The following is a 144179-nucleotide window of genomic DNA, read 5'->3' on the forward strand; positions in this document are numbered from 1 at the left end:
TCAATGATCCTTCTCAGAGTAACAGCAAAGCACTCCTGCCTTTCCCTAATGCTGATGTGACTAGCAGTTGCAGTGTAACGCTGTGGTATGAGCTATTCACACACACGCAGTCCCGTCCTCTCCATTTGAGTGCATAGATGAAATGAAGAGAGGCAAGATGGCCGCCGATTATATAGGGGCTGTGACATCACAGGGGTCACTGAACACTAATAGGCTGCATCTCACATGTGGTTCAGGGTCAGCCCGCCTACCTTAATTCCCGCCGCTGTTTCCCGCCCTCCCATAATCCCCTGCCCCATGTACTCACATGTGGATCCGCCATCTTAGGTCTCCATTAGCCTGGAACGCTGTAAAATGGAGTTTAAGGAAGTGATTTGCGCGATCGAACTCGATATTCGCATTCGTTGCGAATCAAATTTTTCATGAAATTCGTAATGAATTCAGGTTCGTCAACTTCGATTCGCTCATCTCTAGAAAAAACTAAAGTTGGATTCAAAATGGCCGACTTCAAAATAGCCGCCATGGTCACCACCCATCTTGAAAAGTTTCCCCCCTCACATATACTAATGTGCCACAAACATGAAGTTAATTTCACCAACCATTCACATTTTATTAAGGTGTATCCATATAAATGGCCCACCCTGTATTATTCCAGTCAGATGAGGGTTAATATGTATTGATCGATCAGGATTATTAGAGGATGCTGTTTCTTGGTATACAGTGTTTTCCAATAGCCAGATAAAGAAAATTCTTACTTACCTTCTGTACCATTTACCTGTAAAGATAAACAAACTAACTAGTGTGCAGTAAAAAGATGAGCATCAGAATATCTATGTAGCCATTCAATGCAACAGTAGTGTTTCCTACGGGGTTAGGACAGACCATCGAAGTGACATGCTGACTCTGGCAACTAAAGAAATACAAACCTGACAGTTTACAGTAACAGTAACTCTATAACTCAGTTCACACTAGCATCATGCTTACTGTTTATAATGGAATGATAATACAGAGGAATAAACTGAATGGTGACTGATAGATTCTATTGATTTATATTGGAGTCTACTGGGGTTCTCGGTCAATTTGACAGAAAGAATAGTGCTGCATTATTCCAGCTAGAGATGAGCGAACTTACAGTAAATTCGATTTGTCACGAACTTCTCGGCTTGGCAGTTGATGACTTATCCTGCATAAATTAGTTCAGCTTTCAGGTGCTCCGGTGGGCTGGAAAAGGTGGATACAGTCCTAGGAAATAGTCTCCTAAGACTGTTTCCACCTTTTCCAGCCCACCGGAGCACCTGAAAGCTGAACTAATTTATGCAGAATAAGTAATCAACTGCCGAGCCGAGAAGTTCGTGGCGAATCGAATTTACTGTAAGTTCGCTCATCTCTAATTCCAGCCATTAAAAGTAATGGAACTCTCAAGAGAACCCAGGATGGAGACATGTAGCGCAAGTGTGAACACAGCCTCAAAACTAAAAAAAAGAATTATTTTAGTTTACTGTTACAGTGCAAGCTGAGCACTTTATATACTGGCATATTGTAATACTGCTAAAAAGTGCTGAATATACATATGCAGTGAAAAAAGTGATGAAGAAGTTTGTGCCAATACAATGACATCACAATACATTAATACAATCATATGTTTGTATATAAATAAATGATCACATGCATGTGTTATCTGTGCATCTAACCAGAGTTAATAATACTGATAATGAAGATAGTGCTGCTCTATGTTTTTGATGATATATTATTGAGGTGCAATACTAGACATATTTGTGGAAACCTTTTCTAAAGAAATTATTAAGCATTTTTCTAGTTTTGGACAACATTAATCCCTTAAATGGTTACTGTCAAAGTCAAAAAATGTTTTATATGACTATGTACATCATGGTAAAACATTAATCTTCCCAATGGGCTTCATTAAAAAATGTTATCATCTTTTTATAATAATCAGGGCTTATAAAAAAAAGACCACTAGGGTCCCCATAGCACCCAGGACTTAATCTTGTCAGACTGCAGCATCTTATTCCAGTAAGCGATGGTGGGACTAGCACTCCTCTGTTCTCATGTCTGTCTTATCAGACTGCAGCATGAAAACAGAGGGGGTTTCAGAGCAGCCTGCAGTGATTGGATGAAGAGACCAAGCACAGCAGACTCAGGGAGGAAGTGAATGCGTGGTGAGGGTCGGGATCAGTGCTTGCCAGGGACATACCCCTTCTTGAGCAATGGATGTCAGAATATGTGAGCAGCAGGACAGGGGGATTTGTGAGCCAAACTTTTAAGTTTCCTTTTATGGAGAGCAGGAAGGTAGGCCGCAACCAGACAACTCTAACACCAGCTTATCCCTTTCAAGAACAAATGGTTGGGCCTAAAATATCCTACATACCTGATCATTCTCTCTACTGACATCCTCTGACATTCATACACTTTGCAAACCTGCCAGTAACAGCGGATTCGGCCAACTTTAATATAAGGTGGGCACCTTAAAGGGGTACTCCGGTGGAATACAAATGATTTCAAATCAACTGGGGCCAGAAAGTTATACAGATTTGTAAATTACTTCTATTTAAAAAAATATGAATCCTTCCAGTACTTGCTATATATGACAGAGAAAGTTGTGTAGTTCTTTCCAGTCTGACCACAGTGCTCTTTCCTGCCACCTCTTTCTGTGTCAGGAACTGTCCAGAGTAGAAGTAAATCCCCACAACAAACCTCTCCTGCTCTGCTCTGGACAGTTACTGACAAAGACAAAGGTGGCAGCAGAGAGCACTGTGGGCAAACTGAAAAGAACTACACATATTTCTTTGTAGAATACAGCAGCTGATAAGTAGTGATGAGCGGCATTGCATATTCGAATTTGCGATATTTCGTGAATATATAGACGAATATTCATCCTATATTCGTGAATATATGTTGTATGTGAATATATTCGCATGTGAATATTGGCATATTTGCGTATTCGAGGAAGAAAACAGTTAGGGGGTGGGCAAATTTACTATTGGTTGCTAGGGATGTTGTTGATAACCTCTGACAAGTGTATTTGCATGATTTTAGTTGGCCCACAAGTGAAAAGAAGGAATATGGAAATATTCACATATGCGAATATGTGAAAACGTGCATATGCGGAAAAAAAGTGAATATTCGTAATTTCTAATATATAGCGAATATATTCGTAATATTTGCGAATTCGCAAATTTGCAATATTCGCGATAAAAATTTGAAATGCGAATATTCGCGCTCAACATTACTGATAAGTACTGGGACGGTTAAAGGGGTACTCCACCCCTAGACATCTTATCCCCTATCCAAAGGATAGGGGATAAGATGTCAGATCGCCGCGGTCCCGCTGCTGGGGAGCCCCGGGATCCCCGCTGCGGCACCCCGCTATCATTACTGCACAGAGTGAGTTCGCTCTGCACGTAATGACGGGCGATACAGGGGACGGAGCAGCGTGATGTCATGGCTCCGCCCCTCGTGACATCACGGCCCGTACCCTTAATGCAAGTCTATGGCAGGGGGCGTGATGACCGCCACGCCCCCTCCCATAGACTTGTTTTGAAAGGGGCGGCCGTGACATCACGAGGGGCGGAGCCATGACGTCACGCTGCTCCGTCCCCTGTATCGCCCGTCATTACGTGCAGAGCGAACTCACTCTGTGCTGTAATGATAGCGGGGTGCCGCAGCGGGGATCCCGGGGCTCCCCAGCAGCGGGACTGCGGCGATCTGACATCTTATCCCCTATCCTTTGGATAGGGGATAAGATGTCTAGGGGCGGAGTACCCCTTTAAGATTATTAAGAGTACTCCGCTTCTAGTCTTACCCATCATCCAAAGGATAGGTGCTTGGTAGAATAAGACAGCTGCTTGAAAGGAAACAGTAGTTGTGTTATTGTGCCCTCTATTGCCCTTGTACATCTATGATTCATCTCATGTACAGCATTATATTATGCATACTAGATGGCTGTGTTACTTGGACTAATTTTAGTTATTGACAGGCCCCTGACAATCTTTATTTGCAAATCAGTACGATCCTCCTGTATAGCTGTCAGTCTCTATTGACTAAAATACTTATACATTTAATATTTCATTTCTACCTTGTCACTCACATATTCAAAAAGTTATTATTTCTAAAGACACAGCCAGCTACAAAGTAGCCATTGCATCTCCCATGCTTTTATAGTAATGCTGTGAAGTATAATGCTATTTGCTGCGAGTCAGGGTGATAGATCGGAGACATCTAAACCAGTTAAACTTGGCTTTATCATTTCTGTTTGACATATCTTTGAACCTCCGCTTGCTCACAGACACACAATGTACTTACACAGTATTTCTCTAACAAATGTACATCTAGAAAAAAACAGATATTAAGGAAAATAAAAAGGGAAAAAAGGAAGTTTTAAGGGGAATCTATCACCAGTGTTGACACCTCCAAACCACTAATATCGCTAGACATTTTTGTGTTTTAAAGAGGTATTCCAGGAAAAAAAAATGTATATATCAACTGGCTCCAGAAAGTTAAACAGATTTGTAAATTACCTCTATTAACCTCTTCAGGATGTGGGGCATATGCATACGCCCTGCATCCCGAGTCCTTAAGGACGTAGGGCGTATGCATACGCCCGTGGAAATTCCGGTCCCTGCCGCTAGCCGGGTGGGGACCGGACCAGGATGCCTGTTGGAATCATTCAGCAGGCATCCCAGCACATCGGCGAGGGGGTCCTGAGACGCCCCCATTTGGGCAATCACAGAAAATCACATGTCAATTCAGACATGCGATTTTCTGCTATTCCGGGCTGATCGGGTCTCTGGTGACCCGATCCCCCGGAAAATAGGGATGATTGGAGCTGTCAGTGACAGCCCCGATCATCCTAAGGAATAGGAGCGAGGTCGCAGTGCTGCGATCTCCTACTATCCCCTGCCATTAGTCAGAACTGAATTCTGACCAATGGCAGCGCAGGACAGTGGGTTGCCATGGCAACCCCCCATTCTGCCCACCCCTGGATGTTGGGCAGAACAGGGGGAGAAGATGGAGGCCGGTACCTGGAGGAGAAGATGCGTGGGGACCTCCAATTGTCACTGGAGACTGTGGAGATCTTGGCGCAAGTAGGGAAACAACGGTGGGGGGGGGGGAGGAAGGGGGCAGTAAAGTGATCTTTACTGCTGCCCTTCTAGTGGGTGCAAAACTACAACTCCCAGCATGCCCAGTCAGCCAAAAGCTGTCTGGGCATGCTGGGAGTTGTAGTTTTGCAACATCTGGAGGGTCACAGTTTGGAGACCACTGTTACAGTGGTGCCCAAACGGTAGCCCTCCAGATGTTGCCGAACTACAACTCTCAGCATGCCTAGACTGCCCAGGCATGCTGGGAGTTGTAGTTCTGTAACATCTGTCCCTTCAGATTTTGCAATTTTCATGAACATTTTTAAAATTGCTGCTCTACTTTGAAGCCCTCTAATTTTTCAAATAGTACAAATATGTCCATTTTATGATGCCAACATAAAGTGGACATATTGTATTTGTGAATAAAAATACAATTTATTTGGAATATCCATTTTCCTTACAAGCAGAGAGCTTCAAAATTAGAAAAATGAAAATTTTTTAAATTTTCATGACATTTTGGGATTTTTTTCCCCAAAAAAAGATGCAGGTAAAAACGAAAATTTACCAACAAAATAAAGTAGAATATGTCACGAAAAAACTATCTCAGAATCATAATATTCAGTAAAAGCGTTTTAGAGTTATTAATGCGTAAAGTGACGGTGGTCAGAATTGCGAAAAAGGGCTCAGTCCTTAAGGTGAAAAAGTGCTGCGTCCTTAAGGGGGTTAAAAAAATCTTAATCCTTACAGCAGTTATCAGCTGCTGAAGTTGAGTTGTTCTTTTCTGTCAGACAACAGTGCTCTCTGCTGACAACTCTGCTTGTCTCGGGAACTGTCCAAAGTAGGAGCAAATAACCATAACAAACCTCTAGTTCCTGAAACAAGTATAGGTGTCAGCAGAGAGCACTGTTGTCAGAAAGAAAAAGAACAACTTAAATTCAGCAGCTGATAACTACTGGAAGGATTAAGCTTTTTTAAATAGAAGTGATTTACAAATTTGTTTAACTTTCTGGAGCCAGTTGATATAAAAAAAATAAATTTTTTTCCTGGAATACCCCTTTAACCCATTAACGACCACGGACGTAAATGTACCAAGAGGTGCATTCACGTCCTGTACATGACTGCGAGCATCGGAGCGATGATCGGGTTATGTGTGGCAGGTCCCGGCTGCTGATAGCAGCCAGGGACCCACCAAAAATGGCCGACATCCGCGATCGCACGGATGTCTGCCATTAACCCCTCAGATGCCGTGATCAATAAAGATGATGGCATCTGTGGCGGTGCGGCTACATTTTATGCTGATCTGATTTACGCAGGGATTAGATCAGCTAACATGATGGATGGAGGTCCCCTCACCTACCTCTACTGCCTTCAAGGCTTCTTCTGCTCTGGTCTGAGACCGAGCAGACCAGAGCAAAAGATTCCCAATAACACTGATCAGTGCCATGCCCTATGCATAGCACTGAACAGTATTAGCAATCAAGTCATTACTATAAATAGTTCCCTATGGGGACTATTAAAGTGTAAAAATAAGTGAAAAGAAGGGGGAAAAAAACAGAGAAAAATAATTGAAAAATCCCCTCCCCTAATAAAAATGTAAATTGTCCCTTTTTCCCATTTTACCCCCAAAAAGTATAAAAAATTGGTATCACCACTTGCATCAATGTCCGAACTATTAAAATATAATGTTAATGATCCTGTACGGTTTCCAAAATGGAGCCTCCAGCTGTTGCAAAACAACTCCCAGCATTTCTGGACAGCCACTGACTGTCTAGGCATGCTGGGAGTTTAGCAACAGCTGGAGGCACCCTGTTTTTGAATCACTGACGTAGAATACCCCTATGTCCACCCCTATGCAATCCCTAATTTAGTCCTCAAATGCTCATGGCGCTCTCTCACTTCGGAGCCCTGTCGTATTCAAAGGAAACAGTTTAGAGCCACATATGTGGTATTTCCGTACTCACGAGAAATTGCAATACAAATTTTGGGGGGCTTTTTCTCCTTTTACCCCTTATGAAAAGGAAAAGTTGGGGGCTACACCAGTCTGCTAGTGTAAAAAAATTAAAACATTTTACACTAACATGCTGGTGTTGCCCCATACTTTTTATTTTCACAAGCGGTAAAAGGAAAAAAAGACCCCAAAATTTGTAATGCAATCTCTCCTGAGTGCGGAAATACCCCATATATGGGCGTAAAATGCTGTGCGGATGCACAACAAGGCTCCGGAGTGAGAGCGCACTATGTACTTTTGAGGCCTAAATTGGTGATTTGCACAGGGGTGGCTGATTTTACAGCGGTTCTGACATAAATACAAAAAAATAAATACCCACATGTGACCCCATTTTGGAAACTACACCCCTCACGGAACCTGACAAGGGGTATAGTGAGCCTTAACACCCCACAGGTGTTTGACGAATTTTCATTTAATTTGGATGGGAAAATGAAAAAAAATATAATAATTTCACTAAAATGCTGGTGTTACCCTAAATTTTGCATTTTCACAAGGGAAAATACGAAAAAAGCCCCCCAAAATTTGTAACCCCATTTCTTCTGAGTAAGAAAATACCACATATGTGGATGTAAAGTGGTCTGTGGGCGAACTACATTGCTCAGAAGAGAAGGAGCGCCATTGGGATTTTGAAGAGAAAATTTGTCCGGAATTGAAGGCCGTGTGTGTTTACAAAGCCCCCATAGTGCCAGAACAATGACCCCATTTTGGAAACTACACCCCTCATGTAATGTAATAAGGGGTACAGTGAGCATTTACGCCCCACAGCTGTATGACAGATTTTTGGAACAGTGGTCCGTGAAAATGCCCACAAAGATCTGTCAAACGCCAGTGTAAATACTCACTGCACCCCTTATTAAATTCTGTGAGGGGTGTAGTTTCAAAAATGGGGTCACATGTGGGGGGGGGGTCAACTTTTCTAGCACCACGGGGGGCTTTGTAAATGCACATGGCCCCTGACTACCATTCCAAACAAATTCTCTTTCCAAAAGCTCAATGGCGCTCCTCCTCTTCTGAGCATTGTAGTTCGCCAGCAGAGCACTTGATATCCACATATGGGGTATTTGCATACTCAGAAGAAATGGGGTTACAAATTTTGGGGGTCCTTTTCTCCTATTACCCCTTGTAAAAATGTAAATTTAGGGGAAAACTGCATTTTTTTTTCATTTACACAACCAACTTTAACAAAAAGTCGTCAAACACCTGTGGGTAGTTAAGGCTCAATGTACCCCTTGTTACATTCCTTAAGGGGTGTAGTTTCCAAAATAGTATGACATGTGAGTTTTGCTGTTCTGGCACCACAGGGGCTTCCTAAATGCGACATACCCCCCAAAAACAATTTCATCAAAATGTGCTTTCAAAAAGCCAAATGTGACTCCTTCTCTTCTGAGCATTATAGTTCGCCCGCAGTGCATTTTACGGCCTAACATGGGGTATTTCCATACTCAGAAGAGATGGGGTTACAAATTTTGGGGAGCATTTTCTCCCATTACCCTTTGTAAAAATTGTAAATTTGGGGAAAAAACTGCACTCAAGTGACATTTTTTTTTTCATTTACACATTCAATTTCAATGAAAAGTCGTCAAACACCTGTGGGGTGTTAAGGCTAACTGGAACCCTTTTTACATGCCTTGAGGGATGTAGTTTCCAAAATTGTATGCCATGTGGGGGGGTCTTCTGCTGTTCTGGCACCATAGGGGCTTCCTAAATGTGACATGCCCCCCAAAAACCATTTCAGCAAAATTCACTCTCCAAAATCCCATTATCGCTCCTCCTCTTCTTAGCCCTCTGCTGCACCTGCTGGACACTTGATATACACATATGAGGTATTTCCTTACTCGAGAGAAATTGGGTTACAAATTTTGGGGGGCTTTTTCTCCTATTACCACTTGTAAAAATTCAAAAACTGGGTCTACAAGAACATACGAATGTAAAAAATGAAGATTTTGAATTTTCTCCTTCACTTTGCTGCTATTCCTGTGAAACACCTAAAGGGTTAACACACTTACTGAATGTCATTTTGGATATTTGAGGGGTGCAGTTTTTATAAATTGGGTAATTTGTGGGGTATTTCTAATATGATGGCCCTTCTGAACTTTGAAGCCCTCTGATGTCTTCCAGAAGTAAAAACATGTCAACTTTATGATGCAAACATAAAGTAGACATATTGTATATGTGAATCAATATATAATTTATTTGGAATATCCATTTTCCTTATAAGCAGAGAGCTTCAAAGTAAAAAAAAATGCAAAATTTTCTATTTTTTCATGAAATTTTGGTAGTTTTCACGAAGAAATGATGCAAGTATCGACAAAATTTTACCACTCACATAAAGTAGAATATGTCACTAGAAAACAATCTCGGAATCAGAATGAAAAGTAAAAGCATCCCAGAGTTATTAATGCTTAAAGTGACAGTCGTCAGATGTTCAAAAAATGGCTGGGTCCTTAAGGTATAAATGGGCTGGGTCCTTAAGGGTTTAAGGGGTTAATGTTTTTCTCCTTATATAACACTGGTAATTTGTATCTGCTAGCATGTGGCTTGTCCTAGCAGTTACCACCACCAGACTGTGATCGCTACTCCATACCAGCTTGCTTCCTGGTTTCCTGTTCTGACCTATCTCCTGCTTCCTTCTCCATGACTGTAATTCCTGGTCTGCCACACAGGGGCCACACCCATGCATTGGCTATAACTTAAAGGACCAGTGTGTGCATCTCTAATGTGCCTCTGTCTATCTATTGAAGGTTGCTTTAATTAAAGGGTTAATAAGGGCATCAAACGGGGGTGTTTGTTTTGTTTTTATCCTGGTGTGTGTGTGTGTCTTTTTATAGAAATTTTTGGCTTAGTAGAGGAAGCCTTTCATAGATGATGTCCATCCCTAAGCTGATGCTAACTCTAACCCCCCATTATTATTTCCCAGGGGTATCAACAAGAGCTGAATACCACCAGGCCCAGAGCATTCCAAAATAAATGGCCCTTGCTACCTTGATAATGTCAGGCAGCTACTGCTTGGTTTTGTACCTGGATAGTTTTGCAAATTAGGGAGCACCCCATGATTTATTTATCTATCAAACCAAGCAGTAGTAGCTTGGTGACATAAAAATGGCCAGGGTCTTTTAATTTGTCCTTATCTAGCCTAATACTACCAGCCTGCTACCACACCAGTCTCAGATTCCCTCTTCCCTGGTCAGTATGGTTACCAGGGGAGTTTGCGTTAGCCATTTTACGGGCTAATGCTAAGCCTGGCTTAGTAAGGCTTCTTTCACACTACCGTCATGTTCCTGCATTTTGACAGCCATTTTTCTGCTGAAAGAAGTCATGAAAAAATATACAAAAACTGAACATAACAGATACTAACGGGTGACCAATGTCGGTTATTTTAACGGGCATTCTGTCAAAATACCGGACATGTTCCATCCGTTATCACCCATTATTTCATCTGTCATACACCGTTATAACCTTTTTTTTATGTCCGATATTTTATTTCCTGGATGTAATGCTGTTCTGAGTATGCCCAGTACAAATAACGTCTCGTAACGGATGTTATAATAACGGGCACTAACGGATGTCAATTGTGAACATCCGTCATCCATAGACTTCAATGTAAAAATTTTATCGTCCGTTATTCCATTGTTATTTTTGGCAGGATAAACATGAGTGCATGCACCATCTTATGTGTAAAAAATAACGGCCATTAGTCATAACGGGACATAACTGGTGCTGAAGGATGGTCAAAACATTCCAATGACATGAATGGGATATTTACACGGGCGTTTAATGGACTTTCTGATGAGAGTACATGACAGGAGTTTTGGCAGGAACATAACGGTAGTGTAAAAGGGGCCGTACAAACGTTGTGCCATCATGTGACTTCTGCTACTAAGCCAAAAAAAAAAAAACACACATGCTTAAAAAAAAACCTGTCTGATTGTGTGGGTTTAACCTCTGCGATCCCCTGCAATCTTCTTACCTGAGCCCCGTCTCTCATCTATGGAAGCTGCTTCTCCCTGCTAAGCACTCCACAACACCGGCACCAACTTCTGACAAAGCTTCCTTGCACTGAACAGTAACAGCCTGCTCAGCTAATCACTAGCTGAGAAGGGAACCCATCTGGGTTATACAAAATGCAGGAGGGGATGTGAAAATGAACATGCCTAGTATGTTCACATCCAAGACCTGGAGGTCTCTGTTAATCCCTTTTTTCCATTGTAACCCATCAGCACTCTTCCTCTGTAAAATATTTTAGGCCCATCAACTATGGTGTCTAAGGGGCTCAATTGTTGAGATCAAGCTAGCTCTTATCTTGACCATTGTAGCAGGGTAAAAGCCTTATCTCCTCACCATCCCCATGGCATACATTTACAGAAGAGGAAAGCATTAATATTTTAACTCAGGCTATAAAGCTATCATAACTTATTCCATATTACTATAACATTACTACTACTGAAACAGTTTTCAATAAAATATGATATTGATTTCAATGAAAACATCATAAAACAGAATTATAAACAATGTCAGTCATCCATTGGGTTCAGTAAAATATTGTTTATAGAGACGCGTCTGTATCCAGTCCCTAGATATCATTTAGGTAACTGATGGGAAGCATTTTTACTGATTTGACAGCACATGTCAGCCCTCCAAATAACAATGGGAATAACAGCTTTGTATATTTGTGTATTTCAGCTATTCCAGAAGGACATTTCTCATGGGCTGTGAAACTGTAAAGAACATGAAGTCCCTTGATTCATTCCCTTGTCATTAATTTAACAAATCTGATTATTTTATGACACACGGTTATGAAAGACAATTATCCGACTTGGAGAAGAGACAGTGCAAATTGACTGACAAATCCTCTTTTATAGTCCCAACACTTTTTCTCCTCCACTAGTCTTCTAATGGACTGATAACTGTTAATCACAAGATGTATAATAGTGGGGGAATAAACCTAGAGAATAAAAGGGATAGACAATATGGGTGATTATTATTCCTGTTGCATTCATGTATGAAGGTATCAATAACGTAATCTTCCTGACTTTAAAGTAATAGTCTCATGTGGACTTTAAAGGAATAGTCTTATTGTGCAGGGTCTAACTGCAATCTCCTGTAATACACTTCGGCTCTCCTTGCGCATGGAGCGAAGGTAAACATGCTCCTTCCATGCATCTCTGTGGGAGAGCCAGAGATACATGAGCGTTGTTCTCGTGTAACTCCAGCTTTCCCATAGAGATGCATTAAGGAAGCATGTCGACCCCTGCTTTGTGCGTGATGAGAACTGAAGTGTTGTACAGGAGATCACTGGGGGTCTCAAGAGTCAAACCTCCATCAATCAGACATTTATCCCCTTTCCTTTTTCTGTCTATTTTGGGTTGACATCTCAGAGGCTTCAGAACCAATTACTAAATTCCAATAAAGTTATGTACTAAACATACAATGGTTTCAACATACCATGATCCTACCAGAACCAATTAATTTCATATGTTGAAGGAGCAATGTATGTTGTTCTCCATGTAAGCTGTTCGTGTTTGGCTAATTTTGCCCCTTCTTCAGCCGCAGAATTTAAAAAAAAATGGTGCAAACAAGACCATGTAATGTGCATGCTATAAACATTTCTGAATAACCTTTATGTACAGCTTTGCATGTAATGTGGGTAGCATATCCACATCTAATGTGTCATTAAAGAGTCTGAGAGTTCACTGATGAATGATGATAATGCAAAATTGCACCAATTGCTTTTCCCTCATCTGCTGAAATCTATTTACAATTGCACTCAGAGTTTCCATCTGGGTTTCAATTGGCCTGGTATTTTTACTTTAAGAACAGTGCAGTCTGCACAGCTGTCATTATATTATAAGAAGCCATTACAGAAATTCTCTATTCTTTTTATTAAATGTAAACAAATACTTATTCAAAGTTTATGCTTAACTTTAAATTAAAGGAAATGAAAGGGGATATCTTGGCTAAATGTATCTATTTATATTTATTCATCCTCAGGACGGGTCATCATTATCAGATCTGTGGGATGCAAAAACACGGCATCCTACCGAATAGCTGCTTGCAGCTACAGATAACAGCCAGAAGCTGACACCTATGTACATTGGGGAGTATAAATGAAAAAGTGTGTGATTCGTAGCTTAGACTAATCAAGTGGCGGAGGCTGTTTAACCCCTTAAGGACACCAATTTTTATTTTTGCGTTTTCATTTTTTCCTTGCCTTTTAAGAGATATAACTGTTTTATTTTTCTATCTACAAAGCCATATGAGGGTTTATTTTTTGTGTGATCAATGATACGTTGTAATGATACCTTTTATTTCACCCTTTATTGAATGGAGAAATAAAAAAAAAATGTTTGTAAAAGGATATAAGGAATACCCAAATTATAATTTAGTTTTACTATTAAATATAGTTACTACAGTACTAATAAATAGTTTTACTATTTATGTACTGCCTTGAAAAAAAGTCAAACCTTATTTTAACAGATAAGTATGCTTATTTTTTTACGTTTATGGGGCAGTAGTTTTTATCAGTACCACTTTTTTATATAAATTACTTTTTGACCACTTTTTTCATTTCTCTGGGATGTGATATAACCTAACATCAAATTCAGACTTTGATATTGTTTTGCATTTACACTGTTTATCATGGGATTTGTAATATCATATTTAAATAGTTTGGACAATTTTGCACTCAGCAATACCAAACATGTTTTTCATATTTTTATTGAAAAATGGGAAAGAGAAAAGTAATTTAGATTTTTATTAGGAAAATGTAATATTATCTCCTTATATTAAAGATTGCCCCAGGATCCACACGGCTTTGTTAAGGAGTCCTCGGGCTGCCAGAGAATCTGATCAGGTTAAGGGGTTACTTGCAGATATCAGTCTTTTTGGCCCAATTATGCAGTCACACTGCCTTTTATCTAAGCTCTACCCATTTGTCGTACATATTAGAACCCTTTTTTCTGATTTGTTTTAAAAAGTCTTAGAAGCAATATATTTTGCTCCAAAATTCTTGGGCAAAAAGCAGATAGCTCCTTACATTATGTAGTGGCCATGCTTGGTTACTCCAGTATGGCTCCCATTCACTTCCATGCCACTGTACAATGTTGAGAGCTATTTCCTTTTGGCTCTTAATTTAGATTTTAATTAGGAGATAAAACATTATCTCCTAATATTATAGATTGCCCCATGACCAACTTGGCCTTGTTAAGGAGTCCTCAGGCTGCCAGAGAATCTGATCAGATTAAGGTTAGTGGCCATGCCGTGTTACTCCAGTATAGCTCCCATTCACTTCCGTGGTCACTGCACAACGTTGAGAGCTATTTCCTTTTGGCTCTTTTTCCTTTACATGTGAATGCCATGGTAAACAGCGTATCTGTAAGGTGTTAGATGTCAGAACCCCAGCTGTCTGATATTTATGACCTAAACTGAGGATAGCTTTGTGTGATCTCCGTTTAGCTTGCATCTCCATTTATGATGCAAAACCCACTTTGATTTAAAGAGATTTCATGATACCCACTACAATAAACTGCGATTTGACACCTGTCATATGAATAAGCTCTATTAGTAACCATTGCAATGGTCAAGTCCAAGGTTAATCAAGAAAGTTTATATGGGAGCTTTATCTTGATCTATTATTTCAGATAGGTCATCATTTAGTGAATCAAAGCTTCATATTTAATCTCCCTTTGACTGCACATTACAAATGAAAAGTTGAAGCATTGGACTATGTGCTATCAATCACCATTCATAATGAATTGTTGGCAGATTAACAGAAAACCACACATTTTATGAAAAAAGGATCCCGAATATCTTCTGAAAGTTTGATGAATATAGTCACAATGATAATGAGATGCACTTTATACTACCTAACCCTGCCAAGGCCTCTCAAATAATAATTTCTGACAAATGTTTTTTCTTCCTCAGCCTCAAAGACCCGCAACTTTATTTTTCCACTGACAACAAGCTGTATTAGGGCCAAGTTTTACTTATTTTGTGGGCCAAGTTTTACTTTTTTATTGGTGCACTATATTTGAGCATATAATGTATTACGGAACCAGAACAAAAAAAATGATATGCAGTGCAAAATAAAAAAAATGGAATTGTGCAATTTTTCGGAGTTCACAATATGGTAATACTGACACACTATCTTTATCCGACTCATTTCTCCCCCAAATCATGGTGGGTTAAACAGGGATGGGAGTGACAGATGAGGTATGCCATACATATAACTGTAAATCACAGAACATAATAGATATTTGGAATATAACTAATAGAGAATAATAATACTATAGGTTAATATCACAGTTCCTATGAAGGAGACCAGGACCACAGAATGTTCCTAACACAGTAAGGGTACAGGAGATGTGACCCAAATTATGCCCTCACTTATTATTAAATAAAAACATATTATTGATATACGCTGTACCCAATCAAATACAATGTACAAATGAAAACATAGGGACCACATTGGTGTTCTCAGTACACAATACATTAAGATGCACATATGTCTTTAGATCTATTAACCCCTTAAGGACTTAGCACTTTTTCACTTTAAGGACTCGGCCGTTTTTTGCAATTTTGACCACTTTCACTTTAAACATTAATAACTCTGGAATTCTTTTACTTATCATTCTGATTCCGAGATAGTTTTTTCGTGACATATTCTACTTTAACATAGTTGTAAATTTTTGTGGGAAATTGCATCCTTTCTTGGTGAAAAATCCCCAAATTTGATGAAAAAAATAAACATTTTGCATTTTTCTAACTTTTCTAACTCTCTGCTTGTAAGGAAAATGGATATTGAAAATAAAAAAAATTTGGGTTCACATATACAATATGTCTACTTTATGATTGCATCATAAAATTTATGAGTTTTTACTTTTGGAAGACATCAGAGGGCTTCAAAGTTCAGCAGCAATTTTCAATTTTTTCACAAAATTTTCAAACTCCCTATTTTTCAGGGACCAGTTCAGTTTTGAAGGGGATTTGAAGGGTCTCCATATTAGAAATGCCCCACAAATGACCCCATTATAAAAACTGCACCCCCCAAAGTATTTAAAATGACATTCAGTAAGTGTTTTAACTCTTTAGGTGTTTCACAGGAAAAGCAGCAAAGTGAAGGAGAAAATAAAAAATCCTCATTTTTTACACTTGCATGTTCTTGTAGACCCAATTTTTTAATTTTTGCAAGGGGTAAAAAGGAGAACATTTTTACTTGTATTTGTAGCAAAATTTCTCTCGAGTAAGGACATACCTCATATGTCTATGTTAATTGTTCGGCGGGCGCAGTAGAGGGCTCAGAAGGGAAAGAGCGACAAATGGTTTTTGGGAGGCATTTCACCTTTAGGAAGCCCCTATGGTGCCAGAACAGCAAAAAAAACAACACACGGCATACCATTTTGGAAACTAGACCCCTCTGGGAACATAACAAGGGGTAACGTGAACCTTAATACCCCACAGGTTATTCACGACTTTTGCATATGTAAAAAAAAATTTTTTTTACATAAAATGCTTGGTTTCCCAAAAATTTAACATTTTTAAAAAGGTTAATAGCAGAAAATAACTCTCAAAATTTGAAGCCCAATTTCTCCCGATTCAGAAAACACCACATATTGGGGTGAAAAGTGCTCCGCTGGCGCACTACAGGTCTCAAAAGAGAAGGAGTCCCATTTGGCTTTTTGGGAGCAAATTTTGCTCTGGGGGCACATTTAGGAAGTCGCTCTGGTGCCAGAACAGCAAAAAAAAAAAAAAAAAAAAAAAAACACATGGCATACCATTTTGGAAACTAGACCCCTCCGGGGAACGTAATAACGGGTAATGTGAACCTTAATACCCCACAGGTGTTTCACGACTTTTGCATATGTAAAAAAATTTATTTTTTTTTACCTAAAATGCTTGGTTTCCCAAAAAATTTCACATTTTTAAAAAGGGTAATAGCAGAAAATACCCCCCAAAATTTGTAACACAATTTCTCCCGAATACGGGAATACCCCATATGTGACCCTAAACTGTTGCCTTGAAACACGACAGGGCTCCAAAGCGAAAGAGCGCCATGCGTCTTTGAGGCCTAAATTAGGGACTTGCATAGGGGTGGACATAGGGGTATTCTACGCCAGTGATTCCCAAACAGGGTGCCTCCAGCTGTTGTAAAACTCCCAGCATGCTTGGACAGTCAGTGGCTGTCTGGCAATACTGGGAGTAGTTGTTTTTTTCAACAGCTGGAGGCTCCGTTTTGGAAACAGTGGCGTACCAGACGTTTTTCATTTTTATTGGGGAGGGGGGCTGTGTAGGGGTATGTGTATATGTAGTGTTTTTTACTTTTTATTTTATTTTGTGTTAGTGTAGTGTAGTGTTTTTAGGGTACAGTCACACGGGCGGGGATTCACAGTAGTTTCTCGCTGGCAGTTTGAGCTGCGGCTCAAACTTTCAGTCGGATACTTACTGTAAACCTCCACCCATGTGAGTGTACCCTGTACATTCACATTGGGGGGGGGAGAAACATCCAGCGGTTGTAAAACTACAACTCCCAGCATGTACGGTCTATCAGTGCATGCTGGAAGTTGTAGTTTTGCAACAGCCGGAGGCACACTGGTTGTGAAACACCGAGTTTGGTAACAAACTCAGTGTTTTGCAACCAGTGTGCCTTCAGCTGTTGCAAAACTACAATTCCCAGCATGCACCGATAGACCGTACACGCTGGGAGTTGTAGTTATGCAACAGCTGGAGGCATACTACTTTGGCAGGGGAGAACCCCTTTAATACCTGTTGTTTACCTATTTTCTTTTTGGTGGATAAATGTGTTTCTGTAATGTAAGAAAGAACACATAGATATTTCAGATATCTCTACTGTTAGCCATGATATTCAGAATCACCTTATTTTATATTTTACTTGGTTGTAACAGGGTATGTACACGTTATGGAAATTCTGGGCAAATTCCGCACATACATTAAATGCCATTTTATTCACTACAAAGCGGTCCAGAATCAATTTCCTTGTTGGAAGTTCTGCGATTAAACTTCTGACGTATGAACAGAGCAGCAGAATTCTGGGTGGAATATCTTTAATGTGAATAGAACCTTAGAGTAAAGTTGGTGCCCTCCAGATCAAAGCAAATTCAGAAAGTTGAAGTGCTATATATCTCCAAGTCCACCATTGTAAGGCACACTTAAAGGGATATTCCAGTCTTAGACATGAATGGAGGGGGCGTGGCTTGACGTCACGTCTCCAGTCCCTGAAACACAGAGGTTTTCGAGACTGGAGCAGCAGTCCAGCATAGAATGCGGGGCCTAGAATGCAGGGCCCCCGGCGATCAGACATCTTATCCTCTATCCTTTGGATAGGGGATAAGATGTCTTTGGCCAGAATACCCCTTTAACTGATATAACAAGTAGTGCACTAGCTTTACCCTACAGGAACTCTAAAGTTACTAGCACAGAGAAGTGAAGGCTCTCTATGTGAAAGGCGCTCACTTTAAGTTTGATTTCCTCCTAATATGCCAGATTTCAGTACAAGAATAATTAAAAAAACTAATGGTGCAGAGAAGGTACGATGTACACAGTGCTAAATGTAGGAGTCAGCTGTAACGCCTAGGATAGGACTGCATTCAGTTTTTAAAACCCTTTTCTATCTTATGTCTGTGTGGAAAATGTTGAGACGTATAGCAGTTGCAGTGCGTGTTACCCAGGTAGTTACTCCCATTATTTCAATGAGGCATTTCAGAACCTGTTTAATGAAATGTGATGTCAAATACTGCTCAGTAGAAATCAAACATCTGCTGTTTTGTAGACTCAAATTTAAGTGTCCCCTATCCTGATGCTAGAAACTAAATCACCAGTAAATATCTACCTGATAGCTTGTCTGCACTAAACATCTCCTTTAAGCACTTTTCATTTTGGCTGGTTCCCAGCAAGTTGTTTTCAGCCACAGAGACTGGCTTGTAACCTGCCTGCTGGATGATGACTGCATTCTGTGATGTGACAGATGACACTTATTGGGATAACATCCTTATGCTGTCACTTGGATTGCTTTTGCATTTACCTTTTAATAGTTACAGTGTTTGCATATTCCCTGCCAGCAAGTACATTTCTGATGGATTTGGATTTATATACAGAAGAATTTCCCCACACTTTTAATAAACTGTGAGAGTATAGCACTATGAAAAGAAAACCTGTCTGTGTGGATATCAGCAGTTTTATGTAAGATGTTTAGAATCCATAACTGGAAAAATATTCTATCAAAGAATAAAAATTCCAAAAATGTCATGAAAGCAATGGATAAGGAAAGGAGATGGAACACTCACCGGATTTTTATATCCAAAATTCCTTTATTTCATAGCAGGGTGACAGAACAACAGAGTGGGGAGCATGGACAGGCAACAGCCGTTTTGCACCAATCAGGTACTTCTGGAAAAAGTACAAAACAGTTGTCACCTGTCCACACTCCCCACTCTGTTGTTTTGTCTCCCTGCTATGCTGTTATGCCTAACTGAAGTTTTCTGAAAATTTTGTGAGTGCTCGATCTACTTTCCTTATTATGCTGTTACTTTGATACACCTTATTATGAACTGAAGAGCGCCCCGAGAAAAATTAATTGTAACCAACTATGATTCAGTACATGAAGCTGCACAGTGCCTGGTGATTTTCTATGTCTTTACTTTATATTTCAAAAATTACATGTAGAATGAATATCAGATACTACAGAGGAACAAAGCTTATAGTCTATGAAAAATACGGTTGGTTGTCTAGTGTACTGCATACCAAGCAAAATCTTGGAGAAGGGGTGACAGGTTTGCATTGTGGAGGAGGTTAGAGTGGGTGGTAGACTGAGAAGCAGAAACAATGAAGGTGATATGGGAAGATAGGCAGCATTAGTGGAGAGCTTTAAGCTTCAGTTTTACAAAGCAAGAATTAAAATGTCAATTAGATTTTTGACTGTGTACATAGGTAGAAAACAGTGGTGTTTTTTGTTTTTTTTTTAAGATATTTTTCAGTTATAGAGGATATGACTGATTAAATATAAGGTATATAAGGAAAGATCTCAGTCCAACACAACTCCATGGCAGTGGGTATGTTAACTTCCGACGTAAGAAAATTCACACCAGGCCAGGTTGGTATGGGTTCTCTCCTCGGTACCCGAGGGAGTTCTGTTTATTACAGGAAGTAAATTTGGTTTTTACAAACTGAGAAAAAGGGGAGGGTGAAAGGTAAAATTATGCATCGTTCTATATGCTGATTGGTCATTTGAGCGTGGCGTAGCATAAGTCTTTATCCTGCAAGTCCTCTTAGCTTAAGATTTCAGCAAGGAATGGTAAACATTTAGCTGTCATGGGGATAACATGAAACTTTGCTAAGGGCTGTTTTTGTAGACTGTAGGGTTTGAGGAAAAAATATTTGAAATATCACAGCAGGAAGTGAGCCCATGATGAACATTACATATTTGTAGTGCCACCAATTTGTTTTTTAAGTTGATGTTCAGGATGGAATCAATAAATATCTGGACTACATAATTCAGTGTGGTTTATATTTTCCGTCTATCTATGTGTCTCATACTTCATATTTACCTTTCTGTCCTTTCTGTCTCTTTATCCTTCCTTCCTTCCTTCTTAACAACTGACAAAGTCATCGTATAAATTTACTGTAAATTACCTAGATTGACATGCACTTTAAAAGACAGAATTAGGCTAATTTAAAAGCTAAAGCAACCTTTTTTGGGTCTATATTATAGCTGCAAAATTTAGCCTACCAAACTGCACTTAGATCACTGTAGGGTTCTATGGTGGTGATCTAAGTTTAGTTCAGTAAACAGCAGGAGGTTCAGTAGCTGCGTCCATAACACAGAAACTAAAATTGCTTGTGAAAATAGCCTTGAAGATGTCTTTTTAGTAAAATAAATAAATACATGCATGTTTATGGCCCAATATTCATATTATTTTTCATTTCAGTGGAATATAAAAAGTTAATATTTTATAACAAATTCAATGGTACTCAATTATTTACTTTGGGAGGCCTCATACTCATAATTCTTTATTCTTATTTCAGAAGTGAAGGCATAAAGGGTTTTGTGATTCCCCCAGTAGAAGGTTTAAAGGGGTACTCCGCACACCTAGACATCTTATCCCCTATACAAAGGATAGGGGATAAGATATCAGATCGCCGGAATCAGCACCCACCTGTACGGCTTCCACCTGACACCGGCAACGCTGGAGGCTTCGGATCCCGACCACAATGGCGGACGAGCATGACGTCACGACTCCGCCCCGTGTGACATCATGCCCCCTCAATGCAAGTCTATGGGAGGTCCGTCAGGCTCATCCGAAATTGTGGTCGGGATCCGAAGCCTCCAGCGTTGCCGGTGTCAGGTGGAAGCCGTACAGGTGGGTGCTGCTGCCGAGATCTCGGGGGTCCCCAGCAGTGGGACCCGGGCGACCTGACATCTTATCCCCTATCCTTTGGATGGGGGATAAGATGTCTAGGGGTGCGGATTACCCCTTTAAATGGTTCTTTGTGCAAGGAATTAAAGGGGTACTCCGGTGTAAAACATTTTTAATCAACTGGTGCCAGAAAGTTGAACAGATTTGTAAATTACTTTAACCGTACATACTTGAGTATAAGCCAACCCGAATATAAGCCCCTAATATAGGCCCCTAATTTCACTCTAAAAACCTGGGAAAAATGTATTGACTCGAATATAAGCCTAGGGTGGGAAATACACCTGATCCTGTGGCTTCGGAGCAGTATGTAAGTTAATTTACTCATTAAGCTTGTTATCTTTTTCCTTATATATATGCACTTTGGTCATTCTATTGTTATGAACCTGAGGAAGACGCCAGTTCTGGCATTGAAACGCGTTGTTCTATAATACATTTTAATATCTATCATCCGCAATTGCCTGAGTTCCCTTGCGGCTAGTGCTGCTATTCACCTATTGCGCCTGTTGGAATCCCTGTTGTGGTTGGAGGTTGAAGTATTACTCTCCTGTATTGTAAATGGAAAGACATCTTGCCATTGGTGGACAGTCTACTGTGGACATAAATAAAAAGGGCTGGCTGGTGGGGTGCTGGGCCAACCTGCCACCATGGTAGAATGAGCTGTGAGTTGAATGTCTTTCCTTTGTATGAATATGAAGCTCACAGATGGACGAAGGGCCTGATGGGGTACACGGGGAAGTACCACGAGATATACAGCAGCTGATAAGTACTGGAATGATTTAAATAGAAGTAATTTACAAATCTGTTTAACTTGTGTTGGCTGCCTTGGAAGCTATGAGCAGGAAAGGGTACTGTCCAGACCTGCCCGGCCTTTTAGCTATTGATGCGGAAAAGGCATTTGATCATGTCAGCTGGGCGTGACTGGACAGTGTCCTGGATATATATGAAGTGAGGGGTGTCTTTCGAACATTTCTTGGGGCCCTGTACTCGGACCCTAGAGCTAAAATTTATACAACAGGTTATTTGGAAGAGCGCATCTTCTCAAGATGATAAATTTTGGTAGATTGTTATACCCCTTACAAATGATACCATTGCTGATCTGTCATTCGGATGTTGCCAGATTGCAGTCGGCATTCACTGTCTTCTTATGGAATGGCAAGAGACCACGGATTGCCTTCAGAAAGCTGTGTCTGCCTCTGCATGACGGAGGCATTCAAATGCCGGATTTGCTTCTGTATAATCTTGCAGCCTTACTGTGCCATGCTAGGGATTGGATATTGGATGGCAACTGGTTCTCTAATACGATACTAGAAACCGCACTTGCGGAGCCTTGGGATTTAAAAGCCCTGCTGCATGTCCCCTATGCGTCACTCCCATCCCATATCAAATGTAATTTGTTGCTAAAAGATACAATAGCAGCTTGGAAGGCGACAAGGAAACTTTATGGTTTACCTTATATTTTGTCAACTTTCTTACCTCTCTGGAACTCCTTGTTGTTCCCGTAGGGAACTAATGATCATTTTTTTTAGATTATGGAAATCTAAGGGTGCATTATGTGCATCAGCTGTTTTCTGGGGAGGATGGGGCCATATGGGAATGGGATGAATTGCGTCGCACATTCAGTCTGCCACCGGGACATTTCCTACAATATATGCAAGCTCGCTCATATGTTACAGGCCTACCTAGGAGTGGGGAGTACCTTTCAAGGGAGGTGGTTTTCAACACTCAATTGAGACAAGCTAGGGGAGGTAGACTGTCCTTATTTGACCTGTATCGTACCCTTAAGCAGACCTCGCTGCATGTATTGGGGTAGTCTCTCTTCAGCGCATGGGGGGAGAAACTGGGCATCAGGGATGCGAGGACCAAACTATTAGTGGGATTACAGCATGTAAGAAAATCTATAGTAAGCAAAAGCTGGAGGGAAATGCATTTTCACCTTTTACACAAAGCAATTTAGGCGTTTAATTTTTCGTACAAAGATGCTCCGGTACATTACCTTAGAAATTGCCCTAAATGCGATCTCCCTAAGGCAGATTTACTGCATGCGCTGTGGGAATGCCCGAAATTGGAAACATTATGGGGTGAAGTGCAAGCACTCATCAAAGAGATTTGGGGTGTGGAGGTTCCTTTGTCCCCGCTGGCAATGATATTTCACTACATTCCCCTTTCCTTATCGGAGGGTGTAGAAGGACCAGTGGTGGCATCTAGGGGCGTACATCTCATGTTGTTGGCCACGACTAAAAGTTTATTATGGCAGTGGTTGTAAAGGAAACCTCCCACGAGTATGCAGGTGGTTGAGATCATGAAAGACCTATTGTTCCTAAAAAGGTTGGATACAATATGAAATACTGAGAAGAAAGCTACCAGATTTTTCAAAACTTGGAGGAGGTTCATGGAGTATGCATATACACCCAGTGAGCTACCTAAATTGATGAAGGAGTTTGTAGACTCTTCGTGGTATTGTACGGCCAGCCTCAGTGGCTCACTGGGTGGTTTGAGAGTTACTTAGTAGTGGGCGGGGGGGGGGGGGGGCGGGGGAGGTATCCTTTATCCTTAATCTTTTATCTTTTTTCTTTGTCTTTCTCTTTATCTTTCTGTGTGTTTCTTTTCTTGTTTCTCTGTCTTCTTTCTTCCTCTCTTCTTGTTGTCTACTGCTTCCTTTCATTTATGTATCCTAAGATTTAGGCAGCTAATACTCGAGCTTTCAGACTACTGATACGAATTGCACTTGAAATCTCTGAGTTGGGGGTCCTCCTTTGGGAGGTTGAGTATACCTTTGGGGCATTCCTGATCCTGGCTAAGTGCTTCTTGGGGGCCATTGAAAGTGATATCTGTACTAGCAAAGTTACATAGTTTATGGGCCTCTGGCGCATTAACACATGAGTATGCATTTGGGTGTGGACATGCCGGCCACGATAGAGCTCATGGGGAAACTGTTATAGGCTGTGTACTATGACTGTTTATGGATATCGTTGGGGCCGCGAGAGTATAATGGGGTGGATTTGGTACTCAGAGGACCAGGAAGATTTTGAGTGAAATGCTGCCAGTGTGAAATTGCTGTATACATTTTTGATATTTTTTCCTGTTATCAAACTTCATGCCTTGTGCAGTCATATTTTCGATTCTGTTGTTTCTTTTACATTGAATCAATAAAATATTGTTGGAAAAAAATAATCTGTTTAACTTTCTGGCACCAGTTGATTTGAAGAAAAAAAAAATTCCACCGGAGCACCCCTTTAACTGCTCTGTGGCCTAAAACTTCTCCCCTTCTTTGAGCTGGAACTTGCTGGAACTATACCACATATGGGAAGCAGGTGGATGTGGCACCATTGTATGCTTACTGAGCATGTCAGGAAGTAAGTGTGTGAGAAGCCCATGAGGAAGAAAAAGGACAAAAATAGGATAACTGAGCAACAAAGAGGCCAGGCTGCTGCCCGTTTCTGTCAGGCCACAACCATGATCCACAATGCAGGTAAGCCTCTATGGGAGCTACTGAAAATACCTGAGTACAGTGTTCAGCTGTCTCCCTGGCTCCAATAGAGGATGAATGGATGCATACACAATCTACTACTTCATTCTAATGGGAGACTTGGGTTTCCATTTTTTAGATCATGGGGGGCCTGTGGGTAGAAGTTAGCTTTTCCAGATTAGAAAACCCCTTTAAGTTGCCCATACACCTTCAATAGCTGTTAGCCTATAGCTATCTCACCTGATCCCCCATACACAAAAGGGTAAAGCATTTTTTGACTAAAGTGTATGAGGAAGTTTATCTTTCTTAAATTTCAATTAAGTCTTAAAGAAGGTGAGAAACATAACATAAAAAGCTCATTAGCCTGAAGACACTGGACGCCAATTCCCAGTGTTTTTAGATATTCCTCTCTACACCATTTCCCTAATACAGTTGGAGAATAAAATATAAATGTGGCAGCAAAATATTTCATTCATGCAGTAATGTCTTTTATGCTAAGTCAGTTTAATTCTAAAAAATGTCCCTCATAATGTCAAGTGTTGCTGCTAATTGTGCTCTTTCCATCTTATCTGGCTTTAATTTATACCAGTAATTGTTACCCCTTAAGTGCTTTCATTAGACAAATGTAATGGAATTCTACTGATATCATGTGGTCCACAGCAAATAACATGCTGAGAGGATAATGAAAATCCTTTGACACAGCACTTCTGTAATGAAAGAATAATGGCTCAAATTGCTGCTTGTGTCATTAAATACCCATGATCCCATTATGCAATACTTGCCTCTTGAAGCCACAACTGAATATGAGCAATACTTGTCCATTTGTTTAGTATTTATACTAAATATCAGAAGCAAAAGCAATTGTTTCCATAATAAATTGAATGCATTACCTGTGCTGGATAATGTTTTGGCAAGATGTGTGAAGAATGTCATCTGTCTTCCATAAAAGTCCTACTTTCTCTAGACCTTAAGCAAGTGAGCATGTCATGTACTCTATTTTTCATTTGAATGTGACATCTAACATCTAGAAATTTGAGAACCTACCAACAGCTGACTGTGAGGTGCTAAACTGAAAGACTCTAGCAATTTGTACCTCTAAAATAATGGAGTAGTTGATGCAGTCCTTGCTTGAGGATCCGAAGAGGTAGAGAAAAAAGGACCTCTCTACCTCTTCGCATGCTTCAACAGGACAGGTTCACCTGCCTCCTGCGGACCCTCCGGCTGAGCAGCCTGCTCCACCTTTATACCCCTGTTTGAGGTCATATGCACTATTTCTCCTTCTCCAAGGTGAGCAGCCACTTTTAAGGGGCTTTACTTCTCCATACCTACTCTAAAGGGTAATACACGAGGCGCCGTTTGCGGTCTTTTTCTTTTTTCTATATTACCACTTGCTTGAGGATCGGGAGAATAACTTACATGGTTGTACAGGATGTGACTGTAACTGGGCCCACAAGGGAATGGGGCAAATCTAGCTATCTAAGCGCATACCCCAGATCCCCAGGGGATCTTAACTTTCAATTGTGTGTCTATCCTTAGGATGCACACACAGATGATTAGTATAACTGAACAGAGAGCCATCTAGTCGCTGTTACATCACTTCCACTTGTAAGCCACAGACTGCTGTAGGCCTACAAGAGATTGGTAAAGCCAAAGTCAGCATACTTACACAGAAAGCATGATATCACTGTATCAAACTGCCTGCATTAGTAGCGTTACAGCAGAGGTAAAACCTGCAGCTCAGAGGAGAGAGAGGTTAGATTTTGAATTACAGTGTGGGAGAACAAGGGGAGTTACAACAGCAGATAGAGAATAAAATAAGAGCTAAGCCTCCCCTCTCCTTTAGAATGACCTCTGCATAGGTCACATAGGTCAAATAGCATGCTTAGCAACCTCTTGCATGCAAGGAATAGGGTCTGGAAATGTTCATTGTGTCTATATCTATGGGGTTTACTACAAAGCATAAACCCTTTCTTTCTTTTATTTGTTTTCTATAACCTTTTTGCCTCAATGCCCCTGGGCATCCACCGTTGCTGCTTTTCTGATGTGTGCTTGTTTACAAACATAAAGAACTTTCTGTTGTCACTCTATCCAGGTGGAGCCTTCTGCTTCAAACCTTCCTTTTTTGAATGTTCTCTGTCCACTGTACTGTAGGCAAAAAATACCGGACTCTGTGTTAATACAAGCGTATGCCTGTAGGATAGTATGGTGGCTCAGTGTTCCCTTGCAGTCAGGGCAAGATTAAGAGCATTATAGACCTGGTGAGAGGATTTTAATGAGCCTACAAGTGGCCGCGACCCATTTACTTACATAATGTGCGACACGTACGACACACTGTATGACATAGGTAGGTAGCCAGTTAAGTAGCTTGCTAGGTAGGTTGTTAGCTAACTAGGTAGACAGCTAGGTAGATAGCCTGGTAGCTAATTAGATATGTAGGTAGGTACCACTCACATCCCCTTCCCACAAAGCCGAGGCCCGGCTGTCCCATGTGCTTTGCCTCAGCACGGACCTCTCCAGTTCCTGCAGATGATTGCTGCCACCTAATTCCATCCTGCCCACTAAAGATGTGGCTGGCCACTTCTCCACTGTGCTGCCAGTGTTATGCATGCGCCGACAAAGCTAGAGGTGTTCCCTCTATTACTATGTCTGCCGAGGCTTCCAACAGCACAGTGAGTGTGCGCAGGACCTCGTTTTGGCTGCCGCTACTTGGCAATCATTATGCTCAACTACTATTGGCCGCAACACACTTCCTGACATACACGGGGGAGAAAGCATCCTACGGAGACGCGCCGCCATGAATCTCAATGCACGTGGTCTTGATCCAACTCCTCCTCCAATTAGGTATTTTAATTTGTATGTATACAATTTTTGTTTATCAAATATGGTCTGCACAAGATCGCTTATTTGCATTATATGTGTTTTGATATAGAACACTCTGTATATTTATACACGCATTCATTTATATGTATACTTGTCACTGCTTATACTTTGATCACTTTTATTCTTATGTTTTCAAGTTAATGAGATGTAATCATGTTGTAATTGATTTTGTGTGTGCTACCACATAAAAACCAGTACTCTGGTCAGTCTTGTATGCTTGAAAAAGACTGTATTGACAGTTGAAATGTTGCTGCCACATGTGAGGAATAACCACCTTTGCTTTTCACCTTAACTGGAGTGCTGTGGGACATTTGTCTTTTTGGTAACTAGGTAGACAGCTAGGTAGATAGCCTGGCAGCTAATTAGATATGTAGGTAGGTACCACTCACATCCCCTTCCCACAAAGCCGAGGCCCGGCTGTCCCATGCGCTTGGCCTCAGCACGGACCTCTCCAGTTCTTGCAGATGATTGCTGCCACCTAGTGCCATCCTGCCCACTAAGGATGTGGCTGGCCACTTCTCCACTGTGCTGCCTGTGTTCAAGAATAAAAACCTGCCCCTGCTATAAAATTACACCAACCAAAATGCCCCAACATCCATAATTTTTATGATTAAAGGGGTACTCTGCCCCTAAACATCTTATCCTCTGTCCAAAGGAAAGGGGTTACGATGTCTGATCACTGGGGTTTAGCCACTGGGACCCCCTTGATCTCCAGCGTGTCACCCCAGTCATCGAACTTTGCTCCGTGCCGGATGATGGGCATCCACAATCATCACAAGCCCCATTGAGACTCCACCCCTGGTCCACTTCTTTACTCTGCCCCTATTCCACCCTAACACAACTAAAAATAAATAAAAATAAATAAATACATATATGTGTGTTTTATTCTCACTTGGCACACAGCAAACAGTCTTTAAATGTAGAACAAAGGAAAACGTAACAAAAGTCCACCTGTATTCCTTAGGTGTTTGTTCACACCTGATTCAATGCCATGCGGCATCAAGCAAGTCTTTTCCAGGCCTCCAGGCAGGCTGTTCACCAGCTTCCAAACTTGGATCAAACTTAGGAAAGAACTCCACATTCAGCTTTCTCTGGCAGTGTGAGCTGCAACTAGCAAAAATCCCCCTCAGCTGGTGAAGCAGGCTGCCTTTAAGGCCAACAAAAAGCGGCCTGGATTGTGGGGAATGATCCCCACCCTACACTTGATCATTCCCAGTAAGAACCATCCCCGATTGGCCTTCCAGCCATACTACGGCCATAGTGTCAGTCTGCATCGCAGCACAGACTCTGAATAATACTGGCTCTTACTTCACCAAAGCCAGGAGCCTTGGTGACACATGTCACACATCCACCACAATGCTTCGCACATACCCCTCCCTTTGTTCAAGCCTTATTGGGCATCGGCATTGCCTAGCAAATGACCCATTCTGAGTTCAACCTTGAACTTGAAATTCTGTAATGATAGAAACCACCTGGTGACCCTGGCATTTTTGTCCTTGGCCTGGCACATCCATTTAAAGGAGAAATAATCTGTCACAAGACGAAGCTTCCTGTCCAACAGATAATAGCAGAGAGACTCGAGTGCCCACTTAATGGCCAGGCACTCTCTTTCCACTATACTATACCTGGTCTCTGCCGGGGTCAGTTTACAGCTAAGAAAGACAACAGGGTACTCTTCACCGTTGACTTCCTGGGAGAGTACAGCTCTGAGACCTACCTCAGAGGCCTCGGTCTGTACTGCAAATTCCCTTTTGAAGTCGGGCGGAAAACGCCTGCTCTGCCTGCTCGTTCCAGCGCACCATGACGGACTTGCGTCCCTTCAGGAGGTCACTTAAGGGCGCAGCCACAATAACAAAATGGGGGATGAATCCCATATAGCAACCCACCATTCCTAGGAACGACGTCACCTGTCGGGTAGTGACAGGTTGCGGCCAATTTTGGATGGCCTCTATTTTGTTTACCTGGGGTTTGATAACTCCACGGCCAATGACATACCCTAGGTATTTGGTCTCTTCCAACCCTATAGCACATTTTTGGGGTTAGCAGTTAACCCGGCTTTCCTAAGGGAGTCTACCACTACCTGTACTTTAGGAAGGTGACTTTCCCAGTCTGTACTGTGGATGATGATATTGTCCAGATAAGCTGAGGCATACCATCGATGTGGCCGAAGTACAATATTCATTAGCCTTTGAAATTTAGCAGGAGCACCATGTAAACCAAAGGGTAACACCTTGTACTGAAACAAAGCTTCTGGTGTGACACAGGCTGTTTTCTCTTTGGCAACCTCCGTCAAGGGCACCTGCCAGTACCCTTTTTGGTGAGGTCCAAAACAGAAAAATACAGAGTGTCACGATTCGGCTAGCTGGATGTGGATCCTCTGTGTCAGCGAGGGATTGGCGTGGACCGTGTCGGTGGACCGGTTCTAAGATGCTACTGGTATTCACCAGAGCCCGCCGCAAAGCGGGATGGTCTTGCTGAGGCAGTAGCAACCAGGTCATATCCACCGGCAACGGCTCAACCTCGCTGACTGCTGAGAAGGCGTGGGACAGAAGGACTAGGCAGAGGCAAGGTCAGACGTAGCAGAAGGTCGGAGCAGGCGGCAAGGTTCGTAGTCAAATGGAATAGCAGAAGGTCTGGAACACAGGCTTAGGACAACACTAAACGCTTTCACTGGCACAAGGCAACAAGATCCGGCAGGGAAGTGCAGGGGAAGTGAGGTAATATAGCCAGGGAGCAGGTGGAAGCTAATTAAGCTGATTGGGCCAGGCACCAATCATTGGTGCACTGGCCCTTTAAATCTTAGAGAGCTGGCGTGCGCGCGCCCTAAGGAGCAGTGCCGCGCGCGCCAGGACATGACAGCCGGGGGCCGGGACAGGTGAGTGACTTGGGATGCGATTCGCGAGCAGGCGCGTCCCGCTATGCGAATCGCATCCCCGCCGGCAGTGTCAGTGCAGCGCTCCCGGTCAGCGGGTCTGACCGGGGCGCTGCAGAGAGAGAAACGCCGTGAGCGCTCCGGGGAGGAGCAGGGACCCGGAGCGCTCAGCGTAACACAGAGCTTGTCCTAGCCTTTTAATAAGCTCATCAACTCGGGGCATGGGATATGCATCAAACTTGGACACCTCATTAAGTTTGCGGAAATTGTTACAGAACCGCAACGTAACATCTGGCTTGTGTATTAAGACTATAGGACTGGCCCACTCACTCTATGATTCCTTGATGACATCCAGTTTTAACATCTGCTGTACTTCTTCCGAGATGGCTTGTCGGCGCGAACCTCGGGTTCATTGACAATATCATGGCGGATGACAGAAGTACGTCCAGGAAGGTCTGAGAACACATCGGTGTTCCTACTGACAAACTCCCTGGCCTCCTGAGTCTGTGCAGAGGAAAGGCTGTCAGCAATTTTCACTGTGGAAACTGCTTCCCTCGCACCAGACTGAGGGACGGGAAACTCCCCCCGTAAAAAAAACCTGGTCGGGGGCTATCATCCACACTAGTCTCCCTATCTTTCCAAGGTTTACATGGTACACTTGCTCTGGTTTCCTTTTCCCAGGCTGGTGTACCCTGCATGTCACCTCCCCTACCTTTTCGATCACTTCGTAGGGACCCTGCCACCTATCCAGAAATTTACTGTCGATGGTTGGTACCAGAACAAGAACCCAATCTCACGGGTTAAAATTCAGTACCCGAGCCTGGCGATTATAAACTCTGCTCTGAGCTCGCTGGGCTGCCTCCATATGTTCCCTAACTAAAGGCAGGTGTTGTAGACAAATACTATTTTAAGCATACTGAAGCGCATTGTCCTTCCCTCATAAGTGCATACCACATACGTACATCTAAGTGGTGTACCATTTTGTTCTTGTTAAGTCTTAAGGGGCTAGATATTGTGAAAGACCAGCCAAAAGTACACACCTGCTGTTGTTGTAGACAAATTCTGTTTTAAGCATACTGGAGCGCATTGTCCTCCCCTCATGAATGCATACCACATACGTACATCTAAGTGGTGTACCATTTTGTTCCTCTTAACCCATACAGGACCTAGGGTGTATGCATACGCCTTCTGTACCTGGGTCTTAAGGACCCAGGGCGTACAGGTACGCCCGTGGGAATTCCGGTCCCTGCCGCGCGCCGGGCAGGGATCGGACTGGGGTGACTGCTGATATCAATCAGCAGGCACCCCGCGCAAATGCCAAGGGGGGTCATCAGACCACCCCATGTCGGCGATCGGCGCAACTTGCGATTTGCGCAATTCCGGGTCTTACGGGTCACGTGTGACCCGATGACCCGGAGATACAAGGTGATCGGGGGTGTAGAATACACCCCCTATCACCTAATGTATCTATGGGGAGGTCGCAATTTCGCCACCCCCTCAAGAGAGCTGCTATTGGCTGGATCGTCCAACCAATAGCAGCCGGCAGGGGAGGGGTTAAACGGCATCCTCTGCAGCTCTGACCGTTAGCTGGGTTCAGTCAGCGGTCAGAGCTGCAAGAGGAGCCAGGGACCCCCCCTCTGCCCCATCGGATCGCCTCAGGAGACCCGAAGATTCCCTAGATCAGGGACAGAATCAACAGAGGGAAAGGTAGGGAAATACATGTAAATAAAGTTAAAAAAAAAAAGTTAAAAAAAAGTTAAAAAAATAAACCCTCCCCCCTGACCCCCTAATAGGGCTCAAGAGTACGCCTCATCTTTTTTTAGCATGACCCGGGCCCTATTAGGGGTTCAGGGCGCTGCGATTTGCCCCCCCTTTTTTGGGGGGCCGCAGCGTTTGTTTTTTTTTTGCTCACATAATGGTGTGTGATTACTAATCACACACCGTTATACATAGTTACACCAAGCACTCACTACACACTCCCCCGCCCCCGCCCCCCCCCCTCCACACCCAAACCCCCCACCACCACCCCCCCCCCCTCCACTGTAGATAAATGGCGATGGCTCGCCGGGCATTTTCGGTAGCGGAGGCATACGCTTTTCTTGCCTCCGAATCCGAATATGCCAGTGAGGACGAGGAAGATCCAACATTCCTGTGTTCTTCCTTGCCCTCCTCATCATCTAGTAGTGATGATAAGCCCCCTGCACGGCGGCGGAGACGCCGCCAGGCGAGGCCACGCACCCCCCATGAAAGTGCCCCAGCTGCTGGCACTAGTGCGAGTGGTGATGCTGCTCGTTCTAGGAGTCCGACTCCCCAGGTGAATATACCGGAGCTCCCTTCCGGTGAACCTGTCTGGAGACCCCCAGAGGGTTATCAGCCACGGGTTCCGGAGTTTGTTGGCGACTCCGGAATCCGGATTGACACGGCTGGGTTCACTGAATTTGACTATTTCAGTTATTTTTTCAGTGACAGCCTGGTCAATCTAATGGTGGAGCAGACAAATCTGTACGCCAGGCAGTTCATCGCCCACCACCCAGATTCTTTTTTGGACAGGTCCGATGAATGGTACGCCGTCAGTTCAGCAGAAATGAGGACATTTTGGGGCCTCTTGCTGCATATGGGCCTGGTCAAAAAGCCTAGTGTCAGGCAGTACTGGAGCGGGGACATCCTATACCAGACCCCGCTGTACAGTATGGCCATGACACGTAAGCGGTTCGAGGCTATTTGGAAATGCCTTCATTATGCAGATAATGAGGCATGTCCACCCCGAGGTGATCCCGCCCATGACCGGCTTTACAAAGTGAGGCCGGTCATCGATCACTTTGGGACCAAATTTTTAGAGGCCTACGTACCGCTTAGGGAGCTCTCGGTTGATGAGTCTTTTATCAGTTTTAAGGGGAGACTCATCTTCTGCCAGTATATTCCCTCAAAGCGGGCGCGGTATGACGTGAAGCTATATAAACTTTGTGAGAGTACCTCCGGGTACACTCTCAAGTTTAGGGTGTATGAGGGACGAGATTCCCGTATTGAACCCCCAGATTGTTCCCCCACTCTGGGTGTTAGCGGGAAAATCGTTTGGGACCTTATGTACCCATTGCTGGATAAGGGTTACCACGTGTACGTGGACAACTTTTATACCAGCATCCCTCTCATCACATAGTTACATAGTTACATAGTTACATAGTTAGTATGGTTGAAAAAAGACATACGTCCATCAAGTCCAACCAGGGGATTGAAGGGAAGGATGTAAGGGGATAAGGGAAAGGGATGTAGTTTTATAATTCTGCATAAGCTTTAATGTTATTTTGTTCCAGGAATGTATCTAACCCTGTTTTAAAGCTGTTAATTGTTCCTGCTGTGACCAGTTCCTGAGGTAGACCGTTCCATAAATTCACAGTCCTCACGGTAAAGAAGGCGTGCCGCCCCTTTAGACTAAACCTTTTCTTCTCCAGACGGAGGGAGTGCCCCCTCGTCCTTTGGGGGGGTTTAACCTGGAACAGTTTTTCTCCATATTTTTTGTATGGGCCATTAATATACTTATATACGTTTATCATATCCCCCCTTAAACGTCTCTTCTCAAGACTAAACAATTGTAACTCCTTTAATCGCTCCTCATAGCTAAGATGTTCCATGCCCCATATTAGTTTAGTCGCGCGTCTCTGCACCCTTTCCAACTCTGCAGTGTCCCTTTTATGAACAGGCGACCAAAACTGAACAGCATATTCCAGGTGAGGCCGTACCAATGCTTTATAAAGGGGGAGTATTATGTCCCTGTCCCTTGAGTCCATGCCTCTTTTGATACATGACAATATCCTGCTGGCTTTGGAAGCAGCAGCCTGACATTGCATGCTATTTTGTAGTCTGTGATCTACAAGTACACCCAGATCCTTCTCTACCAGTGACTCTGCCAGTTTAATCCCCCCTAAGACATACGACGCATGCAGGTTATTAGTACCCAGATGCATAACTTTACATTTATCCACATTGAACCTCATTTGCCAAGTGGATGCCCAGACGCTTAGTCTATCCAAGTCATCCTGTAACTTATGCACATCCTCTATAGACTGTACCGTGCTACAAAGCTTGGTGTCATCTGCAAAGATAGAAACAGAGCTGTTAATACCATCCTCTATATCATTGATAAATAAATTAAACAGCAGCGGGCCCAGTACTGAACCTTGGGGTACACCACTAATAACCGGGGACCAATCAGAGTACGAATCATTTACCACCACTCTCTGGGTACGATCCATGAGCCAGTGTTCAATCCAGTTACAAACTAAAGTTTCCAAGCCCAAGGACCTTAACTTACCTGTCAGATGTCTGTGAGGGACAGTATCAAACACTTTGGCAAAATCCAGAAACACTATATCCACAGCCATTCCTCTGTCAAGGCTTCTACTCACCTCTTCATAAAAGCAAATTAGATTGGTTTGACAACTTCTATCCTTAGTAAACCCATGCTGGCTATCACTTATAATACTATTATCCCCTATGTATTCCTGTATGTAATCCCTTATAAGTCCTTCAAACAATTTACCCACAATGCACGTTAGACTTACCGGTCTATAATTGCCTGGCGAAGACCTAGAGCCCTTCTTGAAGATTGGTACCACATTAGCCTTGCGCCAGTCCCTTGGCACAATACCAGACACCAGAGAATCTCTAAATATCATGAACAAGGGTACAGATATTACTGAACTTACCTCTCTAAGAACTCTTGGGTGTAGTCCATCCGGCCCTGGAGATTTGCTTACATTTACTTTACTTAACTTACCTTGTACCATCTCTACATTAAGCCAGTTCGATACATTATATGATGTGTTACCAGCACTGACCTGGCCAATGTCAGCTCCTTCTTCCATAGTATATACAGAACTAAAGAACCCATTCAGTAGCTCCACCTTCTCTTGATCGCCCGTGACAACCTCCCCATTATCATTATTAAGGGGTCCTACATGCTCTGTCCTTGGTTTTTTTGTATTTATATATCTAAAAAAATATTTAGGATTAATTTTGCTTTCTTCGGCCACCTGTCTCTCATTTTGAATTTTTGCTGTTTTTATTACATTTTTACAGATTTTATTAAGCTCCTTGTACTGTTTAAATGTTATAGCTGACCCATCAGATTTGTATTTTTTGAAGGCAATTTTTTTGTTGTTTATTGCTCTTTTAACCTCATTTGTCAGCCGTGTAGGATTTAGTTTTAATCGTTTATATTTGTTCCCCTTTGGTATATATTTAGCTGTATAGTTATTTAGAGTTGATTTAAAGATGTCCCATTTACCTTCTGTATCAGTATTTGAGAACACCTCCCCCAGTCTATGTCCTGTAGTGCAGCCCTCAACCCAGGGAAGTTTGCCTTTTTAAAGTTATATGTTTTTGCTTTCCCCGTCTGTCTTTGTTTTCTACATTTTAAGTCAAAAGTAACTATATTGTGGTCGCTATTACCAAGGTTTTCCTGCACAGTTACATTACCAACCAGCTCTGCGTTGTTGGAAATGATCAGATCCAACAAGGCATCACTTCTTGTTGGGTCCTCCACAAACTGGCCCATAAAATTATCCTGCAATAAATTTAGGAATTTTCTCCCCTTTGTAGTTTTAGCCAACCCCCGGCCCCAATCTATATCTGGATAGTTAAAATCTCCCATTATTACCACTGTACCTGCCCGGGCGGCCCTCTCTATTTGTTTATACAGCCGACCTTCTGCCATCCCTTGCTGCCAGATCGACGCCCGCTTGTGGGACCGTGCGGAGAAACCAGAGAGGCCTCCCTCTAAATTGGATCCAGACACCTATTTCCAAGGGTGAGTCCCGTGCCCTTACCTATGAAAACCTGTTGCTGGTCAAGTATAAGGATAAGAGGGATGTCCTTATGCTGACCACTATTCATGGTAACGGCAGCTCACCTGTCAATGTGCGAGTTACCACAACAACGGTCCTCAAGCTTGATTGTATTCTGGACTACAATCAGTATATGGGGGGAGTTGATCTCTCAGATGAAGTCCTCAAGCCATACATGGCCATGCGGAAAACACGTGTATGGTACAAAAAAGTTGCGGTCTACTTGGTGCAGGTTGCCATGTACAACTCTTTTGTACTGTACCGGAACGCTGGCAACACAGGGACATACCTCCAGTTCCAAGAAAAAGTCCGAAAGGTCCTGATCTTTGCTGACCGGGAAAGAGCAGGCCGGACTTCCCAAGGAATTGGAGTAATAGGTGCCAGGATCGTCCCAGGCCACCACTTTCCAGGTGAGGTCCCCCACACTGGAAAGAAGGGACGATCCCAGAAAAAATGCAGAGTGTGTAACAGGAGAAGGACACCACCACTCAGTGTGACACTTGCCCCGATCATCCAGGCCTCTGCATTAAGGACTGCTTCAGGGAGTATCACACTTCCATGGAGTACTAAATTTTCCCTCTTCATTAAAATTTTACATAATTTGACCCCAATGTACCAAGTCCAGAGTACATTCCAAATTTTAACCCCATAAAACCACTAAATTGGCCAAAAAAACTATTTCATAAAAAAAACAAAAAAAAAACTGATAAGACCTCAGGGGGTATTTTTTTCCAAAAATGGGTCATGGGTCACTGAGTCACTATCATCGGGGTCTTTTTATTTTGCCTCAAATGCACAGCGCTCTCTCTCTCTCCACCTGAGCGGGGTGGCCATTTGAGGCAACAGGTTAGGGACGGCCACACACGTCACAATCCCAGAATGATGATTCATAGCATAGGGTTTGGCGTGGGCATATTTTTTTTAGTTTTGGCTATGCTCTGGGTCATCATTCTGGGAACATATCCTGTTTTATAATTTTATGTCCCACTGTACCCCTTGTTAGTTATTAGTGTACCCCATATAATGCCCCTTGAGGGGGGGTCCCACTGTTCTGGCTCCATAGGCAGCTGTCTAGAAGTTCCAGGCCCCTGACTGCCCTCCTGTTCCTCCGTGACCAGTGAGCAGAACTGATCTATGCCCAGATATGAGGTATGTCCTTACTCCAAAGAAATGTATTTACAATTTTTTTTTTACTGTTCTGGCACTAAATGTGACATGCCCCCCCATTTCAGCAAAATGTGATTCCTCTTCTGAGCATTGTAGTGCGCCAGCAGAGCCCTTGACATCCTTACATGGGGAACTTCCATACTCAGAAGAGATGGGGTTACACATTTTGGGGGACATTTTCTTCTATTACACCTTGTAAAAATGTAAAATTTTGAGAAAAACAGCATTTTAGTAAAAAAAAAAAAAATCATTTACACATCCAAAGTCGTCAAACACCTGTGGGGTGTTAAGGCTCACTGTACCCCTTGTTACGTTCCTTGAGGGGTGTAGTTTCCAAAATAGTATGCAATGTGTTTTTTTTTTTTTTTGCTGTCCTGGCACCATAGGGGCTTCCTAAATGGGACATGCACCCCCAAAACCATTTCAGCAAAATTAGATTTGCAAAAGCCAAATAGGACTCCTTTTCTTCTGAGCATTGTAGTGTGCCAACAGAGTGCTTGACATCCACATTTGTGGTGTTTCCATACTCAGAAGAGATGGGGTTACAAATTTTGGTGGGCATTTTCTCCTATTACCCCTTTTAGAAATGTAAAATTTGGGGGGAAACTAGCATTTTAGTGAAAAAAAAATAAAAATAATTTACACATCCAAATTTAACGAAAAGTCGTGAAACACCTGTGGGGTGTTAAGGCTCACTGTACCCCTTGTTACGTTCCTTGAGGGGTGTAGTTTTCAAAATAGTATGCCATGTTGTTTTTTTTTTTGCTGTCCTGGCACCATAGGGGCTTCCTAAATGGGACATGCCCCCCCAAAACCATTTCAGCAAAATTAGATTTGCAAAAGCCAAATAGGACTCCTTCTCTTCTCAGCATTGTAGTGCGCCAACAGAGTGCTTGACATCCACATATGTGGTGTTTCCATACTCAGAAGAGATGGGGTTACAAATTTTGGTGGTCATTTTCTCCTATTACTCCTTTTAGAAATGTAAAATTTGGGGGGAAACTAGCATTTTAGTGAAAAAAAAAATCATTTACACATCCAACTTTAACGAAAAGTCGTGAAACACCTATGGGGTGTTAAGGCTCACTGTACCCCTTGTTACGTTCCTTGAGGGGTGTAGTTTTCAAAATAGTATGCCATGTTGTTTTTTTTTTTGCTTTCCTGGCACCATAGGGGCTTCCTAAATGGGACATGCCCCCCAAAACCATTTCAGCAAAATTTGATTTGCAAAAGCCAAATATGACTCCTTCTCTTCTGAGCATTGTAGTGCGCCCGCAGTGCACTTGACCTCCACATATGTGGTGTTTCCATACTCAGAAGAGGTGGGGTTACACATTTTGGGGGGCATTTTCTCCTATTAACCCTTTTAAAATTTAAAAATTTGGGGGAAAACTAGAATTTTTGTGGAAAAAAAATAAAATCATTTACACATCCAACTTTAACGAAAAGTCGTGAAACCCCTGTGGGGTGTTAAGGCTCACTGGACCCCTTGTTACGTTCCTTGAGGGGTGTAGTTTCCAAAATAGTATGCCATGTGGGTTTTCTTTTGCTGTCCTGACACCATAGGGGCTTCCTAAATGCAACATGCCCCCAAAAACCATTTCAGAAAAACTCACTCTCCAAAATCCCTGTGTCGCTCCTTCCCTTCTGAGCCCTCTAGTGCACCCGCCGAACACTTGACATACACATATGAGGTATTTCCTTACTCGAGAGAAATTGGGTTACACATTTTAGGAATATTTCTCTCCTTTTACCCCTTGTAAACATTCAAAAAATGAGTCTACAAGAACATGCAAGTGTAAAAAATGAAGATTTTGAATTTTCTCCTTCAATTTGCTGCTATTCCTGTGAAACACCTAAAGGGTTAACAAACCTTTTGAATGTCATTTTCAATACTTTGAGGGGTGCAGTTTTTATAATGGGGTCATTTGTGGGCCATTTCGAATATAAAAGCCCTTCAAATCCACTTCAAAACAGAACTGGTCCCTGAAAAATTTCGATTTTGAAAATTTTGTGAAAAATTGGAAAATTGCTGCTATACTTTGAAGCCCTCTGGTGTCTTCCAAAAGTAAAAACATGTCAACTTTATGATGCAATCATAAAGTAGACATGTTGTATATGTGAATCAATATATAATTTATTTTGAATATTCATTTTTCTTATAAGCAGAGAGCTTCAAAGTTAAAAAAAAATGCAAAATTTTCAATTTTTTCATAAAATTTTAGCATTTTTCACCAAGAAACAATGCAAGTATCAACAAAATTTTACCACTAACATAGAGTAGAATATGTCACGAAAAAACTTTCTCGGAATCAGAATGAAAGGTAAAAGCATCCCAGAGTTATTAATGCTTAAAGTGAAAGTGGTCAGATGTTCAAAAAATGGCCGGGTCCTACAGTGAAAATTGGCTGGGTCCTTAAGGGGTTAAAGTCTTAAATGGGCACTGTCATGAAAACAAAAAATTGATATGTTGTAGTACTTAAGTACTACAACATATCTCTAATATAGTTTAATTTAAAAAAGTGATTTTAAAACAGTTTAAAATCACTTTTAAATTTGGCCACTAGGGGTCGCCCTCCTAGTGGCCGAATGCATTCAGCAGTGACGTCACCACTGAATTTCGACTCGTTGAAGACTGGCAACGAGTCGAAATTCAATCACTGCTGTGCTTACTCCCGCGCGCAGGCTCGGGGACAAGGTAATGTATTATATTCACTGTATTATGTATACATGTATACATGTATTATGTATACTGTTCACCTATACAGTATGCCTCCAGTTTCCCCACTACAACTCCCAGCATGCCCTGGGAGTTGTAGTGGGGAAGCCTGGAGGGACACTGAATAGGTGAACTGAGGGGGAGTGGGTTGAGCGGAGCGGCGGGGCCGGGGGGGGGGGGGGGGGTTGAGGACTGCGCGGTGGGGAGGGGGTACTCTGGGTGAACAAAGGAGGAGGGGGAGTGAGTTGAGTGGCGCGACAGGGCCGGGGGCGGGGGTTGCGGGCTGCGCGGCGGGCTGCGCGGCGGGGAGCGGTATGTGCTCCGGTGTTCACCTATACAGGGTGCCTCCAGTTGTTTCCCCACCACAACTCCCAGCATGCCCTGACAGCCAATAGATGTCAGGGCAAGCTGCGAGTTGCAGTGGGGAAACAGCTGGAGGCACCCTGTATATGTGAACTACGGGCGGAAGTGCCGGCCCCAGAAGGCATCAGTGACGTGGTGCCTGCTGGGGAAGTCTGCCTGGTAGTGAGCACTCTACCAGGCAGACAAAAAAGCATTTTTAATATGTAAAAAAAAAAATTGGTTAGGGATAGATGGGCAATAGGCAGGGACAGAAATAAAAGTAATGGTGGGAGCTACCCTTTAAGGTCCTAGATACTGTGAAAGGCCAACCAAAAGTACACATCTGCTGGTGTTGTAGACAAATACTGTTTTAAGCATACTGGAGCGCATTCTCCTCCCCTCATAAGTGCATTCCACATACGTACATCTAAGTGATGTACCATATTGTGCCTGTTAAAGTCTTAAGGGTCTAAATACTGTGAAAGGCTAGCCAAAAGTACACACCTGCTGGTGGTGTAGACAAATACTGTTTTTAGCATAGTGGAGCATATTGTACTCCCCTTATATACGCATTAAGTATGTCAGGCAGAGAAGTGCCAGGATGTGCACAGAGGAGTGTCAGAGGCAAAAATTCATCAGGCAGAGGTCGCAGCAGACTAGGGGCGAGTGGCAGCAGGAGTCATAGCAAGAGGCCTGAGCTCCCGGTGTAAGCTAGCGGTCGTGTCTCGACCAGCCGTCATCGATTGGTTAACACGGTCGTCCACTTCGTCACAAGTGACATCTGACACAGCCAGTCAACAGTCGGTAACACAACCTTCAGTTGGAATGGCCTGGAAGCAGTCCCTCTCCTCCCATTGCCTCTGTCCAATGCTGTTCCCTCCCTCACAGAAGTACCTTATGCTGCGGGTTCAGCTCCACTATTTAGTGAGGACAATCTAGAGCACAGTCAGCAGCTACTGCCTAGCCAGCAAGTGGAGGAGACATCCACTGATTCCTCGGCTAGGGGGGTAAGTAGTGATGAGGAGAGTGGCGTGGGAGGTGGTGCTGCAAGCTTTCAGGCTCCTGAAGCAGACACTGTTGAGGAACCTGAGGAGCAAATCAGTGACGTGCAGACACAACTTGATGATGAGGAAGCCGATCGCACTTGGGAGCCCAGCTGCAGAAGGGACTTCCTCATCATCAGGAGAAGAGGGTTGCAGGTTGCCCGTGAGGCGGCAGCTGAGCCAGCAAGGTGGTAACATGGTTGGCAGTCAGCATGGTGGCAGAGGTGGAAAGTCTAGAGCCAAACATGCCCAGAGTAGACCACCTGCTTCGCGGTAGCCTACCTTCCCGGGAGGTAGTGGAATAGGGGTACCTGGGGTCGGCGGCAGTAGCAGTCAATCAGTTCAGACTGTTGGTGGGAAAATCAGCTACTCGGCGGTGTGGCAGTTTTTCATCAAGCACCTGGAGGATGTTAACCTGCATATCGGCAGTAGATGAAGAGTGGCCAGGGTCATAACGTTGGCACCACGACCCTGCGTCAACATATGAATCACCCAGTGGAACTCCGCTCCCTGTTTCAGCCAGCCAAGGCTCCACCACCTTAGCCGAAGGGAGCTGAGTGTCATACCCACATTCTGTCTCTCCAGATGCTTCTGCTCCTCCTACTTTGAGTCAGTCATTCCGCCAGCAATCCATCTGTGAAGCCATGTACAAGAGACAACAGTATGAACCCACTGATTCAATGGCGCAGAAGCTGAATGTGCTCCTGTCCAAGTTGCTGGTGTTGCAGTCCCTCCCTTTTCAATTGGTGGACTCTGCACCTTTCAGAGAACTGATGTCTTGTGCCGAGCCGAGGTGGAGATTCCTAAGCCGTCATTTCTTTGCGAAGAAGGCAGTACCAGCACTGTACAGTTTTGTGGAACAGAAGGTGGGCCAGTCTTTGAGTCTGTAGGTTTGTACCAAAGTGCACAGCAGCACCGACATGTGGAACTGTAACTACGGTCAGGGACAATACATGTCCTTTACGGCCCACTGGGTGAATGTAGTTACTGCATAGCCACAACAGCAACTTGGACAGGTCATGCCTCTTCCACCTCCATGCTCTCAGGCCGTTGGTCCTGTGACAGTGTGCAACTCTGCCTCCTTATCCTACACCGTGTCATCAGCCTCCACAGCACAGACAAGTCTCAGTGCCCCTCCAGCATACCATTTGTGCAGGGCATGGCAGTGTCATGCTGTTCTTCACATGGTTTGCCTTGGCGAACGGAGTCACACAAGGGAGGAACTGCTAAAAGTGATTCATCAAGAAATTGAATCATTGCTTTCTCCACAACAACTGGAAATGGTAACCATGGTGACCGACAGCGGGAAGAACATCTTGTTTGCGCTGCGACAAGGAAGCCTGAGACATGCGCCCTGCATGGCACATGTTTTCAATCTCATTGTCAAGCGGTTCCTGAAGTGTTCCCCCCATCTGCAAAACATCCTGACAATGGGAAGGAAACTTTGCGTGCTCTTTAGCCACTTGTACACGGCAAAGCACACACTCCTTGAGCTGCAACGTCAGAACGGTATCCCACAACATAGTCTGATTTGCAATGTTTCCACATGTTGGAATTCCACCCTCCATATGTTGGACCGACAATATGAACAGAGAAAAGCCATCACAAATTTCTTGATGATCCAAGTGGATAGGGGGACTCCCCTGTGTAACTTCAATGTCAACCAGTGACAGCTCATACGTCACAACTGCCATTTGCTCAGGCCCTTTGAGGAAGCCACCTTATTAGTCAGTCACCAGGATTATGGGATGAATGACATCATTCCACTGCTTCATTTACTACAACACGTGTTGTAAACGATGGCTGGTCAGGGCACTGGAGACGTGGTGCCTACATCTCACAGCCATATGAGCCCTGTGGGGGCTGAACTGGAGGAGGAGGGGGAGGAGCACAGTGGAGCACAGTTTAGGTTTCTCGAGATGGGCGTTTTTTCTAGTCATCTGACAGGCGAGGAGGAGCAGGAGCATCTAGAGGAGCAAGTAGGTTATGAGGAAGGCGAGACAGGGGACCCAGACACATTGTGGCAGTATACGGTCCCTTGCACAAATGGCATGATGCATGCTCACTTGCGTAGTGACCATTGAATTGTCACCATTCGGTGGCGGGATGACTTCTGGCTCTCCACCTTATTGGACCCCTGCTACTGGCACAAAATAGGGGCCTTTTTTACACCGACATAGAGGGAAGACCTACTACAGAGACATCCTACGTAGTTAGTTGGCCGATGCCTATCCGCCCCATCGTCCATCCTCTCGCAGGTCTAACTCAGGGGGTCCTCTGCGCTCAGCTTCCACTGCCATGGCTGCTGGGGAGGGTTGGGGTGGCAGGAGCAGTAGCAGCTCCATCAGCAGCAGCCTCAGTCTACAGTCACTGATGAGTAGCTTTCTTCACCCGCATAGTGAAGCAACTAATCATCAGCAGGTAGACATGGAGCAGGACCTGAACCAGCAGGTGGTGGCATACCTTTACATGACCATGCCAACACACCTTGAAGATCCGCTGGACTTCAGGGAAACCAAAGTTGATTTGTGGCCGACTAGCAGAGTTTGCCGCGGAAAAGCTGTCCTGCCCGGCCAGTATTGTGCCATCAGAGCGGGTGTTTAGTGCGGCGGGGGCCATAGTAACTTCCCCCTAAAAAGGGCGGCCCCACACAGGAACCTCTCCCTATTTCCACCTACAAACACTGCCATTTACCAGGGTTTTTAGGTGGAAATAGGGAGAGTTTTCTGTGTGGGGCTGCTCTTTTTAGGGTGAGTAACATTTGCCAATAAGGGAATTAAGAGGGCAAGAGTAGGGCCTTATAGGGGAATTTTTTACCCCCACCTGCTACAATGGACAATACGTTGTTCCTTTCCAACTTTTCGAGAAAAATTGTTACTCGTCTTTAAAAGGGCAGCCCCACACAGGAACTGCTCCCTATTTCCACCTAAGAGCCCTGGGAAATGACAGTGTTTGCAGGTGGAAGCAGGGAGAGGTTCCTGTGAGGTGCTGCCCTTTTTAGGGCGAGTAACACTTGCCAAGAAGGGAATTAATAATGCGAGAGTAAGGCCTTACAGGGGAAGATTTTACCCCCACCGGTTACAATGAACCACACGTTGTTCCCTTCCACCTTTTAGAGGTCTTTGTATCACATCAATACTTGGTGGTGTAGGTGGCACATAGTGTTTATTGCACACCTTTCCTTTTGCTTGATTTAAAAAAAATATTTGAATACATATATTTAATCCTAAGAATATTTTTAAGTTAAGTTTTACTTAATGCATATCCTCAATACTTACTTGCTTACACTACACAAAAGAGACCATTTTCTTCTGTCTAACTGCCTCAGTTGCTATTCTGATCCTGCCACCCGCCTGATGCCACACATCTGATGCCAAGTACTCCTTTTTTCACCCACCGTCGTCACTGGGTACTGGTATTAACACCCACCGCTCCCCTATGTCACCGGGTCACTTTCAGGACTCCTGATTCTGCTGATGCCACCTCCAGGCTGTCTCATACTGCCACCATATGTTCTCCTCATACTGATGCCAGCTCCAGACTGTCTCATTCTGCCACCATATGTTCTCCTCATGCTGCTGCCAACCCCAGGCTGTCATTCAGCCGCTATATGGTCTCCTCATACTGCTGCCAACTCCAGGCTGTGTCATTCAGCCACTATATGGTCTCCTCATGCTTCTGCCACCTGCACATTGTGTCACTGTACCGCCATGTGGTCACCTCATGCTGCTGGCACAATAAATAAAACTTTTTCGGTTCATTTATTTGAAATCTTCATTTTAAATGTATGTTAAAAAATATCTTTAATCTTTTCAATTGTGAGGCCCTATGGTCTCGTCAGTCTGTTGCCACCTCCAGGCTGGGTCATTCAGCCACTATATGGTCTCCTCATGCTGCTGCCACCTTCACGCTGTGCCATTCAGCCACTATATGGTCTCCTCATACTAAAGCCACCTCCAGGCTCTGTCATTGTGCCGCTCTGACAGTGATTCTTATAATGACGCCTCTAATCTGCATGTCATACTGAATAACAGTATTATTTCACTAATCCAGTGCACACACCCTATGCGTATTACAGCTAAGTGTTCTACACCCCTGTTGAGGCTCTCCGTAGGTCAGAAATAGCCATTTTTAATGCAGATTTGCCGCAAATAAATTTGTACCAAACCAAATATCTATCAATATGGAAGACAAGAGAAGTATATCCCAGAGTAAAGTGAGTCCCATACCATGAAATGATATACTGCTCATATACTGCACAAAATAGCGTGGACACTGGGATGGTGGCCTATATGTATCTTTGAATTTGCACCCCATTTTCCTTTTTTTTTTGCTTAGCATTTCGAGCATTAAAAGCTAAGTTTCCCTCTATAACCTAAAGGATGATCTTAAAACGTATCAACCTAGTCCAAATGAAATCACGTCGTTTTTTAGAAAGATTGCATTTGCCTAAAGTTTCTCCTACTCAGTTGGGCAACCTATCCGAACCAATTTCTGAAGCTGAGATTTATCAAGTAATTAAGAAATTAAAAAGGAATAAATCACCGGGTCCGGATGGCTTGTCCAATGAATACTATAAATGTTGTGGATCTATTGTGATCCCTTACATGAAAAGAACCTTTAATAAAGCCATGCAACAAGGATATTTCCCCGCAGAAATGTTAAAATCCTTGATTGTCGCAATTCCAAAACCTGGAAAACCTTCAGATATTCCGGGCAACTTCAGACCAATAGCCCTGTTAAAATCAGATTTAAAAATATATTCATCTATTTTGGCCAAAAGAATAAACCAATTATTGCCCTCACTAATTAAAAACGACCAAGTTGGTTTTGTTAAAGGGCGTCAAGCTAGTGATGGCACGCGACGAATAATAAATATCTTATCAGTAATGGAAAAAAAAGGAACGCCTTCTCTGCTTCTCACGTTGGACGCAGAGAAAGCGTTTGATAGAGTTCACTGGGAATATATAGCGCAAGTATTGGAAAAGGTTGTGATTGAGGGACCTATTGGAGCAGCGGTGATGGCATTATATAAGGGACCAACAGCATCAGTAAACATTTCCGGGACTAGATCGACTGACTTTCAAATGACAAATGGCACAAGACAAGGGTGTCCGCTATCCCCAATAATTTTTGCCCTAGTAATGGAGCCATTGGCACAAACTATTCGGGACTGTCCAGATATAAAGGGGATAGAGATAGGAAAAAGAGAGTATAAATTAGGATTGTTTGCGGATGACATTATCTTAAGTTTAGCTGATCCGATGAAATCTCTATCTAGAGTAACGGAAATGTTGGGAAATTTTGGGAAGATCAGCTATTATAAAATTAATCCAGATAAATCAAACATAATGGACATCTCAATACCGTAACAAAGCAGTGGGTGGAAATCGAGACAGAGCTAGTCGGAGATACATCTTTAAAAGAAACATTATGGATTAACAGGATTCATAGGAAACCAATAGACCAAACTTTCCCCACAGTTGCAGCTACATTACATACCTGGAACCTCAGAGAAACAAGATTACACATACCATTATCTAAGGATAAATTCCCGATAACAGTAATACAAACTCTTATACCAGATTTGAATTTCTCTAATTGGGTAAAGAATGGAATAAGAACATATGGGGATATCAAGGGGAGGAATGGTCTTCTCTCCTTTGATGAACTTAGGAAGAGGTATGATATTCCCAAATGGGATTTCTATAAGTATCTGCAACTTCGCTCCTTTACAACATCTATAGACTTATCCTCAGTGACGGTTATTCCCCACATGAGTCATCTCTTTTTTAATAACTCCCATTTATAGAAAGGTTTATCTTTATTCTATTTGGAGTTAACACCACAACTGGGAAAACTTCCACAATGTGCGAGATGGGAAGCAGACTTGTCTAATACATTCTCAAAACAACAGTGGGATTATACTTACACATTAACTAGACGGACTTCTAAGTGTAACTCCTTTATACAAGTCACCAGGAAGATACTTTATAGATGGTACCTCACCCCAGAAAAACTATCTAAAATTTTTCCAGAGCCGTCCAATCTATGTTGGAGATGCGGCAATAAAGAGGGCACCCTTTTCCATGTGTGGTGGGATTGTAAAAAACTAAACAGATTATGGCAACAGATTTAGCTGTTTTAAATAAAACATATTAGGAGTAACAATCCCATGGGGACCAGAAGTGGCACTCTTACTGTTACGGTTGGAAGACTTGCCAGTTCCTGACTTGGTAGTAATTGTAAACTTTGTAACAATTGCAAAAAATAAAATAGCAACTAAATGGAGACAATCAGAACTCCCAAGTCTTTGTAACTTAATTAACTTAATGCACCAAACCTGTAGGATGGAGTATAATATATTTAAATTCTCAAACAGTACTTTAAGTTTTGCCTACTTGTGGTCAAAATGGTTGGCATATAAGCCCCTGGCAGATGAGCAATTAACTGTTTGAGGGATGGATTCTTGGTGGTCTGCAAGGGCCTGCAAGGGTCTAGAAAACGGTCTTAAGAAATGAAGAAGCGGTAATATAAATAATATAAATATATATAAACAATAAAGTATTATAATTAATATAATCAATTGAGAAAAATACCTACCGTATGGGTGGTAAGAAGTACTCTATACATTTAAGCTAACCTGGTATGAGTATTCGCTTTTTATTTTGGTAACAGCTAGTTTTGTTCTCGATTTTTGTCCTTCTTTATTTTTAATTTCTTTTTTCTTCTCCGATTGTGTTTACATTATAACGATGATAGTATGTATGTAATTTTGAAAAACAATTAAAAAAATAAATTAAAAAAAGCTAAGTTTTAAATCTCATTACCTATCAGTGCTACATATCTATCTGGGTAGACAGCCAGGTAGAAAAATGGGTGGTTGGGTTTGCAGGTATAAAGCCAGTTAGATAGGTACACAGCCAGATGGGTAAGTAGGTAGACAGCCAATTTGGTAGGTAGGGAGCTAGGTGAATAGGTAGGCAGCCAGGTGGGCAGGTGAGTAGGTAGGTAGGCAGCCAGGTTGGTAAGTAAATAGACAGTCAGTTAGTTAGGTAGGGAGGGAGGGAGCCAGGTCAGTAGGCATGTAGGAAGCAATCCCTCTTCATTAGGTATATAGACAGAAAGTTAGTTAGGTAGATAGGTAGGGAGGGAGCCAGGTGAGTAGGCAGGTAGGTTTCCATCTACAAGCCCATATGAGAGCTTATTTTTGGTGCAACCAAATGTACTTTGTAATAACACCTTTCATTTTACGCTAAAATGTACAGCACAACCCAAAAAAAGATTATTTGTGGCAGGAAAAAAAAACAGCAAATTTGCAACTTTTGGGGGATTTCTACACAGTGTACTTTATGGTAAAACTAGCATGTTCTCTTTATTCTGTGGGTCAATATGGTAAAGACCATACCCACGGTTACATGCTTTTCTATTATTGTATTGCTTTGAACCTCTTAAAGACCAAGGGCGGACCTGTATGCCTTGACCCGCTCCCCTTCTATGACGCACGCTTAGTAGCTAAGTGTGGGTCATAGCAGGGTGGTCCCAACCACCAGTATTAACCCCTTAAATGCCATGATCAAAGTTGATCACAGGGTCTAAAATGTAAAAAAAAAAAAAAAAACACTTTGCTGAGAGGATGCAGGAGGGCCCTTACCTGCCTCCTCATCGTCCGATCAGTGCTCTAATGCTCCAGCAGCCTCAGAAGCCTGGAGCAATCGTGCACCAATAACACTGATCAATGCTATGCTATGGCATAGCATTGAATAGTGTATGCAATTTGAAGATTGCATGCTATAGTCCCCTATGGGAACTATAAAATAGTGTAAAAAAAACTAATTGTTAATAAATGTGATTTAACCCCTTCCTTAATAAAAGTTTGAATCACCCCCTTGCCAAAGGACCATGCCAAATTTCATTTTTGCGCTTTAGTTTTTTTCCTCCTCCCCTTCTAAAAATCATAATGCTTTCAATTCTGCACCTACAGACCCATATAAGGGCTTGTCTTTTGAGTCACCAATTGTACTTTGTAACGACATCAATCATTTAATTACAAAATCTACCGCAAAACCAAAAAATATATATTTGGGGGTTGAAATTCGTAGACTTCCATTACTACGCAGTGCCCTTTTCAGTAAAAATAACACCTTATCTTTATTCTGTAGGTTCATACAGTCACAAGAATACCCAATTTATGTAGGTTTTATTTTATTTTACTACTTTAAAAAAATTATAACTACTTGCACCTTAAAGGGGTATTCCAGGAATTTTTTTTTTATTTGACTATGCTACAGGGGCTGTAAAGTTAGTGTAATTCATAATATATTGTCTGTACCTGTGTGTGACGGTTTTCTCACAATTCTTCTGTGATTTTCACCCCAATATTTATTTTTGACAGCATACAAAATTACTGTTTTCTCTGATTTTTCCCAGGTTGCAATGCGGCCGAGACCTGACTCACTAGTCAGCTGATGACAGGGAGCCTGTCTGCTTCGATGGGTGGAGCGATCACTTGGTAGGAAAGAGATCAATCTGCAAATAATGCAACAGCTGTAGGCACCCTGATTGAAAACCACAGGTCTATTGAATGGAAGCAGCTCATTTATGTTTCAATGGGTGGGGTGGCTGATGTGTGGGAGGGAGGAAAATGGAATTATGGGATTTGTAGATGTGTTTGTCTTCCAGGTACGTACTAAAATCAACTTATGGTGGATAACTACTATAAGGTCTTTAGGTTTGGAAATGTTGGTTTGTAATTGGATTGAAAACTTGCTTTAACCCCTTAAGGACTCAGCCCATTTTGGCCTTAAGGACTCAGACAATTTAATTTTTACGTTTTAATTTTTTCTTCCTCGCCTTCTAAAAATCATAACTCTTTTATATTTTCAGTTGTCCTTTGTAAAGACATAACTCATTATATCATGAAATGTATGGTGCAACCAAAAAACACTATTTTTGTGGGGAAATTAAAAAGAAAAACGCAATTTTGCTAATTTTGGAAGGTTTTGTTTTCACGTCGTACAATTTACGGTAAAAATGACGTGTGTTCTTTATTCTGAGGGTCAATACGATTAAAATAATACCCATTTTTACATACTTTTATATTATAGTTGTGCTTAAAAAAAATCACAAACTTTTTAACCAAATTAGTACGTTTATAATCCCTTTATTTTGATGACCACTAACTTTTTTATTTTTCCGTATAAGTGGCGGTATGAGGGCTCATCTTTTGCGCCATGATCTGTACTTTTTTTTGATACCACATTTGCATATAAAAAACTTTTAATACATTTTTTATAATTATTTTTTTATAAAATGTATAAAAAAAGTAGCAATTTTGGACTTTTTTTTTTTACGTTCACGCTGTTCACCGTACGGGATCATTAACATTTTATTTTAATAGTTCGGACATTTACGCACGCGGCGATACCAAATATGCCTATAAAATTTATTTTTTACGCTTTTTGGGGGTAAAATAGGAAAAAACGGATGTTTTACTTTTTTATTGGGGGAGGGGATTTTTCACTTTTTTTTACTTTTACTTTTACATTTTTTTAAATTTTTTTTTACACTTGAATAGTCCCCATAGGGGACTATTGATAGCAATACCATGATTGCTAATACTGATCTGTTCTATGTATAGGACATAGAACAGATCAGTGTTATCGGCTATCTTCTGTTCTGGTCTGCTCAATCTCAGACCAGAGCAGAAGACGCTGGGACCTCCGTGCAGCGTTCTGAATGATCGGATCCCCGCAGCAGCGCTGCGGGCGATCCGATCGTTCATTTAAATCGCGCACTGCCGCAGATGCCGGGATCTGTATTGATCCCGGCACCTGAGGGGTTAATGGCGGACGCCCGCGAGATCGCGGGCGTCGGCCATTGCCGGCGGGTCCCTGGCTGCGATCAGCAGCCGGGATCAGCCGCGCATGACACGGGCATCGCTTCGATGCCCGCAGTTATGCACAGGACGTAAATGTACGTCCTGGTGCGTTAAGTACCACCGCACCTGCGTCCTGCGTCCTTAAGGAGTTAAGGATCGTACTCAGAGAGTGGTGGTCAATGATTTGTACTCTGATTGGTCCCCGGTTATTATTGGTATACCCCAGGGTTTAGTTATGGGCCTACTCTTGTTTAATTTATTTATTGATAATAATAGAGGATGGGATTAACAGCTCTGTTTCTATCTTTGCAGATGACATCAAGCTTTGAAGCATGGCACAGTCTATACAGAATGTGCATAAGTTACAAGATGACTTGCATAGATTAAGTGTCTGGGCATCCACTTGGCATAAAGTGTGTAAAATTATGCATCTGGATACTAAAAAATTGCATGCATCGTATGTCTTAGGGGAGGGTTAAACTGGGAGAGTCACTGGTAAAGAAGGATCTGGGTGTACTTGTAGATCATAGAGTGCAGAATAGCACAATGTCAGACAGCTGCTTCTAAGGCCAGAAGGATATTGTCCTGTATCAGAAGAGACATGGACTCATGGGACAGGGACATAATACTACCCCTTTACAAAGCATTGGAACGGCTTACCTGAAATAAGCTGTTCAGTTTTGGGCACCAGTTCATAAAAGGGATGTTGTGGAGCTGGAAAGGGTGCAGAGAAAGCTATGAGGAAAGATTAAAAGAATTACTTTTGTTTAGTCTTGAAAAGAGATGTTTAAAGGAAAACTGTCAACCTGTTCACCCCCACTTACCCAAAACACTGGGTTATAGTGCGGGTGAACAGGAGTCCAATGAGGGGTCACTTACTTAAATATGTCCAGTAGGTCCTGATATATGTCCTTGATGGCTGAAATTACATACTCATTGTCTGTGACTCCCCCTCCTAGTAAAGCTTCTATGGAGAAACCCCCCAAAAATTTGTAGGGCAAAATTGAAAAAAATACAAAAACAAAACCACCATTTTGTAATTTTGGGGGGCTTCCGATTCTACACGGTGAACTTTTCTGTAAGAATGAAAACTAATCTTTATTCTGTAGGTTCATACAATTGAAATGATACCCAACTTATGTAGGTTTTATTTTGTTTTACTGCTTTTAAAAAATTATAACTTTTTGTGTAAAAATTAGCATTTTTAAAAATGTCTTCTTCTGACCCCTATAACTTTTTTTTTATTTTTCAGTATGCAGGCATGTGTAGGGATCATTTTTTGCACCATGATCTGTAGTTTCTGACACTACCATTTTTGTTTTGATGGGGCTTTTTGATCACTTTTAATACATATTTTTATGGGATACAAAGTGACAAAAAAATGTGTTTACATATATATATATATATATATATATTTAACCCTCCAAGGACGAAGGGCGTACAGGTACGCCCTTGCGTCCTGGTACTTAAGGACCGAGGGCATATCTGTACGCCCTGGTCCCATTAACAGGGTTTAAACATTTCTTGCAAGCCAGTACCCGCCGATCGGGCAAATGCCCGGCATTAACCCTTTAGATGCCGCAGTCAACTTTGAAATGTGGGTCTAAAATGCAGGTAAACAGTGTCGGTTAGCTCAGTGGAGCTGATTGGGATATCTGCGGCGACAACACAGGTCCCGATCAGCTGAATGGATGGCGGATTGAATCAACCCCTTTTCCCCTTATTTTAAATAAACTAATGCTTTAAAAAATAAACAAACATGTGTGGTGCCGCCACGTGCGTAAATATACGAATTATTAAAATATAAGGTTAGTTAAACCGTACTGTTGATGGCATTGACGTAAAAAATACCAAAGTCCAGAATTGTGCATTTTTTGATCACTTACCATAAAAAAACTAATAAAAAATTATCAAAAAGTTCCATCAAAATAAAAATGGTACCGATAAAAACTGAAGATCACGGTGCAAAAAATGAGCCTTCATATAGACCCGTATGCATAAAAATAAAAAAGTTATAGGGGTCAGAAGATGACAATTTTAGAGATACTAATTAAAGGGGTACTCCGGTGGTTAAGATTTTTGGCTATATTGCATCTTCTTTTAATGGTCATGTTTTTTGCAATTGACATGTATTAAATGTTTGTGTAGCATGTGTCTCTTTTTCTTACCTGTTTGTGGGCCAGGAAGTTCTGTAGTTCTGTGTTGGATCTCTGACTGTTGTCCAGAGGTTAGGATTAGGCTGTGGACAAGATGTCAGAGCTTTTTTTTTTCTCTGTTCTTTGAGAACTGCATGACAGAGATAGGCCACGCCCCCTCATCTTCCCCTCCAGGTGGTCACGGGTGTGCATGAGAGCAAGAAACTCCAACACAGCTCCTCATCTCCCCTCCCCCCTGCTTTGTCTTCTGAGGACGCAGGTCTGACTCCTGAATGACACATGCTGGGAGTTGTAGTCCCTGTTATATGTGTATATGCTAGTGTTTACAAACCAGTCTGCCTCCAGCTGTTGCAAAACTACAACTCCCAGCATGCCTGGACAGACTTTGGGCATGCTGGGAGTTGTAGTTTTGCAACAGCTGGAGGCACACTGGTTGGGAAACACTGTCCTAGCCTATTCAGCATACACATCATGTTACACCAGTGTTTCCAAACCAGTGTGCCTCCAGTTGTTGTAAAACTACAACTCCCAGCATTACCTGACAGTCTTTGGGCATGCTGGGAGTTGTAGTCTTGCAACAGCTGGAGCCACACTGATTGGGAAACACTGGCCTAGCCTATTCAGTATATTACAAACAAAGTGCATTGTTTTCCAACCAGGGTGTCTTCAGCTGTATCAAAACTACAACTCCCAGCTTCTGGCTGTCCAGGCATGCTGGTAGTATTAGTTTTGCAACACCTGGAGGCACCCTGGTTGGGAAACACTGCTGTAACCCCCAGGAGACTACAGAGGCAGCATGCTGGTGTTATACCACAGACTGAAGATTCCTGAATGACACATGCTGGGAGTTGTAGTCCCTTTTGTGTGTGTATGCCAGTGTATCCCAACCAGGGCTGATATATATTAGTTTATATCAGTGTATTATTAGTATTAGTGTATGTATACTGTAAGGGGGCCAATCTAGGAAAATAGTAGGGTGGGTAAAGGGCGGAACAAACAAAATAAAAAAAAAGGAGCCGCCCCAAACCAGCAAGGCATGTGGCATGCTGGGATTTGTAGTTTTCAGCACAGCAAGAAACAGGAAATAGAAACAAAGATAGGAAAACAAAGTGGGGGATAAAAAGACAACAGAGAACAGAAATAGAGTAGGCTAAACAACAAGAATAGAAATGAAACAAAACAAATAGGGTAAGTCAAAAACAGAAAAACACATTGACCACCGGAGTACCCCTTTAACTTCCTGTTTGTGGCACATTAGTATATGTGAGGGGGGAAACTTTTTAAGATGGGTATTGACCATGGCTGCCATTTTGAAGTCGGCCATTTTGAATCCAACTTTAGTTTTTTCAATAGGAAGAGGGTCATGTGACACATCAAACTTATTGGGAATTTCACAAGACATACAATCATGTGTTTGGTTTTAATGTATCTTTATTCTTTCATGAGTTATTTACAAGTTTCTGACCACTTATAAAATGTGTTCAATGTGCTGCCCATTGTGTTGGATTGTCAATGCAACCCTCTTCTCCCACTCTTCACACACTGATAGCAACAGTGCAGCAGAAATGCTAGCACAGGCTTCCAGTATCTATAGTTTCAGGTGCTGCACATCTCGTATCTTCACAGCATAAACAATTGCCTTCAGATTACCCCAAAGATAAAAGTCTAAGGGGGTCAGATCGGGAGACCTTGGGGGCCATTCAACTTGCCCATGATGACCAATCCACTTTCTAGGAAACTGTTCATGTAGGAATGCTCGGACCTGACACCCATAATGTGGTGGTGCACCATCTTGCTGGAAAAACTCAGGGAACGTGCCAGCTTCAGTGCATAAAGAGGGAAACACATCATCATGTAGTAATTCCGCATATCCAGTGGCCTTGAGGTTTCCATTGATGAAGAATAGCCCCACTATCTTTGTACCCCATATACCACACCATACCATGAATTTTTGTGTTCCAACAGTCTTGGGGGGATCTATCCAATGTGGGTTAGTGTCAGACCAATATCGGTGGTTTTGTTTGTTAACTTCACCATTCACACAAAAGTTTGCCTCATCACTGAACAAAATCTTCTGCGTAAACTGAGGGTCATGTTCCAATTTTTGTCTGAAACCACGGATACTGGAAGCCTGTGCTAGCATTTCTCCTGCGGTGTTGCTATCAGTGTGTGAAGAGTGGGAGAAGAGGGTTGCATTGACAATCCAACACAATGGGCAGCACATTGAACACATTTTATAAGTGGTCAGAAACTTGTAAATAACTCATGAAAGAATAAAGTTACGTTAAAACCAAGCACATCATTGTTTTTCTTGTGAAATTCCCAATAAGTTTGATGTGTCACATGACCCCCATGAAAAAACAAAAGTTGGATTCAAAATGTCCGACTTCAAAATGGCCGCCATGGTAACCATCCATATTGAAAAGATTCCCCCCTCACATATACTAATGTGCCACAAACAGGAAGTTAATATCACCAACCATTCCCATTTTATTAAGGTGTATCCATATAAATGGCCCACCCTGTAGACATAATCCATTACCAAGCCAGGGCTTAGCTTTAGCACCAAAAACAGCTAGTGCAGGGATGTGGAAATCCTATCGCCTGACGCCCGGGACAAGTAGTTTTGGGCGCCAAGCAGGTGAATTGTTTATAGATTTAGCCCTGTATCGGGCAAGCAGGGACAGACCGACTTCTCCCTTATTTTTCTTTAATGTCGGTGTGAGGCGCAGGAGCCGATGGAAGTCTCCACCTCACACCGGCACTCAGGGTGTATGGAGGGGGCGGCGGCCTCCAGCTGACCACAGAGCCCCCTTATCTCCCCTCCCGGAGGATGGAGGACGGAGCTCAGAAGACACAGCAGGGTGAGAGAAAGGACGTAGACAGCTCCGTGCACAGCTCCATCCCCCGCACACAGCTCTATCCCTCCCCCTCCCCCTGCTCTGTCTCCACATGACCTAATCCACCATGGGGAGGTTGCTAGTTTGCACGGGGACAACACAGAGCAGGGGGGGACAACACAGAGCAGGGGGGGGGGGAGGGGGAGGACGGAAATCTCACCTCACACCGGCGGTGACTACAGCTCTGATGTCCACTCATGGCGGCTCAGGTGAGGAGGCAGAGAATGCAGACGGCGGCAGGAAGGGTGGTTGTATATGTATGGTGTGAGTGTATGTGTGATGTGTGTATGTAATGTATGATGGGGGGCAGCTGCAGGTGTATGTATGATGTGTACATATGTATGGTGTATATCAGTGTTTCCCAACCAGGGTGCCTCCAGCTGTTGCAAAACTACAACTCCCAGCATGCCCTGGGCATGCTGGGAATTGTAGTTTTGCAACAGCTGGAGGCACCCTGGTTGGGAAACACTGGTGTATATGTATGGTGTGAGTGTATATGTGATGTGTGTATGATGTCTGTCTATGTGGGATGTGTATGTAATGTATGATGTCTCTGTGTGGGATGTGTATGTAATGGATAATGTGTGTATGATGTCTATGTGTGATGTGTATGTAATGTATGATGTGTGTGTGATGTCTGTCTATGTGTGATGTGTATGTAATGTGTGATGTGTGTATGATGTCTGTGTGTGTGATGTGTATGTAATGGATAATGTGTGTATGATGTCTGTCTGTGTGATGTGTATGTAATGTGTGATGTGTGTATGATGTCTCTGTGTGGGATGTGTATGTAATGTATGATGTGTGTATGATGTCTGTCTATGTGGGATGTGTATGTAATGTATGATGTGTGTATGATGTCTGTGTGCGCGATGTGTATGTAATGGATAATGTGTGTATGATATCTGTCTGTGTGATGTGTATGTAATGGATAATGTGTGTATGATGTCTGTCTGTGTGATGTGTATGTAATGTGTGTATGATCTCTGTCTGTGTGATGTGTATGTAATGTATGATGTGTGTATGATGTCTGTCTATGTGGGATGTGTATGTAATGTATAATGTGTGTATGATGTCTGTCTGTGTGATGTGTATGTAATGTGTGATGTGTGCATGATGTCTCTGTGTGGGATGTGTATGTAATGTATGATGTGTGTATGATGTCTGTCTATGTGAAATGTGTATGTAATGTATGATGTGTGTATGATGTCTGTGTGTGCGATTTGTATGTAATGGATAATGTGTGTATGATATCTGTCTGTGTGATGTGTATGTAATGTGTGTATGATGTCTGTCTGTGTGATGTGTATGTAATGTGTGATGTGTGTATGATGTCTGTCTATGTGGGATGTGTATGTAATGTATAATGTGTGTATGATGTCTGTCTGTGTGATGTGTATATAATGTGTGATGTGTGTATGATGTCTCTGTGTGGGATGTGTGTGAAATGTATGATGTGTGTATGATGTCTGTCTGTGTGAGATGTGTATGTAATGTGTGATGTGTGTATGATGTCTCTGTGTGGGATGTGTATGTAATGTATGATGTGTGTATGATGTCTGTCCTTGTGAGATGTGTATGTAATGTATGATGTGTGTATGATGTCTGTGTAATGTGTATGTAATGGATAATGTGTGTATGATATCTGTCTGTGTAATGTGTATGTAATGTGTGTATGATGTCTGTCTGTGTGATGTGTATGTAATGTGTGTATGATGTCTGTCTATGTGGGATGTGTATGTAATGTATGATGTGTGTATGATGTCTGTGTGTGTGATGTGTATGTAATGGATAATGTGTGTATGATGTCTGTCTGTGTGATGTGTATGTAATGTGTGATGTGTGTATGATGCCTCTGTGTGTGATGTGTATGTAATGGATAATATGTGTATGATGTCTGTCTGTGTGATGTGTATGTAATGTATGATTTGTGTATGATGTCTAAGTGTGATGTGTGTGTGTGATGTGTGTATGTAATGTATGATGGGGGGGGGGCAGCGGCAGGTGTATGTATGATGTGTGCATATGTATGGTGTATATCAGTGTTTCCCAACCAGGGTGCCTCCAGCTGTTGCAAAACTTGCAAAAAAGTTTTGCAACAGCTGGAGGCACCCTGGATGGGAAACACTGGTGGATATGTATGGTGTGAGTGTATGTGTGATGTGTGTATGATGTCTGTCTATGTGTGATGTGTATGTAATGTATGATGTGTGTATGATGTCTAAGTGTGATGTGTGTGTATGTGATGTATGATATGGGGTGGGCAGCGGCGGATGTATGTGGGATGTGCATATGTATGGTGTATATGTATGGTGTGAGTGTATGTGTGTATGTAATGTATGATGTGGGGGGGGGGCAGTGGCGGGGGTGTGTGTGTATGTATGATATGGGGGCAGTGGCTGGTGCATGTATGATATGTGTATGCATGAATGTTTTGTATAGGAGCAGACTGTCACGTCGGGCATTAGGGCAGTTGTGCCATCTAATTTTATTTATTTTTAGTGGTTTCTGGTCACCCGCACTAAATTGCACCCCCAGAATCCCACCCCCTTCATACTCGTCCGCCAACCAAGAGTCCCACGGATGCACGCAAACATGCCCGAACCAAAACTACAACTCCCAGCATCTTGCGCCATATCCTAAACTGTAGAACTATAAAGTGTAACATGCTGGGAGTTGTAGTTTTGGTTCGGGTCAGCTGCATAGCTATAGGCTGCATCAGGGCATGCTGGGTGTTTTAGTTACTAACTGCAATTCCCAGTATTCCTTGACACATCCTATGGCTCTGCAGCTGACACAAACCAAAACTACAACTCCCAGCATGTTACACAATAACCTTAACTGTAATACTATACAGTGCAACATGCTGCAACACCCACACAACCATAGGCTGTATCAGGGCATGCTGGGAGTTGTAGTTATCTAGTAACTAAATGCAACTTCCAGCATTTTCTGACACAAAATGCAGCACATAAACTGGAGCACATAAACTGTGAATAAGCCCCTTTCCTAATAAAAGTTTCCAATTTTCTTTAAATAAAAATAATGTACAAAAATAAACATAAGTGGTATCGCTGCATGTGGAAATGTCCAGACTATTAAAATATGATGTTAATTAAATCGTACGGTGAACGGTGTAAATGTAAAGAATAGTCTAGAATTGTTCATTTTTGGTCACTTCATATGAGAATTTTTTATAATGTGATCAAAAAGTTACATCTAGACTTTTCTGGGCTTGCCTGGGGTGTAAGAGGATCTACAGCTCTCCCGCCGCTAATAGCCTGGCATGCTGCGATAGCCTATTAAACCATTAGATCACCGCTGTCAGCAGTGTCTAAAGGAATCTTATATCCATCCCTGGTGGTCTAGTGGGGGGGGGGGGGGGATCAGACTATTTTGGTTGAAATTATTTCATCTACCAGGACAAGTGGATTTTCTTGAGGGACAAGTAGATTGTGTTCTGCTTTAGTCCCTTGGACAAGTATTTTTATTTTTTTTATTTCCACACCCCTGTAGTCCTGACCCCCGATTATTACCCCAGTACCCACCACCACAGGGGTGCCGGGAGGTGCCGCTACCAACAGGTTGAAGTTTCAAATATGGCACTCCTGGGCTTAGGTGGTAACAGGCTGGCGTTATTTAGGCTGGGGAGGGCCAGTAACAATGGTCCTCGCCCACTCTGTTAACGTCAGGCTGTTGCTGCTTGGTTGGTATTGGTTGGTAGCGGCTCTTCCTGACACCCCTGTGGTGGGGGATACCGGGGTAATAATCGGAGGTTAGTGCTAGCTGTTTTTGGGGCTGATGCTAAGCCCCTGCTTAGCAATAAACTCCATCTATAAGATGGCTTCCACTACTAAGCCTGTAAAGTAAATTAAAAAAATAAACACATTTAAAAAACTTGAATTCCAAAAAACACTCCCCCACAAGCCCTCATTACAAAATGTTGTTAATATTAAGCAAAAAAAATGATGGTCATCATAGTCCACCAAATTTGAACTAGCCCACGGGATAGACGGATCTGAAATGAGAAGAAAAAAAATGGGTTAGTACATTAAGGGGGAAAGAAGTGGTAAATTATTTTTTTTTATAAACACACATATTTTTTTTTTTTGCTTATGTGTGCTAAGAAAATGGTATTCCAAAGTAATTTTATTGGTTTTTGCTTATGTGAGCCAAATGTATCAACCCCCTGTGATAGTATGATACATATGTCACACATAAGCAGAACCAAAGCAAAAACACAGAACTACAGAACTAGCTTACCAAAGCAAACAATGATAAATGCCTCCCTATATCCATAGCATAGAAAGGGAGAAACAGAGATCGGCACTGACATTCGCTGCAGCTGTGTTTTAGTGTAGCAGAATGTGGTAGGTATGGAAGCAACGGACACCTGCGAGTTTAGACGGGGGTGCTCATTCAGCAAACTACAGGTAACAGTTCATAACAAGAAAAAGAAAAAGGCGAAAAGTGCATGAGAACGAACATCAGCGGGACGCCAGACCAGGATTAGAAAGGAGCCGTGGTAATAGCCAATGGGCGCCTCCACCGGTGCTTCAGCAGACCACCCATACCTTGAAGCGGATGGTCAGGTATGTACTCTTTGACCTATGATGCTACTAAGTATGGGCGTTAATATCTTTGATTAATTAAAAAACACAATTAAAAACAAAAGAATGTTAATGGAACCTATGCATTTTAACAAAGTAGTGACTCTCAGGACCACAGATATTGTCATTAATAACACTGTTCCCAATAAAACCCATACAAACACAAGGAGAACAAACTCAAAACTCCATACATTCTCCTTGCAGATGTTTGATCCCAGAAATAAGAAATTGAATTATGTATAGAACATAAAACACCCACAAATGTCAATGCAATGCTAGTCTATTAAAGGGTCCCAGAAAACCCCTTAAAGCCATGCATTTATGCTATCATATGGTATTCCTTTTTGTACAGTTAAGTATTTTATTTCTGTTGTCTTGTGGAAGGTAAAGTATTCTCTGTTGTAGAAGTAAATATCCACTTCTCGCAGGAAATGTTATGATTTAATTTATTTACTTCCATTTTACAACAATATTTTTTGTTTTCGTAAGAAATAAAAACTTAAAATGCATTTAAATATATTGTGCTGGATCATTGAGATCTAATTTAAAGGTTATTTAATATCTGTGTTCTTTTCTGAAGTGTTTCGCCATCTGTATTTCCTGACCTTTTAAAATAAAATAATATCTTAATGGCAATAGCTAAATGTAAGAGTTATTTTATTTGTAAACATTATACAGTAAAAGCTCTCAAAAATATTTTTTTTGTTTAGACCAGATTTTTAAGGACCAATTTCAGTTTTACCATATCATATGTATCCATTCCTGACCATAATCTTCAAAGGACCACTCTTGTAGAAGACCTATTTTCAATGTTTTTGTAGGAGGTTATTACAAAGACATTTCACTTATTTTTACTGTCTATAAGCATGGTAAAACTATGCTTATGTACAGCAAGCATAAATGAAATAAAATTAGAAAATAAGAATATCAATACATTGTCAGTAATACAATGTTAAAGGGGTTGTGCGCTGCCCTGACTTTCGGAGTTCCGCTCACAGCGTCTGGAAGTTCATTACTCCGAACGCTGTGTGCGGGCTTCCGTGTTCGCAGCCGCCGGGCGTGACGTCATGCCCGGCCCCTCGCAACGTCTCGCCCGCCCCCTCGTGACGTCTCGCCCGCCCCCTCAACGAAAGTCTATGGGAAGGGGGCGAGACCGCTGTCACGCCCCCTTCCCATAGACTTTGGTAGAGGGGGCGGGCGAGACATCACGGAAGCCCACACACAGCGTTCGGAGTAATGAACTTCCGGATGCTGTTGGTGGAGCTCCGAAAATTAGGGCAGCGCACAACCCCTTTAAGGGTTAAATGGGTTGTCATAGATTAGAGGAAAATATACGGCTTACATTAAGAAAAACTGCATGTCTTGTCAATGAATTGTGTCTGTTATTGCAACTTAGTCCCATTGCCTAGAATTCATGTCTTATTTTTAGGCATATTACTAGTAACAGTTGTAGAAGAATTTGTAGTAGCCTATATTTTTAGAATGTTTTAGCTTAGTCCTTTATATAAAACTGTGTGGAGAAGGAATTTTCATGTAAAACAATCACGTAGGGATCATTCTGTTCATCTCCTTGATCCTTTACAGATGATAAAACACTACCAAGCTTTCAAGAACAACACATAGCTCTAGATAAATCTGTAACAGTGAAACAAAGAGAAAATGGAAGCCAGAACAATAGATATTTTGAAAAATAAAAAGTAAACCAGAGATTGACCTCTCTTCTCTGCATGATAAAATAAACAATAATATAGCTAAGTAGGGATGAGTGAATCGAATTTGCTGAATTCGAATTCCTTACGAATTTCAGGAAAAATTGAATTCGCAATGAATGCGAATATTGCCACAATACGATTGAGCAAATCCCTTCATTAAACTCCATATAGTGCGGTCCAGGCTCCAGGGCATCTAAAATGGCAGATCCACATGTGAGGACATGGGGCAAGGAATCCTGGGAAGGCGGGAACAAGGGTAGGCGGGATGACCCTGAATCACATGCAGCATGCAGCCTATCAGCAGCCAGTCACCCCTGTGATGTGACAGCCCGATATAATCGTCAGCCATATTTCGGCCAGTCACATCAGCCTTTCATTGCATAGTGATAGATAGGGAAAGGCAGTGGTGTGTGTTGGCCAGAAAATCATTTTTCCAGTAGCACTTCCCTTCCTTGTCACATCAGTGTTCTGTTGCACAGAGGGACAGCAAGCAGTGTGTGTTGCACAGAAAAGCATTCTTATAGCAGCAATTCATCTTCCTGTCACTACAGCGTTCTATTACAGATAGGGACAGAGAGCAGTCTGTTGCACAGAACAGCAGAGATTCAGCTCAAGCACAAATCCTGCCTAGAAGCACTGATAGAGAAGGGAGTGAGATTGAGAGAGAGAGTGCAATTTTGGGTGTAGTACACAGCGACTGTGTGCTGCAGCACTGGTGTGTACTGCTGATGTTGTACATAAATAATTTTTTAAGCGTACTGGAGCGCATTTTTCTGTCCTCATAAGTGCATACCACATCCGTACATCTAAGTGGTGTACTATTGTGTTCCTGTTAAAGTCTCAAGGGCCAAGATACTGTGAAAGGCCAGGCAAAAGTACACACCAGCTGGTGTTGTAGAAAAGTACTGTGTTAAGCATACTGGAGCGCATTGTCCTCCCCTCATGAGTGCATATCACATACGTACATCTAAGCGGTGTACTATTTTGTTCCTGTTAAAGTCTCAAGGGCCTAGATACTGTAAAAGGCCAGGCAAAAGTACACCGGCTGGTGTTGTACACAAATACTGTTTTAAGTGTACTGAAGCGCATTGTCCTCCCCTCTTAAGTGCATACCACATATGTACATCTAAGCGGTGTACTATTTTGTTCCTTTTAAAGTCTCAGGGGCCTAGATACTGTGAAAGGCCAGGCAAAAGTACACACCTGCTGGAGTTGTAGACAAATACTATTTTAAGCGTAGTGGAGCATATTGAACTCCCCTCATATATGCACTAATTAGGTAAGGCAGAGAAGTGCCAGAACATGCACAGAGGAGTGGCAGAGGCCTAAATTCATCAGGTAGAGTTCGCAGCAGACTAGGGGCGAGTAGCAGCAGGAGTTGCAGCGAGAGGCCTGAGCTCCTGGTATCAGCTAGCGGTCGTGTCACGACCAGCAACCCATCTGCCGTCATTCATTGGTTAACTCGGTCATCCACTTCATCCCAGGTGACATCTGACACCCCCAGTCAACATTCAGTGGGTTGTATAGCAATTATTTGTTTAAATTATATTAAATATTATTTAAATATGTACAAGTCACATGCAAATTACAGGCGTCGCTATTAGAATCACTGCAGCAGAGCATCTAGATGTGGCAGCAGGGTCGGGAGACCATATGGTGTAACAATTGAAGAGATTAAAAAGATTTCTTTATTTAATTTTTATTTAATTAATTTTTATTTATTTTTTAATCCTTTTTTCAGGACCCATTGGAGGGAAAGTCTGGTGCCAGCAGCCACAGTTATTCCAGCAAGTATTCAAGTAGTGGAAGTGTTAAGATTTTTAAGTAGAAGAAAATTACAAATCTGGATAAAATAGTTTTGAAACTAACTGGTGGCAAAACATTAATTTCAGAGTTCCGGACTGTTGCCGAAATTTCGACAACTTAAACTGCCCCCTTTTAAATCCACCCTTAATGACCTTGTCACATATGATACTACCTCTTTTTTTACAGCACTTTTATCACAGATTTTAGTGTTTTTTGAAGTTTGTATTTTTTGTACTTGCATGTTCTGTAATCAGGGCTGTAGCTTCGATGAGGTGAGTGAGGCGATCGCCTCAGGTGCGCTGTTGTAAGGGGGCGCAAGGGGGGTCCAGCACACATTACACTGAGGCATTGATTCCAAGCTAGGGTGCCAGGACACTGTGGTGGGAAATATGGAGCTAACATTTTTTGATTTTTCTGCCCAGGCCTGCGCACCTGTAAGTCACAGGCATGCAGGCAAGGCGGGAGGGAAGTCTGTGTGCAGCTCTGGACTCTCCCTGTTCCCTCAGCAGAATGATGTGGATGGAGGGAAGGAGCAGGGGCAGCGCTCACAGAGGCCTACTCAGCTTCAGGTAGTGCACCCTCACCCTTCGTTCATTTCTATACACCTCTCTGTCACCCCTCGTAGCCTCTCTGTGACCCCTGAACACCCCTCTGTTATCCCATACACCCCTCTGTCACCCCTCTACACCCTTCTGTTACCACTCTAAACCCCTCTGTCACTCCTGTACATCCCACGGTTACCCCGTACACCCCTTTGTCACCCCTCTACACCCCTCTGTCATCCCTGTATGCCCCTCTGTCACCCATGTACACCCCTCTACACCCCTGTTTACCATGTACACCCCTCTGTCACTGTGTGGGGTAAGGCTGGTTATAAGAGCCTTTTAGTTTGCAGACTTTGTTTGAAGATGTTTCACAATTTATCAAAAGTGACATGTAAATTTAATCAATGATCATCATTTATTTTGCGTTGTAGGAAGGCTGGTGGCATTGTGTTTTGAGGAGGCTGGAGTCATTTGTAGGAAAAAGGGGAGGATAATGCTGGAAAAGTGCAGAGCCTAATACTTATATGTTTGTGTTGCAAGTTGTGCCATAGAGTTTTGGCTGGAACTAATTATTTGTTACGTTATGCGCTCCGGCCGCACACGCTGGCCATGAGCGCATGGTCCCCTTACCTGCTGTAGCCCCAGTCCTTCACTCTCCGGGTGTTTCTCCTGCCTCCACCTCTGCTTCTCCACTCCGGTGCGCGTGTCCCCGTCCCCTAGGGCGCGCGTGCAGGAGCTTTAAGATTTAAAGGGCCAGTACGCTCATTAGTGTAATCCACCTGTGGCTCATTTATAAATTCCTCCACCCTCCTCAGTTTCCTGCCGGATCTTTGTTGCCTTGAGCCTGATAGAAAGCATTCCTGTTAGTGCCTTGCCGTGTATCTGATCTCTTGCTTTGTGACTCGACCTTGCTCCTCTGCCACCTGCCTTCTGACCTCCTGCTACGTCTAGACTACGCTACTGTGCCACCTGCCCTGACCTTCTGCTATCCAGACTATGAGCTGCCTTATCCCTCCTGTGCCTCGCATCTCCTCAGCCGCCTGTGTGGTAGAGCCGTGCCAGGAGTAGTGACCTGGGTGTTGCCTGCAGCAGCAAGTCAATCCCGCTTTGCGGCGGGCTCTGGTGAAAACCAGCACCACCTCAGACTCCACTCCCTGGTACGGTCCGAGTCATCTGCCACACATGGATCCACCGGGGTTCCTGTCTTCAAAATGTGAGTGTTACATTATTATGATGTCCTGTGCCAGATGGGGAAGAAAAAAAAAGTAGAGAATGACTCCTGATCAGTGAATATGTCATTTGTAAGTCACATCATAAAACCCTACTGTAATATACATAAGAAACATGTTTAATAAATTATTCGGTAAGGGCATCCAACTATTTTTTTCCCCAAGCGGTTCCCCAAGCCAAAATGGGGGGCGGGGGTGCACAATTTTTGGTTCTCGTCTCAGGAGCAAAAAGAACTAGCTACATCTCTGTCTGTAATGTACATCATGTAACCATGTTTAGCACTTATCTGATCGCCTTGTAGTTTGCAGACTTTGTTTAAAGACTTTTTATAATTTATGAAAAGTGACTTCTAAATTTTGAAATAAAATGTAATAGAATTTAATTAAATAATTTTGATCCATAAAAGCCAGGTAAGAAGTCCAGAATGGAAGGTAACACTTGTCACTACATTCTAATGGCATGAAGGACATTTCCAAAATAATCTGCATGTCATACTGAATAACAGTATTATTTCACTAACCCAGCACACACCATATGCGTGTTACAGCAAGGCAAAGTGTTCTACACCCCTACTGAGGCTCTCTGTAGCCCAGAAATTGCTGTTTTTAATAGCAATTTGCCCCAAATAAATTCGTACCCAACCAATTTTTTTCAGAAAATTTGGTGAATCAGCCAAATCAAATTTTTCAAAAAATTTGCTCATCTATAGCTAAGTACAAATATTGTACAGATTGTGCCTACAGGTGAAGACATATTGTGAAGAGAGGAACGTATTGACCTCTTAAATTTGGCATGAGGAATTGGTGCAGTTACTATTCACAGCTACATACTGGAAGTGTTTCCTATTACCCTGGTATCTAACAGCATATTGCCCAAAGCAACTTTTGGTATATCTAGCAATCTGACCTGAAATCATTCAAGGACTAAAGTTGATATAAATGGGCAATTTAACCCATAATAAATGTTCCAAATAGAAAAGAATATTTGGAGTGCCTTAAAACATAACTTTTATTGGTCACTAAAATCCACCAACAAAAATGACCACCACCTAACCCAATAAAATCTAGTAGACACCATTAGGCCTATAATTGTTGAGAATGTATACTAATCTATATAGTGTCAATGCTGTTTCAGACAAATAATCATGCTTGTGTAGAAGCAGTTTTGGAGCTTTTGTGTTACCTTCATTGGTATGGCTAAATTCCTTCTTGTGTGTTCATAAATAAAAAAAAATAAAAAAAATAAAACAATGGTAGTATTACAAAAGTGTATAACCGAATAAAGACAGTAGTTCCACAGTATGAATGTTCATCAGGTAAAATTTTGCAATGGATGACTGATTGTATTTATCTGGAAAAGATAGTCGTCTGATTGTCGAACAAAAAGTCTTTAATGCATTAAAGATTTTCTTGTCTCAGAGAATACGGAGGAGGAAGTGACGGCGACATGAGCTAGGGCCGCGCGCTTCGGGGCATCGGCCCCGCCCCCTGACCCCTCGGTACGGATGTGGAATGGATGCCGACCTCACGATGCCGGGATTCTCATGGACTTACGCTGACAGTGGGGCTCTCCTACCCGGACGTCTTGTGAAAAGTGGGGGCGCTGGATTTTGCCGTGGGAGGAGTGAGACGGTGGTGGCACGACCCGTCGTCGGACGGGATGGGAGGCGCTGTGGAAAGAGATGCCGGAGAGGAGGTGAGAGAGGGGGAGGTGTGGTCTTTGCGGCCAGCTACTGAAAGGAAGCCCATATATGGTGGCACCTGCCTCACAGCAGGTCACAGCGTCGTGGAGGTGTTGAGGGGCATGTGTGGAGTTCCGCTACTCCTTGCTGGGATCTGTTTAGGCCGGACCAGACCCCTTCTGGTGGCTGGAGAGTGGAACTGAGAAAAACGATCAGATGCTACATGTGATAAATATCTAACAGTGTAGAAGCCGGTGAGTTATCGCTTCCTTTTGGGGGGCAGGTTTTTTATTAAGCAGTCTCCCTGCATGGATGTGTCTTACATGAGGATAAGCTGCCATGAAACCTACTCACGGATTGCCTCCAATTAGGTGAAACCAGTAATTAATACCTCGGCAATATTTTGAACAGCAGCAGCCCCCTGCACTGGTCCCATGTGGAATGGACAATAGTGGACGCCTAACTCCCTGCCTGGTCACTCCTCCTAGCGATTTGGTGAGTGACAGTCGTGGAATGCATATGTCCGGGTCTCCCCTCTCTTCCCCCTGTGATGGTTGGTAACTGTGGAGCGCCCATTGAGGCAGACATGTATATTATTAGATGATCCCCCTGGGGGGGGGTTACTTGGTTGCTACATATGAGAAGCGAGTCATAACACACCTCACTACAGTGGTAGTGATACTCCTGTCCTGCCTGCCTAGGCCGAGCCCTAATGGACAACTGAGGTCTCGGGGAACTGAATTTACTGAGCATTGTGGGACTGGCGCCCCCCCTCCCTCCTCCCTTTAGGCACCCTTTACTTTTAGTCATGGAGACTCTCTGCCCATAATGAAAGCTGTATGGAGGAGTATGGATGGTATAATTATGGCCACGTAGATGTATCTATGGCCTGCCATGCTGTAAAAACCAATGTTTCTAGAGGATTTACTCCCCCCTCTCTGCACCCCAGAGTCATATGGGACTGCGAATTTCACTTTTGTATGTTGTAAATAACGGGATGTAAATTTCTTAGTGGGAGGGGCTTATGGTGCATAAAGTTGCTAACTTAATTTGTGACATCTTCGCAGTGATACATATACCCCACAAATATAAAGTGAAGAGAAATAGCGAGAGAAATGGCCCCTAAGGTGAACCCCAGAAGATCAGGGGGCTATGGGTAAACTGGATAAAATATGGAAGTCTCCAGCTGTGAGTATTAAAACTAGAACCCAGAAGGATCTCTCCCCTAGTAAAACAGGCTCTAGGTACTCGGTTTTGGAAGTGGAAGAAACTGAGGATGGGCAGTCTGTGCCCCCTATGGGAACTCAGATGTTGGAGGAGATCTTGGGAGGGGTGAAAAAATCTAATTGTGCAATTGAGGAGATAAATAAACAATTGGGTGTGGTATCTACCGAGGTATCTCTGATAAGACATGATATGACTAAAATGAGAGATAGAATTTCCAGACTGGAGGAAGAAGCCCCAAAAACAGAAAATAGGATTAAGGTTTTGGAGGAGGAGGTTAATGAATTGAAAAAGGAGAGGACTTCTGTTAAAGATAAGCTCACTGACCTTGAGGATAGATCTAGACATTGTAATATAAGGATGGAGGGGTTTCCTGAGGGGGCTGAGGGGGGGGACTCTGCCATACAGTTTCTCAGTAGGTGGTTGAAGGAGGGGATAGGGGAAGGGCATCTTACCCCAATGTTTGGGATTGAACGAGCTCATCGGGTACCAAGGCGGATTCCCCCTCCGGGGGGTCCCCCTAGGACAATCCTAATTAAGTTATATACCTCCCAGGACAGGGACACTATCCTTAGGAGGGCAAGAGAGGTGAGGGACCTACAGTATAATGGACAGAATATTTTTTTATATCCGGATTTCTCTTGGGAGACCCAGAGGAAAAGGGCATCCTTTCGGGAGATAAAAAGGCGGCTAAAGAACGCGGGGGTGCCCTTCTCTCTGTTGTTCCCAACAAGACTCCGGGTTGAGCATAAGGGAAAGGTAACAATATTTGGAACCCCACAAGAAGTCTCAGATTGGATGGATAAAGAAAGCATGTAATATAAGGCGCTATTGTGGCATTAGTGGTTGGAAGTACTAGTCGAGTAATAAATCTACGTCTCGGGGGGGAGGGGTTGGGGGGTTATCTGGGGTGTCACTAGGATAGGAATGCATAGTAGAAGTACGGTGCATTATGGGGAGGGGGGGTGTGGGGGGAAGGGTAGGGGGAGGGAGGGGGGGGGGTGCGGGGGGGAAGGGCAGGGGGAAGGGGGGAGTGGAATGGCACCGGAAGATCGAATGAGGGGATCTCTTTTTCTCTTATTTTTTTTATTTATTTTTTATTAATTTTTTTGTTTCTTAGGTAAATATGTCGATGCTCAAATTGTTAGCCTGGAACGTACGAGGCATGTCGGATAGAATTAAGAAGTGTGCAATCTTCGATTATATTCGGAGGTGCCTTCCTGCGATCATATGTTTAGTCGAGACCCATAGGTCAAGAGATGAGCAGATACTTCCAAAGGAAGTGGGCCAAAGAAGAATACCACTCCAGACTTTCTTCCTACTCCGTGGGAGTGTCAGTATATGTCCACAGGAAGGTACCATTCGAAACAAAAAATGCAAAGGTAGACATGTATGGTCGATACGTATTTCTTTATGGAATATGGGAAAATAGGGCCGTCATCTTGGCTTTTGTTTATATTCCTCCACCTTTTAGAGTGGATGTTCTGAGGGACCTCGTGAGTTATAGCGAAAGTAAGATACATTCGGCATTATGGATAGTTGGAGACTTGAATAATGTAATGGACCCTAGTATGGACAGATATAAATTAGGTAGGAATGTAGGGGGGAATGAAACAGCATTGGCGAGATACTGTGGATAGATGAATTGGGTTGATGGGTGGCGGAAATTAAACCCAGGAGTAAGACAGTACTCATGCTTTAGTACCTCATATAACACCGCTTCCCGAATTGACTTATGCCTGTGTGATAAGAATGCGATGACCTGGACCAGCAGGGTGCAGTATAAAGCTAAAACCCTATCGGACCATTGCCCAGTGGTGGTGGAGGTTGGAGGTAAGGCAATGGGTGGGAAAAGGTTGGGCTTTCGGCTCAACCCCCACTGGATAGAATTAGTGGGAGACCAGGACTGGTTTAGACAGGAAATAGAGGCATTCTGGGAGATTAATCATAAGTCCGCAAACCCTCTGGTGGTATGGGATACCATGAAGGCATATTTGAGGGGCCTATATATAGGGCAAATCAATAAAAAGAAAAAGGAATTCTCACAGGAAGAATCAGTACTGAATAGTAAAGTGGCAATGTTAGAAGCAGGGATAGACGAGGATAGTGGGGGTGAACAGCTGTTAGAATTGAAGGCAACTCAAGAGGAATATAAAGAATATCTACTTAAAAAGGCACAAAATAAACTATTCTTTAGTGGGCAATTTAATTTCTTTGAGAAAGGGAAACCAAACAAGACATTGTCAAGATTACTTAAAAATCAAAGCGAGGAATGTGGTATTATGGCTCTGAGGCGGGAGGATGGCAGCATAACCACAGAAAGAGAAGAAATAGCCCAAATGGTTAGCTCTTATTTCTCCAATCTCTATATAGGCAGTAATATTAATAGGGCGGATGTAGTGGAATTCTTGAGGGGAATTAATATTCCAAGTCTGACAGAGGATGTCATGGACTCCCTGGATGACCCAATCTCCCTCCAGGAACTGGAGGAAGCATTGGCATCAATCCAAGGGAATACATCCCCCGGGTCCGACGGCATTCCATTCCAGATATATAGGATATACTCAACCCTGCTACTTCCAAAACTGCTGGGTATCATTAATGAATCCTGGAGGGGGGGGGGGGTTCTCCCTAAATCTATGTGTGAGGCTAATATTAGACTCATTAGGAAAAAAGATAAAGACCCCTTGGAATTGGGCTCATATCGTCCCATCTCCTTGCTTAATACAGATATAAAGATAATAGCGAAAGTATTGGCAAGGAGATTGGATAAAGTGGTGGATGTAGTGGTGGGCAATGACCAGGGAGGGTTTAGGTCAGGAAGAACGGGTCATGACAATATTCACCAGGTGTACGAGGCAATCCAGAGTGGATCCCGGGGCCCCCGCTCCATTCTGTCATTGGACGCTACTAAAGCTTTTGACAGGGTGGAGTGGGGATACCTCTGGGAAGTTTTGAAGAGGTTTGGGGTGGGCCTGAGGTTTTTGAGTTATATTCAGTTATTATACACCAACCCCAAGGCGAGTGTAGTGGTGGATGGAATTCCCTCCTACCCATTCAAACTAAGTAGAGGAACAAGGCAGGGCTGCCCCTCTCACCCTCTTTATTTTTTAATTTATATTGAACCCCTAGCGGCTTGGATAAGAGATAATGACGTTTATGAGGGATTTGGAGTAAATGGAGAGAAGAGTAAGATCTTGTTATTTGCAGATGATATTCTTCTTTTTGTAACTAACCCACAAGAAAAAATTCATCGTATTATTAAGATGTTCGAGGCATTTGCCCCTCTATCTGGCTTGGAGATAAATTGGAGTAAATCTACTATGCTCCCCCTGGATGAAGATATGGGGGAGACGGTGGGAAGACTATCCGTGCTAAAAAAACTGAATGTTTCCCCTATCTGGGAGTAAAAATAGCAGCCACGAATGATAGGTTTGTGATTAACAATATAAAGCCCCTATTAAATAGTCTAGCGAAGAGAGTAGAAGTATGGATTAAAATGCCCTTCTCTATGGCGATAGTAAAAATGGTGGTCCTCCCACAGATCCTTTTCTTTCTTAGTGCCTCGCCAATGTGGATCGGCAAAGGCTGGTTCCGGAAGATAGAAGTAATACTGGGTAGATTGTTATGGCTAAGAAAAAGGGTTCGTTTGAAGTACAGATATTTTATGGCCCCTGGAGATGGGGGAGGATTGGACATGCCCAACTTTTTTGTTTATCTTGGCCGCGCAGTTGGTACGAGTCGTGAATTGGAGGGATTCTAGATATCTGGAGAGGATTGTAGTAGATAAGGAGAAAGAGAACATATATGAGGTGTTGGAATTAGATGATTATGAGGAGAGTGGTTCATATAACACGATGTTATTGTATAAATATAGAAAAGTATGGGAAGGATTAAAGGGAGAATTACATATAGGAAATAGTTTTGGGTTCACACCCCTATGGGGTAACAATAAATTTAAAGAATTGGTGAATTGTGAGTCAACTTTTTGGGATAGTAAGGGTATAAAACGACTGGAACAAATATTTGATAGAGGACAACTTTTTTCATTTGAGCACATAAAAAGGGGGTATGACATTAGTGATAATGATTGGCTGTACTATTGGCAAGTTAGTCATGCAGCCCATAACACGATAGATAAGGAGATATATGTAGCACAGAAACACAATTTGATAGAAGCACTAATTCAAATAGAGCACTTTAAAAAAAAGGAATATCAATTTTGTATAAGAAATTAAATAAGATTATTGGAGTAAGGGGGACCGATAGAATCAAAGAAAAATGGTCCGGGATAGTGGGTACTGTGTCTGAGGATGACTGGGACATTATGGCCCAAAATATAAGCAAGGTTTCTCGTAATATGGAACATAAAATTACACAATTTAAGATATTACACAGGACCCACTATTCCGCGCTTCATTTACATAGGATAGGGGTGAAAATCACGTCACAGTGTGTTAAATGTGGCTTGGAAGAAGCCGATTATTTACATAGCTTCTGGTCGTGTGAGAAGATATCTGTTTTTTGGGAATCTGTAATAAAAGAGGTAGAAAGTAAAATCCCTGTGAAGGTACCTCGTACGATAGAGTTTATACTGCTGGGAGCCATTGGTAAGATGGGCAAATTTGAGTGCCTACTACATCGGATTTTGTTCTTCGCCAGACTGACCATATTAAGGAATTGGATATCCCCTAAAGAATGGCAAATAGAGGAATGGAAGGAAGGTTTAAAAACCATGAAAAATAAGGAGTTTAGATGGATGAGGAGTAAGGGGGGTCAAAGAGAATGTAGAAAAATTTGGAATCTATGGTAGATTTAAACTTTTTTTTTCCCCCTCTTCTCTCTTATCGGTGCCAGTAGGCGGGGGGGGGGGGGGGTGGGATGGGGGGGGGGGTTGATTAGGTATACTTTCAGATGTAAACAAGCATGGCTATATGTCCTTATGTCTTTTGTTTTCTTTTGATTGGTGATGTGGTTTTATCTGAATTGTACAATGTATTTTTGTAACTGTTTAATATTAAAATAAAAAAAAAATAAAAAAATATAAAATAAGATTTTCTTGTCTAGAAATGATCTTTCATTGAAGGAATACACAGAACATTCACAAATTATTTATTGGTCCTTCATCCAGTGTCACTGTCATTGTATGACCAGTCTAAATTACTGGAACATTCAATGTGGACTAAAAAGTACATTGCAGAAAATCTTTCTTTAACAGTTTTCAGCCATCAAAGGTCTTCTATTTTATGTAAAGTAATGTAAAGTATGGTATGCAATTAATGGCCAAAGGAATATAAGACAGTAAAGATACCTTTGGGCTACATGCCACTGGTTGCAAGGGCTCAGTCCATCAGCACCAGGCAGACATAGGCAGATACCAGGGCAAACCAAGCAAGGGGTACTCTGCCCCTATACATCGTATCCAATGGATAGGAGATAAGATGTCTGATTATGGGGGGGTCCAGTTGCTGGGACCCCTTGCGATTTCCAGCACGGCACCCCAGTAATCCACATGCATTTGGCAAATTCCGCTCCGTGCCGGATTATGAGCAACCACAGGCATCATGCCCCCTCCATATATCTCCCACAAACATGAATGGAGGGGAGTGAAGACTAGCACAGCAAGCGTACTTAACATAAATGTTCTGAAGCCGGGGTACCAGCCCGGAGATCGGACATCTTATCCTCTATCCTTTGAATGGGGATAAGATGTCTAGGGGCGGAGTAGCCCTTTAACAGCCCATGGAAATGTGGTTAAACAATGCTCTATCCACAAAGAGAAAGAAACTGAAGGGGCACTCACGCGTCTTCTTTCAAATCGACTTTGTTTCGGAGGGCGTTATAGGAGCGGGACCGCCGGGCAGATCTTTAAGCCACGCAGGAGGAGGTAAGGAGCATGTTGGTAATAGTTATTTCGCGCTGCTCCCGGCGCTTCTTCCAGACCACAATGCTCTATGTTTGTCAAGCCAGGGGTAATGTAGATAACCAGTCTCAAAGTGATTCTGTTGTCAAAGGGCCCACACATTAACCCCTTAACGACGCAGGACGTATATTTACGTCCTGCGCTGGCTCCTGCGATGTAACGCGGGGTCACGTGGGACGGTCCCAGTGCCCATCAAGTGATGCCCTGTATTAACCCTTCAGACACGGCGATCAAAGTTGACCGCCGTGTCTGAATTGAAAGTGAAAGTAACCCGGCAGCTCAGTCGGGCTGTTCAGGACTGCCGCAATGAAATCACGACATCCTAAACAGCTTACAGGACACCAGGAGGATCCCTACCTGCCTGTTCGGTGTCCAATCGGCGAATGACTGCTCCTTGCCTGAGATCCAGGCAGGAGCAGTCAAACACCAATAACACTGATCAATGGCATGTTAATACATGCCAGTGATCAGTGTAAAAGATCAGTGTGTGCAGTATTATAGTTCCCTATGGGAGCTATAAAACTGCAAATAAAAGTGAAAAAAGTGTTAATAAATGCGATTTAACCCTTTCCCTAATAAAAGTTTGAATCACCCTCCTTTTCCCATTTAAAAAAAAAAGTAAATAAAAATAAATGTGGTATTGCTGCGTGCGTAAATGTCCGAACTATAAAAATAAATTATTAATAAAAACGCACGGTCAATGACGTACACGTAAATAAAATTCCAAAGTCCAAAATTGCGTATTTTGGTCACTTTTTATACCATTAAAAAATGTATAAAATGCGATCAAAAAGTCTGATAAAAAAAAATGGTACCGATAAAAACTACAGATCACGGCGCAAAAAAAATGAGCCCTCAAACCGCCCCGTACGCAGAAGAGGACATTTTTAAATACATTTTCCTGCATGTAGTTATGATTTTTTTCCAGAAGTACAAAATAAAACCTATATAAGTAGGGTATCATTTTAACAGTATGGACCTACAAAATAAAGATAAGGTGTCATTTTTACCGAAAAAAGTTACAAAATTGTGTCTTTTCTTCAATTTTGTCAAACAATGATTTTTTTTTTCTGTTTCGCCGTGGATTTTTGGGTAAAATGACACTGCAATGTCACTGCAAAGGAGAATTAGTGGTACAAAAAATAAGCCATCATATGGATTTTTAGGTGAAAAATTGGAAGGGTTATGATTTTTAAAAGGTAAGGAGGAAAAAACGAAAGTGCAAAAACTGAAAGATGCTGAGTCCTTAAGGGGTTAAAAGAAGGTGCTGATTCCAGTTGGTAGAAGTCATACAATGTTACATAATAATCTGCTTCTAGAGGCAGCTAAAACAGCTGATATATAAATAGCAGTGCAAATAAACAGAAACCATGCCAAATCTTAATGTATGCTTCAATTTTCTTGGGAATCCAAATTGCAGTGGTAGTTATACCTTATTAACTTAACTCATGTCGCACACTTTAACTTCCTTTCATATAATTCCCATCTGATTGATCAGTTCAAGCAAATTAGATAGGGAAGCAGAAATAAACCCATTAATTTCATGTTCCACTCTAACAATTAAGGTTACATTGTAATGGATGCAATAGAAACTCTAACTAAATGAATAAGCAAATGTACAGTCCTTCAAATATTGCATTTTACTAAAGAAGCAAGATGGATTTCTTATGTGAGGAAAACAAAATGTTCCATTAGAATTTTAAGAGCTGATTAAAAGCAAGACTGTTACCAGCCAATAACCTCACTCAATGTCCATATGAGAGGTTATGATTTGGCTGATTTATATGTATACATCATAGCAGGGTTAAAGAAGTATGGAGAGGGAGCTGAGCTTTTTCCATATGTTGCAACTGTTGGCCACTTTCAGAGGCAAACAGACAGCATCTGAGCTAGCTCTTATGCCTGTTATTTAACCCTGGAGATGCCACTGTCTACACTGACAGTGGCACCTTGATGGTTAAAAGCCACACCATGGTAACCAGGGTCCAACACAACATAACACAATCCTAGGGAATCAATCAGTAATAATGAAAACTCAAAGCTTTCTGAAGGCTCCATAGCTGACATGTCAGATCTACTATTACAGCCTGCCACTGGCACTCATTTAAAACAAAGTAATACAAAATAGCAAAGCTATTAAAAATAAAGAAATACAAAATACCCTATTTTAAAAATTAAGCCATATCAACCATATTTCACAAAAAATAGCATATTACAGCTGCTCAACATCTTTTCCATCTTGCCAAAGGGAAGGGTCGTGTCCATCTCTTGCCTGCACTGTGATAACTCCTTCCCCTCCCTCACTCTGCCTACAGCTTTTGAAAAACTATAACTTCCAGCATGCCCAGACATCCTTTGACTGTCTAGGCATGATTGTAGTTGTGGTTTTGCAACAGCTAGAAGAACATGTATGGTAAAACTCTGTGTCAGGGTGCATTCACACCACATTTTGAGACTACAGGAACTGGATCTGGGCACTCCCATATCCCAGTCAGACCCGGCCCGTATCTCATTCATTTCAATGAGCCGACCAGAGTCATATAGTGACTCCGATCATCTCATTTTTGCCCCGTGTCTGTTTTTTGACTGGACCTAAAACAGCAGCATTCCACGGTTTTAGGTTCAGTCAGAAAGCCGGATACAGGGCAAAAATGAGATCATCGGAGTCACTATATGACTCCGGTCGGCTCATTGAAATGAATGAGATACGGGCTGAGATACGGGCTGAGATACGGGCTGAGATACGGGAGCACCTTGCTTTCACATCCCCCTGCCGGATCTGGTTCCCATAGTCTCAAAATTTAGTGTGAACCCAGCCTTACAGCAGTGTTGCTGCAAGCTGTGTTCCTCCTACAGCCCTGTCAATCAACCATTCCATGTTCATGATCCTTGGACACGCTCATGCTGCAATGGGACTCACCAGTGTCTAGGAGGTATGGGGACCCCCTAGTGGTGGGATTTTCAAAGGCAGTTTTCTTTTCAAGTATATTAGAAAAACTATTGTTTTGCCAAGATGTACAACATATACATTTTTTTTTTATCTGACAGTGCCCATTTAATTAAAAGCAAGTAAACTAAAAAAAACAAACAAAAAAAACACAATAGATGGAAATGTTCAAACTGTATACTATAATAGTATTGATTCCGCACAGTAAACATCTGTCATAGTAGATTTAATGTGTTTCTGTTTTAGTCATAGTAATGATAGCTTGAAATAACCTTGGTACAGCCAGAGTAATTTTAGGTAATTTTTATGTATCTTAGAATACATTAAAGTGACTAAAACTAGTTTAAGCTGACTCTAGAATATTGTACAATAGCACAGTCATGTAGGGTTACGTGACTATATAAGAAATGCATTTGATAAAATCATTTGAGTAATATATTCATATGTAAGAAAGAGACTTCAGGCTAATTGGCTTTACAAGGGGGTTCATTTATTCACCTTCCATGCTTTTTAGAGATAGAAATGTTGCATATTTTTACAAAAGTCCTAAGTTGTGCAAACTTATGCAATTTATGTTGCCCTTTAACCCCTTCATGACCCAGCCCATTTTCACCTTCATGACCTGGGCATTTTTTGAAAATCTGACCACTGTCACTTTAAACATTAATAACTCTGGGATGCTTTTACTTATCATTCTGATTCCGAGATTGTTTTTTCGTGACATATTCTACTTTATGTTATCGGTAAAATTTCACTGATATTTGTATCCTTTCTCTGTAAAAAATCTAAAAATTTCATGAAAATTTTGAAAATTTAGCATTTTTCTAACTTTGAAACTCTCTGCTTGAAAGGAAAATGGATATTCCAAATAAATTACATATTGATTCACATATACAATATGTCTACTTTGTGTTTGCATTAAAAAATTGACAAGTTTTTACTTTTGGAAGACACCAGAGGGCTTCAAAGTTCCGCAGCAATTTTCAAATTTTTCACAAAATTTTGAAACTCGCTTTTTTTCAGGGACCAGTTCAGGTTTGAAGTGGATTTGAAGGGTCTTCATATTAGAAATACCCCATAAATTACCCCATTATAAAAACTGCACCCCCGAAAGTATTCAAAATGACATTCAGTAAGCGTTTTAACCCTTTATGGGTTTCACAGGAATAGCAGCAAAGTGAAGGAGAAAATTCTAAATCTTCATTTTTTACACTCGCATTTTCTTGTAGACCCAATTTTTGAATTTTTACAAGGGGTAAAAGGAGAGAAATCACCCTAAAATTTGTAACCCAATTTCTCTCGAGTAAGGAAACACCTCATATGTGTATGTAAAGTGTTCGGCGGGCGCAGTAGAGGGCTCAGAAGGGAAGGAGCGACAATGGGATTTTGGAGAGTGAGTTTTTCTGAAAGGGTTTTTGGGGAGCATGTCCCATTTAGGAAGCCCCTATGGTGCCAGAACAGTGGACCCCCCCCACATGTGACCCCATTTTGGAAACTATACCCCTCATGGAATTTAATAAGGGGTGCAGTGAGCATTTACACCCCACTGGCGTTTGACAGATATTTGAAACAGTGGACTGTGCAAATCAAAAATTTAATTTTTCATTTTCACAGACCACTGTTCCAAAAATCTGTCATACACCAGTGGGGTGTAAATGCTCACTGCACCCCTTATTACATTCCGTGAGGGGTGTAGTTTCCAAAATGTGGATATATGTGGGTCACATGTGGATATTTATTGTTTTGCGTTTGTCAGAACTGCTGTAACAATCAGCCACCCCTGTGCAAATCGCCTCAAATGTACATGGTGCACTCTCCCTTCTGGGCCTTGTTGTGCGCCCCCAGAGCACTTTGCGCCCACATATGGGGTATCTCCGTACTCAGGAGAAATTGCGTTACAAATTTAGAGGGTCTTTTTTCCCTTTTAACTCTTGTGAAAATGAAAAGTATAGGGCAACACCAGCATGTCAGTGTAAAAAATTTATTTTTTTACACTAACATGCTGGTGTGGACCCCAACTTCACCTTTTCATAAGGGGTTAAAGAAGAAAAAGCCCCCCAAAATTTGTAAGGCAATTTCTCCCGAGTACGGCGATACCCCATATGTGTCCCAAAACTGTTGCCCTGAAATACGACAGGGCTCCAAAGTGAGAGAGCGCCATGCGCATTTGAGGCCTGAATTAGGGATTTGCATAGGGGTGGACATAGGGGTATTCTACGCCAGTGATTCCCAAACAGGGTGCCTCCAGCTGTTGCAAAACTCCCAGCATGCCTGGACAGTCAATGGCTGTCCGGCAATACTGGGAGTTATTATTTTGCAACAGCTGGAGGCTCCGTTTTGGAAACAGTAGCGTACCAGACGTTTTTCATTTTTTGGGGGGAGGGAAGGGGAGAGGGGGCTGTGTAGGGATAATGTGTATATGTAGTGTTTTTTTACTTTTTATTTTAGGTTAGTGTCAGTGTAGTGTAGTGTTTTTAGGGTACAGTCGCATGGGCAGAGGTTCACAGCAAGTTTGCCGCTGGAAGTTTGAGCTGCAGCGCAAAATTTGCGCCATCTCAAACTTGCAGCACTCACTGTAAACCTCCGCCCATGTGAGTGTACCCTGTACATTCACATTGGGGGGAGGGGGCAAACAACAGCTGGAGGAACACTGGTTTGGAAACACTAAGTTAAGTAATAAACTTTCAAGTGTTTTGCAACCAAACTTAGTGTTTCCAAACCAGTGTGCCTCCAGCTGTTGCAAAACTACAACTCCCAGCATGCATGGTCTGTCAGTGCATGCTGGGAGTTATAGTTTTGCAACAATTGCAACAGCTGGAGGCACTGAGGTAGGAAACGGACAATGTTTCCCAACTAGTGTGCCTCCAGTTGTTGCAAAACTACAACTCCCAGCATGCCCAGACTGCCAAGGCATGCTGGAAGTTGTAGTTCGGCAATATCTGAAGGATCAGATGTTGCCGAACTACAACTTCCAGCATGCTTGGGCAGTCTGGGCATGCTGGGAGTTGTAGTTTTGCAACATCTGGAGGTCCACAGTTTGGAGACCACTGTATAATGGTCTCCAATCTGTGGTCTTCCAGATGTTAGAGAACTACAACTCCCAGCATGCCTGGACAGACTGAGCATGCTGAGATTTGTAGTTTTGCAACATCTGGAAGAGCACAGATTGGAGACCATTATACAGTGGTCTCCAAACTGTGGACCTCCAGATGTTGCAAAACTACAACTCCCAGCATGCCCAGAAAGCCAAAGGCTGTCTGGGCATGCTGGGAGTTGCAGTTTTGAAACTCTCAGAGGCAGCAGTGAGATCGCTTTACGGCGATCTCACTGCTGCCAATGAAGATGCCGCACTGCTGCCGGAAACTCACCTCCGGGACGCAGCGCAGCCGGGACCGCACGGAGGACGCCGGGACCGCTCGGGACACCGCTCGGACGGGTAAGTGACGCCGGGGGACGGGTCAGGGACACTTAGCAGAGCGGTGTGTGTCCCGATCCCCGTGATCGGGACTCACACACCGCGCTGCTAAGTATTTTCATAGCGAAACGCTGCTATCAGCTAGTCAGATTTGCCCAGCTGATAGCAGCGATCGCTGGGGGGGGTGGGGGACGAAACCCCCCGTGGTCGCACGGTAAGATGGCTGGCTATCAGTGATAGCCACCATCTTTCCGGGCGCTGCGGGATGCCGCGAGTAGCGGCAGTAATGTCCATGACGTACCTGTATGTCATGGGTCGGGAACACCTTGCCACCCATGACGTACAGGTATGTCATAGGTCGGGAAGGGGTTAAAGCTTGACCACCTGTTTTTTTTTTTTAGAGGAGGCATGCCCTGCTCTAAAAGTGGTTGTGGCCTAACATAAAGTCTAATATTTTACACTGTACGCAAGTTGGTATAGATTTCAAAGTGTGGCCTTGCCACAGCAACTCCTGATTCATTAAGAGGCCATGACCTCCCAATAAATTGGCTGAATGCTCTGGCCACTGGAACATTACTTAAGACTGGCTTGTGACCCCCCCCCCCCCCCCAAAATGAGTGAATAATGCTCTCATAACATGTTTCAAACTAATAATGCAATATCTAGCAAACATCTTTAGAAACAAGATTAGCTTAACACTGCACTGCCATATTGAGTATCTACCCTTTCCAGCAGCTATTATTTTAATTAGGATCATGAGGTGAACTTAACCAGAGAAGTAAAGTAAGGCTATGCCAACATGCCAAAATTGTGAAAAAAAGATCCAGTGACAGAATTTTTTGTCACTTCACATTCCCAGCAACATTGATGAGCTACTCTGGTGGGGCCGGGATGCTGCCCTGCAATGGAGTCATGCATGTATGGAGGAGCAGCTTCTTGGGGCCTCTGCCTCTCTCTCTTGGCTATTGGTGCTCCTTCCACCTACCTGCCTCAATTCGGAGGCAGCCCAATGTTCCCAGCACCACAAGGAGAACCTCTTTCATGACCCTTTGGCCTTCCCTATCTGGTGTTCCTTCCATTAAGGTAGTAGAGGGGGAATCACTGGCAGATTGTGCCCCCACCCCTGGGCAACATGTGGAGTCTGCACTACGTACATGCAGCATTTCCCTACACTGAGGTTCCAGGTGCAAGGTGGGCTTGGGGGATGGAGGGGAGAGAAAGCTGGCAACTCAATGCATTGCCTGGAGTGAAGGGGAAGGGCCTGGGAGATGTCAGGTGCCAGTGTGGCTCACACATCCTTCTGCCAAGCACAGAGAGAGGTTAATAGCCATGTTTGATGAAGCAGGTGGCTCGCTGGTGTGCTTCCCATCGGAGAGGTGCATTTAGCCCCTCACTTAGTGCACCTACTTGAAAAGATTGAGGCAGTCCACATAGCAGAATGGATGGATCCTTGGCTGCTGAGGCTGCAGTAGTATGCTTCAGTGAAGACCTTGGGCAGTCACACATGCAGATGGTGGGCAGCGGTATCAGCAGGTTCAGTATTGCTGCTGTTAGAGTGCTGTCACATGTCCTCTGTCTTCCAGAATGTGGTGGTGGATGCAAACCATGGATCAGTGGGACAAATGGCTTTACTCCAGGATAGGTCGGGTTAGGGGGTGTTTGTGGGTTGTGTTTTAGGGGTTTTATCAATATTTTTGATGGGGATATAGGCCCTTTTAAATAGGAGTGGATAAGGTTTTGAGAGTTCCCTTGGGGCAGCTTGGAGTATTACCAGGGAATCAGATCAGATGCAGTTGTTCTGGCATTGCAAAAAGAGACAGGGGCCTCAGTATCGTGCTGGTCAGGCTGTGAGGAAGTCTTCATGCCAGTGGGCTGGGATAGGTTGGTTGATGGCCACCACTGATGAATTAAGCAAAGGGTTAGGTGTACATGGGTTTTGAGGGGCTGCTGGGGGCTCATTTGAAGGCAGAGGTTAGGAAGAGGAATATATGGAGTCATATATGGAAGAGGGAGTACATGGAATTTTTTTTTGTTATTGCATTTGAGAAGTTTCCCTTGTCAAGTGCTATTGAGGAGAAGGCACCTGGAAATTGTTCAGTCTTGTTCTGTTTTTTTTTTTTTGTTTTTTTTTGGACTTGGTTGGGGAGGCGTGCAGAGTCTATACCTGTCTTAGTTATGACAAGCAGTACCAACAAAGGAAATCAGTGTATCCTTTGCTCCCTTGGTACCACAAGAATATCAGACTATAGATGTGGCTAATAGCAGCTCCACAGAGTGGGTAGCATCCCTTTCGAGAGGCAGCAGCGGTTTGGGCAGGACGAGGATGTTTCTGGCCAATACCAATTAGGCAGTGACTGTGAACACAAGCATTGGGTTGTGGGTGCACCCACACTTGCACTGTTTTAAATGTGGAAAGGAATGTGGCAGCAAGGTTAAGCAGAAGAGGGGTGACACCAGTGATGGTGGCAAGGATGCTTGGCTTTTTTTTTATCTATGTCCAAATAGGCAGACAATTCAGTTGCTGTGGGAGGGGTTTTCATTTGTTTTTCACATCCTGAGTTACTTTGCAGGGTCTCAGAGGAAAGTGTGCAATTTGTTGTCGGCTTCCATATGGACAGTGTTGGTTCTTGACAAGCTGCTTAAGGAGGTGGCATTGGGGGGGGGGGGGGTGGCAGTCCCTTCTTTTCACCCCTGCTTGCGGATTTGTGCACCTGGCCTGGTTCCTAAGAAGGAGTCACATAAGTTTCACCTCATTCATCACCTATCACATCAGGCAGGGAAGTCTTTAATGACAAGACTGCTCACTTTGTGCACAATTTCATACATATTCTTCATGTAGGCCTTGGTTTGGCTGTGGAAATATGGGCAGGTATTGAAGCTTGTAATAAATGGACTTAGAGCTGGAACTTATGCTGGTTCATCTTGAAAACTTGTTTGGACATTTCTCAAGTTTGTCGATTTTACTGCAGACAACGGAGTGTCTTGCTGAGGCTGCCGTTGGCAACGGACTAAATAGTAGGACTGGCATTAGTGGGGCATTATTAATATATACCCTATGAAGTGCAGACTGCTAGAAATGTTGGTGGAGTTCAAAGGGGTGGTGTATCAGGCATGCAGACCCAGGGAGATGCAGTTACGGGACGTGCAGTTGCTTTTTGGTCACCCTAACTTGTTGCAGCAGGGTTTTCTGTAAGCAGCTTGCTAGGGCTACGGCTGGTGTTTGGGGGCCACAGCATTATGTTGAGCTGACTGCAGACTTGATGGCTAGCTTGGAGGTTTAGGGTGTATAGGTGATGAGTTGCTTTTATGGGAAGGTATTATGGGTTTTAACAACCACTGTGTAAGGAACCAAAGAGTTAACTTGCACTGAGAGCTTTTGTTTGGTCTTGTTGCTTTGGTTACACCTGTCTGCTGAGACTGGTCAGCTGATCTTGATTGAACACCTGGTCTGGACCTATTTAAGCTGGCGGTCTACTCCCAGTCTTTGCTTGTGGAAGAATTCTGTTTGTCTCCTAGCTAGCTTTATACTGTATATGTGATATCTGGCATTTTGACCCTTTGGCTCTTCTCTCTGACTCTCCTATCTGGTATTAGCATTTTCGTACTTCGTGCTCTCCTGGTTTTGACTCTGTTCTCTGACTACGTATTTTTAGGTGTGAGTGTTTAGGTTTGTTTTCTGTTAGTTGTGTGCCTCCAGTCTTTCACAACCTTTTGTCAGTTTTGTAGTTTATTGTTTTGACCTTTTGACTGTCCCTCACTTATTTTGGAAGGGACCGTCACCGTGATTACGGACCTGTCGCCTAGGGTGGGTACGTAAGTAGGCAAGGATATGGAGTGGGCGAGAATAGTGTGCACTTCTTCCCTTCCCATACATGACACACTCTCTGGATTCCAAGATCTATTGTGGAGATCACAATACTAAAGATTTCTTCTTTGATTGTGAACTGGAGCGTACACATCTCCCAGTGTTCATTTGGAAACTCTGTGCATATGCGGTTGAGTTGCTGAACATCTGTCAAATTAAAATATATCCAATAATCTTCATAACAGCTAGCACAACTAATCCCTATTTTAAAGAGATAATTTTGTACCCTGGTGCATGAACAATCCTAGGCTTAAACTTGTATTATTGTTTGTTGTCTGTCTATAGTTCCTGGAAAAGCTGGGCATGTAAGAATCAAAATCAAATTGTAAGTAATAAACTAAAAAAAGATAGACAGTGTCTACAGTATAAACTGTATCTACAGTAATACTATATATTTATTTAAACAAATACATTAATGTATGATTTGTAGGACATTTAAAGGGGTACTCCGGCGCTAAGGCGGGGGTGTGACAGCTACAAGCTACATGCTTGTTTTACAGGTTTTAATGTCTGTATATGGAGGAATAAAGTTTTCTTTGCTGCAGGGAATTTCAAGGTTGCTGCTAAATATGGGCAAATCAAAGCTGACCATGTCGAATTTGTTCTGAACTGTATGAAAAATTTGATTTGGAGCGAATCTGAATTTATTCATGGTTCGTGGTAATGAATCGCTTCAATCACTCCATTTTGTGTGGGTAAGTGGGATCACCCTTAATCACATGACGGCATGCAGCCTATCAGCAGCCAGCCAGCCCTATGATGTTACAGCCCTATATACTCAGTAGCCACCTCAATCCATTCACCTCAAGCCTGCATACGGCTAGAGAGAGAGCAGACACTGTGTGGTAACTAATCAGCGTTACTGACAATACAGATCAGCACTGGGGAAATCCATTGATCTCAAGCATGCATTACTGCAGTCAGGCTTGCAGGGAGAGTTTAGAAGTCGTTTCATAGTCTGCCAATTGAGATAATCACAGGAAGCACTCCCCATTCAAAGACTGCAAGCAACCATAGTACAGGCAGGGACAGTTCAGAGAGAGAGAGAGAGAGCACGCTGTTTTTCTATTTCAATCATACTGGGGTGTATTACTGTAAAAAAAATATCTTAAATCTCTTCAATTGTGATGCCTTATGGTCTCCTGAGGCTGTAACTCCACTGAGGTTTTTTTTTGCAAAAACGCCATCAAAAATGGCAATTTTCCCACATCCAGATGTTAGCTGCAAGTCAATAGTAAACTGCAAAATGCCAGATTCACTTGGCGTTTTTCAGTTTGGCGTTTTTTAATCCTTTTGGCATTTTTCAGCAATTTCGGGCTCAGAGGCTGGATTTTCATATCGCCCGACAAAACCTAGTTTGGCGTTTTTTGCCTTGAAATCGTGGCGTTTTCATCCCATAGAAGTCTATGGGAGAGCAAAAACTCCAAGAAAAATGCCATGTTAGTTTAAAATTTTGCGTTTTTACAGGCAGTTTTTATTTTTTTTGGACTTAAGCGATCCAAAAAAATGATGGAGATACCTTTTTTATAAAAATTTTGTAGGGTACCATAAAAAATAATAATAAAAAAGATATAGTAGTGATGGAAAAAATTGTATCTAATGAGATTTATCTTTTTTATTACGAAATGTTTATTAATTTTTAAACAGGGATCAATTTATGTGGGCGGGTAAAGCACTAAAAATATAGCCAACAATAATGAAAAAAGGAAGTGTGTGTGTTTTTAACTTTTTTTTTTTTTACATTTATTTAGGTAGTATACTACTCCCAGCATGGAACACACTGTTCCATGATGGGAGTAGTAGTACCTGTACTAATTGACAGATCGCCTGTTGCGATCCTCCTGTATAATATATAGATGCGGAGGCCGCTCTTCTATGGTCCCTGCACTGCCGTATATATACACATATTCATATTTCCCGCAGAGCTGTGATTGGCCAGATGGTTTCAGCCTATCACAGCTCTAGGAATATGTGTATATACACGGCAGTGCAGGGGACCATAGAAGAGCGGCCGCTGCATCCATACAGTATACAGGAGGATCACAGCGGGTGTCAGTAGTGATACCCGCTGTGATCTTTCCTTAACTACAAGTACTACTACTCCCAACATGGAGTACACTCTGCTCCATGCTGGGAGCTGTAGTACCTGAATTAATAGACAGATAGTAGCTGGTGTCAGAAATTACACTTGCTGTGATCTGACTATTAATGCAGGTACTACAGCTCCCAGCATGGAGCAGAGTGTGCTCCATGTTGGGAGCAGGAGTACCTGCAGGTAAGAACAGATCACAGCGGGTATAACTACTGACACCCGCTGCAATCGTCCTGTCTATAGCAGAGGTGGAGCGGCTCTATGCAGCGCTCGCATCCCTGCTCTTCACTATACTCCAGTCCGGCCACTCATTTCTTCATATTTTCCTCAGAGCTGTGATTTGCTGCAACCATCCGGCCAATCACAGCTCTGGGCGGAAAATATGAATGGGCAGTGATGTGAATAGAACATCATTCAGGGTACAGAGCAGAGGTGCGAGCACTGTAAAGAGCTCCATTTCTGCTATATTATGGACGATCGCATCGGGTGTCAGACTGACATCCGGGGTGATATGTCTATAGTACAGGTACTACTACTCCCATCATGGAACAGTGTGTTCCATGCTGGGAGTAGTAGTACTACATAAAAAATGTGGAAAAAAAGAGAAAAAAGAGAAAAAAAAGTTAAACACACAAACACTTTATAAAAAATTTATAAAAATTTTGTTATAAAAAATAAGCATTTAGTTGAATACATTTTTACATCCCTACTGCATCCTTTTTTTTTTTTTTTGGTTCCCAACTATTTTGTAAAAAAAAACGCCAAAGGGGCCAAAAAAGGCAAATTCCACACAAAGGTAAAAACGCAAGAAAAAACGCCAGAAAAAATGCCAAAATGCAGGGAAAAACTGTGGCAGTTTTTCTGGTGTTTTTTCTGGCATTTTTATGCCACAAAAATCGCAGGGCAAAAATCTCAGTGGAGTCCTAGTCTGACCCTGTTGCCACATCCAGACTCTGTCATTGTGCCGCTCTGCCGCATTTATTCTAAAAGTGATTCCTGTAATACTGAATAACAGTATTATTTCACTACCCCAGCACCCTCCCTATGCGTGTTACAGCAAGGCAATATGTTCTACACCCCTATCTCTGTATCCCGGAAATAGCCGTATTTAATAGCGATTTGCAGCAAATATATTCGGATCAAACCAAATTATTGGGAAAAATTGGTCCATCTCTACATGCTGCCTTAGAGTAGTTCTGATAGACTTGAGAAAGTATGCTATGCAGAGCTAGAGCTTCCAACAAGAGTTTAGCAATGACTGAAGATACAGGAAAGGAAGTTTAAGATGTACTGCCATAACAAGCAGACCAGCAATAGCAATGAGAGCAGCAATGGTGGGGTAGACTCGTATAATTGTAAATTATTTGGTTACCCATTCCTTTGTATGGGTGCCATGTGGAAGTACAACACTACATGATCTCTGTTATCAATTAGGTGAGAAGTGGAACCTGAAATAATAAGTGGAGCTGCTTCTTTCTACAATTTAATTGTACATATATTACTGTTTACAATGATTGATTTTGTTGTAAGCAAATACCACAATAGTTCGACGTTATGGCAAGCATTTTATATTTTTTACATTATTTTGGCATTTCTGACCACCGATTATGCTTTTCATATTTTAAAACAAGTCCTGCTTGAGCTTGTGTAGAAGCACTATACAAATATGTTTATGAAAAGTTTAGCTCCGCTCACCACCTAATGGGAAATCCACATCACCTGAGCACAGACGTGCAAGTCCCGCCTTCGGCTAAACGTGAATATTTGAACAAAAGATTGTCGTCCAGCTCTCGAGGTGCGATTAAAAGTTTTCTTTATTCAAGAATGATCAGACAGGTTACACACACAGAGATAGAATCGTCTGACACGTTTCGCCCTGGTCGTGCTTAATCGTAGACTGGCTTCATGACTTAACAGACAAGTTAAAATACATGTAGAAAGGGTCACATGACCCATTACATCTTTGATCAAACTACAAGGCAAAGTGGAAAACCTGGATAAGAATGAGATAAGGAGATGGTCTCTGTGTCATGGTGGGTGGCCACCTTAGTATAGTATCCGCATAATTCCAATAAATCCATTCCTCTCTTTCCCGCAGGCATATAAATATCTCTAGTGCTGTAATATTAAACAGTATTCCTTCTCCCGGATTCTTATACTGGATACAACATGACTTATGTGGGCAACTGCTTCTTACTTGGAGTGTTCAATATTCTGCTGGGCAATGTGGATTCTGTTCCGTTATCTCTTCTTGTGTGTTACCGTGGGTGACCACCCACCGACTTCAGAGATCACCTCCATTTCTGATATTACTAGACAAAACACTTCCTCATAATTTATCTATAATCCAAAGAGATTGTAAAAATTAAAAAAGTAAAAAAAAGTACATATAGGAATACCTAGGAAAACACTAAGAAAACACCTGTATATGGACCTTTCATTATGCAATAAAGGGAAGACGTACATATGTAACTCACTGCAGATTGACATTTGTATTAATAATTAACATTTACAGTGGTGGTTAATTTTAAATATATTTTATGTAGAAGTAACCACCAAATCCAGCCATTTATTGAGTCCCCTAGGCTGTCTAGTTTCCAGTAGGAACATCCAATATGTTTCCCTATTGTACAATTTCCTTCTAAGGTCCCCACCTCTGGGGCCCAACTGGACTTTTTCTATCCCTGAGACCTTTAAATGTTGAAGGTCACCATTATGGGTGTCCCTGAAATGCCTGGATAGCATAGATATACCAACTGCACTATTCCCTACATCTGATACATTAACCACCACTGTAAATGTTAATTATTAATACAAATGTCAATCTGCAGTGAGTTACATATGTACGTCTTCCCTTTATTGCATAATGAAAGGTCCATATACAGGTGTTTTCTTAGTGTTTTCCTAGGTATTCCTATATGTACTTTTTTAACTTTTTTAATTTTTACAATCTCTTTGGATTATAGATAAATTATGAGAAAGTGTTTTCATCTCGTAATATCAGAAATGGAGGTGATCTCTGAAGTAGGTGGGTGGTCACCCGCGGTAACACACAAGAAGAGATAACGGAACAAAATCCACATTGCCCAGCAGAATATTGAACACTCCAAGTAAGAAGCAGAAGCAGTTGCCCATATAAATCATGTTGTATCCAGTATAAGAATCCGGGAGAAGGAATACTGATTAATATTACAGCACTGGAGATATTTATATGCCTGCGGGAAAGAGAGGAAGGGATTTATTGGAATTATGCGGATACTATACTAAGGTGGCCACCCACCATGACACAGAGACTATCTCCTTATCTCATCTTTATCCAGGTTTTCCACTTTGCCTTGTAGTTTGATCAAAGATGTAATGGGTCATGTGACCCTTTCTACATGTATTTTAACTTGTCTGTTAAGCCATGAAGCCAGTCTACGATTAAGCACGACCAGTGCGAAACTCGTCAGACGCTTCTATCTCTGTGTGTTTAACCTGTCTGATGGTCCTTGAATAAAGAAAACTTCCTTTTAATCGCACCTCGAGAGCTGGACGACAATCTTTTGTTCATATACAAATATGTTTAATCTATCTTTTTAGTTCCAGTTTAAATATTTTCCACTTCTACATCCCCTTTACCTTGACAACACATTACAGTCTTGTACCATAGGATTCCCAGGTTGTGGCTCTTTTAAAGTGGTCAAGAGTGGTTTTCTTCTGATGATATCGACAATGACTAGGATTAGAATAATTGACTGTGAAGGTGATGAAGCCCAAAGCAAGTATCCATCATTGGAAGATACTTCCTGAGATGGAGCAGTGACAAGATGTGAGGCACGTTGGGAACCAAGAGCAAGCCAAGAGACAAACAACTGTAGCTAAACCTGAAATGTCAGGTTAAGTTGATAGTTACAACCAGAAATGTAAAGCATATACAGTTAAACAATCAAAAGACATAGTACTTGGTCCATTCAGATTATAGGTACCCAGATAATCCAGGAACATACATATTCAAGGTAGAAACACAACTTGGTACTTTAAACCCCCAAAGGGCCACTAGCCAGACTATACAAGAATAACTTCCATATATAAATTTTCCTTCACACATGTAAAAAAATAAAGTCTTGTTTTAGCTTTAAAAAAACAACACCTTAAAATTTTATTACCATTTACTTTAAGTCTTGACATCATTGCTTGTAATAGTCACATTTCTTTTATGACTGTTTATATGTATGTATTTTGCAGGTAGAAATATTATTGTCTAGTAAACTGGTGACAAAGGAGAATATGTTGCCATTGTTCATAAGCGTATTCTTCAGGAAGAGCCCAGAATTATAGTCAGTCGTTTTTGTCACAGGAATTATATTTTCTGACAAAAATCAAGAGAAAAGATACAAGTAAGCCAATGAGTGTAACAGTTGTGACAATGCATGCCAATCCTCTACACAAGAGACGGTTCTGCCGCACATACAGCAGCTGATATGAAAGGTGAACACACTGAAGCCTGGTGTTCTCTTATCTGTGTCACAAACTGTTGACATGGACATTTCTTTAAAATGAATTCACATTTGTATCGCTGGTACTGAAGCTATATTTTTTCCCTTATTCAAGCTTCTGACTGCACAAAAAATAACTGCTTCCCTTTCAGAGTCTTAATATTAATCCATCATTGTCATTTTGATTTATGTTTAAAATGCTGGAACTAATGAAAGGAAATCAAGAAAGAAAGTGCTTTGTAATGGTTAAAAATTGTTAGCAGGAGACAAGCTTCTTTGTCTGTACGCTCAACTTGGCATTCTCTCCATCGACTCAAAGAAGCAAAGAAGCAAATACACACATGAAACGTTTAGTAAAAATACTTACTGGGACATTTTATATAAGCAGTGGGTTTCCACAATGTATATGCTCATAAACTAGAACAGATTTGTTGCAGAAATATCTATAACTGAAAATCATTTTAATACAGCTAACTGGACTTGTTTCAGAAGCTTGTATGTTATGTTTGTTAGTATAGGCAATGTTCCATTGCCTATAATTAGAGATGAGCGAACTTTTGAAAAATTCAATTCGGGCGATTCGCTGAATTTTTTGAAAAAATGTGTTTCGATCCGAAATTTATTTGTGGCGAATCTATATTAAAAATGGCTATTTCTGTCCTACAGAGCCTCAATAGGAGTGAAGAACACTTTGCTGTGTTCTAACACGCATATGGAGTGTGCTGGGGTAGTGAAATAATACTGTTATGTAGAATAACATGCAGATTACAGGCATCACTTTTAGAATCACTGCCACAGAGCGGCACAATGACAGAGCCTGGAGGTGGCATCAGTATGATTAGACCATATAGTGGCTGAATGACACAGCGTGGAGGTTTTGGTATCATGAGGAGACCATATAGTCGCTGAATGACACAGCGTGGAGGTGGTGGCAGCATGAGGAGACCATATAGTGGCTGAATAACACAACGTGGAAGTGTTGGCAGCATGAGGAGACCATATAGTGGCTGAATGGCACAGCTTGGAAGAGGCTGAAGCATGAGGAGACCATATAGTGGCTGAATGACGCAGCGTGGAGGTGTTGGCAGCATGAGGAGACCATATAGTGGCTGAATGACACAGCTTGGATGAGGCTGAAGCATGAGGAGACCAAATAGTGGCTGAATGACGCAGTGTGGAGGTGTTAGCAGCATGAGGAGACCATATAGTGGCTGAATGACACAGCGTGGAAGTGTTGGCAGCATGAGGAGACCATATAGTGGCTGAATGACACAGCGTGGAAGTGTTGGCAGCATGAGGAGACCATATAGTGACTGAATGACACAGCGTGGAAGTGTTGGCAGCATGAGGAGACCCTATAGTGGCTGAAAGACACAGTGTGGAGGTGTTGGCAACATGAGGAGACCATATAATGGCTGAATGACACAGCGTGGAGGTGTTGGCAGCATGAGGAGACGATATAGTGGCTGAATGACACAGCGCGGAGTTGTTGCCAGCATGAGATGACCATATAGTGGCTGAATGACACAGCGTGGAGGTGTAGGCAGCATGAGGAGACCATATAGTGGCTGAATGACACAGCCTGGTGGTGTTGGCAGCATGAGGAGACCATATAGTGGCTGAATGACACAGCTTGGATGAGGCTGAAGCATGAGGAGACCATTTAGGGGCTGAATGACACAGCGTTGAGGTGGGGGCAGCATGAGGAGACCATATAGTGGCTGTATTGCCCAGCTTGGAAGAGGCTGAAGCATGAGGTGACCATATAGTGGCTGAATAACGCAGCATGGAGGTGTTGGCAGCATTAGGAGACCATATAGTGGCTTAATGGCACAGCTTGGATGAGGCTGAAGCATGAGGAGACCAAATAGTGGCTGAATGACACAGCGTGGAAATGTTGGCAGCATGAGGAGACCATATAGTGGCTGAATGACACAGCGTGGAAGTGTTGGCAGCATGAGGAGACCATATAGTGGCTGAAAGACACAGCGTGGAGGTGTTGGCAACATGAGGAGACCATATAGTGGCTGAATGACACAGCGTGGAGGTGTTGGCAGCATGAGGAGACGATATAGTGGCTGAATGACACAGCGCGGAGGTGTTGCCAGCATGAGAAGACCATATAGTGGCTGAATGACACAGCGTGGAGGTGTAGGCAGCATGAGGAGACCATATAGTGGCTGAATGACACAGCGTGAAAGTGTTGGCAGCATGAGGAGACCATATAGTGGCTGAATGACACAGCGTGGAAGTGTTGGCAGCATGAGGAGACCATATAGTGGCTGAAAGACACAGCGTGGAGGTGTTGGCAACATGAGGAGACCATATAGTGGTTGAATGACACAGCGTGGAGGTGTTGGCAGCATGAGGAGACGATGTAGTGGCTGAATGACACAGCGCGGAGGTGTTTCCAGCATGAGAAGACCATATAGTGGCTGAATGACACAGTGTGGAGGTGTAGGCAGCATGAGGAGACCATATAGTGGCTGAATGACACAGCCTGGTGGTGTTGGCAGCATGAGGAGACCATATAGTGGCTGAATGACACAGCTTGGATGAGGCTGAAGCATGAGGAGACCATATAGTGGCTGAATGACACAGCGTGGAAGTATTGGCAGCATGAGGAGACCATATAGTGGCTGAATGACACAGCGTGGAAGTATTGGCAGCATGAGGAGACCATATAGTGGCTGAATGACACAGCGTGGAGTCGTTGGCAGCATGAAGAGACCATATAGTGGCTGAATGACACAGCCTGGAGGTGTTGGCAGCATGAGGAGACCATATAGTGGCTGAATGGCACAGCCAGGAGTTGGCAGATGCATGAGTGGACACTAGGCCTTCACAATCCCTAAGATCAAAAGATGAATTCAGAAATGTAAACCGAAGATTTTGGATAGCTAGTGGTACCTACCATAACAACATTTTTATTCCCAGACCCGGGCCCAGCAGCAGTATCAGTAAACCATATATTGCCTGAATAACACAGTCTGGAGTTGGCTGAAGCATGAGGAGACCCCAGAGCTTCACAATCCCCAAGAAAAAAACACAATAATTTTTGAAATTTAAAATGAAGATTTTGGATAGCTGGTGCTACCTACCATAACAATATTTTTATTTCCAGACCCAGGCTCAGCAGCGGTATCAGTAAACCATATATTGCCTGAATGACACAGCCTGGAGTTGGCTGAAGCATGAGGAGACCCCAGGGCTTCACAATCCCCAAGAAAAAAACACAATAATTTTTGAAATTTAAAATGAAGATTTTGGATAGCTAGTGCTACCTACCATAACAACTTTTTTATTTCCAGACCCAGGCCCAGCAGCAGTATCAGTAATCCATAGATTGCCTGAATGACACAGCCTGGAGTTGACTGAAGCATGAGGAGACCCCAGGACTTCACAATCCCCAAGAAAAAACACATGCATTTTTTTAATTAAAAATTAAGATTTTGGATAGCTAGTGCTACCTACCATAACAACATTTTTATTTCCAGACCCAGTCCCAGCAGCAGTATCAGTAAACCATATATTGCCTGAATGACACAGCCTGGAGTTGGCTGAAGCATGAAGAGACCCCAGGGCTTCACAATCCCCAAGAAAAAATACAAGAATTTTTGAAATTTAAAATGAAGATTTTGTATAGCTAGTGCTACCATAACAAAATTTTCAGTCCCAGACCCGGGCCCAGCAGCAGTATCAGTAAACCATATATTGCCTCAATGACACAGCCTGGAGTTGGCTGAAGCATGAGGAGAACAATGAAATGTATGATTTTTTTAATTAAATTTAAGATTTTGAAATTTAAATTAATGATTTTGAAATTGAACTTTTAAATTTTAAATCCCAAGTTAGATGTAAGATGTAGGCGCAATGCCTCCATTTCCCTGACCAGCCATTGTTTCCAACACTTTTTGCCAAGACAAACCATGTGAAGAATACCGTGACACAGCCATGCCCTATACACATGGTATGCTGAAGGGCCACTGAGACTTGTCCGGGCAGTGGAGGCTGAGGACATGGGGGAGGATGAGGAGGTGGAGTCTAACACTGTTACAGGACCAACGGGCTGACAGAGTGGAGCAGGAAGCAGTATGAGTACACAAGAGGGGTTCACAACCCCTAAAAGTAAAAGGTGAATGTTGAAATCTCTATTGAAGATGCATGTTAGGTAGTGCTACCATCCAAAAATTTAAGGCCCAAGCCCAGACGCATCAGTAAGCCAAGTAGTTCCTGAAAGACACAGTCAGGAAAAGGCATCAGCAGAACACAAGAGGATTTCATAACCCCTAAGATTGAAAGATCAATGTTGAAATCTCAATTAAGCACGTACGTAAGCTAGTGCAAAACATCCATAAATTTAAGGCCCAAACCCTGAAGCATCAGTAAGCCAAGTAGTTCCTGAAAGACACAGGAGGAGTCAGGAGCAGGCATCAGAAGTACCTAAGAGGGTTTCATAACATCTTACATTGAAAGATCAATGTTGAAATTTCTATTAAGCATGTATTTAGCTCGTGCTAAACATCGAAAAATTTAAGGCCCAAGCCCAGAAGCATCAATAAGCCAAGTAGTTCCTGAAACACACAGTGAAGTGCAAGCATCAGCAGTACCCAAAAGGGTTTCATAACTCTAATTGATAACCCAAAAGGGGTTTCATAACCATATTTGTGAAGTGTTGGTGTAGAAGCATGGTCAATCTACTCATGGTCAATCTAATCTACTGAAAATCCTGGCTGATCCATGCATGATTCATCTTCACAAAGGACAGTCTCTCCACATTTTTCGTGGACATACGAGTTTGCCTTGGGGTGACTATGGCCCGGGCTGCACTAAACACCTGCTCTGATGGCACACTACTGGCCGGGCAGGACAGCTTTTCCAGGGCAAGCTCTGCTAGTTGTGGCCATAAATCAAGTTTGGCTGTCCAGAAGTCCAGCAGATCTTCAAGGTTTGTTGGCATGGCCATGTCAAGGTATGCCACAACCTGCTGGTTCAGGTCCTGCTCCATGTCTACCTGCTGCTAATGAGTTGCTTGACTATGCGGGTGAAGAAAGCTACTCATCAGTGACTGTGACTTACACTGTTGATAATGGAGCTGGTACTGCTCCTGCCACCCCTCTCCACCCCAGCAGCCATGGCAGTAGAAGGTGAGCGCAGAGGGGCCCCCAAGTCAGACCTGCGAGTAGATGGACCATGTCGCCGATAGGCATCGGCCAACTGACTACATAGGATCTCTCTGTAGTAGGTCAGTTTGTCCTCCCTCTCAGTTGGTGTAAAAATGGAACCTCATTCTGTGACGGTAGCGAGGGTCCAATAAGGTGGAGAGCCAGAAGTCATCCAGCTGACGAATTCTGACAATTCGGTTGTCACTACGCAAGCAACTGAGCATGCATCGTGCCATTTGCGCCAGTGACTCGGAGGGACTCCCTGCCTCCATCTCCACTGCATACTGCCACGGTGTGTCTGGGTCCTCTGTCTCGCCTTCCTCATAATAACCCTCCAGCTCCTCTAGTTGATCATGCTCCTCCTCTCCTGTCCGATGACTAGAAACACCGCCCATCTCATCAAAACTAAACTGTGCTCCACTCTGCCCCTCATCCTCCTCCTCCAGTTCAGCCCCCACAGGGCTCATGTAGCCTTGAGATGCGCAACGTCTCCATTGCTGTGGCCAGGCATCGTTTCAATCATTTGTTGTAGGCAATGTAGGAGTGGAATTACGTTGTTCATCCCGTAATCCAGACGACTTACAAATAATGTGGCTTCCTCAAAGGGCCTCAGCAAACAGCAGGTGTCACGTATGAGCTGCCACTGGTTCACATTGAAGTTTTATAGGGGAGTACCCCTATCTGCTTGGATCATCAAGAAATCGGTGATGGCTTTTCTTTGTTCATATAGTATGTCCAACATATGGATGGTGGAATTCCGACATGTGGCAACATCACAAATAAGACTATGTTGTGGGATACCGTTCTAACGCTGCAGCTCAAGGAGGGTGTGCTTTGTGGTGTACGAGTGGCTGAAGTGCATGCACAGTTTCCTTCCCATTGTTAGGATGTCTTGCAAATGGGGTGAAGACTTCAGGAAGTGCTTGACAACCAGATTCAACACGTGTGCCATGCAGGGTGCATGTTTCACACTTCCTTGTCGCAAGGCGGAGACAATGTTCTTCCCGTTGTTGGTCACCATGGTTCCCATTTCCAGTTTTCGTGGAGTAAGCCATACTCCGATTTCTTGACAAATTAATTTTAGCAGTTCCTTCCCTGTGTGACAAGACAAACCATGTGAAGAACAGCTTGACACCGCCGTGCCCTACACACATGGTACGATGAAGGGCCACTGAGATTTGTATGTGCAGTGAAGGCCGAGGACACGGTGGAGGATGAGGAGGCGGAGTCGCACACTGTCACAGGACCAACAGCCTGAGAGCAAGAGGAGGAAGCAGTTTGACCTGTCCAAATAGCTGTTGTGGCTGTGCAGGAACCACATTTACCCAGTGGGCCGTAAAAGACATGTATTGTCCCTGCCCATAGTTACAGCTCCACACGTCGGCGCTGCCATGCTCTTTTGAACACACCAACAGGCTCAAGGACTGGCACACCTTCTCTTGTACAAAATTATGCAGGGCTGGTACTGCCTTTTTCGCAAAGAAATGACTGCTTGGGACTCTCCACCTCGGCTCGGCACAAGCCATCAATTCTCTGAAAGGTGCAGAGTCCACCACTTGAAATGGGTGGGACTGCAGCACCAGCAACTTGAAAAGGAGAACATTCAGCTTCTGCGCCATTGGATGAGTGGGTGCATACTGTTGTCTCTTGGACATGGCGTGAGTACTGTTACTTGGACTTTCACAGTATGTAGGCCTTTCACAGATTAACAGGTACAAAATGGTATACTTATTAGATGTACGTATGTGGTATGCACTGATGAGGGCAGAAAAATGTGCTACAATATGCCCAAATTCTCTGTCTTTTTGTAAAACACCAACCGGTGGGTAACTTTGCTTGGACTTTCACAGTATGTAGGCCCTTGACAGATTAACAGAAAAAAAATAGTACCCTACTTTGATGTAGGTATGTGGTATGCACTGATGAGGACAGAAAAATGTGCTACAATACGCATAAAAAAATCGGTATTTTTGTAAAACACCAGCCGGTGAGTACTATTGCTTGGGCTTTCACCGTATGTAGGCCTTTCACAGATTAACAGGTACAAAATGATACACTAATTAGATATACCTAATTAGATGGTATGCACTGATGAGGGCAGAAAAATGCGCTACAATGAGCCTAAAAACTCTGTATTTTTGTAAAACACCAGCCGGTGTGTAACTTTGCTTGGACTTTCACAGTATGTAGGCCCTTTACAGATTAACAGGTACAAAATGGTACAATACTTAGATGTACGTATGTGGTATGCACTGATCAGTGCGAGACCCGCCTCCCGGCCAGAAACCCCGCCGCCAGCCGGTTGCAGGGTGAGCTGAACCCCACGCTAGCCGCAGCTCCTCACCCCAACGCTGCGGCAAGATCCCGTGCCCCCTCCGGCACCGCTGGGCAGTAAAGCAATATGCTCTGGAAAAGCATATTGCATGTGCCGCCGACAGGCAGACTTACTAACCAACGAAACACCTCGGCAGGAACTGGCAACTACAGACCTTCTTACTAACCAGGGGGACGGGTAAACTGAAAAGTGTCTTTTTTGTGTGCATGTGCCCTGACGTTTATGTTCCTTGGCCAGATTAGTTGTAGATTCTTCTGCCGACCTAAAATTATCGGATGGAGGGTGTATAGTGGTCTGTTTTGAATGGGAGATAGCCATTGCCACAGACTCACAGATATAGAGTCATGGATGAAAGACTTGGCAGATTTAACAGCTAAATGTACTGATTTGGATACAGATTGGTCCATCAGACTTTTAATCATATCTTGGTTAAGCATATCCCCATCATTGTTACTAGAGGAATTTTCATCCCTAGCTATTTTACTGTGAATATTCTCACAGGAAATAATGACCAATAAAGTAAAGTATATTCAGTGATAATGATGATGACTATGAAGAGTTATAGGTAACAAGGAATGAAATAAATGATAAAATATATTAAATTGCTGTAGGGCTATAGGGGTATGAGAAAGAAAACTTTCCTGTGGTAATGCTGAATGCTGAGGTCTGTCACATGTTGTGTGGGGAGGGTAGGATTGGGGAGGTGGTGGAATGAGGGACAGTGAAAAAGACGGATAACAGTCAATGGGAGAATGTATATTATATGTAAATAAGATAGAGGATATAATGAAAAGGGGCAATATAATATGAGGAAAAGGTAAAAAAAATATAAATGAATACAATTTAATGAATTATACTGAATATTGTGAGAGAAACAATTGACAATACGTATCTTTGTAAGTGAGCAACGAAGAAAGAAGGAGGAGCTACACCTAATAGACCTTTTATCACTTGTCCTCTAATATGATTGGCTATTTGCTGTTACCTGTAATGTTTGGTTTCATCTTAGAGTTTTCTTGTTTGTAATGTTTCATTAACTACTTGGCTGCTGTGAGTCAGTAAGGAAAGAATTTACACATATTGTGAGTCTCCTGTAGGACATAAAATCAAAATTAATCAACCCATGGAGGTCTGGATATGGAGTCACGCAAAATCAAAGTGGAAAACCACACTACAGGCTGATCCAACTTTGATGCAATGTCCTTAAAACACCTGTGGGGTGTAAATGTTCACTGTACCCTTTGTTACATTCCTTGAGGGGTGTAGTTTCCAAAATGTGGTCACATCTGGGTATTTATTGTTTTGCGTTTATGTCAGAACCGCTGTAAAATCAGCCACCCCTGTGCAAATCACCAATTTTGACCTCAAATGTACATAGTGCGCTCTCACTCCTGAGCCATGTTGTGCGCCCACATATGGGGTATTTCCATATTCAGGAGAAATTGTGTTACAAATTTTGGGGTCTTTTTTTTCCTTTTACCGCTTGTGAAAATTAAAAGTATGGGGCAACACCAGCATGTTAGTGTAAACATTTTGTTTTTTTACACTAACATGCTGGTGCAGACCCCAACTTTACCTTTTCATAAGGGGTAAAAGGAGAAAAAGCCCCCCAAAATTTGTAGTGCAATTTCTCCCGAGTACGGAGATACCCCATATGTGGCCCTAAACTGTTTCCTTGAAATACAATAGGGCTGCGAAGGTAGAGAGCGCCATGCACATTTGAGGCCTAAATTGGGGTTTTGAATCCGCCAAAAATATACCCCACGGCAGTGTTTCCCAAAGAGGGTGTCTCCAGCTGTTGCAAAACTCCCAGCATGCCTGGACAGTAAGTGGCTGTCTGGCAATACTGGGAGTTGTTGTTTTTCAACAGCTGGAGGCTCTGTTTTGGAAACAGTGCCGTGCAAGACTTTTTTTTTTATTGGGGGGGGGGGACTGTGTGGGGGTATGTGTATATGTAGTGTTTTTACTTTTTATTTTGTGTAGGTGTAGTGTAGTGTAGTGTTTTTAGGATACATTCACACGGTTGGGTTTAAAGTGAGTGTGAGCTGGTAGTTTGAGCTGTGGCGGAAAATTTGCCGTATCTCAAACTTGCAGCAGAACTCGCTGTAAACCCACCCGTGTGAATGTACCCTGTACATTCACATGAGGAGGCACACCTCCAGCTGTTGCAAAACTACAACTCCCAGCATGCACTGACAGACCATACATGCTGGGAGTTGTAGTTATGCAACAGCTGGAGGCTCATTGGTTGCGGAACACTGAGCGTTTGTTACTTAACTAAGTGTTTCGCAACCAGTGTGCCTCCAGCTGTTTCAAAACTACAACTCCCAGCATGTACAGTCTCTCTGTGCATGCTGGGAGTTGTATTTTTGCAACAGCTGGAGGCACACTGGTTGCGAAACACTGAATTAGGTAACAAACTCGGTTTCACAACCAATGTGTCTCCAGCTGTTGCAAAACTGCAACAATCAGCATGCAATGACAGTCGAAGGGCATGCTGAGAGTTGTAGTTTTGTAACAGCTGGAGGCACACTGCTACAACTCCCAGCATGCCCTTTGGTTGTCTGTGTATGCTGGGAGTTGTAGTTATGCAACATTGAATGCACACTTTTTCATAGAAAAAATGTGCTGCCAGCTGTTGCAAAACTACAACCCCCAGCATGCACAGACTTCCAAAGGGCATGCTGGAAGTTGTAGTTGGAACGCCAGCTGTTGCAAAACAATAACTCCCAGCATGCTCTTTGGCTTTGCATGCTCGAGTTGTTGCTAAGCAACAGTAGGAGGTGATCAGGCTGTATACTGCCGCCGCTTTATCCTGCCGCTATATCCTGCCATAGGGACCGATCCTGCTGCTCCTGTCGCCGCCACCGATCCTGAGGGGACCCCCGCCGGACCAGGGCAAGGTAGGAGACCCCCGCCGATCTCCGCTCCGACCGCCGTCCCGATCACCGTACAGCAGGTCCGTGATTGGTTGGTTGTTCCAACCGATCAGTCATGTGATCATGAGGCGGCACCCATGCCACCTCACTCCTGCTGGGTATGGGTGAATGGGGCTGTCTCGGACAGCCCCATTCACCCTTTTTTTCCGGGTCACTCGGTCACCAGAGACCCAATTGACCCGGAATAGTGGAAAATCACAGGTCTGAATTGACCGTTCGCTGACATGGGGGGTCTCAGGACCCCCCTGGGCGATATGTCGGGATGGCTGCTGATAGATATCAGCAGTCATCCCGTTCCAATCACCGTGTCCAGAGACACGGTGATCCAGGAAAGCTGTGCTGTAAATGTACGGCGCTGTGCGTTAAATACTTCTTAGCAGCGCCGTACATTTACGACACATGTCCTTAAGGGGATATGTATGTGCTTGTTTTGTTTTTTTACCTGTTTTTAATGGATACAGCTGAAACGCCTTGATCTGTGAAAAAATTGCATAAAATACACATCATATTATTTCCAGTCAGAATCTGCATTATAGTAACAAATAGTGTTGCGCATGAATATTCACATTTCAAATTTTTATTGTGAATATCGCAAATTCAAGAATATTGCGAATATATTCGCTATATATTTGAAATTACGAATATTCTCTTTTTTCGGCATATTCGCATATGCACATATTTGCATATGTGAATATTTGCATATTCCTTCTTTTCACTTGTGGGCCAATTAGAATGATGCAAATACACTTGTCAGAGGTTATCAACAACATCCCTAGCAACCAATAGTAAAGTTTCTCACCCCCTCACTGTTTTCTTCCCGAATGCATGAATATGCGAATATTCGCATATGTGAATATAACAAATACGTGAAATTCGCGAATATAAGACGAATATTCGTCTATATATTCGTGAAATATTGCAAATTCGAATATGGGCAATGCCGCTTATCACTAGTAACAAATTACTAGAATTACTTTCCAGGAAACTAGACTGGACTTTACTAGACTTTATGGAAACTTTATTATTTTAATGTTATTATTTCATCTCTTTGTTAGCGCAGGGAGTTTGGAGCTCTGTATAAAAAAAATTATATATTATGAAATTCATCATCAACAATTTTTGGAAATCCTGCTAAGATTCTGGCCCTTGTATCAAAGTAGTGTGGCTGCAGTCCACTACCTACTGGAGATCTAGCAAGTGATTTTAAAACTTAACAGTTAGGTAGGCTCAGTAGTAGCGAGAAGCAGCATTGATGTTGGACTGGCTGTAGAGAGTTGATAGCAGGGGTGGTGGACTGGTGGTAGTAGTAGCCAGTAGAGACAAGGGCAGTGGAAGTACTTGTAAGTCGAAAGTCCGGGTAAGTAAATATAATCAGAGGTATGAGGAACAGGGATTTTTATATCCTCATTGATTAATGCCTGATTCATTTTAAATAATGTTTGTTGGCTTTTTTTTTCTTTTTTTGGGGGGAGGGGGGGGGGTGCTGTTTCCTCAGTAAAAAAAAATTGGCCCCAAAATGAGGGGGCAGGAAAGCCAGAGATGCTCAACACCAGGCTCAACATTATAGGATCAGAGACTTCCTCCTACTGAGATGACTGAGAATGGGCCAACCAGTCCACAATGGATGTAACCCCCTGAAACAACACCCCCACTGGAGGAGATTGGCAAATCTGATAATGCTGCTAATACTAAAACTGGGCCTTGGCACACTGCTGGTGTCTACAGTGCTGGTACTGCCATCAACAATTATTTTCTCTACCCCTGTCCTTGCTCAGCTTTTTATATACCAAGCATTTTTTATGTAATCTATAGCAACATAGCAAAAACCCTTTTCCATTGTGTTTCCCCACTAAACCATGTGCTATTTCTAAAAACTGTCTTGCTTAAATATTTGATTTAAAGGGGTACTACTGTGGAAAACTTTTTTTATTTTTTTTTTATCAACTGGTGCCAGAAAGTTAAACAGATTTGTAAATTATATTACCTACAAGCCCAACGCGGCTAATAATTTAATCAGTAACCTACAAAATTAGCCCAAAGATATAGTCAAAAAAATTTTTTATTTTTTTTTCTTTATTATGTATACAAAAACAGGTAGAAAAAACACCCATAAAATGACCCACCCTTAAAAAAAAAAAAAAAAAAAAAAACCCCAAAACAAAGCTAAGCAGGATATCACTAGGAAATATACAGTAATCAGTAATGCCATATAAGTCTAGCAGTATTAGTTGGGTCAGCACATGAAACACAATAACTTAAATCAACACAATACCTAGTTGTGACATGCTGACGGCTTCCCAGTGATGATCCTGCAACCTCGACACGTGTTTCGGATGATTCCTTTCTCAAGAGGCGCTCAATGAGAAAGAGGCGCCTCTTGAGAAAGGAATCATCCGAAACACGTGTCGAGGTTGCAGGATCATCACTGGGAAGCCGTCAGCATGTCACAACTAGGTATTGTGTTGATTTAAGTTATTGTGTTTCATGTGCTGACCCAACTAATACTGCTAGACTTATATGGCATTACTGATTACTGTATATTTCCTAGTGATATCCTGCTTAGCTTTGTTTTGGGTTTTTTTTTTTTTTTTTTAAGGGTGGGTCATTTTATGGGTGTTTTTTCTACCTGTTTTTGTATACATAATAAAGAAAAAAAATTTTTTGACTATAGATTTGTAAATTACTTCTATTAAAAATCTTTATCCTTCCAGTACTTTTTAGGGGCTGTATAATACAAAGGAAATGTTTTTCTTTTTGGATTTCTCTTATGTCACGACCACAGTGCTCTCTGCTGACCTCTGCTGTCCATTTTAGGAACTGTCCAGAGCAGCATATGTTTGCTATGGGGATTTTCTCCTGCTCTAGACAGTTCCTAAAATGGACAGAGGTCAGCAGAGAGCACTGTGGTCATGACATAAGAGAAATCCAAAAAGAAAAACATTTCCTCTGTAGTATACAGCCCCTAAAAAGTACTGGAAGGATTAAGATTTTTTAATAGAAATAATTGAAATAATTTACAAATCTGTTCAACTTTCCGGCACCAGTTGATCTAAATAAAAAAAGTTTTCCACGGGAGTACCCTTTTAACACTGTGTTTGCCAAAGTCACTCAACACCCTCCTTTTGAATAATTCCCCCCCCCCCCCTTTTTGTGTGCCACTGCCATAAAAAAGGCTTACTTGAATCTTTGCTAAGACAACTATATGCAAAAGTGATACAAAACTTTTATTTTCCTGAGTGTACCACAATCAAAATCAGTCTAAAATGCCCCCTGCAGCTGCATGCATAGGCTTTTTTTTCTTTTCTTTTTTTCCCCCTGCACTCTAACAGGAAATACTGCAATATCAGGTCAATGATTAAAGAGGACAGAGCAAGCTCCTGGTCCAACTCCCTGTTCCGAAAATGCATTTAACATATAGTTGTCTAGGGGACATATTAATTATTAAACTTATAAGAAGAGAAACAATGCTTAACCTTAGCTAAAAGGCCAAAAAGTGATTCATGCATGCACTTTTATGATGCCTCTGACCCACCCCTATACTGTCTCTTAATTGGCTGGGAACTGTATGCAAGATATTATTGGCTACCCTAAGGTCAGGTGATGCTTATTTCTCCTTGCAAGGCAATTGGCTAACCTGGGGTTACATTATTCTTTCTCCTATTTATAAGGTATTTAGGCTATCCCGAGGTCATCCTTCCTTTTATTTGCGCCTAACCGCATTGACATCTGGGTCAGCACACATGCGGGTCAACTGAACTTACCGTATTTTTCGCCGAATACACCCCTATAGCGGCGGTCCCTGCGGCCATCAACGGCCGGGACCCGCGGCTAATACAGGACATCATCGATTGCGGTGATGCCCTGTATTAACCCTTCAGACACGGTGATGTAAGCTGACCGCCACGTCTGAAGGGAAAGTGACACTAACCCGGCTGTTCAGTCGGGCTGTTCGGGACCGCCGCGATTTCACCGCGGCGGTCCCAAACAGCCCGACTGAATAGCCGGGTTAGTGCTCACAGGACACCGGGGGGGACCTTACCTGCCTCCTCGGTGTCTTCTCCGTTCAGGAATCCCCTGTATGCCGGCGCTCTCCTTCCTCGTCATCACGTACGTGCGTCGGCGTGCGTAACGACGTGATGGCGGCGACGGAGAGCGAGGATACCCGGCCGGCAGCAGAGACGTTCCAGAGAGACGGGGACACGGCGACAGCGATGGAGCGACATCCAGGGCAGCGGTGACGGGTCCGGAGAGGCGGGGACACGTGAGTATTACCTCCTCCTGCACTGGTCTTCAATCTGCGGACCTCCAGATGTTGCAAAACTACAACTCCCAGCATGCCCGGACAGCCAACAGCTGTCCTGGCATGCTGGGAGTTGTAGTTTTGCAACATCTGGAGGTCTGCAGGTTGAAGACCACTATTGGGTTCAAAATCTTTATTTTTTTAGATTTTGCCCCTAAAAATTGGGTGCGTCCTATACGCCGGTGCGTCCTATAGGACGAAAAATACGGAATCACCAGAATATTCCACGGCAATCTAAGGATTTTTCAGTTGACCATCAGGAGTTCTGAGAATTTTGACAATAACACAGCGCTAAGGTTAGTATGAATAACTACAGTTTCAGACCATTATCTATTTCCTATGTACAGTTAAAAATGAAAAGGTCTCCTGATAAATTGCAAAAGATAAAATGTATATGTAAATTATGAAGAGGAAAGAGCATTAAATGCCATTCTAGACTATGTTATTGAAAGTCTTGTTTTTAGACATAAAATGGTCCTCCCGTGTCGATTTATAGATGACCCAGTTTTCTTTATTATTTACCACTATGGAAAAAAATAGTTCTATCATTACTTAGAAAGTTACAAATAAATGATAGAAGAATGCTGCATGAATGTTGCGATTTTCCAGAAATGTGAGCGATGATGTTATATCATGTACAGAATTATAAAGCAGTTGAGGCCTCCAGGAATAAGGAACCTTGTCAAACTACGCTAAGATTAAATGAATGTGAATACAGGTAAGCAGTCCAAAATCTCATCCTTCTCTCTGAGGGGATGAAAAATACCTTTACATTCTGCAATACTAGGAATAAATTTGGTGTTCGCTACTAAAATATTTCTGCTGGGTAATATATTATACCTCAGCAGCTCACAAATCATACAGCCTTGGCTTGTTCTTTAAGAAGTGTTTGGAAGGGATATTCAGGTTTTTCCTATGATTTAACTTACATAAATAGTCACTACCTAAAACAGTGAGCAAAGATAAAACCACTATACTTTGTAAAGAATATGACAAGCTCAAAATGGTTTATTGGCGAAATAGCAATATGAGGGAGGTTGGCGTATGATAGCCCCAATGTTAATGCCAAGATTGAAATGAATCTTAAATATTAATAGAGTCCTATTAGAGTCCAATGTGGATTTTTCATAAGAGTCAACCATACCTGTAGAATCCAAAGTTTTCTATGGACCTTTATATGGCATATCTCTGGCTGAAGATATGAAACTTGGGGACTTCATGCATTCATGTATCCCAGTGATTTCAAAAGAAGGATGTATAAATCCATGTAGAGGGAGGGTCTAGTGAGACATCCGATATATAGAGACAAGTAAATCAAATTTGCTTAGAATCCCCCTACAATTAGGATTTGTGTGAATCTAAAACTTTTGGGATAAATTACTGGAATTACACTATATGGAAGATCAGCAGACCGAAACACGTGTAGGGGTGGCGGCATCCTGGGACTTGCAGTACTTTCTTTATATTACTGCGGTATGTATATGTGACTTATTTGTTACTATATGATTAATGCTTAGGCCTTATCCTGTTTGCACTTGCACTTTAACTGGAATTGCCAGCATATGTATCTACTATACCCCCTTGCCTCAGTAATTGTATACACAAATTTAATGAGATTTAGCAGTATTTGCACATTTATTGCCATTGTCCCAGGTATGCCGCCTGTCTGTGCCGTATTCCTCCTTTTTTAACATATTGCACTATGTTTTTAATATTATAAAATAAAGTTTATATTTTATATTTCACCTATAATTTTTGAGTAGCTCCTTTTTTCTTTGGGTTTATTATTACTTGGAGTCTAACAAAGAGGCTGTTTTGACTACGTGGCTAGAGGTTGAGTTGTATATATATATATATATATATATATATATATATTTATTTATTATCTTTTACATGAATACCCAATTTTGGGCAATCCCATACATTCCTAATACTTATTGATTTGCTCATACCCCACACAGTAGTGCTCGTTTTCATGTTCTTGTTGTATGAGAGACAGGGAGAAAGGCTAGAAATAATCTCTTCATTGTTTGCACTCATCTATGTATAATTTTCACCATGTAGAGAAACAAGGTAAAATGTTATCTCTTTGTATATTTTACATATGATGTAATGCATGTTTTGGTGGCATGAAATCTCTGAAAAATCTGCACATGGGGAGGACAGTGAATTCAAGCTCCTTTGCTTTCCTAATGATAGAAGATTGACTCGTGTAGTCCTTATCTCCTTGCCACAGAAGCTGAAAGGCGAAATGCACATTTCTTTCCTGTATAGCATGCAGATGATGAATTCAATGAAGTCATAACAGAAATAATGTCACTTCTGGCCCTATAAGACGTGACAGATGAATGCACTGTATTTACATGAGCTCGCTGAATAAGATTGTACAACTTCCGAGACGACACACAAGCCATACAAGGAATAGAAATAGAAACAATTGTTTAAACTCTATTGATAGATATAATTCCAATACTTTCAGATTGTTTCAGTTATAATGTACAGTATATACATAACTATGCTATTATATAATGCAGTCTGCTAAAACTGTTCATTCATCCTGCTTTTCTGTCTGGAGCACAAAATCAATTCCATTTTTAGACTTTTTTTCATTGTATATTTCTACAAGGTGATAGCATTACATGTGCTCTGGAAATAGCTAACCTTATCCAACAAAACAGATGTTTTTATATCTTTCCCAGCAGGGTAGTGATTGCAGAAGCGGAAGGTCTTGAATAACAATAGCTTTTTATGTGTGTCGGTATCTTAGTTTTTATTTTATTTTAGTTTATAACTTTAACTTTGAGCCTCCATAAATCTTCCCATATTAGAAATAAGGTGAATGCCATCACATCAGCATACTGTACCATCATTTATTTTATTAAAAACATGTCTACAGCATAGAGCAAGTGGATATTTCATACAAACTCCCTAACACCAGGAGCTCTGAAATGGGAAATAAATCTTTTCTCACAGAATAATCTTAGTTCTAAACAACTTTTGCTCCATTTGCATGAAACATTAGTAGTTTTCTAAATAAGGTTTTCTTGAAAAAAAAAATTCAAATTCACATTGATTTCTTCCTTCTTCTCATTATACTATTTTATATTATCCAGAATGATTTTTTGTTCAAATTTGAGTTTCATCACCCTCTATGGGATTATATTCAGACTGATAAATTAAAACTAGTCAAGTGAAATAATTCTGCCGCTTTATACATCTTATACCCTATCCAAAAGGGACACTGCTGGGGACCCCCGTGATCTCAGTGCAGCCCCCTGTTGGGGGCTGCACCTAGATCATGGTGGGACCCCTGCGATCATACATCTTATTCCCTATCCTTTGGATAGGGGATAAGATGCATAAAGCTAGAATACCCCTTTCATTTAAAGTATAGGATAAAGTTTATCAAAACTTGTGCAGAGGAAAAGTGGAGCAGTTGACCATAGCAACAAATCCAATTGTTTCTTTCATTTTTTTTTAAATGTCTCAAAGAGCTATGGACAACTGCTCAACTTTTCCTCTGTAGATAATTAATTAATAAATCTCCCCAATAATTTGAGATTTTCCTAGTTTTAATGACAGAAAATATGGATTTTATTAAAGGGTACCTCTCATCAAATAAACTTTTGATATATTTTAGATTAATGAATGTTGAATAACTTTCCAATAGCATGTTAATGAAAAATATGCTTCTTTCTATTGCATTTTTCCCGATCAGTCCTGTCAGCAAGCATTTCTGACTCATGCTGGAGTCCTAAACACTCAGAGCTGCCAGCCTGCTTTGTTCACAGCCAAACAGGCTGTGAACAAAGCAGGCTGGCAGCTCTGAGTGTTCTCCTTTGTGAACAAAGCAGACTGGCAGCTCGTAGTGTTTAGGACTCCAGCATGAGTCTGAAATGCTTGCTGCCAGGACTGGTAGGGAGACCCCTAGTGGTCATTTCTTCAAAGTGGAAAATGAAATAGAAAGAAGCATATTTTTTAATAACATGCAATTGTGAAGTTATTCTGTATACATTAATCTATAATATATCAAAAGTTTTTTTGATGAGAGGTACCCTTTAAAGACAAGAGGTGAGTATTATAATGCAAATCTTTATTTACTGTCTCAGAATAGCAGCAAAGAGTGTTAAGTTCTGCGCTCTGGCCGCACACGCCGGCCGTGAGAGCATTGCCCCACGTTTTAACCTGTTGCCGGCGGGGCTGGGATTCGCATCCCAGGACGCGCATGCATGCGAATCCCAGCCCGTCACTTACCTCCTGCTCCTCCTGCCTCCTCCTGCCTCCTCCTTGTTCTCTGTGCTCCATCACGCGCGTCCTCGTCCCCTAGGGTGCGTGCGCCGGAGCACTGAAATTTAAAGGGCCAGTGCATCATTTAGTGAAGTAACACCTGTTTTCACTTAACCCCTTTCGGACACAGAGTTTTTCCGTTTTTGCATTTTCATTTTTTCCTCATCACCTTCTCAAAATCATAAGGCTTTCAATTTTGCACATAAAATCCATATGATGGCTTATTTTTTTGCGCAACCAATTCTACTTTGCAGTGACATTAGTCATTTTACTAAAAAATCCACGGTGAAATGGACAAAAAATTTATTTTCCGACATAATAGAAGAAAAAATGCCATTTTGTAAATTTTGGGGGCTTCCATTTTTTTATGCAGTGCATTTTTCAGTAAAAATGACACGTTATCTTTATTCTGTAGGTCCATATGGTTACAATGATACCCTACTTATTTAGGTTTGTTTTTGTTGTACTTCTGAAAAAAATCATAACTTCATGCAGGAAAATTTACACGTTAAAAGTTCTCATTTTCTGACCCCTATAACTTTTATATTTTTCCACGTACGGGACGGTATGAGGGCTTATTTTTTGCACCGTGTTTTTATCGGTACCATTTTTGTATTGATTGGACTTTTTGATCACTTTTTATTCATTTTTTTATTATATAAAAAGTGACCAAAAATTCACTATTTTGGACTTTGGAATTTTTTGGCCGTGCGGCTTAATTAACAATATATTTTTATAATTCAGACATTTCCGCACACAGCAATATCACATATGTTTATTTTTATTTTTATTTACACAGTTTTTTTATGGGAAAAGGGGGTGATTCAAACTAATTTTTTTTTTCACTTTTTTTTTGCAGTGTTATAGCTCCCATAGGGGGCTATAACACTGCACACACTGATCTTTTACACTGATCCCTGCAAAGCCATAGCTTTAAATGGATCAGTGTTATGGGCGGTCGATTGCTCTAGCCTGTATCTCAGGCTTGGAGCAAGCAAGCGCCGATCGGACACGACGGAGCAAGGTAAGGGAACCTCCGCTCGCGAGCTAGTTGATTGGGACATTGCGACGTTATCATGATAGTCCCGATAAGCCCGACTGAGCTGCCGGGAAGCTTTCACTTTCATTTTAGATGCGGCGATCAACTTTGATCACCGCATTTAAAGGGTTAATAGCGCGCGGCACCAGTGGCGTTGCTAGGTTTGGTGTCACCCGGTGCGGTAGAAAATGGTGTCACCTCATACCTCCCCCCCCCCTCAGCACGTTTTTAGCCTGTTGTGACAGACACCACTGTTGTAGCGCATTGTGAGAAATTCCAGTATAATAATCAGATATACCAGTTGCCACAGAATAGGAAAGTGTTAAAGAAGTTTTCACCATTTAAATATACAGCTCCGAGAATTACTTAAAGGGGTACTCCACTAGAAAACATTTGCTTTTATATCAAATGGTGCAAGAAAGTTAAACAGATTTTTAAATTACTTCTATTTAAAATCTTAATCCTTACAGTACTTATCAGCTGCTGTATGCTCCACAGGAAGTTGTGTAGTTCTTTCCAGTCTGACCACAGTGCTCTGTCTGTCCATGTTAGGAACTCTCCAGAGCAGGATAGGTTTGCTATGGGGATTTGCTCCTACTATGGACAGTTCTTGACATGGACAAAGGTGTCAGCACAGAGCACTGTGGTCAGACAGAAAATAAATTAAAAAAGAAAAGAACTTCCTGTGAATCACTTATACAGCAGCTAATAATTACTGGAAGGATTAAGATTTTTAAATAGAAGTCATTTACAAATCTGTTTAACTTTGTAGCACCAGTTGAGTAAAAAAAAATGTTTTCCAGTAGAGTACCCCTTTATGCAGTGGTAAGGTTATGCTGGGAGTTGTAGTTTCACTCACCACAACTGTAGAACTGACAAGCGACTACAGCTCTGATAGGACATAGAGAAGAGAATACACAATGATATCAGTGACTACAGGTGACATCTTCTCTATAGTGAGGAGAATACACAATGATATCAGTGATTACATGTGACGTCTTCTCTATAGTGAAGAGAATACACAATGATATCAGTGACTACAGGTGACGTCTTCTCTATAGTGAGGAGAATACACAATGATATCAGTGACTACAGGTGACGTCTTCTCTATAGTGAGGAGAATACACAATGATATCAGCGACTACAGGTGACGTATTCTCTATAGTGAGGAGAATACACAATGATATCAGTGACTACAGGTGACGTCTTCTCTATAGTGAGGAGAATACACAATGATATCAGTGACTACAGGTGATGTCTTCTCTATAGTCTTCCCTTATCTAATTCAGATGGTACATACCGCCTGGTCCAGCTAAATCTTCTCTCTGTAGAATGTGACGCCCAGACGTCTCCTCACTATGTCAGCGCATTCTCATCCTCTATATGAAAACAAGTATTATTATAAACCTGACAGACACTGTATCCTCTAAATATAATACTACTATACACTATACTCTTTGATTATAAACCTTCCATACACCATACCCACTGAATATAATGCTACCACACACTGTACATTCTGAATATAATACCAACACATACTGTACACTCTGAATATAAGTCTGCCACATACTGTACCCCTGAATATAATACCGCCACACACTGTACCCTCTGAATATAATACTACCACAAACTGTACATTCTGAATATAATACCATCACATACTGCACCCTCTGAATATAAATCTACCACATACTGTACCCCTGAATATAATACCACCACACACTGTACCCTCTGAATATAATACTACCACACACTGTACATTCTGAATATAATACCATCACATACTATACCCTCTGAATATAAATCTACCACATACTGTACCCCTGAATATAATACCGCCACCCACTGTACCCTCTGAATATAATACTACCACAAACTGCGCCCTCTGAATATAACGTTGCCATACAGTGCACCCTCTGAATATAATACCACAACCGCAGTAACACCCCTCAACATCCGTTAGCTGATGCTATTACCACGGGAGGTTGGTTTGGTGGTGTTGCTAGTGGATGATGGGGGTGCTACTACTGGGGGGGTGTTGCTGGAGGATGAGGAGGGTGCAACTGGCCATCCCCCTGGCAGTATCACCCCCATCATCCATCCGCAGGATCATCCTCCCGGCAGGAGCACCGCCATCATCCACCATCAGGATCTGCTGATGGAGATGCTGCTGGGGGGGTTGCTGGTGGATGATGAGGGTGCTACTGCCAGGGGGGAGCATTAGGTAGGCAGCAGTTCCCCCACTTTAGGTAGGCAGCAGTTCCCCCACATTAGTTAGCATATTTTCCCCACATTAGGCAGCATAGATTCCCCACATTTGGTACGTGTTCCCCCGCATTAGGTAGCAATTTCCCCACATTAGGTAGCACAGATTCCCCACATTAGGTAGCATAGATTCCCCACATTCGGTAGCACAGATTCCCCACATTAGGTAGCATAGACCACCCCACATTTGGTAGCACAGATTCCCCACATTAGGTAGCAGTTTCCACACATTAGGTAGCATAGACTCCCCACATTAGGTAGCATAGAATCCCCACATTAGGGAGCATAGACTCCGCACATTTGGTAGTAGTTTCCCCACATTAGGCCGCAGGTTCCCTTGCAGGTTCCCCACAATGGGTCAAAGTCTCCCCACATTAGATTGCTGTTTAACCCCCCCCCCCACACACACACACACACACACAAAAAAAACACATACAACAGAGAGACACACACACAAACACACACACAGTCAGAGAGACACACTCACAGACAGACACACACAAAGTCACAGTCACACACAGAGTCACACACACAGAGTCACACACACACACACAGAGTCACACACACACAGATTAACACACACAGAGTCACACACACACACACACACACAGAGTCACACACACACAGAGTCACACACACACAGAGTCACAAACACACACAGAGTCACACACACAGAGTCACAGAGTCACACACACACAGAGTCACAGTCACACACACAGAGTCACAGTCACACACACACACACACACACACAGAAAATAAGGCATACTTGGCACACCAGAAGGCCTCCTACATAATTCCAATACAAGAAATGATTGTGGGCAGGGGTGTAGGGCTCCTGTGTCCCCCTGCAACACACACACAGACACAGTCACATTCACACACACACACACACACAGAGTCACACACAGTCACATACATACACACACAGAGTCACATACACACACACACAAAGTCACACACAGTCACATACATACACACACACACACACATAGAGTCACACACAGTCACATACACACACACACACATACACAGAGTCACACACAGACAGTCACACACATACAGAGATAGCGACAGACAGAGAGACAGACACACACACTCACCCATCCAGCGCAGCGCTCCTTCTCTCCGGGCACCCTGCGAGTGACGTCACTGACGTCCCATGCGGTGGTGCTGACGGACTGGCGCACAACGGCGTTGAAGGCCGGGGGGGGGCAGCTGACGGACGGGCGCACAGCGGCGATGAAGGGCGGGGGGTGATGACGGGCGCACAGCGCAGGTGAATGCCGGGGGGGGTGCTGTTGGACGGGCGCACAGCGCTGGTAAATGCCGGGGGGGGGGGATGTGCCGGTCGGGTACTGACGGGGGTGTCAGTGTAGCTGGGGAGGGGGGGTGCTGCGGTGCGTCTTGGTGTCACCCCATTAGGTTGGTGTCACCCGGTGCGGGCCGCACCCCCCGCACCTGGGTCGCAACGCCACTGCGCGGCACAATTACTGGTGCTGCACGATATTAGCCCAGGGTCCCGGCTATCATTAGCCGCCGGGACCAACCTGGTATGACTCAGGGTCACGGCGTGACCCTGTTTTAAATACCTGGACCGGGCGTAGGGTGTACAGGTATGCTCGGAGGGGTACATCGGTGGAAAACTTTTTTTTTAAATCAACTTGTGCCAGAAAGTTAAACAGATTTGTAAATTACTTTTATTAAAAAATCTTAATCCTTCCAGTACTTATTAGCTGCTGAATACTACAGAGGAAATTCTTTTCTTTTTGGAACATAGTGCTCTCTGCTGACATCACAAGCACAGTGCTCTCTGTTGACATCTCTGTCCATTTTAGGAACTGTCCCGAGCAGCATATTTTTACTAGGGGTATTTTCTCCTTCTCTGGACAGTTGTTAAAATGGACAGAGATGTCAGCAGAGAGCACTGTGCTCGTGATTCAGCAGAGAGCTCCGTGTTCCAAAAATAAAAGAATGTCCTCTGTAGTATTCAGCAGCTAATAAGTACTGGAAGGATTAAGATTTTTTAATAGAAGTAATTTACAAATCTGTTTAACTTTCTGGCACCAATTGATTACTAAAAAAAAGGTTTCCACTGGAGTACCCCTTTAGTAAATTCCTCCACCTCCCACACTTCCCTGCCGGATCTTTGTTGTCCTAGTGCCTGAGAGAAAGCATTCTTGATTATTGCCTTGCCATGTATCGTACCATTTGTTCTGTGACCTAACCTTGCTCCTTTGCCCCCTGCCTACTGACCCCATGCTACGTTTCTAACTATGCTACTGTGCCGCCTGCCTGACCTTCTGCTATCCTGACCATGAGTTGCCTTATACCTCCTGTGCCTCGAATTTCCTCAACCGCCTGTGTGATCAAGCGGTGCCAAGGGTAGCGACCTGGGTGGCGCATGCCGCAGCAAGTCCATCCCGCTTTGCGGCAGGCTCTGGTGGCACCTTAGACTCCGCTCCCTGGTACAGTCCATGTCATCTGCCACACAGGTCCAGCGGATCCATTTCCACCAGAGTTTCTGTCTACTAAAATGTGAGTGTAACATCCGGCCATGAATCCTGCTGAGATACCTCTGCCAGACGTCCCGGATCTTCCCTCCGTTGTGGTGCGTCAGTCCCAGCAGTTGGCCCGACAAGCGCAGCAACTTACACAATTGTCTGCTATGATGCAACAACTCCTAGCCTTGCAGTAACAGCAACAGCAACAGCAGCCACCACCTGCTCCAGTGTCTCCACCTGTTCCTGCAGCGTCTTCTGGCTCCAAGTTACACTTCCCTCTTCCCTCTAAGTATGAAGGTGATCCCAAGCTGTGTAGAGGCTTTGTTACACAGTGCTCCATGCATCTTTAGCTCATGTCATACCAATTCCCTACAGAACAAGCTATGGTGGCCTTTGTGGTCAGTCTGCTATCCGGAAAAAGCCTTGGCCTGGGCTACTCCTCTTTGGGACCACGGTGACTTGGTTATCTCAACTTGACTGTGATTTTGGCTGAATTTCACAGCCTCTTTGAGGAACACGCAGGTGCTTCTTCTGTCGAGACGGCTCTCCTTAATCTCTACCAGGGGAATTCCTCCGTTGGTGACTACGCAGTTCAATTCCCCACTCTAGCTTCTGAACTGGCATGGAATGATGAGGCACTTAGTTTGGAGGAACTTAGTTTGGAGAGAGAACCTGCCCATACTAAGCGATATCTTTGTCTGGCACCCGTGTTCCAACGTCCTCCTCTACACTCCCATGAGCCTCTTGCCGAAGAGGCTATGCAGGTGGATCATTCTCACTTAACACAACAGGAGAGATCAGGATGTCGCAGTGAGAATTTGTGTCTGCATTGTGTTAGCCCGGAGCACTTCCTCAAGGACTCTCCTGTTCGTCCACAGCGTCCGGGAAACGCTCACACCTAGGGTACGTGGGAGAGGCATCTCTAGGTGTAAATATTACCTCTTCTCGCTTAACCATTCTTGTACAAATCTTCGCTTCTGCCAAGTCTTCCTTCAGTGCTACAGCATTTTTGGATTCTGGATCCGCAGGTGACTTTATTGATGCTTCTTTGGTCCACAAATATCATCTTACTGTTATTCGACTTGCCAAACATTTGTTCACCTCCTCAGTTAATTGACAAAATATGGACTGTATGGTGCACTTCTGCACCGAACCTCTCATCATGGAAGTGGGAATGTTGCATAAAGAAAAGATTGAATTCTATGTTCTGCCAAACTGTACTTCTGAGCTTCTTCTTGGACTTCCCTTGCTACAACGTCATTCTCCGCACTTGGATTGGAGAACTGGAGACATTTTTTGCTGGGGACAATTCTGTCAAAATCTTTGTCTGCAATCAGTTCAGTCTAAAGTTGTTTCTCTTCCTTCTCCTTTACGTGGCCTGCCACCACCTTACCAAGGTTTTTCGGACGTATTCTGCAAGAAGCAAGCTGAGTCTCTGCCTCCACATGGTCCTTACGATTGTCCTATAGATCTGCCTGGTACCACTCCTCCTCGTGGAAGAATTCACCCTTTATTGGTTCCTGAGACCAAAGCCGTGAGTATATCCAGTAGAATCTCCAAAAGGAATTTATCCGTAAGTCCTCTTCTCCTGCCGGCGCAGGTTTCTTCTATGTAGGGAAGAAGGATGGCTCACTCCATTCATGCATTGCCTACAGGGGACTAAACAAAATCACGGTCAAGAATAGTTACCCTCTACCTCTTATCTCTGAACTTTTTGACCACCTCTGTGGTGCCAAGGTCTTCTCCATGTTGGACTTACGAGGAGCATATAATCTCATTCGTATCCGCAAGTGAGATGAATGGAAAACAGCCTTCAATACTCGTGATGGATATTTTGAGTATCTCGTAATGCCTTTTGGTCTCTGCAATGCTCCAGCCATTTTTCAAGAGTTTGTCAATGATATCTTCCGTGATCCTCTCTACACCTGTGTGGTTGTATACCTTGATGATATTCTGATCTTCTCTACCAACTTAGAGGAACATCGAACTGATGTTTGTCTGGTTCTTCGGCGTCTACGGAAGAATCATCTCTATGCCAAACTGGAGAAATGCCTATTCGAGAAATCTAGTCTTCCGTTTCTTGGCTACAATGTCTCTCATCAAGGCTTGCAGATGGATCCAGATAAATTGTCTGTGGTATTGGATTGGCCTCGTCCTTCTGGCCTAGGTGCTATTCAACACTTTCTTGCATTCGCTAACTATTATCATCAATTTATTCCATATTTTTCTTCCTTGGTTGCTCCAATTGTGGCTCTCACAAAAAAAGGCTGCTAATCCTAAATCCTGGCCTCATAAGGCCGAATTGGCATTCTCCTGTTTAAAGTCTGCATTTGCCCTGCGCCCGTGCTTACAAGACCTGATCCAGAGAGGCCCTTTGCTTTGGAGGTTGATGCCTCATCTGTTGGAGCTGATGCCGTTCTTACTCATAAAAACTCCAAGGGCAAGACTGTAACTTGTGGGTTCTTCTCCAAGACTTTTTCTCCTGCTGAGAGGAATTACTCCAAGGAGATTGTGAACTTCTCGCTATCAAGCTTGCTTTGGAGGAATGGATACACTTATTGGAAGGATCTTCTTATCCGGTCAGCATCTACACTGACCATAAGAATCTTCTATACCTTCAGTCTTCTCAGCGTTTCAACCCACGCCAGGCAAGGCGGTCACTGTTCTATTCTAGGGTCAACTTCTTCATTCACTTCCATCCAGCAGACAAGAACATCAGGGCAGAGGTTTGGACTCCACGCCTAGGCATATTATTCCTCCTGACCGATTGATTTCTGCCACTCCTGCCGAAATTCAGCAAGTTCCTCCGGAAAAATCCTTTGTGCCCGCCAGATTGAGACGCAAGGTACTGAAATGGGGTCATTCTTCCTTGACAGCAGGTCACCCTAGGCTCTACTTCTAATCTCTCGGCACTACTGGTGGCCCCATCTTGAACGTGATGGTTCTGATTTTGTCCGCTCCTGTGATACTTGTGCCCGGGACAAAACTCCTCGGCAGAAACCTGCAGGACTCTTACAGCCTGTACCCATTCCGGAGACTCCCTGGTCCCATATCGCTATGAATTTTATCACCGATTTGCCACCATCTCGTAATATCACTGTCATTTGGGTCGTTGTAGATCGGTTTTCCAAGATGGCTTATTTCATTCCCCTACCTGGTCTTCCTTCTGCCCCACAGCTGGCGAAGTATTTCTTGCTGCGTATCTTTCGCTTACATGGTCTTCATCATTTCGGATCGTGGAGTGCAGTTTGTCTCTAAGTTCTGCCGAGCCTTTTGTACCTGACTGGACATCAATCTGGACTTCTCCATCAGCCTACCACCCTCAGTCCAACGGTCAGGTGGAGAGGGTTAATTAAATTCTTGAGACTTATCTTCGGCATTTTGTTTCAGCTCGCCAAGACGAATTCTCATATAATCCTAAAGATTCCGAATCCACAAGGTTGTCTCCCTTTTTTTGTTGTCTATGGACTCCATCCCCATTCTCCTCTTCCACTCCCAGTTTCCTCTGGTGTGCCTGCTGTTGATGAGCGGGTCCATGACTTCTCCACCATCTGGCAACAAACCCAACAGTCGTTATCTCAGGCTTCCTCACTAGTGTTGCTCGCGAATATTCGCAATGCGAATTTAATTTGCGAATATCGCATATTCGTGAATTCGCGAATATTCGCGAATATAGCACTATATATTTGTAATTACGAATATTGTTTCGTATTTTCGCATATGCTAATTTTTATATGCTATTTTCCGCATATACAAATTTACGCGAATATTACGAATATGCGAATTTAGCAAATATATGACAAATATTCATCCATATATTCGCGAAATATCGCAAATTCGAATATGGCCTATGCCGCTCAACACTATTCCTTACACATGAAGGCGCAGGCTGATAAGAGTAGAAGACCTCCTCTCTCCTTCTCTACTGATGACATGGAGTGGCTTTCCTCCATATGCATTTACTTCAAGATCCCCCGCTACAAGCTTGGTCCTCGCTACCTTGGAACCTTTCAGGTTCTGCAAAAATTAATCCTGTCTCCTACAAACTCCGTCTGCCTGCTGCGTTACGTATTCCCAATTTCTTCTGTGTTTCTCTCCTCAAGCCTATTGTCATAAACCGGTTTTCTCAAAAGAATCTTGTCCCCATGCCTGTCTCGGGCTCTTCCGATGTTTACAAGGATAAAAATATTCTTGCCACAAAAACCGTGAGAGGTAAACAATTTTTTCTGGTTGACTGGGAGGGTTACGGTCCTGAGATCTTCGGACCCAGTGGAGAATATCAATAAATTTCTTCACCTCCCACACTTCCCTCCTGGATTTTTGTTGACCTAGTTCCTGAGAGAAAGCATCCCTAAGCATTGCCTTGCCACGTATCATACCTTTTGTTCTGTGACCTGACCTTACTCCTTTGCCACCTGCCTACTGACTACCGGCTATGTTCCTGACTATGCTACTGTGCCGCCTGCCTGACCTTCTGCCATCCTGACCACGAGTTGCCTTATCCCTCCTGTGCCTCGAATTTCTTCAGCTGCCTGTGTGGTCGAGCCATGCCAGGGGTAGCGACCTGAGTGCCGCCTGGGGCGGGCTCTTGTGGAAACCAGCGGCACCTTAGACTCTGCTCCCTGGTATAGTCCATGTCATCTGCTACACAGGTCCAGCAGATCCACTTCCACCAGAGTTCCTGTCTACTGAAACATGAGTATTACCAAGAGTTAACAAAATTAACAGAAAAAACTTTCAGGTACCAACAGGTACGCCATTAACTACAGTATCGTCCATTCAGCTTGCAGCCCAGGTAATATAAGGAGCTGGCATATTACCTGGTATGCAAGCTGATTGGACAATACTGTAGCTATTGGCGTTACTGTTGCTACCTGAAATTCCTCTTTCTTTGGTGTAACTTGACCGAACTGATAACTGGAACATCGCTTAGAACTTGGACGTGGAAGCCAGAGAGCAATGTTGTCTCAAAGGCAAACTTTCACCTTGGATAATCAAAGAAGAACGGTGAGTAGAACCAAAGTGATTAAATCATCCCCCGAAAAACAGGCTTCAAACTATAAAAGAGGAAAAAAATATATACCGAACATAAGAACATAGGGTCCGGTATACATACGGGGGGAAAATACTCGCCTCTTGTCTGTAATAAAATCCATATTTTCTGTTATTAAAACTAGAGATGAGCAAATCGAAGTTGACGAATCTGAATTCGTTACGAATTTCATGAAAAATTTGATTCGCAACAAATGCGAATATCGCCGCGATTCGATCATTAAACTCCATTTTACAGCGTTCCAGGCTATTGGAGACCTAAGATCGCTGATCCATATGTGAGTACATGGGGCAGGGGATTATGGGAGGGCGGGAAACAGCGGCGAGAATGAAGGTAGGCGGGCTGACCCTGAATCACATGTGAGATGCAGCCTATCAGTGTTCACTGTCCCCTGTGATGTCACAGCCCCTATATAATCGGCGGCCATCTTACCTCTCTTCATCTATGCACTCAGATGGAGAGGACGGGACGGCGTGTGTGTGAATAGCTCATACCACAGCGTTACACTGCAACTACTAGTCACATCAGCATTAGGGAAAGACAGGAGTGCAGAGTGCTGTGCTGTTACACTGAGAAGGATCATTGATTGCTAAACCTCCTATTCACGTTATTGAGCATTGCAGCAGAGAGGGGCAGATAGCTGTCAGCTGCCTCATACAGATCTCCAAGCTGCCTGAACTTTCTGAAGCATCTTATCTCCTAATTTCTCAGCCCAATTGAGTTTATTTTTTCTGCTTCACAAATCTTCTGATGCTCAGAATTTTTTTTGTGGTGCTGCACTGTTGGATCCTACTGCTGTTCAGAAATACGTGATTTTTTTAGTGGACTGTAGTGCATTTGTACCAATTTGTACCTGTTAATCTGTCAAGGGGCTACATACTGTGCAAGTCCAAACAATAGTATTCACCGGCTGTTTTTTTTTTTTTTAATAGCTTTTTCTGCGTATAGTTACGCATATATAACTGCCCTCATCAGTGCATACCGCATAGGTACATCCAAGTATTGTACCATTTAGTACCTGTTAATCTGTCAAGGTGCTCCATACCGTCAAAGTCCAAACAATAGTATCCACCGGCTGGTGTTTTACAAAAATACTGAGTTTTTTCTGCGTATAATTACGCTTATTACTGCCCTCATCAGTGCAGACCGCATAGGTACATCCAAGTATTGTACCATCTAGTACCTGTTAATCTGTCAAGGGCCTATATACTGTCAAAGGACAGCCGTAAGTAATCACCTGCTGCTGTTCTAGACAAATACTGTTTGAAGAGTAGTGTAGCGTATTGTAATACCCTCATAAACGCACTAAGTATGTCAGGCAGAGAAGTGCCAGGACATGCACAGAGGAATGGCAGAGGCCTAAATACTTCAGGCAGAGTTGGCAGCAGACTTGGGGCGAGTGGCAGCAGGAGTCGCAGCGAGAGGCCTGAGCTCCCGTTATCAGCCAGCGGTCGTGTCTCCACCAGCAACCCATCTGCCATCGTTGATTGGTTAACACGCTCATCCACATCATCACAAGTGACATCTGACATCCCCAGTCAACAGTCGGTGGGTTCCTCAGACACAATCCTCAGTTGGCATGGCCTGGGAGCAGTCCCTGTCCTCCCATTGCCTTTGACCTATGCTATTCCCTCTACTAGAGAAGTATCTTATGCTGTGGGTTCAGCTCCACTATTTACTGAGGACGATCTAATAGAGGACAGTCAGCAGCTACTGGACAGCCAAGAAGGGGAGGAGACATGCGCCGCTTGCTCCGCTAGGTGGCCAAGTAGTGATGCGGAGAGTGACGTGGGAGGCGGTGGTGCAAGTGTTCAGGGTCCTGAAGCAGACATTGTTGGGGAACCTGAGGAGGACATCAGTGACGTGCACACAACTGTTGATGATGATGAAGCTGATCGCAATTGGGAGCCGGGTGCAGAAGGGGCTTCATCATCATCAGGAGAAGAGAGTTGCAGGTTGCCCTTGAGGAAGCAAGGCGGTAGCACGGTTGGCAGTCAGCGTGGTGGCAGGAGTGGAAATTCAGGAACCAAACTTGCCCGGGGGAGACCACCTGCTTCGCGGCAGCCTACCTTTCCGGGAGGTAGTGGAACAGGGGTTCCTGGAGACGGTGCCAGTAGCAGTCAATTAGTGCGGACTGCGGGTGGGAAAATCAGCTACTCGGCGGTGTGGAAGTTTTTCATAAGGCATCCGGAGGAGGTTCAAGTAGCCACATGCAAGATCTGTCGGCAGAAGGTGAAGCATGGCCAGGGTCCCAATGTCGGCACCACGGCCCTGCGTCAACACATGCTTCGCCACCATAAAGTGGCCTGGGAGAACCGTGGCTCCGATGTAGTGGTCCAGCCAGCTGCATCACCCAGTGGCCATCTGCTCCCTCCTACATCCAGCCAAGGCTCCACCACCTCAGCCGAAGGGAGCTGTGTGTCAAACCCTCCTTATGTCGCTCCTGCTTCTCCCGCTTTTAGTCAGCCATTCCGCCAACAATCCATCGGTGAAGCCATGTCCAAGAGACAACAGTATGCGCCCACTCATCCAACGGCGCAGAAGTTGAATGTGCTCCTGTCCAAGTTGCTGGTGTTGCAGTCCATCCCTTTTCAAGTGGTGGACTCTGCACCTTTCAGAGAATTGATGGCTTGTGCCAAGCCGAGGTGGAGAGTCCCAAGCCGTCATTTCTTTGCGAAGAAGGCAGTACTAGCCCTGCATAAGTTTGTACAAGAGAAGGTGGGCCAGTCCTTGAGCCTGTCGGTGTGTTCAAAAGTGCACGGCAGTGCCGACGCGTGGAGCTGTAACTACGTGCAGGGACAATACTTGTCTTTTACGGCCCACTGGGTAAATATATGGCAATATACTTACTGATGCCGCTGTGGGGCCTGGGTCTGGGAATTTCAAATTTTCTCTTAGCACCCGCTATCCAAAATCTTTTTCAAAAATTTCTAAAATTGTGGTGTGCCATTCATCCACTATAGGGTCTCCTCATACTGTTAACACCTCCATGCTGTGTCATTCAGCCACTAGATGGTCTCCTCAGGCTGACAACATGTCCATGCTGTGTCATTCAGCCACTATATGGTGTCCTCATGCTGCCAACACCTCCACGCTGTGCCATTCAGCCATTATATGGTGTCCTCATGCTGCCATGCCAAACTTTATCGGAAAATTCGGCGAATCGGCCGAATCAAATTTTTGAAAAGTTCGCTCATCTCTAATTAAAACTAAGAAAATGTTAAATTTTATTGCAAGACAAGCGGCTCCTATTATATTGCTAGTTGAAAGCTTGAGTAAGAACAGATCACTGCAGCACTTCTGAGTTGGTGGAAATTGTGAGTAGTGTTGATTCCATTACATGTACAATTCAACGTTTCAGCTGCTAGCAAGTAGTCTTTCTCCAGCAATTATACAGTGCTAATGAGTCAGTATAAATATGGTTTAGGAAGTGATGTAATCATTTAAAGATGAAAAGTGGATCATTTACATCAGAACAATAACAAATGTATTGTTGTGAAAGGAAAGTGCAATCAAGACATCAATCATGTAAAAACACAATGCAATACAATAAATATATGCATACATAATATACATGAGGCATTACATATATGGTACCGGGAAGAAATAGTGTAAAAATGTGCATAAAACTTACAGAGGCAGAGACTCTGGGCGGGTGCTGCATGGCATGTAAACAGATGCCATCGGGGGCCGTCACTATGTGATCAGTGCGTGCTGAGCACTAGCGGAAGTATACAGGACTGGATGATCAGCCAGAGATGTGAGCGCACATTTTTTTATGTCTTTATGTCTTTTATGTCTTATGCATATATTTATTATATTGCATTGTTTTTTTTACATGATGTATGGATTGTACTTTTCTTTTACTTGTATATATTTGTTATTGTTCTGATGTAAATGATCCACTTTGCATCTTTAATTGATGATTGATGATATTTTGCTAATTTTCCTAAATAATTGTTGTAAATAACAGTCAGTATAATTCTCTGTTATCAACTATGATAGAGTAGAATTCAAATTTTATTGAAGAAAACTCACAATAATAACAGTATTTTTTTTAAACATAAAAACTTACAATGCACTGTTCCAAATGATTAAACACAGTTTCAAAACACTTTAAAGGTTGTGAAGAACTGAAAATTGTCATTGGTTGTGTTTGCAGCATAGTTCCTGAAATCAAAAGCTATTTCAATCAAACTTTTAACAACATTTGAACTTTTTCAACATTTTTACAGGTCACATTACATTTTAACATAGGACCCCTTATTTGATAGCAGCTTCACAAGTCTTGCCTCCAATGAATTTGTGAGTTTTGAACAGTATCTGCTTTAATTTGTTTGCAAGATGTCAGAATTGCCTCCCAGAGCTGCTCTTTGGATGTAAACTGCCTCCCATCCTCATAGATCTTTTTCTTGAGGATGCTCCAAAGGTTCTCAAAAGGAATGAAGTCAGGGAAGGATGGAAGCCACACCATTACTTTCTCTCCTTTTATCCCCATAGCAGCCATTTATGCAGAGGGGTTCTTTGCAGCATGAGATGGGGCATTGTCATGCATGAAGATGATTTTATTACAGAAAGCATAGTTCTTCCTTCTGTACCAGGGAAGAAAGTGGTCAGTCAGAAACTTCACATACTTTGCAGGGGTAATCTTTACATCTTCGGGGACCCTGAAGGGGCCGAACAGCTCTATTTCCATGATTCCATCCCAAAACATGACTCCACCACCGCCTTGCTGTTGTTGCAGCCTTGTTGGAACAGGGTGGCCGTCCACCAACCATCCACTACTCCATCCATTTGGACCATCCAAAGTTGCACGGTACTCATCAGTGAACAGGACTGTTTGAAAATTAGTCTTCATGTAGTTTTCTGCCCAATGCAGCCATTTCTGCTTGTGAGCATTGGTTAGTGGTGGCCGAATATAAGGTGTGTTTCCCGTGCGATGGTCACCTCGGCCGGGGAGAGCCTTAATGTTGACCCGGCTGGGGAGGGCACAACAGGGTCAGTGAGGAGGAAAGATCCCAAGGCTGGAGGATAGCCATAGAAGGGGTGGGGAACTGGAGGCGGCTCCTGGTCCTGCTCCCAAGGTTAGTCCTGTAATCTCTGAGGGTCTGGAGGATGACATTCTGGATGAGGATATGAGGAGAATGTCCAATGAGGAAGGTGGTGGGGCCGTTCTTTCTGATTCCTTCCACTATGAAAGTGTGGATGAGGAGAGGGAGGAGAGGCCAAAAGTGAAGGGCAATAAAAAGGGGAAGAAGGGGAAGAAGAGGTCAGTGTCCTCTGTAAAGCCCTGTGCTGTGGACCGGGTCCCAAGCGGAAACCTACCGCCCCACCCCTCTGATTGACCTGTCTAAACGGTACTCTGTCCTTGAAAACATCTCCTCCCCCTCCTTGGAGGGGGGGGGGCAGGGATGGGTTGCCTGTAGTGGGGGAGCCTCTGGGGGGAACTGGGCCCTGTCCTGTGGGGCAGATTTCCCCTGGGGGTGGAACCAACCTGGAGCCAGGCATAGACAGGGACCTGATAATGGATCAAACGGAATCCAAAATAAGGGTCAAAGACAAGGAGGCCTCTTCGTCTGGGGATGAAGGGACCAAGAAAAGGCAAAAATGAGGGGGTTAAGGCTGTCTAACTCAATCACCAATGATGGCGGCACTCACTACACTGATGCTGGCATCCATTGATTGCGCCAGTATTAAGTCTGATATGGCTAGATTTGCAGTCTTTGATTTTCTCGGCCGTGTTGAAGCTGACATTTTCTTTTTACAGGAGACCAGGTTGTCAGATCTTGCCTCCCTGTTTAAAGCCAGGAGAGAGTGTAGGCGCGCACCCTCCCACTGATCTCTTGCAGCTGAGCCGTATAGTGGGTGGCTGTCCTTTTTTCCGCAGCGGTTGAATGCCAACGGGTTATTGAGTTAGAAATGGGGAGGTGCCTGATCTTGGATGTCCTCATGAAGGGACAGGAGCTTCAGCTCATTAACATCTATGCCCCACAGACAAAGTGGGGGCGAAATGATCTCTTTATGAGGATTAAGCCCTTCCTTTTTACAAGCTGACCGGTGATCTTTGGAGTGGATTTCAATAATGTCACGAGATACCAAGAGGAGAGGCTCCAATGATCGTTTGGCTTATGATAGCATAGCCCTCAATAGCATAGTTAGGGAAGCTCACCTAGAGGATGCTCACATCTGGAGCCCCTCAGGCCAAGCGGGTTTCACCTATCGTAGAGGTAGCTGTAGGTCTAGACTAGACAGGTTATTTTTAAAGGAGGAAGCTGTCTCTTCTGCAGTGTCCGCGGTTGAGGTACAGCTTTCTTTTTCTTTGAATGTTTCAGAAACTCCTTGGATTGGCAAATGTTACTGGAAGCTTAATTTGTCTCTCCTGGAGGAAGCAGAGATAAGACAGTCCTAGCAGAATTTCTCCCACAACCTTCTCCAGAACTTTGGATTCACATAGCAGAGAAGTTCCAGGAAGTAACACAGTTTCCAAACTGTGTAGGAGCAATTGACGGGAAGCACATCAAGATCCAGAAGCCGACGCACAGATGTTCGGAGTATTTCAACTAGAAGAAGTTCTTCTCCACCATACTCATGGCCGTTGCAGATGCGCAGTACAGATTCATCGCTGTGGACATCGGGTCATTTGGAAGAACCAACTACTCTTGTGTCTTCAAGAACTCTGTCATGGGGAGGAGGATCTACTCTGGTGAAATGGAACTTCCTGAACCAAGGGCCTTTCCTGGGACTGTTGGACCTCCAATGCCTTTTGTATTTATTGGAGATGAGGCCTTCCAGATGTGTACCAACTTGCTGAAGCCCTACTCCAGCCGAGGACTCGACCACCGCCAGAGGATCTTCAACTACAGACTGTCACATGCAAGACGCTATGTGGAGTTTTCACAGAAGAAAAGACAGTGGATCGCAGTCACCAAGTTCAGTTCTTTATTCGAACTTCATCAAGAAGACAGGTAAGTACATAGGTGGAGGCGGGGGGAGAAGGCAGGAGCACCGGAACAAGTTGTTTTGCGCGCTTCCTCAAGCCAGTGTATGGATTACGTCTCTGGAGTGGCGCCTTAAAAGGCGTCACTTCCGGTGATGTCATCCCATCACGTGACACATGTAAACAATATGAGTCATGTGACTCCTGCACGTAATTCCTGGCTTCAAACAAGATCTATAATATACATAAGATCATAGATACATAGTTAAAAATAGCAAAATAATTAGTAAAGCAAAGATGCAACTAATGAAAAATATAACTAAATCATAACAAAGGTGCAAGTTCTACCCGGTCATTAAGACCTAGAACCCCTGCTGCTTCTAATTTGATAATCCAATATGCCTCACGGCGTAGTAAGTAAGCTTGGCGATCACCGCCTCCTGGGAGATCCTTAACCCTTTCCAAACCAGCAAATGTCAAAATGTTGGGATCATTAGAATGGAATTCTTTCCAGTGGGCAAGTAATCTAAGGACTCCTACTCCAGTTCTAATAGAGTGCAAATGCTCATGAAATCTAACATGGAGGGGTTGAATAGTCTTGCCCACATAAAAAAAATCCACAGGGACAAAAAATACTGTAAACTACAAAGGGGGTACGGCAAGTTATTAAGTCCTTCACTTCATGGATGTAACCTCCTAAATGCAGTACCATAGTTGACATGAATTGGGGACAAAAAGAGCAATTACCACAAGGGAAATTGCCCTTGGGAGCTAAATCAGTAAGCCATTCACATCCCTTCCGAGGTTGTCTCTGTGTATTGTGTTGAGTTGTTTTCAATCTGTAACCAAGTGTGTGATTCTTCCTATACGTTATTAGGGGACAGTTAATGGCTACATCCCTGAGATCAGGATCTGACTCAAGGATGTACCAATTTTTCCTGATGGCATTAGCAACGGTAAGATTCATATTAGAGTTTTCCAGTAGTGTTGCTCGCGAATATTTTATTCGCGAATAGCGCATATTCGCGAATTCGGAAATATTTGCGAATTTGCGAATATTCGCGAATATAGCACTATATATTCGCAATTACGAATATTCCTTTATTTATTTATTTAGTTTTTTTTCCCAGTACACATCACAGTGATCATCCCTCTCTGCTTCCAGCTTGTGTGGTGTAAAGAAGGCTCTAATACTACTGTGTGAGACTGGCGTACGAATTTTTGCATATGCTAAAATATGACGTGAATATTACGAATATGCGAATTTAGCGAATATATGACGAATATTTGTCCATATATTCGCGAAATATCGCGAATTCGAATATGGCCTATGCCGCTCCACACTATTTGTCAGTGAAAATACAAACCTCTTGGGTTTCTGTTCTAACCTACTCTTAGGTTTTAATAAGTCAGACCATCTAATAGTTCTTACTTTTCTAAAACTGTCCTCAATAATGTTCTCTGGATACTGCCGTTCCAAGAGACGTTTTCTCAAATCATTCTCTTGTGTAAAAAAAAACAGAATCGTCGCTATTAATCTTACGGAGCCGGAGAAACTGAGAATAAGGGATACTACGTTTGACATGCAGGGGATGAGAACTATCGAAATGGAGCAGAGAGTTGCGAGCAATCTCCTTCCGATAGCCCTCAGTCACCAACATATCCTCCCTCGCCAGTAATTTCACATCTAAAAAGTTAAGCTCAGGTCCACCAAAAACCGATGTGAACAGCATATTCTCCCTATTTATTTTATTAAGGTAGTCGACGAAAGAGTTGAACGTATTCTCCGATCCCTCCCATATTACCAAAATATCGTCAACATACCTTAAAAAAAATTTGATATTATTAACAAACGGATTAGTTGGGGAGAATACGTAGCGCCGTTCAAAAATATCCAAAAATAGATTTGCGTACGTACAGGAGACCAGGCTGCCCATGGCAGTTCCGGTCTCCTGTCTGTACCACACCTCTCCCTCTCTAAACTCATTATGCATAAGGATTAACATCAATGAGTCCGTCACAATAGTGATAAAGTCCTCGGTCTTGTCAGTCTCTGTCAGTATCTCACGGATAGCCTATAGCCTGTACACGCGCATCATGAGGGATGCGAGTGTACAGGCTCTCAATGTCAATAGATGTCAGTCTGTAAGTCTGTTGCCATGGAAAATCTTCTAAATGTGTCAGAAGGTCTCCTGTGTCTTTGACATAAGATATTGTTGCAGGTAATAGAGGTTTAAGGAGCCATTTGATGTACTGAGAAAGGTATTCGGTCACAGAGCCGACCCCTGGTCGCCCGACTGTGGCGGGTATCGGCTCTGCGACCAAATACCTTGCGATTTATGGACCTTTGGCAAATGGTACCATTTGGCAAACTGGGGATTCTTTGGAATCAACCTCTCAGCCGTATTCATGGTAATCTGTCCTAGTTCAAATTTTGACCTAAGGAAAGTACGTAGCTGTGTGATGGTTCTATTAGTGGGATTACCTGAAAGGTATTTATATGTAATGGTATTTCCCAGGAGACAGGCCTTCTCAGCTTCGTACATCTCTACTGGCATTACTACTGTGCTACCATCTTTATCTGCCTTAGTAATCTTTAAGTCTGACCTAGATTGTAACCACTTAAGAGCCCTTCTCTCCCTTTCTGACAGATTGTGGTTCACCTGAGGGTAAATCAGAGCCTTAACTTCGCGCTCGACCGCCCATGTGAACAGATCAACTGAACTGCCCACAGGGATGGGAGGCGAGTAAGTGGACGAATTACCACCTCTAAAAGCCATCACTTCTCTGTCAGTATGGAGAGGAGAATGATCCCCCAAATCTTCTGATAAATTACACAGTAAATCAAGAACATCATGGTCTTCTGGGGATACCCCCAAAATAGCGGAGAACCCCAGGGGACCAATGACAGCCGGAACCTCCCCCTCCCTAGGTAACTGTGCACCAACAACATTTGCTTTGTGAAATAGATTATGCAAATTCATTTTGCGAGTGGCTTTCAATAGATCAATCTTAAATTGAACTTGATCAAAGGACTCCTGCAAACCAAAATTTAGTCCTTTGGACAATAGTGTAGAACAGTCCTCAGTGAGTGGGGTGTCAGAGAGATTGACCACTAGATCACTCTCTATAGTCAAGTTCAGTACCTCCAAGACACTCCCTTCCTTTTCACTTGGACCCCTCCTTTTCGACCTCTTCCCCTTCTGGTTCTCTTTCTAAAGGGACTAAACCAGAGGGGACAACTTTCTTATCAGACTTGTCTTTCTCCATTCTAGAAGAGCGCACTTTATCATCTGCTCTGTGAGGTGTGGGTGCCTCATCCGACTGACTGGCATCAGAGTCAGAGGTCCAGAAATCTGATGGCTGGCGATGCTGAGTACCACATCTCCGACTAAAGGGGACCCCACGTCTCCTTTGAGTCTTTTTGTTCCAGGTGAAGACTTCTGTTTTATCATTGTCTCCCTTATCTCTTACAAATTTCTCTCTCTTACGCTCCATAATTTCAGCTTGCGCAACAGTAATTCTCTTCTCCAACTTCTTGATGAAAGCATTATAGGTGGAATCACTCACTCTAGTATGATACTCTTTCTTAGTCTTACACAGATCAATGGTGATGGTTTCATATTCCAACTTGTTCTTATTAAACACTACCTTAGTGAGTCTAGCAGCATGATCATAATGCGCCTCATCCCATTCTGCCATGAAGACTGGGTCATCATAAATTGTGAAGGATGTTTGTAAACACATAAACCCCTCGGAGTGTGCCTTTGGAATTTTTGCTGGCAAATGGCGGATCTTCACACGGACAATCCAACTGCACCCCGACGTGGTTGATCAGGAAGTTAAGGCAGCTGTTGTTCTCCACAACTTTGTCCTAACTAAGGAGCCTTCCCCCAGTGATCCTGAAGAAGTGGAATCATCTCTACCTTGACTACAGCAGTCATCCAGAAGATCAACCAAGGCCGTCATGCATCTCAGAGATGATTTTGCTAAATATTTTTTGACTGAAGTTGGCAGAGTGTCTTGGCAGGATTGGATGTTCTGAACTTTCTTTGAATTTATTTTCTTTATGTTTTGTCACTTTTGATATTGTGTTTCTAAACATTGCTTGCATGATTTGGGAGGTTGTAGATTGTACGCACCAGTGTCTCACTTTGTCACTGTGGCATACAACTGCCACCTCCCCTATCATGCTAGCAAGGTGATAATGTATATATTTCATGTTGTGTTTCTACACATTGCTTGCATGATTTGGGAGGGTGTAGATTGTACGCACCAGTGTCTCACTTTGACTCTGTGGCATACAAACTGCCACCTCCCCTTATCATGCTAGCAAATTACTATTTCTCCAGTTTGTGTAAAATTTGGTTTCAAGATAGTAGAGTTGAACCTTATACCACATCATTAATTAAACAATCTGTGGTGGAAGACCTCTACTATCCTGAAAGCAATCCCTATATTTCCCTTATATATAGACAAAGTCAATAAATATTTTTCACAAAAAAAACTATAATGCAAGTTTTATTTATTTATTTTAAATAAAAATAATTTAACTATATACAACTTGTTTTATTTTTACTTTTTTTTTAAGTTGTGTAAAAACTTTGACAAAAACTTGGCACCAGGCTTTAGTGCCATGCAATATAAAACTTATGGAAGTGCTTTAAATATAGGCCACACACAGAACAGGAGATTATAATTATGTGAAAGATGGCTGGTGAGGGACTTGGGAAGGGTCTTGGGAGCTGGGGTCCTCCGGGGCCGCAAGGAGTCAATTCTACCTTGTGAATAGAATCTGGAAATAGGGGTATCCAGGGAGTAGGATTGGACATGGGAAAAAGAATATTGATGGAATAATGTGGAAAGGGTGGGAAAACTTTGTGGCAAAGGGAAATTAGGAGGTATGAAATAGGGGGTTGAATGTGATGATGGTTCTCCCTGGGACAGCATTTGGACCATGCTAGTGGAGGGGGTGGAAATATGGCTCAAATGCTGGGAATGTCCCAGGGAGTGGGACATAGGCTGGGGGCAGGGAGGGGAAAGGTGATGGCCATATGAATGGGGAGTGGGAATGGGAGGGAAACGGCCATTGGAAGGGGAGCAGTGAGGGGAGCGGTGTCAGGCAGGGGAACGGTGTCAGGCAGGGGAACGGTGGCAGCCAGGGGAACGGTGGCGGGCAGGGGAACGGTGAAGGGGAGGGGAACAGTGACGGGCAGGGGACATTGTTGAGTAAGGTAAGTGATAAGGGGGGTCGGGCGGTTTGGTGGAGTTGTGGGGGGGGGCGGGAAGGTCGTTAGGGTGGCAGCAGGGTCTAATCAAAAGGTCTGTTGACTCCTTGCGGAACTGACACTGCTTCTCAAAGGGCAGTTTCTCCACCATGGGAGCCAGGCTCTGGAGATAAAGTAGAGAGTCTGAAGGGGCACCAGTTGATGGCCCTGCCCCCGCCTGCCGAAACTGACAAAGCTCCTCCCTTAAGAGTTCTACTCTATTGTCCAATCTCATTAAGCTCTCCTTTGTGAGATTAATGAGATCTTCTATGATCCCATGCTGTCTCCTACCAGACCTCATCGGCCGGACCAAATCTCCAAAGGATGATTCGATTCTCTGGCAACTTGGTCTGGCCGATGAGGAAGCTGATAGGGGAGATGGTTGTTGCCCCTAATCAGCAGTGTTGGGGGCTGGGGTGGGGTGGGGTTGGGAAGAGGATGGTGCAGCTTCTTCCATAGAGGGTGGTGCAGAAAGAAAATACAAATGATAAAAAAATAAACATACTTCCGCAGGTTCTGGCACTTCTGGAGGTATACGAGGAGTGGGTGATGTACATATGGAGCTTTCATCAAGGCCCTGGAGCCGCTAGGCCTCGACTCCTCCTCCCGTAGGTCCCTCATATGTCGGTCCCTGATGGAATGCCATGACCGCAACTACAAGCACATGTTCACAAATACACGGAAAAAGTAAAAATTCATACTGCATAGCCGCCATCCATTTACCCACCTTCTGTGAGAGAAAAAATTATTTACTGGATTTCAATCGTTTTTGCGGATCCCAGTGGATTGTACTGGTTTTGCAGCTGGACCAAAATCTGCTTCCTGCCTGCAGGGTCGAGATGAAGAGATTGGGGCAGGACAGGGGGTGTGAGCACTACACCCCATTCCCATGTGACTTCAGGGGCTTACTGAGCATGCTCAGTAAAAATAACGTCCGTTATAATAACAGACATTAACGGATGTATTTGCTAATGTCCGTCACTCCATAGACTACATTGTTAAAAATTAACTGACGTTAATTTATCCGTTTATAGTGAAGGAAGAAAAATTAGTGCATGTTCCATCCAATCTTCTGTCACAACTAACGGACGTTAATAGTGACGGAAAAAAATGGGTAATTACGGATAATCAGGAAATCCCATAGACTTGAATGGGATTTTGTAACGGATGTTTTAAATAAGTTTTAAAATATTTTAGAATGGCCGTTTGTAACGGAACTTTATACGGATGAATTCCATAGTGTGAAAGGGGCCTAAGATGCATACCTTGTATTTCTCCTGTTCAGTTATTACTTGCTGGTCTGTAAGAACAATAAGCAGTGATACAAAGCGCTTCACAGCTTAGAGAGGAGCAGGGACTCCTTACAAAATGACAGGAGTTTCTGTTTCTCTACTTGAGGGGTAGGGGAGAAATCCTCACTAGCTGCTCAGTAACTAGATTTACCTGTAGCAAATCACAAAAAATTGCATCCAAATGAAACTGAATGTTTTGTAAAATTCAGAATGAATCCTTGTAACACTAACGTTTCTGAAAACAGGACTGTATGTGGATCAACTGGACCTGTGTGGCAGATGACTCGGACCGTACCAGGGAGCGGAGTTTAGGTGCCGCTGGTCTTCACCAGAGCCTGCCGCAAAGCAGGATGGGCTTGCAGCTGCAGGCGACACCCAGGTCGCTACCCCTGGCACAGCTCGACCACACAGGCAGCTGAGGAGATGCGAGGCACAGGAGGGATGAGGCAACTCATAGTCTGGATAGCAGTAGGTCATGGCAGGCGGCACAGTAGCATAGTCAGGACGTAGCAGGAGTTCAGTAGGCAGGTGGCAGAGGAGCAAGGTCAAGTCACAAGAGCAGGAGATCTGGTACACGGCAAGGCATGGAACGCTTTCTCTAGGGCACAAGGCAACAAAGATCCGGCAGAGAACTGAGGAGGGTGGAGGAATTTATAAACAAGCCACAGGTGGTTACACTAATGAGCGTACTGGCCATTTAAATCTTAAAGCTCCGGTGCGCACACACCCTAAGGGACAGGGACACGCGCCTGGAGGCAGGAGAAACACCTGGAGAGTGACGGACTGGGGCTCGCATGCGGGCGCGTCCTGTGATGCGAGTCCCAGCCCCGTCGTCAGCAGAAGGTAAGGGGACCATGCGCTCACGGCCAGCGTGTGAGGCTGCATCCTTTTCATTCCAGATAGATTTGCTTTACTAGTGAGAATTATTCCTCAATATTGAAGTCTACATGATGAAGACATTTGTACTGAATATGAATAAGCTAAATGATCACAGACAGAGCACTCCCTCTATTAATTGCTATACACGGACAAATCATTCTTAATGGAGAAATGATCTGGCAATAAATGCTCCATTATTAGGGAGAAGGATGAATCAGTGTTAGTGATTTGGAAAATATTTCATTCATACAGTCTGTAAACCTTCCTTCCAGAGCAACAGAATAGGATTAATCATATAGCAAGACAGATTAAGATCTGCATTGCAGTTGTTCAGCACACTTCATAGAACATAACAACATGCTGCTTGCCAAGGGCTAATACTGTTTTATTGTATTCGTCTTTAAAATATGATGTGCTTCTAAAAATCCTCCCTTGTAACACTGACATAATATTTCTTCCTTAAATTGTTAGTGGACTTTACAGCTAAGTATGATTTATTGCAAAGTATCCAAAGGGATTTGTTATACACTGAGTTCCCTGCTGACTCAACAGAATTGTGATTTCTTATAATAGACCAAGGGCCGGTGTTCACTTCAGAAATTGACTGCAGTGTAAAATAAAAAAAATGCTTCTGTTCCAAGTGTGTTCTCTGAGGTATAATATATTTGCATTTATGTTGTATTCTTTCTCTAGGGTTTTTTTTCTAACTTTAAAGTAAGTAAAAGACCATGTGTGTAATAATGGTCCAAGTGTTACAGACACATCCAGTCATCACTTGCTGGTAAGAAAGCAACAAAGCTAAAAGTATATTCATTTGGAGATAATGAAAATAATGGGGTAACAATTTTTAATGTTCTAACTCCTGTTTATATTTGGATGTAAAGAAACATAATTTCAAATGCTAGACTAGAGAAAGCTAGAAAGAAGGCTAGATAGATAGACAGACAGATATTTGGTGCCTCAGTACACCAGTCACAATTAGAGAGTTGACACAGGTGGCATACAGTATATATGTATACATAGTGTACATTTCAGGTACTAGAGGCATTTTTTCTTCTTCACTGCACTTAATTGCATGCATACACAAAGAGTATACAGAGGGCAAAGGATTAATATTTCTCTTGTTTCTAGCCTTATCTGTACAGTTGATCGGTAATTTTGTTACATGTCGTCTTCTAGCCAATAATTGCAGGAGAAGGTCTCCTTGGGAAGTGAGTGGACCCAAAACCAGTTTGTTATAAATGGGGGGTGGGGGGGGGACTGATGAGGAAAAGGACTTAGGGGTCTTAGTTAACAGTAAATTTAGCTGTAGTGACCAGTGTCGGGCAGCTGCTGCAAACCCAAATAAAATCATAGGGTGCATCAACCCATAACAAGGAAATAATTCTACCACAAATCACTATTCAGACCTCCCATGTAATACTGTGTACAGTACTGGACACCAGTTTACAAGAAAGATATAGTGGAGCTGGAGAGGGTTCAAAGACTGGCAATCAGAGTAATAAGGGGAATGGGAGGACTACAGTAACCAGAAAGATTATCCGAATTAGAGTTTTTTCGTTTAGAAAAAAGAAGGCTTAGGGGGAACCTAATAACTATGTATACATATATCAGGGGGCAGTACAGAGGTCTCTCCCATGATCTATTCATACCCAGAAAAAGTCCAAACACTCACCAAAGTATCAAGCAACAGTAGTTTATTCCATATCCACAATGAACAGGATTCATTTGGGCCTCAAGCAGAGGAAGGCTTGAGGCAGAAACACGTCCTGTTCATTGCGGAAATTGAATAAACTGCTATTGCTTGATACTTTGGTGAGTGCTGGGACTTTTACCTATTATGCATTGATTATTCCCCGTGCACCACCGACCACAGAAGTGCCGATCTTCACCTATCCTATACTATTTATACCCAGGACTGTATCTCTAACAAGGGGCCATCCTCTAAATTTGGAGGAAAGAAGGTTTCTACACCAGAACAGACGGGGGTTCTTTACTGTAAGAGCAGTGAGACTGTGGAATTCTCTGCCTGATGAGGTGGTATTGGTGAACTAAGAGAGTTCAAAAGGGGCCTGGATGCATTTCTGGAGAGTAATACCATTACAGGTTATGGATACTAGATTGATAGGGACAGAACGTTGATCCAGAGATTTATTCTGACTGCCATATTTGGTGTCTGGGAGGAATTTTTACCTCTAAAATGAGGGCATTTTGCCTTCCTCTAGATCAACTCAGCAGGGACTCATTAGGGATGAGTCTTGATGGACTCTTTTTTCAACCTTATAAACTATGTACAGTGGGGTAAAAAAGTATTTAGTCAGCCACCAATTGTGCCACTTTCCCAACTTATAAAGATTAGAGAGGCCTGTGATTTTCATCATAGGTATATCTCAACTATGAGTGACATAATGAGAAAAAAAATCCATAAAATTTCATTGTCTGATTTTTAAAGAATTTATTTGCAAATTATGCTGGAAAACAAGTATTTGGTCAATTACAAAGGTTCATCTCAATACTTTGTTATCTACCCTTTGTGGGCAATGACAGAGGTCAAACGTTTTCTGTAAGTCTTCACAAGGTTTTCACACACTGTTGCTGGTATTTTGGCCCATTCCTCCATGCAGATCTCATTTAGAGGAGGGATGTTTTGGGGCTTGTAATGCTTCTTACGAAGCCACTCCTATCTTGCCCAGGTGGTGTGTTTGGGATCATTGTCATGCTGAAAGACCCAGCCACATTTCCTCTTCATTGCCCTTGCTGAAGGAAGGAGGTTTTAACTCAAAATCTCATGATACATGGTCCCATTAATTCCTTTACATGGATCAGTTGTCCCGGTATCTTAGCAGAAAAACAGTCCCAAAGCATGATATTTCCACCCCCATGCTTCACAGTAGGTATGGTGTCCTTTGGATGCAACTCAGCATTTTTCTCCTCCAAACACGACGAGTTGAGTTTTTACCAAAAAGTTCTCCTAATACTCTTCTGGATCATCCAAATGCTCTCTAGCAAACTTCAGACAGACCCGGACATGTACTGGCTTAAGCAGGGGGATACGTCTGGCACTGCATGATTTGAGTCCCTGGCGGTGTAGTGTGGTACTGATGGTAGCCTTTGTTACTTTGGTCAAAGTTCTCTGCAGGTCATTCACTAGGTCCCCCCATGTGGTTCTGGGATTTTTGCTCACAGTTCTTTTGGAGCCCCGGATCGAAGGGAGATTATAAGTGGTCTTGTATGTCTTCCATTTTTTTATAATTGCTCCCACAGCTGATTTCTTCACACCAACCTGCTTGTGTAGAAGTCAGAGGAGTAGGAGACCGCAGTGCAGGATTCAAGTACGGTACAGCAGAGAAGGAGGCTGAAGCAGATACCAGCTTTATTAAACAAAAGAATATAACGGCTAGAGAATAAGGTTAACAGTATTAACTGTTCACATAAATTTACAGGAAAGCTAACTGAAACGTGATACATAAAATGGTGTTCCCGCTAGCACACACACAAAAATACAGGCTACTCTCCTCTATTATGATCCTATCTGATTCCCACTAACCGGGACACGTTTCTACAATGCTCTGCCTAAAAGGAGCCTGCTCTATGCCCTACCACAGCTTAGCACCGGTGCACACTTACAGTTCTGAATGTAACTGAAGAGCTACTTGTCTTGGTCTGGTACATCTGATTTCTGGATCTGTAGCTTGCTTGTCTGGTATAGTGGGATTTCTGTATCTGTAGCTTGTCTGGGGCATCACAGTTCAGCTCTGCTGAGGATAACTGTCCTCTACCACGGTCCTGTTTCTTAATCTCTGGATTACACAATATATATTCCCTCTCATGGCCACTTTTCAGTCTCTTTCCTCAGCTCAGAAGAGCCATAGAGACCCACACACCACAGACCCCAGGAACTTCCTGTTCCACCTCCTCTCAGACAAAAAAAAATGTTTTTTACTCTCTTAAAGCAACAGCAACCTCTTGTGGCTGAAAGAAACATGGCAGTCTGTGTGGGACATTATCACTTGAAATGTCGTGCAATGTAGTTTGGTAATTCTAGGGGCTGATCCCTACACTTTCCTATTGCATATTCAGTCTTCCCAGCCTGGTGCAGGTCTACAATTTTGTTTCTGGTGTCCTTCGACTGGACAGCTCTTTGGTCTTGGCCATAGTGGAGTTTGGAGTGTGACTGTTTGAGGTTGTGGACAGGTGTCTTTTATACTGATACCAAGTTCAAACACGTGCCATTAATACAGGTAAAAAGTGGAGGAGACTCTTAACCCTTTAAGGACAAAGCCCATTTTCACCTTAAGGACCAGAGCATTTTTTGCACATCTGACCACTGTCACTTTAAGAGGTATTCCAGGATTTTTTTTAATTTGACTTAGGGGCTGTAAAGTTAGTGTAGTTTATAATATAGTGTATGTACCTGTGTGTGACTGTTTTCTCACAATTCTTCTGTGATTTTCACCCCAATATTCATATTTAACAGCATACAAAATGACTGTTGTCTCAGATTTTTCCCAGGTTGCAATGCGGCCTAAACCTGACTCACTAGTCAGCTGATGACATGGAGCCTGTCTGCTTCAGGGGTTGAGGGATCGCTTGGTGGGAAAGAGATCAATCTGCAACTAATGCAACAGCTGTAGCCACCCTGATTGAAAACCACAGGTCTTTTGAATGGATGCAGCTCATTTATGTTTCAATGGCTGGGGTGGCTGATGTGTGGGAGGGAGGAAAATGGAATTATGGGATTTGTAGGCAAAAAAGAGAAGTCAAAAAGGAAATACCAGTTCCCAAAAAACTAGCCATAGTGTTATGGTAATCTCACAACATAGCCATTGAGCCCCAAGACAAGCACATATCTTTCCTAAGGATCTACATTACTGTTTAGCAGGTATATACTAAAATCACCTTATGGTGGATAACCCCTTTAAGCATTAATAACTCTGGGATACTTTTACTTATGAATTTGATTCCGAGATTGTTTTTTCGTGACATATTCTACTTTAACATAGTGGTAAATTTTTGTCAATACTTGCATCATTTCTTGGTGAAAAATTCAAAAATGTCATGAAAAATAAGAAAATTTAGCATTTTTCAAACTTTGAAGCTCTCTGCTTGTAAGGAAAATAGACATACCAAATAAATGATATATTGATTCACATATACAATATGCCTACCTTATGTTTGCATCATGAAGTTGACATGTTTTTACTTTTGGAAGACATCAGAGGGCTTCAAAGTTCAGCAGAAATTCTCCAATTTTTCACAAAATTTTCAAAATCTTCATTTTTCACCAGTTAAATTTTGAAGTGGATTTGAGGGGCCTTTGTATTAGAAATACCCCAAAAGTTACCCCATTATACAAACTGCACCCCTAAAAGTATACAAAATGACATTCAGAAAGTTTGTTAACCCTTTAGGTGTTTCACAGGAATAGCGGCAAAGTGAAGGAGAAAATTCAAAATCTCCATTTTTTACACTAACATGTTCTTGTAGACCCAGTTTTTTTTTCATTTTTACAAGGGGTAAAAGGAGAAAAAGCCCCCCAAAATATGTAACCCAATTTCTCTCAAGTATCTGAACGTAAAGTGTTCTGTGGGTGCACTAGAGGGCTCAGAAGTGAAAGAGCCACATTTGGCTTTTTGAAAGCAAATTTAGCTGAAATGGTTTTTGGGAGGCATGTCGCATTTAGGAAGCCCTTATGGTACCAGAACAGTAAAAAAAAGCCCCACATGGCACACTATTTGGGAAACAACACCCCTCAAGGAATGTAACAAGGGGTACAGTGAGCCATTACACCCCACAGGTGTTTGACAAATTTCCGCTAAAGTTGGACGTGAAAATGAAAAATTAGATTTTTTCCCCCTGAAATGCTGATGTTACCCCCAATTTTTAATTTCACAGGGGGTAATAGGAAAAAAAAGCCTCCCAAAATGTTTAACCCCATTTCTATATGGAAATACCCCATATGTGGATGTAAAGTGCTCTGCGGGCGAATTACAATGCACAGAAGAGAAGGAGTGCCATTGGGCTTTTGGAGAGAGAATTTGTTTGGAATGGAAGTCAGGGGCCATGTGCGTTTACAAAGCCCCCAATGCTACCAGAACAATAGACCCCTCCCCCCCCCCCACATGTGACCCTATTTTGGAAACTAAATCCCTCACGGAATGTAATAAGAGGTGCAGTGAGCATTTACACCCCACTGGGGTTTGTCAGATCTTTGGAACAGTGGGCTGTGCAAATTACATTTTTTATTTTTTTATTTTCACGGGCCACTGTTCAAAAAATCTGTCAGACACCTGTGCGGTGTAAATGCTCACTGCATCCCTTGTAACATTCCTTGAGGGGTGTAGATTCCAAAATGGGGTCACATGTGGGGGGTCCACTGTTCTGGCACCATAGGGGCTTTGTAAATGCACATAGCCTTTAATTCCAGATAATTCCCTCTCCAAATGCCCAATGGTGCTCCTTCTCCTCTGATCCCTGTAGTGCGCCAGCAGAGCCCTATACGTTCACACATGGGGTATTTATATACTCAGATGAAATGGGGTTACATTTTTTTTTTCCTATTACAACTTGTGAAAATGAAAAATTTGGAATAACACCAGCATTTTAGTGAAACAATTTTAATTTTTCATTTTCACGTCCAAATTTAACGAAAATTTTTCAAACACCTGTGGGGTGTTAAGGCTTACCATACTCCTTGTTACGATCCGTGAGGGGTGTAGTTTCCAAAGTGTCACATGTGGGTGTTCTTTTTTTTGGCATTTATGTCAGAATTGCTGTAACGATCAGCCACCCCTGTGCAAAGCCCCTCAAATGTACATGGTGCTCTCACACCTGAGACATGTTGTGCACCCGCAGAGCATTTTACATCCACATATGGGGTACTTCCGTTCTTGTTTTTTTTTTTTTTTCCTTTTACATCTTGTGAAAATGAAGAGTATGGGGCAACACCAGCATGTTATTGTAAAAAATGATTTTTTTTTTTTTTACAATAACATGCTGTAGCAGACCCCAAATTGTACCTTTTCATAAGGGGTAAAAGGAGAAAAAGCTCACCAAAATTTGTTAGGCAATTTCTCTGAAGTAAGGAAATACCCCATATGTGGCCCAAAACTGTTGCCTTGAAATAAGACAGGGCTCCGAAGTGAGAGAGCACCATGCGCATTTGAGGCCTAAATTAGGGATTTTCATGGGATGAACCTGGATGCAAGAATTATACTTACCTCCGATACCAAAATTACCCTACAGCAGTGTTTCCCAAACAGGGTGCGTCCAGCTGTTGCAAAACACCCAGCAAGCCTGGACAGTCAATGGCTGTCCAGCAATACTGGGAGTTGTTGCTTTGCAACAGCTGGAGGCTCAGTTTTGGAAACAGTGCCGTACCAGACGTTTTTCATTTATATTGGCGGGAGGGGGGAGGTAGCTGTGTAAGGATATATTTATATTTAGTGTTTTACCCTCTATTTTGTGTAGTGTAGTGTTTTTAGGGTGCATTCACACGGGCGGGGGTTCAAAGCGAGTTTTCTGCTGGGAGTTGGAGTTGCAGTGGAAATTTAGCTGTAAACCACCGCCTAAGTGAAATAACCCTGTACA

At 42.8% G+C, this 144179-nt stretch overlaps 1 non-coding gene across 1 annotated transcript; it reads right to left on the reverse strand.

The window, feature by feature from the left end:
• Window positions 1–106075: 106075 nt before the first annotated feature.
• LOC130289320 (U2 spliceosomal RNA) lies at window positions 106076–106263 on the reverse strand. Its single transcript, XR_008847465.1, has one exon. It is a non-coding gene; the product is annotated as a U2 spliceosomal RNA (small nuclear RNA).
• Window positions 106264–144179: the final 37916 nt, after the last annotated feature.

The sequence above is a fragment of the Hyla sarda genome, chromosome 8 (assembly GCF_029499605.1).
Source record: "Hyla sarda isolate aHylSar1 chromosome 8, aHylSar1.hap1, whole genome shotgun sequence".
In the NCBI taxonomy this organism is placed as follows: domain Eukaryota; kingdom Metazoa; phylum Chordata; class Amphibia; order Anura; family Hylidae; genus Hyla; species Hyla sarda.